Source organism: Pseudorasbora parva, chromosome 9, assembly GCF_024679245.1.
Source record: "Pseudorasbora parva isolate DD20220531a chromosome 9, ASM2467924v1, whole genome shotgun sequence".
Lineage (NCBI taxonomy): Eukaryota > Metazoa > Chordata > Actinopteri > Cypriniformes > Gobionidae > Pseudorasbora > Pseudorasbora parva.
In genome coordinates this window covers 42,922,665-43,066,843 of record NC_090180.1, presented here as the reverse complement: position 1 = coordinate 43,066,843, position 144,179 = coordinate 42,922,665, and the positions used below count along the sequence as shown (strand labels likewise).

General features: G+C 38.2%; 5 protein-coding genes across 6 annotated transcripts in view; 3 read left to right on the top strand and 2 right to left on the bottom strand.

The window, feature by feature from the left end:
• The window catches only part of sema6ba (sema domain, transmembrane domain (TM), and cytoplasmic domain, (semaphorin) 6Ba), a 195,128-nt gene extending 162,573 nt beyond the window's left edge, over positions 1–32,555 (bottom strand). Inside the window, exon 1 of the mRNA XM_067452727.1 lies at positions 31,884–32,555. The gene's annotated coding sequence lies outside the window, so the exon portion shown is untranslated. The remainder of the gene's footprint in view (positions 1–31,883) is intronic.
• Positions 32,556–43,899: 11,344 nt separating this feature from the next.
• abhd17aa (abhydrolase domain containing 17A, depalmitoylase a) lies at positions 43,900–54,040 on the bottom strand. Its single transcript, XM_067452722.1, has 5 exons — positions 53,866–54,040; positions 52,250–52,719; positions 49,519–49,713; positions 47,485–47,664; positions 43,900–46,021 (listed from the first exon to the last, which is right to left on the bottom strand). Exons 2-5 carry the CDS (start codon positions 52,693–52,695, stop codon positions 45,802–45,804), a joined length of 1,041 nt encoding a protein of 346 aa, XP_067308823.1. The 5' UTR covers positions 52,696–52,719; positions 53,866–54,040; the 3' UTR covers positions 43,900–45,801.
• Positions 54,041–58,753: 4,713 nt separating this feature from the next.
• Positions 58,754–74,322, top strand: cdc34b (cell division cycle 34 homolog (S. cerevisiae) b). Its single transcript, XM_067452723.1, has 5 exons — positions 58,754–59,486; positions 64,980–65,066; positions 69,276–69,373; positions 71,055–71,189; positions 72,803–74,322. Exons 1-5 carry the CDS (start codon positions 59,301–59,303, stop codon positions 73,020–73,022), a joined length of 726 nt encoding a protein of 241 aa, XP_067308824.1. The 5' UTR covers positions 58,754–59,300; the 3' UTR covers positions 73,023–74,322.
• Positions 74,323–87,022: 12,700 nt separating this feature from the next.
• Positions 87,023–106,571, top strand: kcnj9 (potassium inwardly rectifying channel subfamily J member 9). Of its 2 annotated transcripts, XM_067452720.1 has the most exons (8): positions 87,023–87,445; positions 91,955–92,397; positions 92,668–92,881; positions 94,020–94,221; positions 97,958–98,150; positions 98,284–98,481; positions 98,564–98,694; positions 102,173–106,571. In XM_067452720.1, the coding sequence occupies exons 2-8, from the start codon at positions 92,103–92,105 to the stop codon at positions 102,446–102,448; spliced, it is 1,509 nt and encodes a 502-aa protein (XP_067308821.1). In that variant the 5' UTR covers positions 87,023–87,445; positions 91,955–92,102; the 3' UTR covers positions 102,449–106,571. The 2 variants fall into 2 exon arrangements, with proteins under 2 accessions (XP_067308821.1, XP_067308822.1); XM_067452721.1 differs by lacking the exons at positions 87,023–87,445; positions 91,955–92,397 and adding an exon at positions 92,433–92,570.
• A 5,258-nt stretch (positions 106,572–111,829) lies between these two features.
• Positions 111,830–138,378, top strand: LOC137089199 (uncharacterized). Its single transcript, XM_067452719.1, has 4 exons — positions 111,830–112,119; positions 119,248–119,751; positions 128,111–133,572; positions 134,040–138,378. The coding sequence occupies exons 2-4, from the start codon at positions 119,399–119,401 to the stop codon at positions 134,072–134,074; spliced, it is 5,850 nt and encodes a 1,949-aa protein (XP_067308820.1). The 5' UTR covers positions 111,830–112,119; positions 119,248–119,398; the 3' UTR covers positions 134,075–138,378.
• Positions 138,379–144,179: the final 5,801 nt, after the last annotated feature.

Genomic DNA, 144,179 nt, shown 5'->3' with positions numbered 1-144,179 from the left:
AAGCTGATAGAAGAGCAACTTTGACTGAAATAACCACTCGTTACAACTGAGGTATGCAGCAAAGAATTTGTGAAGCCGCAACACGCACAACCTTGAGGCGGATGGGCTACAACAGCAGAAGACCCCACTAGGTACGACTCATCTCCACTACAAATAGGAAAAAGAGGCTACAATTTGCACAAGCTCACCAAAATTGGACAGTTGAAGACTGGAAAAATGTTGCCTGGTCTGATGAGTCTAGATTGTTTCTGTTGAGACATTCAGATGGTAGAGTCAGAATTTGGAGTAAATAGAATGAGAGCATGGATCCATCATGCCTTGTTACCACTGTGCAAGCTGGTGGCGGTGGTGTAATGGTGTGGGGGAGGTTTTATTGGCATACTTTAGGCCCCTTAGTGCCAATTGGGCATCGTTTAAATGCCACGGACTACCTGGGCATTGTTTCTGACCATGTCCATCCCTTTATGACCAACATGTACCCATCCTCTGATGGCTACTTACAGCAGAATAATGCACTATGTCACAAAGCTTGAATCATTTCAAATTGGTTTCTTGAACATGGCAATGAGTTCACTGTATAAAAATGGCTGCCACAGTCACCAGATCTCAACCCAATAGAGCATCTATGGGATGTGGTGGAACGGGAGCTTAGTGCCCTGGATGTGCATCCCACAAATCTCCATCAACTGCAAGATGCTATCCTATCAATATGGGCCAACATTTCTAAAGAATGCTTTCAGCACCTTGTTGAATCAATGCCACGTAGAATTAAGGCAGTTCTGAAGGCGAAAGGGGGTCAAACACAGTATTAGTATGGTGTTCCTAATAATCCTTTAGGGGAGTGTATTTTGAATAATATGATTTTGCAACAAAGTTTAAAAACAGCTTTCATTTTAAAAACTTTTTTTTTAAGTAGGAAAAGGCTTTTTTTCTTAAGTCACCTTTAAAGGGACTGCATTAGTTGTGCGATGGAGGCGACGACAAGAAACTGTATTTGACATTTCTTACGACAGCCGGGATGAATGAAAGCATTCGCAGGCCTCAATGAAACAGTGTTTTAATGAACACAGAGGCCTGGAAACTGTAGCTCGTTTATGAATGTAACAAAAAATCATGAAAGAGAATCTGTCTGTGCATGCTCCAACTAAAACAGCCTTCCCTCAAACAGATATTATGAACAAGCTGGCATTTACAGTCTGACACCTTGCCAGGTTTCTCTCACTCTCTCTCTTCTTCTCTACAGCATCGCACATATGCTCTCCGAGCCGCAGCGCACCATTTGAAGTGCTAAACTTAATCCGTCCATAATCCCTCACGCAGAAAAAATGTAATCAAAGCAAAAACCAATGATGAAACACCCATGTTGCAGAAGGGATGATAATGAATGAAGAACTGTCTGCTGAGAATTGTGCGACACTGTTTCCTGCATCCGACCCCACCTCTGTAACCAACGTCCTCTGGTGCTGCTGAAAAGCATTATGGACAAAAAAGCTCCTCAGACCCTGACATTTCTGTGTGTTTAATCCCGTTTAATGAGGCTAAATTTAGCCAGTGTGCTCCACTGTGAAGGTGACTAGTCCCCACAGGAGGTCTTTAAAACAGACGAAGGATGAAATTCATGTCCCCACTATCATTTATGGCTTATAGGCTGATGTTCATATTAGGTTTCCTCTTTTAATGCCTATAACAAGTTCCATTGATTTTAACAACTGTCGTGCCAACAGCCCAGTCGGAGTGTGCCGGAAAATCCGCTTTAATTATGACAATGGTAGGTGGAAGTGACTTTGCAACACTTCATAAATATTGGCTGCGCACAATAACGCATTTACAATAACTATCTCACACCGTAAACACAGAAAATAAACAGGAAGTATATAAGGTGCTAACTGCTTCTGATATTCTGAAGTTTCACACAACCGCAGCAGTTTGCCAGGAGAGAGGAAGCAGATGGTGAACTGCATTTAGCAAACACCTCCCTCCAGCCCCGACCAGACACACGCTGTTTTTACTGGCACCTGTGTGTTTACCACGGTGACGTAATGAGGTTCATCAATTCATTCACCTACACTGTAAAATGTAAGTACAATATGAACTGTAAAACGCTATGAAATAGAGAGAGAGAGAAAAAAACAGTTGAAAAGATAACGACAGGAAAAAAAACTATACAAGATCTAACTGGACATTTCATGTCATAAATAGAACGAGGCATCAGTTTACTGTCGAGGAATTGTCATGTCGCGGCGCATCCAGTGTAGACAACATCATTGATTATTAAACTGTCTTTTTCGCATTGTGCGGCTCACATCCGGTGTAGACACGGTGTAAGAGTCTAGATTTAAAGGAGCTGTATGTAAGAAATATATTTCAATTAATCCTAAAATGGCCCTGATATGTCACTAGACATTAAGAAATCATATTAATTTCAAATACTTCTATCACTGACAACAGTAGTCCGGCCAGGATATTGTCATTTAAAAGTTGTTGTTGCAGCCCTACACTCGCGGCATACATTCACAACGCGAGTTCAGTCTGGCGCGTTTCAGTTCATGCCTTTGCAAGCTTAACTTTCATAGAAAATAATTTGAGAAGTTAAAAGACTTACATTGCTCACCATAGCTCTGTTTAAATGAGTGCCTGTAGCTGAGCTCTGAGTGTGATCTCCATCCCTCATGCGCGGGTTCAAAACATGCGGAAATAGCTCCCTCTGCTGGCTGTAGTCTTAAGCCTTAGCCAAACATTCCTCCTATGATGCAAATATCGTCAATTTGCATCATAAGGAATTTTTCCAGAAATAAAATGCATAAATCTCTTGTCTCAGGGGGATATGAGTGGGGAAAGCACAATCATTTGAATATACTTCAGGGTTTCTACTGATACAAAGCCATATGCTAATCGCTGAAGTAACCCTTTAATGGGTTATTTGAATTTTTGTGATAAATATGTCAATATGTAATTCATAAAATGTAAGCACAATAAAACAATTAATTTAACCAAAATGAATTCATTAAAACGAACCTCATTAAATGATCCCATGATGGGAAACCCAAAACAGGTGAGTAAAAATATAATGAAGTACCTGACAGAATCTCATAGGTTCTAGATAGAACCTTTTTTTCTAAGAGTGTAGATTTTAAGTCCACATGAAATCAAAGCAGTTTTGTGGCTTTTAGTGTGAATAATTTGGCCTTACTGTTATCTATAATCTAGTGTGCTCCAAAATATGAGCCTTTAAAACTCACAGTCTCTCACTTCCACCAATATCGATCAGTGATTTTAATGACGTCACTCTGCAGTCTGCACTTCAGCTTCTCATCAGATTTTCTGTCCAATCAAACGTTCTATAGAATCTAAAGCATCCCTCCCTCTAAATCATCTACGTGGTGAATGTCACATAGTGCACTCTATGGGGGCTAGGGAACAATTCAGACAGTGTGAATAAGCTTTCCATTGGGCCGAATGAAGTCTGGTTTCACATTAGCGACTCGTGAATCGCCGCAGCTCCGGTCCAGAGACACGATAGCACAGAGCGGATCATACGCATGACTCAACACATACCAGAAAATGTATCGGACCCATCTGAATTCTGTATGCTGTATTTTAAAGCGATAAGAGAGGATGTTAGGAGGAAACTGCAGGAGCTCAACGGCTCTGGCCGATCTGTGATATAAAACCTGTCTTCCTGTTTCAGTGGGAATTATGTCAACACATTGAATAATGCTGTGCATTTCAAAGAACTACAGTGGGCCTATAAATAGGATTATTTCATACCATACTGATATAAAAATACAAAATATATTTCATTCTTTCTTAACAGGAAGTACATTAAACATTACGTATTGCTGCAGGGTGTCCCAAATTGGGGTTTGTCGAGGAACTGCAGGGAGTTTGTCGATGAAAAGCTAATAATTAATTCAATCATAATGTGTGAAATTAAAGAAAAAATGTATACTTTTAAAATAAAAACACAAAAAGAGGTCATATTTTATTTGTTTACCTGCATGTCACGTAACCATTAACTGACATGTGAACGTGTTGAAATATTAAAATCTCAGAGGGATTTCAAGTAAATATTTTAGGTCAAAGTGCTTCAACGTGCACACAAATGCGCTTTTCTTTTCTTTGTGTGATAGGTTTGTCAGGTGAATCTGAGAACACAACACAACCACTCCACAAAACTAAAGCTAACTTTACCATGCTAATGCAGCTGCTTTGGCATGGATGTGTGGATTCAATTGTAAATAAGAAATTATGTGAATTTGAGTACACTGCTTACAAACTGTATATATATTAAAGCTGTTCTTTTGAAAAACTCAATAATTAATAAATTCACAATAATATTAAGAACCACAGCGGTTTTCAACATTGATAATAATGATACATCTGTTTCTTAAGTACCAAATCACCATATTTAAATGATTTCTGAAGTGACACTGAAGGGTAATGATGCTGAAAATTCAGCTTTGCCATCGAAGGAAGAAATTACATTCAAAAACATATTAAAACAGCTACTTTAAACTAAAAGAATATTTCACATTATTTCAACTGTTTTTTACAATTTAATAAATGAAACCTTAAAGAGACCTCGCTTACACTTTATTTTAAGGTGACGTAGTTACATTGTACTAACTCAAATACTGTACGGAGTTATATTAATTAATAACTACATGTATTTACTATAGGATTTGGTTTCGTTGGTTTATTTATGTATCATTTACTGTTATTACTATAGCAAGTACATGTAGTAATGTGTAACTACATCACCTTAAAATAAAGTGTTACCGGGACTTCTTTAAAAACATTTAAAATATTTGAATGGTAAAATTTATAGTCCAGACTCTCATTGCAGAAATCAGTGTTAGAATGTCTATGAATTTCCCCTGTGGGATCAATAAACATCATCCATTAATCTTGCATAAAGGCTGCATTCAGCTAGACTTTGTTGAGATAGTCAGATAAACATGTCTATTTCAAGAAGAGTGAAAAGGTCTGAAAGGAGTCTGCTTCATGGAAAACATTCCCTGCTCTGACTGTCAGGGGTGTAATAAGCTTTAATCTGATTGAAAGATAAACATTCAATCTTTCTTTTTGACCTCCCCATCCTCCCATCCAACAAAAAAAACCTAAACATTTGCCAAGGAAACAAAAAAACAAATTAACTTCTCTGATTGCTTCTTCAGAGACATAAACCACAGACAGGGTGACATTCAAAGGATCTGTCAGGATCCGGAGATGAAGGAAAGCCAGAAAGAGCTGAGATCATCGACACACATGGAGAGTGAATGCCAGGATAACGGAGACTGACGGCAGTCTTATCACAGCGAGACACCACTGTAAACAAATCCATCATATCCTGTTTAAGAAGAGCGGGAGCTGTGCTACAGCATTACAGATGATGGGAACAATCTGTATTAGACCCATACTCTTGACATTTTCCCTGCATAACGTTCTACACGGCCTGAAAGTTTCTCCCAAACACTTGACTTTGAGCTGGACTTTAAAGAGGTCATTACATGGAAAACGCCATTGTCCTTGCTCTTTTAAATTAGACATTCAATACGTGTACTGGTTTGAGTAGGGTAAACTTAAATTAGACAAATGAGTTCGTTCAAATGAACTTTTATGAATAGTTAGAACTTTCTTTTTCTTTTGAGTTCACAAAACTAACACATTTAAGTTATCTGAATTGTTTAATTGCTTTGAGTTTTATAAATGTAGACAAACTTAAATTTAACTGAAACTTGGCTATTCTATTTCCCAGGATGCTTGGCCATGACACTCGAAAGGGAGAGTTAATGCTAAAATTAAGTGTTATATAATGTTTTGTTGTGCATAAATTAAGTGCTTATTAAGTGTTTATTGCTTTGTTATTGCTTTTTGATACATATAGGACCGATCCAACATGTCCTCCAACCAATACGTCTATATAGGTCGTTTGTGACCCATGAGCATATGCTAAAGTTGCGCCCCTATTGACAATATTTTAATTAATTAAATACGACGTTCAGGAGCGTTTTCTAAAGTTGTGCTCCTATTGACAGCAGGACACTTTCGTTTTAAAGCATTTTTCCCTTTTATCTGCTTAATATTTCAGGTTTTGCATAGCCCAGTTGGTAAAGCATTGCAATACACAACAACATGTGATCATGCGATCCTGAGTTCGATCCCAGGGAACACGTGCTCATAAAGTGTGCATGCACTATAACTCACTGGGTAGGTTTAGGGATGGGGTGGGTGTAGTTGTAAATCAAAAAAATATTTTTGCTAAATGGAAATATGACAAATGGTGGTAAAAAGTCCACACATTGCATTAAAATGAACACGAATTTTGATTGGTAACAACAGTCAGACGTAACACGACACTGTCATTATTTTCACGCCAGCTAGAGGGCGCATGACTTTAAAACGTAAATATAGGTCGTAATAAGGTGCTTGAAAAACGACCTATAGAGATATTTTTTGGAGGACAGGTTGGACCGATCATACACCCTGTGCAAAGCGATGCAACGCAAGTGTTTTTAGCTAGTTTCTTTATGATGCACTTATCATTTTCACATCCAGCACTATGTTGTTTAAATAGCAAATGCACTCGTGCCCATCTGATCATCCATGGGTGTGCTGGTCTAAAAACAAGGTGCATTATTGGCCGATTGGTATTTTGAGGCAACTGAAAACGACTCCCCCACTGATCAACTGCAACCTGGGCAATAGTGCAGTATTGTGTTATTCAAAGGCAGTGTTAGTAATATACACCTATAGGTGGGTGCACAATGCGTGTACACTGCTTATTACACAAACAGGGATGCACAGCAGCACACAAATATTTTTAAATATTAAAAATAAAAGGATTCCTCCAGAAGCGTTCACTCTTTGACTCATTACAAGACTAGGCAGAACCCTTTTGGACCATGTCCCCGGTGCCGACCATTTTCCCGTTGTTAAACTAGCAAAAGTGGATTCGGACACCTAAGTGCACCTGCGTTATGCGCTTTAGACCATGTGCTCAGATCATTAAAATAGGGCCCATTATGTTATCAAAGCATTTACTGAATCAGATAGTTAAGTTTCCACTGTTAAAAATATTTAAATTGAGATTACATGATCATTTAAAGTCTTTAAATTTAAAGTATGAGTTAGCTTACTCTAATATTTCAAGTTAAGAGCAATTAAAATGTATTACAAAACAACAAGAGTACAAAATAAAAATATGCCAGTTCTGTTTACTTAAATTTTGAATATCTTAACTTAAAAAATGGATGTAACTAATTACCTTTTTTTTTTGGGCCAAATTGTTTGAGTGTACAGAGCATAAATGAAGTATGGGAAAGTGTCAGGATCGATTCAAAGAAGCCCATTAAAACAGTAATTAACAAAGAAATATTAAAGGGAAAATGACAGTGCTAATTTGAAGTGATATTGAAAAATGGTGTTAAACCTTGACAAACAATACAAATTCATCATTTATAAAATCAGTAATTATAATTAATTAACGATTACTTAGTACTTTAGATACTTTTGTTTTTAATGGGCATACTGTGTTCTTGAAAACCGGGCTGACATATTTATCACATTTTTGACATTCCTAATCATATTTTCCAGCAGTTTAGTTTGAAAAGGGTGTTTTTAGAAAATAAAAAAAAGGATGGGGGGGGGGGGGTTAATAAATCTGAAACACTCTACAATAAGGTTTCATTAGTTAACTGTGTTAACAAATAACGAGCGGCTGTATTTTTATTAACTAAGACTAACCAAGATAAATTCATACTGTAACAAATGTATTGCTAATATTGTTCATGTTCGTTAATACATTAACTAATGATAACAAATGAGACCTTATTGTAAAGTGTTACCAATAAATCTAATATCCAGTCACAGTGTAAACAAAGAAGAATAATTCATGCTACATTCTGCAGGAAAAAATCACAATGGCGCATTACCAACAACAATAACAGCCTAAAAACTCACAAAGCCTCTCATTTTTAACAACAAGCTTACAGCCAAATTGAGTAATAAAACACATTAAACAGGCAATAATGCTTGCATGTTTTGTTCTAACTCATAACAAGTAAAAATGATTGATGATCTTCTGGAATGCATTTATAGACTGAACTGAATTCTGCTGAATTCTGGAGGTGAGATCGGAGGACACATTTGTCATTTCCCTCCAAACAGTGGAGTCTGAAACGCTCCATTTACAGCACAAATCAACAGCAGCAGCCTCAGCATCCGTTTAAAGGTTAAAAAGAAGCAAAGCTAAAGAACAGGAAAGAAAGAGAGAGAGAATGATGTCTGGGCCAAGGAAACTTTGTGAGGTCAGCAGTGCTGAAAATGGCAGTGTTATCAACAAGCGCTCCACTGCTGGTCTTTGCAAAGGGCTGAAAGATAGAGGCTGAGGTTAAGCTCCGGCTCGCTGGCACACAGACGTGCTGAGAAAAAGCCTGACTCCTTACAGTTTCCTGCTAATGTGCCTATACTATAAAGTGTTTTAAACAAGAGGTGTTTCTCAATCCACTCCCCATAGTTCAGTAGTAAACAAGCAGCCCAGGGAGCCATTTTTAGGATTTTCCCATGTCAAAATCCTTCCACTGTACTGAAATACTCAATAAAAATACCCACAATGTGCTCAAAAAAAATAAAATAAAATAAAATGATGTAATAAAACCCCATATTTAAAAAAATATTTTAAATGCTTTTCCCATTTCACTGTTGAATATAATTAATTATAGTTTTGTCACAAAGAAATATATTTTATTAAATATATTTTGGTGGCAAAGCATAATAACTGTAATCAACAAAAATGTTTTATCTTTTTATAATTTTTATTTTTGGTTTGTTCTTTAGGAGTTTTACATTTATAAATAAAAATACAAATCTTTTAATTAATTCCTCAGACTATCAAGACGTCAAAATGTTTTTTTTTTGTTTTTTTTATTTAATTTTATCCAATATAAAAGTTTGTTTATATAATACATGTGTACTGTGTATAATTATGTATATATGAATACACACACATGCATGTATATTTAAGAAAAATATAAAGTATATAATATTGAAATATATAATCCATAAATTATATATAATATGAATATGAAGAGTGTGGTGTGTGTGTGTATATATATATATATATATATATAAATATATACATACACACACACCACACTCTTTTATGTTACTGGCAGTCTGGCAAAAATATCTGTGCATTTATATAAGAAATGTATATATATATATATATATATATATATATATATATATATATATATATATATATATATATATATATATATATAATAATAATAATAATAATAATAATAATAATAATAATAATAATAATAATAATAATAATAATAATAATAATAATAATAATAAGATAGATAGATAGATAGATAGATAGATAGATAGATAGATAGATAGATAGATAGATAGATAGATAGATAGATAGATAGATAGATAGATAGATAGATAGATAGATAGATAGATAGATAGATAGACAGATAGACAGACAGACAGACAGACAGACAGACAGACAGACAGACAGACAGACAGACAGACAGACAGACAGACAGACAGACAGACAGACAGACAGACAGACAGACAGACAGACAGACAGACAGATAGATAGATAGATAGATAGATAGATAGATAGATAGATAGATAGATAGATAGATAGATAGATAGATAGATAGATAGATAGATAGATAGATAGATATTCTTGCCAGTAACATAAACGAGTCCTCAAAAACGGTTACAATAATATATTTTAAAATCGCACTGTATTTGTAACAGCTACAATGAAGCTGTATCTGTATACAACGTAGAAAATCATTTATATTATGTTGCAAACCCTTGTAATTGTGTTATCAGTGTTTAATGAATCAAGGCCCTTTGCTAGTGACCAAATTTGTGTTCACATTATACCGATTCGCAACGTGAATGACGGGATGTAATGAGACACAGCAAACACCCCATCAGTCGTCAAAACGACAGGGGAGGAAATTCAAAGCAGAGGTTAATGTACAGATGTCAGATTACAGAATTCTCCAAGGACCCTGTCTTCAATGGGCAGACATTAGCATAGACCGCAGGGATCGAGGTGGGGGGGAGACTGATGACCAGTGTAGATGTGGTTTCAAACCCCAGGAGACTTCCCGTCGGCAAAATGAATTGGTAACCAGAACGTATAGGTTGAATCAATGCAGCAGGCTCTGGCATTAGAGCCGTGCTAAAGCCGTTCAAAAATACAGAGAAAGAGAGAGAGAGACTTGATTAAATGTTCTGATTACAAACCACCTGCACACTAAAGCACATCAGACGGATGAAATGATTAATGAGCCCATACCAAACACATTACCGGCCAATCAAATGACAGCTTGGGCGGAGGCTGGTTATGAGAATATTACATTTTCTGAAGAGATTGTGAGTGGTGCTTGTCTTTAAGCAAAAGTCATCAATATGATGCTAGGGTGTTAGGTAGTTGGTAGCTGCCCATAATTCGCACCCAGGCTTAGGTATATTCCATGGTTTTGTTACATTTCTACACTCTAAAAAATGCTGGGTTGTTTTAACCCAATATTGGGTCAAATATGGACTAACCCTGCAATTGGGTTGTTTTAACCCAGCGATTGGGTTGTTTTAATCCTGCAGTTGGGTTAAATATTTGCTTAAGACAACCCAATAACTGAGTTAAAACAACCCAATTGCTGGGTTAGTCCATATTTGACCCAACATTGGGTTGTTGTTTACCTAGAATTTTTTAGAGTGTATGTGGCTGCTAAGGTGTTTTGAGTGGTTGCTTACTGAACTTTCTGAAATGTCTTAATTGCACTCTTGAGTTTTCTTTTGGGAACAAACATATCACAATACTCCTCATTTAAATAATTTCCGCCAATTATATGGGCAAAATAAAGGGGGCAGGGCCTGGTTGAGTTGCGTTAGTAGAGTGTTGATACTTGTGGTTATGGTAAGGGGGCGTGGCATTTCCATAACATGCTCAAAGCGGTTTACCAATCACAAAAAAAAAAAAAAAAAAAAAAAAAAATCGACCAATCAGAGCACATTGCGCTTTTCAGAAGGAGGGGCTTCAGACTGCGACGAAAGATCCTGCAACAATGTAAAATGTGTAAAAATGAATGTGTTTTTAGAAAATTTTACTCTAGTAGAGCATGAAAACAAAACCAAGACTTTAGGGACATGAAATGTTTCAGTGAACAGTTCTTAAAACGGGAGTTTTTTCTTACACTCTAAACAATTGTGGGTAAAACCCAATGTTGGGTCAAATATGGCCTAACCCAGCAATTGGGTTGTCTTAAGCAAATATTTAACCCAACCGCAGGGTTAAAACAACCCAATTACTGGATTAAAACAACCCAATTGCTGGGTTAGTCCTTATTTGACCCAACATTGGGTTAAAACAACCCAGCATTTTTTTTTAAAGTGTAGCGTAAAGAACATTTTAATAATCTAAATGACTTTTTTCCATTATAAAGAACCTTTTGAGCAATAAAATGGTTCCATGGATATTAAAGGTTCCATAAAGGGCTTTCTCAGTGAACTCACACTCTAAATAATGCTGGATTGTTTTAACCCAATGTTGGGTCAAATATGGACTAACCCAGCAATTGGGTTATTTTAACCCAGCGATTGGGTTCTTTTAATCCTGCGGTTGGGTTAAATATTTGCTTAAGACAACCCAATCGCTGGGTTAAAACAACCCAACTGCTGGGTTAGTCCATATTTGACCCTACATTGGGTTGTTTTTTACTCTGAATTTTTACTCTGAGTGCAGTTACAGGAATTATCCCCCAAAAACTAAATTTTGCCCTGGGCCAATTTCCTGGTTGCACTCAAACCGGGGGTAGGAAAACTGGAGTAAAGTAATGGGTGTTGCACACTGTGCGATTTTTCAAAATCCTTTGTGAATGTTGCTTGTATGAACATGATCCCCAATGTAAGCCATGTCACACTTTAAGATCTCAGTTGCCATTAATGTCAGACTAAAAACGGACTCACGCAAGAAAACTCATCTGGAGTTTTATATCATCAATGAATGACGCGTTCGGTGACGGTGAGCTGCATTACACGCCGGACTGAAATGGAGGCTACAAAGAAATCTCTAGCTCTCGTTTTGATCATAGTTTGTCTTGAAAAACTGAGATATTTGATGATCGTCGTAGGAGAAGCCACACTGCAGGATTGCCCGATAAATCTTCTGACACTGCCAGAATTTCGTCTGAGGTAAAATTTGATCGCAGCGGTCATTAATCGGCTGATTTTAGCCTAGGATCAGAGGAATCTTTTAGGATTTGTCAAATTTGTCTCAGATGGCCAAATCGTGGCCAGAATCGCACAGTGTGCACCCGGCTTAAGCCAGCTGACAACAATGTCATTTAAGCCCTGACATTCAACAACATCAACAACATTCAACAACTGAAGAATGAATGAACCAGAGGAAACGCTGTTTCGAATGGCATGCGTTCAGCCAATTAACATACACTAGTAGTTTCTATTGTGCTGGGTTACACCCTACTCTGAAACCGGAGCTTATTTAGAAGCTTTATTTTTAAGAGTGTACCAAGCACTTCTATTGAATTCAGTGAAATTTTGCATCCTGAAAATGCATCTGCACGGATGATGAAAATGATTTGCATAAAAATATGAATTGATAAATGATCAAATACAGCATAATTACCATTTAATATGGTCCAAGATGCCACACAGCAAGTGACAGGCTGCTTTTTTCTATTAGCTGAAAAGGAGGCTGGTAAGAAATGGAAGAAAGCTGTACAAAAAGCCTGATTCAATCATATAAATGGCTTTTCTTTTAATGAATTCGGCTCAAATTAAAGGAATGGGTCTGTATGGGGCCTTTCACTGACATATCTCTTTTAATTAGATGGAAGTTTAATAATCACTCAGACTCCTTTGAGATATGTTAGATTCCCGCAAAACCATCTAACAATTCCAAGGTTAAGTCTGCCTCCTCTGTGAATTTCAAAAGGATATGGACGCTGTTAGCTGACCTTGCTTAAAAATGAACAGATAAAAAAATCTTACACAGTCCATGGCAGTGCTTCAACTTATGTCATCTGCTCTGTTGAATTTAAAGGCATCGTTCAACCAAAAATGAAAATCATGTCATTAATTTCTCACCCTCATGTCGTTCCAAACCCGTAAGACTTTCATCTTCCGAACACAAATAAAGATATTTTTGATGAAATCTGAGAGCTTTCTGTCCCTCCATTGACAGTTACGCCATTAACTACCACTCTGACGCTTCAAAAAGTCTATTGTGAAACAAATCTATATTGAGCACGTTCAACTTTGTTACGCAGCACGTTTGAGCTTCACAAGAACCAATGGGGTTCATTCTCGTGTTACGCAGCACGTTTGAGCTTCACAAGAACCAATGGGGTTCATTCTCGTGTTACGCAGCACGTTTGAGCTTCACAAGAACCAATGAGGTTCATTCTCGTGTTACGCAGCGCGTTTGAGCTTCACAAGAACCAATGAGGTTCATTCTCGTGTTACGCAGCACGTTTGAGCTTCAGCGAGAACCAATGAGGTTCATTCTCGTGTTACGCAGCACGTTTGAGCTTCACAAGAACCAATGGGGTTCATTCTCGTGTTACGCAGCACGTTTGAGCTTCAGCGAGAACCAATGAGGTTCATTCTCGTGTTACGCAGCACGTTTGAGCTTCAGCGAGAACCAATGGGGTTCATTCTCGTGTTACGCAGCACGTTTGAGCTTCAGCAAGAACCAATGAGATTCATTCTCGTGTTGCGCAGCACGTTTGAGCTTCATCAAGAACCAATGAGGTTCATTCTCGTGTTACGCAGCACGTTTGAGCTTCATCAAGAACCAATGAGGTTCATTCTCGTGTTACGCAGCACGTTTGAGCTTCATCAAGAACCAATGAGATTCATTCTCGTGTTACGCAGCAAATAAAGCTTCAGCGAGAACCAATGAGGTTCATTCTCGTGTTATGCAGCACGTTTGAGCTTCATCAAGAACCAATGAGGTTCATTCTTGTGTTACACAGCACGTTTGAGCTTCATCAAGAACCAATGAGGTTCATTCTCGTGTTACACAGCAAATAAAGCTTCAGCGAGAACCAATGAGGTTCATTCTTGTGTTACGCAGCACGTTTGAGCTTCATCAAGAACCAATGGGGTTCGTTCTCATGTTACACAGCACGTTTGAGCTTCATCAAGAACCAATGAGGTTCATTCTCGTGTTATGCAGCAAATAAAGCTTCAGCAATGAGTTTTATTCTTGCATGTCAAGCTGGATCAGTTGAGCTTCTTTATGTTCGCTGATCAGTGTTTAAGTGAATTAAAGACTTAATTAAATCAATCTCTATGAACTTTTTGAAGCGTCAAAGTGGTCAATGGAAGGACAAAGAGTGTTTAGATTTCATTAAACGATCTTTATTTGTGTTCTGAAGATGAAAGTCTTACAGGTTTGGAACAACATGAGGGTGAGAAATTAATGACAGAATTTTCATTTTTGAGTGAACAGAGTGTAACAGAGCAGATGATAGTACTACAATAATAGTAATTGAGATATTTGCCCTACACTCTTTATTGGCACTGACGGTTCCATGAAGGGGTCCTATTATGCAGTTTTTATTACATTTTCAACTTTATTTAGTGTGTAATGTTGCTGTTTGAGAATGAAAAAGGTCTGCAAAGTTACAAAACACAACGTCACTTCAAAGGGATTTATTCTGTATCAGTAACTCTGTTTCTGAAATCCCTGGGACAAAAAGCTCTCAGATTTCATCAAAAATATCTTCTTTTGTGTTCCGAAGATGAACGAAAGTCTTACAGTTTTGGAACGACATGAGGGTGAGAAATGAATGACAGAATTTTTAGATTAACTATCCCTTTAAAGTGAACAAGAAACCACATACGTAACCTATTTAAAAAAAATTAAATGTCATGTATAGGGATTTTAAAAAGAAATAATATTTTTAGTTTTTTCAGTATTTTTAATCAAATAAATGCAGTCTTGGTGAGCATAAGAATTTTCTTTCTTTCTTTTTTACATTTATGAACCCCAAACATTTGAACAGTATTGTATAGTATTGTATATTATATATATATATATATATATATATATATATATATATATATATATATATATATATATATATATATATATATATATATATATATATATATATATATATATCAATAATGAAAGATTTCGCCATCTAACTTTACTACCATTATAAGTTGAGAAAATAAAAATATTAAAATGTACCATATGACCCCTTAAAGATATCAAATTGCAGTTTATGGATACGCTCTGGAGCCTTTTGTTGATATAAGAGATGGATGTTATGGATGGTTCTGCTTTATCCTACAGTGTTGATTTTGCCATTTAAACTGAAATGAATTGCAAGCAGTCTATTTGCAGAGTTGACTGCCCCTGACAAATTTCCCATCATGCACCACGGGAGAAATGAAAAGAATGAAGCGATGCTAAATGCCCAAAAAATAAGAACAAAGGGATAACAAAACGACTGTGTGTAAGAGAAAGCTAGAAATCTATCGCAATCTTCTCCAAAATCACATTGTGCACTGTTCCTTGGAGATGTTCCTGTGTTCCTCGCCACTTACACAACATCACACACTTCTGAAAGTCTTAATTCCTCTCACTTTATTCTTCCCCATCGGGGGGGTCACGAAGCTAAACACTCCTGTGACATCTGACAACTAAAAGATGAATTTCAAGACATTTCTTTTCAAAGGCCCATTCAGCAGAGTCTCATTAATCAAGTTATGGCTTCAGAACTGACACTGGAATCAAAGCGACCCGAGTTAGTTTTTCACTCTTTCTTTTCCTCTGCCATGTGCGCTCTGAAGAATAACCCCCCACCGCCTGCATGTCTGGTGTCTCGGGGAGCAGGTCAGGGGATTGATGCCCCTCTCCAGCCGAGCTTGTGTGATCTACTTCTTCGCAGATACTGCCATTGCAGGCGCTTTTCAAAGGGGCATTAACTGTTTTCCAAAAGCTGTACAATAGCATGGTGGGGCATCCAGCATTCCGCATGTCCATGCCATAACCGGGTAATGTAGCTATACTCGCATGCGTTAACAGATTAAGAGCAGACGCAGGGGAAACGATTTGAATGTTTATGACAAGAATGTCACATTATTAGAGAGAAAATCGCGATACTATAACATCAACTTAGCTTATTAACACTGCCTCAATCTTACTTTTAAATTGTGATGCCCCATAAGAAATGTGTAGAAATTAGGTGAACAGAGAACAGAGACTTCTGTTCTAGTCTCCAGCAACTGTGAAAAAGAATCGATTAATCTCACATGTCTTAGAGTTTCAAAAGTGAGCTCAACAATGCCACAAACACTGCCTTTGCTGGACTGTCAGCTTTTATGTCTCACCTACAAATTCTCCCCAAAAATGGAACATTAAAACATTATTCATTGCTGTATTTGTAGTGTTATTATTAGTGCTGGGAAATCAATTAATCACAATAAATCACATCAAAAATAAAAGTTTGTATTCCCTTAATACTTGTGTACATTGTTGATTGTATATATACAGCTCTGGAAAAAATTAAAAGACCACTTAAAATTGAATAAATCAATGTTAATAACACTATAAATGTGGTTTATGGGGACATTTCAAATGTCCCCATATTTCAAATAGCTTTAAAAACATACTAAATTATGTTTTTTTGAGAAAGTAAAAATGCAGAATGTTTCCTGTGATGGGTAGATTTAGGGGCAGGGGCAGTGTAAGGGGATAGAAAATATGGTTTGTACGGTATGAAAACCATTACGCATATGGAGAGTCCAAACCACACAGACCAACGTGTGTGTGTGTATGTGTGTGTGTGTGTGTGTGTGTGTGTGTGTGTGTGTGTGTGTGTGTGTGTGTGTGTGTGTGTGTGTGTGTGTGTGTGTGTGTGTGTGTGTGTGTTAATTTTATATATAAATATAACATTTTTTTCTTAAATGTACATGCATGTACAATTATACACAGTAAACACATACTTTTAGTTTGGGTGCGATTCGACTTCCCAGCACTATTTATTAATAATAAAAATAGTTATATGAATGCATGTATGCAGTGTTGGGGGTCATTACAAGTAACACGAGTTACGTAATCCGATTACTTTTTTTAAGTAACAAGTAGTTTAGTTTAGTTTATTGATTTAAAAAGCACATTTAAAACAACCAAGGTTGTAACCAAAGTGCTGTACAAGCATTAAATCAAAATCAAAACAGAATTACACATTAGATATAAACATTAAGAGTACATGGGAAAGCATTTACACCATCAGTTAAAACTGATAAAGAATATACATGAGTTCTTTCTTTGATAGCATCATCTTAATTTTAGCAATAGATCTCAGTTGGAAGAAACTGCTTTTTACCACAGCACTAGGCTGGAATCAAAAATTACACCAAGATTTCTGACACAGTCATGAACATTTGAAGATAGAGAACCAAGCTGATGGACTATGGTAGAAGTCAGATCTGATGGGGCAAAGATAATGATTTCAGGTTTGTCATTGTTTAGCTGTAAGAAATTCATATCCATCCAACATTTTACGTCACGCAGACAGTCAAACAGAGTGGACAGAGAGCCTTTGTTGTTTTTAAAGGGAAGATACAGCTGAGTATCGCCTGCATAACAGTGGTAAGATAAATTGTGTCTCTAGAAAATTTGTCCAAGTGGAAGCTTAAATAAAGCAAATAGAAGAGGTCCCAAAATGGAATCCTGGGGTGCACCATAAGAAATTGGAGCCCAAGATGAAACACAATTTCCTACTTTCACTGCAAAAGTTCTTTCTTTGAGATAAGAGACAAACCAGTTCAGCATGGGCCCCCGAAACTCAACTACATGCTCAAGTCTGTGCAAAAGGATATCATGATCAATGGTGTCAAATGCTGCACTTAAGTCCAACAAAACTAAAATACAGCCAGATCCCGCATCCAGGGAGAGGGAGATGTCATTAAAAACCTTCAGCAAAGCCGCCTCAGTACTATGTAGCTCTCTAAAACCGGACTGGAATGTGTCAAAAATATTAAAGGCACTTAGATATGAAGAAAGCTGAGAGTAGACAACTTTTTCCAAGACCTTGGAGATAAAAGACCATTTGGAAATGGGTCTGATAGTTATTCATGTCGTGCTAATCTAAACTAGGTTTTTTTTTTCAACAAAGGCTGTACAGCAGCATGTTTGAACTTGGTACCATCCCATTTGTTAGCGAACTATTAATGATAGCAGTAACAACTGGACTAAGAGCTGAAAAAAAATCCTTACACAATGTGTGAAGGCAAAACATCTGAAGGGCTAACCGAAGATTTCATCCCACCCAGCTACAATATCAGAGAGCTGTGAGGGTGACACTGGTGGAAAAAGTGAAAGAGCACTATCACAGGGGGGCATTTCTTGACATGAAGAACTGATATTAGAGCAAATATCCTCAATTTTATGAATAAAATATGTCAAGTAATGCACTGGATTTAAATTTACCACAAACTATCTAGAGTTACTTTTTTAAATAAGTAATACAAGGTGTTTTTTTTCACATTTATTGGCACCCCCTTGGATCGTCATTTTGAGAGAAATCAGGGTTTAATCTGCGGATACTGCGTTAAATCTGTGGGTTGGGTGGGTCAAGTAATAAAAAATTACATTCCAAAAAATGCGGGTGGGTTACGGGTGAATAAATCATTAAATGTGTTGATTTTAATAAAGACGGAAATACCATTTAACGATAAAACGCAATGTGCGTCAATCTTTTACTTTCGTTTTCAACAACACATATCTCTTTAGGAAAAAACTATCGAAGAAAATGCCTATAGCACCTCCTAGTGGTCATTATAAAACACAAAAGAACCTACATGAAACATACACAAGCTTTAAAAAAATATTCTGATAAGAGTGTTTTCCTACATATGATGGAAGCAATTTTCCGTAAAATTAGTTTTAATTTGTTTAATTTGTTAAGTTTGAATCAACAAAAGCAACAGAATGTGCTTCATTTTATTCATCATCAGCTAATTTTAAGATCAAAGACCACAATGGGAGAGAGAGCGGCATCAGCACTCGTAATATGAGTTAGTCTTGCTAATTTTAATGAAGACAACTGTGTGTTGAGCTTCAGGGTGTAATACTGAACATTTAAGCTTCATCTGGGGTAGTTTTCACACAGCGCTCAGGCTTTCAGAGCTGTGCGTTCCCATTGACTCACACTTTAATTATATTTATAGCTCTTAACTTAAATCAAGCTGTGTTACTATGATGAATGATTACCTGAAAAAGTCGATGTGCTTTATCTGAAGTACATAGATACAGAAAAATAATATATGCATTTATAAATGTAAAGAATATAAGCAGTATAGAACTAACATTTTCCTTTGAGATGCCTTTTTTTTTTTGCTCATCCCAGTTAGCATCCCCCAAATAACCAACCTGCCAAGCATTTCAATAAAACACATAAATGCAAATTGCAATATGTGCAATACAGTATATTAAATGTGTCCATTTTACTCTTTAGCAATGAAATCTATTCAAAAATGCCATGCACACCCTTTAAACATACACACAACAGTCATATATGAACAGCAAAGAAACATCCTGATAGGTTAAACCCAAAAAAACAATTTGAAACCTGTGGTTTTGGGCACGCTGATGTCAATAGAGCCACCCCGGGAAGTCAAGGCAAGGGAATAATATTTCGCTTCGCATCAGTGCTAGCACTCGGTTACTTTTAACAGCATTTTATTTGTTTACCCAACGCCAGCCAGCCGCATGCCATGATCTTATATTCCAATAAGAGGGAGGTGAGAGTTACACAGGCTGTTACGGTATCCGTGTTCACCATAAAACATTATGAGAGCGCTGCATATCCCTCACTGGTCAAAACACAATGTTCCAAAATGATAGCACAGTGCTAAGATGTGCTAAATGTAGCCTAGATAATTGTGGGCTTTGAAAATAAATGATTAAAAACATAGACCTACAGGGTGATATTTCAATGAAAGTTTTCTGGAGCACAAATAAAGAGTTTGGGAGAGTTTGGGGAGGCTAATTCTGGAACTTTGTGTGTTTAACTGCTGATGAAATTTAAGAGCTAATTGGTGGCTAACTGCTTTTAAATGAGCCCCCTATGACCAGTTGTGTCTATTTGATTTCACAGGCCTGTATGCACTCTTTTATGTGGTGGAGCTTTGGGGAATACACAGCGCTCAGAACATGATACGTTTCAAGAGCTTCCTCTCATCTCGCTGTGTTAATAGCCTGTCATATAACCTACACGTCTAGCAGAAAATAATTTAATTCAAGATTTACTAAGATGTTGTTTTCAGATAATGTTTTTCTTTCACCATTAGTAAATAGGTTTTTGTTTTTTACGTATAAACCTCACCATTATTGGATTTATGCTCAATACAAGATAAAACAATCGACCAATGAGGTAAGAAAAAAGCAATTGGTTTAAGATATATACTAATGCTTAAACATTGGGCGCAATAAGCTTAGGGGTTTTTTTTGGGGGGGGGGGTTAAGAAATGTATACTTTTTACAGAAATTAAAAGCCATTTATAATGTTACAAAAGAGAAATAATTCAAATAAACAAATAAACTTTCTATTGATTAAAGCATCCTGAAAAACTACATTATGATAATTAAAAATGACTTCTGAAGGATCACGTGACACTGAAGACTGGAGTAACGATGCTCCGGTTGCATTACAAGGATATTATTCAACTTTAAAACATATTCAAATAGAAAACAATTATTTTAAATTGTAATAGCATTTCACTTCTCTTCTCAAAAACTTCGACTTTCAAAAACTCTTCTAAAAAAAAAAATGTTGGAGATTGGATAGTGGATTTCTAGTTCTCAGCATGCTTTGAAGATGACATGAAGGGAAACACTACATTGACTACGCAATGATTGCGCTCATATCAGTGACAAGTAACATTTTATTTGTACATTAAATATAAATGTTAAATATGTTACATTTAGCATGCTCTATTATTTGAATTGAAATATATAAGATTAATTGGTTCCAGAGCTAGAACTTCAGTAGTTACGGTTACATTTAATAATTTTGCAGACACTTTTATCCAAAGTGGCTTACAAATGAGGAGGAGCAATAGAAGCAAATAAAAACAACAAGAGGGCAATGATATTCAAGTGTGGTGACCAGCCCCAGTTAGTACACATAGCAGGTTTGGACGGACGGACGGACGGACGGACGGACGGACGGACGGACGGACGGACGGACGGACGGACGGACGGACGGACGGACGGACGGACAGACAGACAGACAGACAGACAGACAGACAGACAGACAGATAGATAGATAGATAGATAGATAGATAGATAGATAGATAGATAGATAGATAGATAGATAGATAGATAGATAGACAGATAGACAGATAGACAGATAGACAGATAGACAGATAGATAGATAGATAGATGGCTGTTTATTCATACTTATAAAGCACATATTAATGTCTTATTCTGCATGACCATAATCTACATCTTAAATCCTAACTAATTCCTAAATGCAGTAACTAACTTACTAACTTTTATTAAGAATTAGGATTTTATTGAGGCAAAAGTCATAGTTAATAGTTAGTTAATAGTGGTAATTGGACCCTAATTGAAAGCGTAACCAATGAAGAGCTGGTTACAGTTTTTGCAATGAAGAACAAAGAAAAGAAAAGATGAAGATCAACTCCCTAAACCAATTTAGACCACCTAATGATTCATCTTGTGCCAGCTAGAAACCCATGTAAAATAGACTACATCAGACAATAATCTAATAACATTCACAGCAGATGCAAATGTGTAGGTAGTTCATTGTTCCTGGGCGGCGTTGTCATTCACAAGTTTAATTTGTTTAAAACTTAACTAACATCTTTAGGGTGCGTTCACACTTGTAGTTCGGTTCGTTTGGTTAGTTTGGTCCGGACCAAAAAACAAAAACAAACATAATTGTCCTGGTCCGCTTAGCGTTCACACGGGCATTTTTAACAGCGAACCTAAAGTTACCGAACCAAAGGCACAGGGAGACGCTCACAACCTGATTGGTCGGCTTATATGACGTAGGAGCTCGCTTACCGAACATTCAAAACAATGCTGTGTGCGGATTACACGCGCGGGCATTTTATGCGTGTACATATGGCATTATTTTTTACCAGAGAACTCATGAAGAGCTCATGAAATGTTCACAACATTCAAAACAACGCTGTGTGCTGGATTAAACGCGATCATTTTATGCGTGTAACACATATGGCATTATTTTTTACCAGAGAACTCATGAAGAGCTCATGAAATGTTCAAAACAACGCTGTGTGCTGGATTAAACGCGATCATTTTATGCGTGTACATGTGGCATTATTTTTACCCACTGAGAACTCATGAAGAGCTCATAAAATGTTCAAAACATTCAAAACAGCAGCAGGATATCCTGTTGTGCAGAGACGGCCGTTCTGTCGTCTGTACCTGCTAATAATGGGCAACACAGGAACTTTGATGAGAAGAGCCAGGTATGCTTTTTGTGTGTTTTTTCTAGCATTTTCGAAACATGCTCGTCAGACCAAATATTGATGAGGCTCTTCCTCGTTGCTCTACGTTTGCCCTCTAACGTTAAAGTTACTCATTTTGGATACACCGATCTTTCCGCGTCGTCAAATCAGCTGCATTATGCGTGGCATCTTGTGACATTATACGTCCGGTTTTTGGTCCGTTTACATGTCTTTGGTCCGTGTTGCGTTCATATATCAATCGAACCGCACCAGAGTTCGTTTGGAAGCGGACCGAGACCCATCTTTTTAGCGGTCTCGGTCCGCTTGTTTGGTGCGCACCAGAGTTCGGGTGGCAGCGTTCACATATGTTCAAATGAACCGCACTAACCGAGCAACCGCACCAGGGTTCGTTTTAATCGAACCAAACATGACAAGTGTGAACGCACCCTTAATTTCCTGTCAGGAAAGTGCTAACAGCCAGTTCTGTCTTTCCGTGGTTATATTCTGATATGGTATGGTTTTACTCTGACTGGCTTGAATCATCCGTGTCTGTGGAGCTTGTTAGCTCACATTCAGCTCACTGTTAACGCCACAGATGACTCAAGGTGACCCGTGTGAACTTTCAAATGGCACGTAGAGATAATTGAAGCCCTCTCAACCGCACTGGCGAGTAGGATACTGTTTTAAGAACATCAATTGGATGTTATTCATTTCATCGTACACAAGCATATTGTGAATTTTGAACAAGAACACAAAGCCAAATGTCCAAATTCTAGTCAGGGAAAATATCGCTGGCTTGCAGTTAACCAATTGCGGTATCTCAAGGAAATAGTGAGAACAATGAAGCCTTTCAGGATCAATAAACTACCAAATGAATTTTCTCTAAATGTGTTTGATGTACTCCCATAGTTCTGTATCTCTCCCTCTGACTCTAGTCTGTCAATACTTAATGATTTAATATCAGTCCATTCTTGGCCTCTGACACAATCTGGAACATATTGGATTTGAAAGCAAGAGTATCTAAAATACAACTAGCAATATAGAACTGAACACAGCTTTACTTTATTTCAACTTAAAAATTACTGAAGTGTTCAAAGGAAGAACGTTACGAATTGCAAAACTACTCCAAGACAGCAATAAGATTAAATGAAGAGCAAATGAAGACTTCAAACTACAATACTGAAGTTAGAAGGAGGAATCTAATGACATGTATTTAATATCTCATTTGCTTGCCTTGGGAAGTATTGAGATGAAACAGACTTTTCTTAATTTCTGCAAAACTCCAAAAACTTAACTATGCATACAATTCACTGCAGTTTCCAGCTGAAATAAACCCTAGAGGTAGTGAACCCAAAAACGTCTATTCATGTTCACTGAAATTATGACAGACTGTCAAATAATAGACATATTTTTCCACATTTCCTAGAATAATATGTTGACCTCTTTTAACCTTTTGCATTTTTCAAACTACACTTTAAAAGTGTACTAAAAAAAATACTATTTCAGTTCTTGCTACTTCAAAATTCAATGTTTAATTCAATGAGTTGCTTACTGCTTTCTTGCCATTCATTTCAGACTTGAAATTTCCAACAATTTTTCAGTGTAACTTTGCATTATTGTTGCCAAAGGCAACATGTTCCCCCCCACCCCCCAATAAGACTGGGTGGGTTTCCTTTAAACTGTCAAAAGAGATCCATTAAAGCTACACTGTGTAACTTTTTTCGTTTATTCTTAGTTAAAAACACTTAGTTCTTTAAAAAATATATGTGCTCATTAATGTATATTTACTTCTTTCAAGTAATAAAGTATTCTCGTAAGTTTATAATATGCCATTGAAATACATACGGGTGAGGGGTTCGAATGCCAGTCGCCATGTTGCCCCTCCATCTTGAAAGTACATTAGCCAAAGAGGGACATACCCGTATATTCAAGATTCGCATTTCACGTTTTAACACTGTCACTTTTTGCGTTTTAAATTGGCCACCGTAGGAGTTAAAACAAAATCAGAATTGAGAGGAACAGAAACTATTATTCACTGGATGGTCATATACCTTTTCACCGTTAGATGGGGGAAAATATCAAACAGTGTAGCTTTAAATAATTAAAACGTATAACATTTCTCATTCAATTCTTCTCAAATTAAATGATCAATACTATCCCAAAATTTCATTACATAAACAGTCATCTCATTTGTGTCCATTTTTACTGGGACTCAATTTTATTCATTCGATTAAATGTCACGATAGTCTACCTAAATGATCAGTACCATCCCAAAATGTCAGTACACCAACAGCCGTCTCATTTGTGTCTATTTTTATTGGGACATATTTTTTTATTCATGTGTCCTCAAAATCCTAAATCAAAAGTCTGTTCTGTTCTGTTCTGTTCTGTTCTGTTCTGTTCTGTTCTGTTCTCTTCTCTTCTCTTCTCTTCTCTTCTCTTCTCTTCTCTTCTCTTCTCTTCTCTTCTCTTCTCTTCTCTTCTCTTCTCTTCTCTTCTCTTCTCTTTTTATTGATGTGAGAACCCTACATTTGTTCTTGTTTGAGAAGCCATTTCTCTCACATCTGTCACAATCAAGCGGCAACCTCCCCCAGTTTCTGTTGAAGCCAATACGGAAGTGACTTAAACTGCAACTCCTCGACTGCTCACTAGGGACAGGCTCTAGAAGTGAGCAGAATCTCATTGAGCCCCATCATGTTAAAATTACCAACTTTACAGCAGAAAAATTACAGCCTAGTACAAATTGTGGTTTTGGCCTATAAGGCTTATTTTGCCCTTCATGACAACTGTGACGGGGGGAGAATTTTTTTTCTAACTCATTCGTTAACATTATATAAAGCCTTAAAGTTCTGCATAATTAAGGTTGTGGCCTCTTTGGGGAGGACAGCCATTTATCCGCTGTCTGTTAGTCATTGTGTCACCTAAACTCCGCCCACATCCCGCCTCGTTGCCCATTTTCTGTTATCCGGGAGTGACTCGCTTCTGGCAAGATGGCAATGGCCAGCTCGTCTCTAATTTACGCTTCAGAGCGGCTCTTCAGAATCCTAGGGGTGATGTCACGGACACCACATCCATATTTTTTTACAGTCTATGGTCACAATAGGGAAGAAAAGACTATCATAACTTCTTTTTCATGCTGACGTTAAATTACCCATAACTGAGACCTCAATTAACTTTCCTGAGCGATGAATGAGCAAAGCCTGAGCAATAAAAATACATCCTCTAGACTAACACACACACAGATGCACACACATCCAAATAAAACCAACTTTTTTTCAGAGTAATTTGGCATAAATGTTGCCAATGGCATGCTTTTCCCCCCCATAAGACTTGGTAGGTCGCCTTTAAACAATCCTTTAGAGATCCCTTAAACAATTAAAACTGATCAAATTTCTCATCAAATTCTTCTTAAATTAAATGATCTGTACCATCCCAAAATGTCAGTACACCAACAGCCATCTCATTTGTGTCTATTTTTATTGGGATTTCTGGCACAAAGCTGCTTGATGCTTAAAGTCACCATGAAATCAAAATGGGGGAAACTTTCCAAATTCTCTTCTCTTCTCTTCTCTTCTCTTCTCTTCTCTTCTCTTCTCTTCTCTTCTCTTCTCTTCTCTTCTCTTCTCTTCTCTTCTTCTCCTCTCTTCTCTTCTTCTCCTCTCTTCTCTTCTTCTCCTCTCTTCTCTTCTTCTCTTCTTCTCTTCTTCTCTTCTTCTCCTCCTCTTCTCTTCTCTTCTCTTCTCTTCTTCTCTTCTCTACTCTTCTCTACTCTTCTCTTCTCTTCTCTTCTCTTCTCTTCTCTTCTCTTCTCTGATGACATGTTTACTGGCGTAAGGGTGGGGCAACCTGTCACTCACATGAGACCGACCAATAGCAAACCACAACCATCCAATCAGTTCCTCATTAACAAAACCAAGTCCTGTCCTACATTTGTTCTTGTTCCAGAAGCCGTTGCTCTTGAATATACGTTACAATCGGAAAGAAAAGCCTTTCGCACTTCCTCTTCACGCTGACTTTAAACGACACATAACTCAATTAACTCTCCTGGGTGATGAAAGAGCAATACAATACATCCTCCGGACAGAGCAACACACACAAACACAGATGCACACACATCCAAATAACACCTTGAGCTTTAAATCCTCCCTTATTGTTGAAAAGACGAGAGCAATCCTTTCGGTCCGCAGACCACGAAAAAGGACACGGCCGGTCGTCACGCGCAACAAGTTGCGGACAACAGCGAGACTTCACCCTTGGCCACCCGAGCTTACGGTGCATGTGAAGGAGGAGGGCCTCCGCGACGCTGCCGCACCCCACTGAAGGGTGCTCGGCCCCCGGGAGAGACGGGAAGGGAGGACTGTGTGTATTAACCCGAACAGACACCTGCTATTTTTGTGCAGCACCTGCCTGGCTCGCCTGCTGCGCTGCTGTCTGTGTGCTGCAGAGATAACAGGGGGGCTATTCACGGCTAGTCAGTCGGAGAGAGTCAAGCCCTGTCTCACTTTCTCTGTGTGTGTGCGTGTGTTGGTGTGTGTCTTACTCTCTCTCTCTCTCTCTCACACACACACACACACACACACACACACACACACACACACACACACACACACACACACACACACACACACACACACACACACACACACACACACACAGAGACCTGCTCTGCATCTCCCCTTTTGCCCAACAAATGCATTCAGATACAAACATAGTGAATTTGCATAAGGGTTGTATTCGTATAGCAATCCTTCTTAAGCTATTCCAGCTCAATCCATGTATCTTTATCTCTTTCTTTTGCACACACACACACACACACACAAATAAACGCATGCACACACTCTTCGGCATGTCTGTTGCAGAGCAGCCAGCTGATCTTGGAAAAAGAAGCTTTTCTGTGAAAATCTTGTTACCGTTTCCAGTTTTGTGAATAACAATCACTTTAACAAAGCTTCTCACAATCTGCAGGCAACCAACACCTAACAAAATGCACTGTAAAAATGAAGTTGTAAAAAAACAGCGTAGGTTTTGCAAGAAAACACAATTTCGGTCTTCAAATGTATTTCAATTCAATGTGTTACTTGCAGTTTCTTTGTAATTAATTCTGAAATTTCATAGCAATTTCTGAGAGAAAATTTCAAAGTAAATCCTACACCAGTTATATATTCTTTCAATTTCTCTTGATTTTCACTTGATGAAAGATAAAGTCTCTTTTAAATTGGTCACCTAGCAACAGAGGGGGACAGTAACTAAGTACATTTACTTGAATACTGTACTTAAGTACACATTTTGAGTATCCATATTTTACATAACTTAAACTTATGACTTTTACTTTACTACATCTGAAAGACAAACGTCTTACTTTTTACTCCACTACATTTCTATCAAAGTCGAAAGTCGTTTCAGTAGCAGCTTTGAAAGTCAGTGGATGATTTTTATCTTCTTTAAAAGGTGTTTTTGCAGAAAGCCTTTCAGGAATCACGCTTGTAGAGTCACAGCAATTTTTGAACACTGATCAGTTTATAGCAAAATGGAAGAAGACGGATGTCAAAATGTTCATTTTGGAAAACAAAGTTGATTATGTTAACATAAACAGTTGGGAGAATATCAGCTGTGTATCAGTGTATAGGATCCGTGCGTTCGGCCATAAAGGGGCAGCAGTTTTGTAAAGAGCTTTGTAACTTTTATACACGTTTAAATTAGTTTAAGGTATTCGTATGCTAGTATGTGGGATGGAGCATCACTGACTGGCTTAAACCATGATGGCATAGTTTACATTCAACAACAATAAAATAATGCGCTGACATACAAAAATAAATGTACTTTTGATACTTAAGTACTTTTGAAAACAAATACTTCTGTACTTTTACTTAAGCAAAAATCTTTTTTTTACAACTTTCACTTGTAACGGAGTAATATTTGAGCAGTAGTACTTTTACTTTTACTCAAGTAATGAAGTTGTGTACTTTGTCCACCCCTGCCTAGCAACGACCTTAAGCAACATGCTAACAAGTACTCTGAACACCTTTATTAATTGCATAGCAACACCTTGTCAACCACCCAGAACAATCTAGCATCGTGGTGGAGTTTTGCACAGGCAAGCGACAAAATGTACAAATCTAGTTTACTGTGCACTTGAGTCAAACGCAAGCATTTGAACTCACGTCATCTGTACAACATGCAGCTAGTGTACGTGTCCACTGTTATCTGTAGATGTTATCGGCTATCTAAATATTCTGTTCTCCCCTGGAAATCTCTAGACTGTCCTTACATATGATTTATTTTTCAAAGTCATGGAACCTATGGGCAAAAATAAATAAATAATATAACACGCAGTGCCTAAGAGGGCATAGAAACACGTCAGCAAAAAGAAAACTGACATTTACAGAAAAGCTTGTTTTTTTACAACACCTTGGTGTAGGACATTTCTGTCTTTCTTAAGAAGATACTGTCTCACACATATCCATCCAGCCATCCATCCATCCCCCTCTCAATTCAATTCAATTCAAATCAGCTTTATTGGCATGACTGTCGGACAGTACAATGTTGCCAAAGCATTAAACATTACAGGTATAGATATCTAAATACAAAATATTATTAAAGAAGAAAAAAAGAAAGAAAAAAAACTCTCTCTCTCTCTCTCGCTCTCTCGCTCTCTCTCTCTCTCTCTCTCTCTCTCTCTCTCTCTCTCTCTCTCTCTCTCTCTCTCTCTCTCTCTCTCTCTCTCTCTCTCTCTCTCTCTCTCTCTCTCTCTCTCGTAATGAACTTGATACTATTTTCCATGTATTTTGTGAATGTTGTAAAGTATCTCTGCTTTTCAAAAATTTAGGATAGACTTTTTAGTAGTTTAGGATTTTTTTTTACGGATACTATTTATTTATGAGTTTAAATATTCAAGTGATAAGTGGAAAACCTATACTTTAAATAAAATTGGTTGTTCAAGCAAAATTAGCCATTTGAAATGCTTATACAATTGAAATGAAAGGACAAAACAAGGTTAATTTATATTCATCTGTCGCTGTCTGACTGTCTGTCTGTCTGTCTGTCTGTCTGTCTATCTATCTATCTATCTATCTATCTATCTATCTATCTATCTATCTATCTATCTATCTATCTATCTATCTATCTATCTATCTATCTATCTATCTGTCTGGATTTCCCAAATAATATTAATATATATTCTAAACCTTTGTCTGTAGAATTGGCACACAACTAAAACTCTATAGTACAATTACCAAAAATTACCTCCAAAAAAAACTTTACTATAAATCATTCTTTAATCTATTATGTTTTATGGACTAACACAATACATACATTTCTACAGCCCTTACTAATGAATTCTAATTTAGAAATATAAGCGTTCTATTGTAAATAGTTTATGCAAAATACATTGACTAAATGTTCATGTATTCAACTTGAAAGGCTTAATTAAATGTTTCATTTAAAAATATTTCATTATTCATTTAATTATGAATAATTAAATGTTAATAGTGTATCATCAGTAAATGTAGAATTTAACATTAAACTAGATTAATAAAAAAAGCCATTACATACAAAAAAGTATTGTCTGTAGTTCAAGACACCTTATGCATTAACACACTGCAATATTGACATCATTTAAAACAAATCAATTAAAGAGACATTCTGAAAGCTTCTTTGTAAAGGTAGTCCAATGTAAACCACCATAATGACCTTCTGACAGCCTCACTGTACCATGGCACCACCTTTTTAAAGGTTGCTCTCAGTTACCTTTACGTTATAAATGGTTGGTTTTCCTTGGAAACAAGGGAGCCAATTCCTCTTAACTAAGCTTATAAATTATGCAAACCTACTAGAGCAATAAAGCCAGACAATCATCACATAGAACGTAAAGGACAAAGGCTGAATTCAAGTGGCGATTGCATTTCAGTCATGCATGCGTATCCCAAAGCACATGGTGAAATGATCCCTGTCCTCCAAGCCAATATATGGAAGCTTTGTCTGCAGAAACACTGTTGACATGCGAAACGTGCTTTACATAAGCCTGGCACTGGAGAGGTTTGTTTATTACCAGCAAGAGCCGCAGAATTATGAAGCATCAGCGGGCCTGGAGTGTGCATGCATTCACAACAATAGGGCGATGAACCAGTGAAACCACACCGCCTCACATCGCTCACCCCGCACGTGAGCGACTTACAAAGTAAACAGTTTTGCAAGATATGGATCTTGCATGCATGAACTATGAGACGAGCTACTGAAATCCAGCAAGCCGTAAACGAGAAGAAAAAGAGCCCTATCAACCACATACACCTGGCTAAAATTCCTAAAGGAATGTGAGAATTCCATCAATATTTTAAAACAATCCTATAAATAATTGGAATGACAATTAAACAAAAACTACTCTTTCAGACCTGAAATAGAATCAAAAGGAATTCATGGGATTTCCTTTCAATGTCTAGCAGCAAAACATGATTTCAGTATAAGACATAGCCCTGCAGATTACTCAATATCCAATAATAAGACTCTAAGAATCAAACAATCCTGGGGACCCTATGAATTTTGGTTTATCCTGTTGGACAATATTCCAATAGAAAGTTATCGATATTCCTCCAGGATTTTTGACTATGGTGTATATATTACTTGATTAACCATCTTAAGGACTTATATTGTGATCTTTCAGAACACGATTCATGTAAGGACTATTAATCACCAATGCCCTTCATCAAAATAATTGTAAGAGAAATGTTCCACAAACTATTTGCTTCCATTTTAACTGCCCTGAAGCAACACATTATCCCAGTGCAACACAAATATACAACATTTTTAATTAAAAAAAAGAATCCCGTTGGATTATAGTAAGAATTATTATTGATCCAGTTAAGTTTGGTTCCAAATGTTATTGCTATATTTGAAAAATATCCCTCCATGTTTTTTGACCAGAGTGGATATATTTGCATGATGGACCTTTTATCTAATGTGCATCATTGTCAGAAATGAACAAGAGCTTGGGGCAGAATGCAGATAGTGACAAAAAAGCTATATATTATATATATATATATATATATATATATATATATATATATATATATATATATATTATATATATATATATATATATATATATATATATATATATATATATATATATATATATATATATTCACCCTCTGCTTTTCCATAATTCCTTTTATTTTAGGCCAGTAGTTATTGGTAGTATATGGGTTCAGTCCCTCATCAGACTATGTGCAGCCAATATGAAGTGTTTGTGATAGGAAAAGATTAAATCAGCAATTAAAAATGCCCCTGCAGTTCATTTCCTAAATAAAAAAAAAAAGTTAATTTCTGACTCTGGTGTGCTTTAAATCTATTCCAGTGACTGGTCGGCTCACCTGGTAAGTTGGCTGTCGGTGTGTTTAAATCCTCAAGGTGATGCGTTTCTTCTTGGCGCAGGATGCGGGACAAAGCTGATAATTTCACCTGCCTCTCCTCCAAAGCGATCACGCGCACCGGGATGACATATCGGTAAAACACGGGCGTCTTTGAGCGGGTCCGGTGCGCACCAGGCGTGTATAGCGCAGTGGATCCGCGTTCTTCCACCCGCTCACGCAGACACAATGTCCCTTTCGCGACAGGATCCGGTGTGGAGACGCTGCTGCTGCAATTCGGTGAGGATATAACGGGTAGGTGTGGTTGGGTGAACGAACGGAGACAGACAACCGTGGCACGGGTCCAAAAGAGCAGCCCAGCGTTGAGACGCACGGCGCAGTGTGTGCCCGCCCGCTGAAAGCCTTTCAAATGCAGAAGATTCACGTGCATATGAAGATATCAATTTTTGAGGGAATGGTTTCGGGGATGGTTAATAACGCCATACATCCTCCTGTAGTCTGGAACGGAGCGTCTCTCCAGCGGTCCCTTTGGCGATGTTCATGAATCAGCCTGTGCGACGTATAAACTGATATTTACATCCACCGGTAAGACACCGAGCGCTGCGTAAACACGAGCATCATCCGCGGGCTTCAGACTGAGGAACCTAACCACCCGAGAGGGGGATGGATCTCTCTCTCTCTCTCTCTCTCTCTCTCTCTCTCTCTCTCTCTCTCTGTACACACACACACACACACACACACACAGACAAGCATCAGTTAGGCAACGTATACACCCTCGGATAATTAGATCTAATTAATATCTCAGTTGTTTCTCCTATAGATTAAATGAAGAGAAAATTGAGACCAGCATGCTTCTCAAATTTGTCCCTTGAGAAAAATACCCTATTAATCTCACACGTCCTCAGAGATTCAGCAGAGATCTCAATGTCTCAAACGGTTCTGAATCTAATCAAACAGGAAAATCCCGTCCAATTCTTTCAAGACCAAATGATTGGTGACCAAATTTTGGTTTAAAACGGTTCACTCAGAAATGTATAGTAAATTTCATCTCACGGAAATAGCCTACCTCCATGATCTGTTTTATTTACAGCTTTGAGAAATAATTTTTCTATGTATAGGCCTAGCTATTATCCATTGCATCGGGAGAAATATCAGACAAATTCGATATTTAAATTAAGCATATTTGACATCTCTATTATGTCTTCTAAGGAAAAAAAAAATAAAGATTAAAAAATTACCTTTTAATTCTCTAATATGAGAATCTATTAATATTATCCATGTATTGATGCTTTTAAGAACCATAAACCATGCATGGCAGCAATCTGAAGAACCTGTAGTAATACATAAAGAACCTCCAAACACACACACACACACACACACACACACACACACACAGACACAGACACACACAAATAATTGTATGGAGCAAAAACAAAGTAGATTCCTTGCCAAAGTCTCTATTTGTTCCTTGCTGATCCTAAAGAAGGTGTGCTGTGGTATCTGGCACCAAAATGTTAGCAGCAGATCCTTCAAGCCCTGTAAGTTGCAAGTTGGGGCCTCCGTGGATTGAACTTGTTCTTTAAGCACATCCAACAGAGATGCTCGATTGAATTGAGATTTGGGGAATCACTTCCGGGGAGGCCAAGTTAAGACATCAAACTCGTTGTGCTCCTCAAAAGCATTCCTGAAACTTTTTTGCTTTGTGGCAGGCCATTATCCTGCTGAAAGAGGCCACGGCCACCAGGGAAAACCGTTTCCATGAAAGGGTGAACATGGTCTGCAACAATGCTGTCGTTGGCTTTACGTGTCAAAGTAACATCCACATGGATGGCAGGACACAAGGTTTGAAACATTGCCTAAAGCATCACACTGCCTCCACCGGCTTGCCTTCTTCCCATAGTGTATCCTGGTGCCATGTGTTCCCCAGGTAAGTGACGCACACAGCCATTCATGTGATGTAAAAGAAAACGTGATTCATCAGACCAGGCCACCTTCTTCCATTGCTCCATGGTCAGGTTCTGATGCTCATGCACCCACTGTTGGCACTTTCGGAGGTGGACAGGGGTCAGTATGGACACCCTGACTGGTCTGCGGCTATGCAGCCCCATACACAACAAACTGTGATGCACTGTGTATTCTGACACATTTCTATCAGAACCAGCATTAACTTCTTGAGCAACTGGAGCTACAGTAGCTCGTCTGTTTGATCAGACCCCACAGGCCAGCCTTCGCCCTCACGTGCATCAATGAGTCTTGGACACCTATGACCCTGTCGCCAGTTCACCACTCTTCCTTTCCATGGACCACTTTTGATAGAAACGGACCACTGCAGAATGGGAACAGCCCACAAGAGCAGCTGCAGTCTTGGGAATGCTCTGATGGCCCAGTCGTCTAGCCATCACAATTTGGCCCTTGTTAAACTTGCTCAAATCCTTACGCTTGCCCATTTTTCGTGCTATACACACACACACATATATATATATATATACACACATACATACACACACACACACACATTATAGAATAGAGAATAACTTGAAATGACACTTTGTTTCAAAAGACATCACGATTATCCCACGATCCTGAACAAACAACAAAATAACCTGTAATTTACTAGAGATTCTGACAAAATGTTTACTGCCACAGTCTATTAAAAAATATTTTATTCATTATCATTTATTAATCAGCTTGAATGAATTATTCAGTGATTCAAGCACTCACAAGCACTTCATAACTGGATGAATCAGCGTTGAATGAATTATTCAATGACAAAAAAAAATTTGTCACGTTTTGTCACTTGTTGCCACCTACTGGCGTGATGAATTATGTCATTGAGAAAACTGTAATTTGAAGCACGATGTTGCTTTCTAAAGGTGATTTACTCTTTTTTTATAGCTTCTGAAACATCAGTGTTTATATTTTAGATTTAAAGTTTTATCCCAGTAATTATATGAATTATTGTAAAAGACTGTAAAGGTGTTTCATACCTGTACATGACAATGGCTCTCTCTGGACCAGAACGCAAATCTGAATGTTCACTGTGATCATCAAAGGTTTAATAGAAGAATTATTGTCAATAAGGAATACGTTTAAACACATTATTATATGTGAAGACATCTGTGACTGTAATGCATAATACAGAATGTATGTCAGTCAGGGTATGTTAAAAAAGTATTATTTCATTTCTGTTTATTTAAAGCAAGAATCCTCACCACAGCATGGACAACAAAGCCTCTTGTCATAACTGCATTAGACCATCTGTGTTTGTTTTTGGCCACACCTGCTGAAGCAACAACAGAAATCAACAGACCGAACCAGTTAATAAATAGAAATAGAAAATAATCTTTCATTGTGATCTCAGCTCAGATACAGGTCATGACACTGACCTGCACACCAATAACCAATTTACCTACTTACCAATGTGTAATTTCATCTGGATTCCACCAACCTGTTGGAGAAAGATTGTTAATGTTGCAAACAACTTTTTCTAACTGCAATAAATATCAGGTTCATTAATGTTCAAAGGTTTGGGCTCGGTAAATAAAGTATTACAATTTAAAATAACTTTAATATTTGAATCTTTCTAATATGATGATTTGCTGCACAAGAAACATTTTTTATTATTGTTAAAGGGGTACTTCAGCGCTGGGAAGATGAATCTGTATTTAAACTGGGTCATTAATGTAGTAGAAATGTGAAATTATTTCTGAATTTGGTGTCTTCTAGACTGAGAAAAGACAGAAAATGTATTTTCGTCTCATGGGGATGAAAGACTACAATTCCCAGAATGCTTCGCTGCCCTGTGAGGCCATTTCCAAAGCCACCGCTACTGGATTACAGACACTACTGTTCAATATAACGATCGAGTTGCCGCGTGAGTCTCACAGCACTAACTCAGATTAGGAGTCAGATTATATTAAATTTACATTGCCTAGCATCCGTTTAAATGAATGCCTGCAACTGAGCTGAGCTGTGAGTGTGATCTCCATCCCCCATGCGCTGGTTGAAAACATGTGGAAATGGCTCCCTCTGCTGGCTGTAGTCTTTAGCCTCTGGCCAAACATTCCAAAGATGATGCAAATATCGTCAATTTACGTCACGGGAGGAATTTTTCCAGAAATAAAATGCATAAATCTCTCATCTCAGGGGGATATGAGTGGGGGAAAGCACAATCATTCGAATATACTCCAGGGTTTCTACTGATACAAAGCCATATGCTAATCGCTGAAGTAACCCTTTAATGTTGAAAACTTAATATGTTGTGGAAACAGTGATTAATTTTTTCAGGATTCTTTGATGAATAGAAAATTAAAAAGCATTTATTTGAAATAAAAACGTTTGTAACATTATTACTTTACTGTAATTTTTGCTGAGATTAATAGAGTGCATCCGGAAAGCATTCACAGCACTTCCTTTTTCCATATTTTGTTATGTTACAGCCGTATTCCAAAAATGATTAAATATTTCCTCAATTGCACAAACAATACCCCATAATGACAACATGAAAAAAGTTTGTTTGAAATCTTTGCAAATGTATAAAATAAAAAAAATCACATAAATATTCACAGCCTTTGCTCAATACTTTGCTGAAGCATCTTTTGCACCAACTACAGGCTCAATTAATTTTGAATATGATGCTACAAGCTTGGCATACCTATTTTTGGGCAATTTCTCCTGTTCTTCTTTGTAGGACCTCTCGTCCTCCATCAGGTTGGATGGGGAGCATCGGTGCCATTTTCGGATCTCTCCAGAGATGTTTAATCGGGTTCAAGTCTGGGCTCTGGCTGCGTCACTCAAAGACATTCACAGAGTTGTCCCATAGCCACTCCTTTCTTATCTTGGCTGTGTGCTTAAGGTTGTTGTCCTGTTGAAAGATGAACCTTCACCCCAGTCTGAGGTCCAGAGTGCTCTGGAGCAGGTTTTCATCAAGGATGTCTCAGTACATCGCTGCATTCATCTTTCCCTCAATCCTGACTAGTCTCCCAGTTCCTGACGCTGAAAAACATCCCCACAGCATGATGCTGCCACCACCAAGCTTTACTGTAGGGATGATATTGGCCAGGTGATGAGCATCTCCAGACTTGATGCTTGTCATTCAGGCCAAAGAGTTCAATTTTTGTTTCATCAGACCAGAGGATGTTTTTTCTTATGGTCTGAGTCCCTTAGGTGCCTTTTGGCAAACTCCAGAAAGGCTGTCATGTGCCGTCCGGCCACATTACTATACAGGCCTGATTGGTGGAGTGCTGCAGTGTTGGTTGTTCTTCTAGAAGGTTCTCCTTTCTCCACAAAGAAATGCTGGAGCTCTGTCAGAGTGACCATCAGGTTCTTGGTAATTTTTTCGATTTTTATTTTTAATACATTTGCAAAGATTTCAAACAATTATTTGTATTATCATATCATTATGGGGTATTTTTTGTAGAATTTAGGGAAAAAAATATGAATTTAATCTATTTTGGAATAAGGCTTTAACATAACAAAATCTGGAAAAAGTGAATCGCAATGAATACTTTTCAGATGCACTGTACATCCTTGCTAAATTATTTGAATAACTTTGAATGGTAGTGTGTCTAATGGTTTACTCTGTTAATATGATTCATAACAAAACAAAAAAAGAGATAAAATTACTGAAAATGAGGCCGTGTTTTCTAAGGCAGATATATATATATATATATATATTTTTAAATATAATATAGTACCTTAATGTGTTTTTGACTTAATTTCATTGCAATTCTTTGTAAAGTTTCTGTTAAAAAGCATAACAGTTCACAAAATTACGTGCATGTAATAATCCTGAGTCTAAAAATATATTTTGCATGTAAAAAGAGTGTCATTTCAACACTTCAGGTGACTCAGCAGCGTAGACGGTAGTGCTTCATCTCCCCCTGTCACACACGCAGAACAAATTTTCCAGATGGATTCTCGGCTGAATCACCGAGATGAGTGATATATTCACCAGTATGATATGACTCATTAAAGTTTAAAACACTCAAAAGACTACAAACACCTGAAGCACAGGATCAAACGTACACGCATGCATTTCTCAAGGGTTGTTCACATCAAACAGCAATGCTTAAATGAGACAAATTAGCAAATTAGTAACACTCAGTACTCCTTAAATAAATAATAGTTAAAAAGACTAGTAGAATATAGAAAAACAAGCCCTTTGCAAAAGTGCAATGCAAATATTTTTTCAGGACTGAAAACAAGACTCTGAAAGCCCAGTTTCCCTGATATCCCTCAAAGAAACTGCGATCAAAGAGAAAAAAGGAGAGAGGGCAACACTTTTTAGTAATATTCCTGTCAGGCAGGTTTTCATCATCCTTGCTTCTGTTGCATCAGGAAACCATTAAGGGTGATATTTTTAGGCAAGCATTGGAACAGATGCTGCTTTGATATGGAACGGGTGAAAAAGTATCCGTTTCTGACATCTACAAATTGGACACAGGTCAGTGGCAAATCATTCCAGAAAGAGTTTTTAGCACAACTCCTGCTAAATGTGCACTACATAAGCCAGCAGGCCAGATAAAAACGCTGTAGCAATTTAATGTCAATAAAACAGTTCAGCTAAAAATGAAAAGTCTGTCCACAGCTCTCAAATCGAATTGTGCATATAAACTCACTGACGTCAAGCAAATGATTTAAAGGGATAGTTCACCCAAAAATTTAAGTTCATGTTGTTCCAAACCTATATGAATTTCTTTCTTGTGCTGAACACGAAAGATATTTTGAAGAATGTTGGAAAACATTTATATATATATATATATATATATATATATAGAGAGAGAGAGAGAGAGAGAGAGAGAGAGAGAGAGAGAGAGAGAGAGAGAGAGAGAGAGAGAGAGAGAGAGAGAGAGAGAGAGAGAGGAGAGAGAGGAGAGAGAGGAGAGAGAGAGAGAGAGAGAGAGAGAGAGAGAGAGAGAGAGAGAGAGAGAGAGAGAGATTTTATTATTATTATTTATTGCTTGAGTGTTCTACAGAAGAAAGAAATTCACATGGGTTTAGAACAACTTGAGGGTGAGTAAACCAAAACAACTTAAATTTTTGGGTGAACTATCCCTTTTACGAGAGCAATGTTGTTTAAATGGTTTACAAATGTGTCTGTTTTTCATTTTGAGATGAACAATTCATTTGAATTAATTTTCTGTGTCGATCTGGGAATGCACAAACAAACAAAGCAATAATTTAATAAAATCACAAAACCACTTGCTTACCGTTGAGGCGTTGAACGTGGCGAGTATTAACACAGAAAAACACATAATAGAACTTTAAGCTGATTTTACTGAGCCACTTAATCTAATTACTTTTTAACTAAAACTCAAAACATTTTAATCGATACTCCCGCGGAGCAGGTAAAAATAGACACACATATTACCGTATCCCTGGAGATAGGCCTGAATATCACAAACAGGCTCATTGAATGTAGGATGTGATTGTTGAGAAGTGGGTAGTGACTGGCAGCAAAGTGCATCGTGTTTGAAGACAGAGAGGTTCTGCCATCTAGTGGTGGACGTCAGTAGTGACGCAGATTCTGACGTGGCTGACTGCTGTAACCATCAGAACCGCAAAAGTTATGATTTCTACTAGATAGTCTTTGCACTGGGAATCTTATTCTGGTAATAAGAAAATTGAAAACCTCTGCTTTTGCAATATGTTTGACTGACTTGTGTTAAAGGTGCACTATGTAGGATATTTGCAGTAAAATATCCACACAAAAAACACCAGGCCAGTGTTATATATTTTGTTCAGTTGAGCTCTTACAATCCAATTTACAAAAACTATTTGTAAATTGTGAGAAAATTGCCATTTTATCCAAAGAACCATGTCTGAGGTCCCCTGTCAATTGTGTCATATCTGCGTTACTCCCTGTTTCTGGTTTTATTTTGCAGAATCGCTTCACTCTTTGCAGTGTGCAACAAGTGTCAGCAGCCGCTGAGCAAACGCACAGATTAACATCATAGAATAAAAATAGTCATAATAAAAGTCCCGATGCTGGCATGTGTTGTGTAACAATCGCTCCAGCGGCCTTGCTCAGCTCCATAACACTCAGTCCTGCTCTGCTTCATACTACAGTAACATTAATTATCATGTTATAATGTCATGCACACAATGTCAGCGCAGCTAACTACGGCAGCTGGTTTAGTCCAAAAATGATCAGTACTTTTGCAGTAGTTCTGTTCGAGGTCGGATCACGTTCTCACCACAAACAAACCGCTCCAGAGTTTGTTTGAAAGCGTACCGAGAGCACCTCTTCAAGGAGGTCTCGGCAAGCCTGTTTGGTCTGCTTTTGGTGCGCACCCGAGTGCGATTGCTGCTTTCAGACCTGACCAAACGAACCGCACCAAAGAGGGAAACGAACTCTAGTACGATTCAACCGAAATAAATGAGGCAGGTGTGAAAGCGCCCTTAGTTGTCAAGGCAAGACAACCCTGTTTAGCTTCCCAAAACCCCAGCGTTAATGGGACAGTGGATGGAGTTTGTTTTCCGGAGCAGCAACGGAGTTGTACAAGTGTTTGTATCCTACACTTCTGCAACAATTTTTTTATAAACAAGGCCTAGTTCAACGGCGGATTTATAGATCATCTAATGCTGAAAGATAGAGCAGCCCCAAGGATAAAGGTTCACGGTTAAGGTCTTTATACGCCACTGAAAACATGTATTATTGCATTGCTGTTAAAGATCCTCAAAAATATTACACATTGCACCTTTAAAATTTTAAATAATAATAATAATTGAAATAGGTGAATACATTTTTTCCCAGCCCTAATGAAAATATACAATATTTAAAAAAATAAAAATATAGAATATTCAAGAATAAATCAGCTGATATTTAAGATCATCAGCAGCGATTAAGTGTTGCAACTAAACAAGCCCATAAAAACCCATATCGTTCAACCACTGACCTGCCAACCTATGAAAATAAAAGTTAAAAACACCACTGAGACTTTACAGCTTTCCTTTATTACTCAACCACAGTACATCACATTTTCCAGCTAAAAAAAAAAAGTTAAAAAAGAAAACATTACCCAACACACACAATGCATCTTACATCATAGGGGGACACACCATAACCTCATTATACAGACGTGTACCTGGAAATATACAGTAATTTTCTTGCAGATATCGATACAGATATGATTCCGCGTGACTAGAAATACAGCAAATTAGCTTTATATCGCTATACAAAATTGTGAATCGGCATACAGTATTTTAGAGTTATCAGATAAGTTGTGCTGCGTCATTCAAATGATCATTATGTGGAGTTTCGTGTGAGTCTGGCCAAGTAAATCGACTCCGTCCAGCTCTCACAGTCAAAGGTTTGACATTATTGCTCGGTTGTTCAGAGATGTGAATACTAACCCTTTTCCTTAGAGCTCTAAAAAGCAAAAAAAACCTACCATTCTTTTCATATATTATGCTAATGTGGACTATTTAATCTCGGAAAGTCATACAATACACTGAAATTTGCACACTATAATTAATCCATTTTCATTTAGATTCATATCTTATCTATTACATGCATACTGAACACACCACCTGCTTTAACATAAATCTGCTATGCTCATTATAAAGCAAAATTATTTTTTCCCTGTCATCTATGGTTTTTAAGACCAATATAAATCCGATTTTGTTTTACTGGCCGCATTTTGGTGACACGTATGCAGTGTGTTATCAGTTAAGGTTTTGCCAGATGAAAGCAAAAACTGAAATCTTCCTGAGTACACACTTCATTTTACAGGTCTTAAAGATGTCTTCAAAGTCTTAAAGGGATAGTTCACCAAAAAAGAAAACTGTCAGCACTTATCATCATTCAAACAACCGTCAACTGTTTGGTTACCGACATTCTTCAAAATATCTTCGGAACAACATGAGGGTGAGTAAGCGATGACTTTAGAGCAAGTCATTTTGGGGTGAATTGTCCCTTTAAGAATTACAGATATCAGAATAAAAAAGCAAGGGGATGCATAGCAAACAAGATTTAAAGAGGCCCCTTTAAAGAAATAGTTCACTCAAAAATAAAAACTCATCATTTACCTCATAGTGTCCAAAACCCGTTTGACTTCTTATGTTGAAGAATTGCTGAGCTGCTTTTTGAACTATCAAACATAAAGTATCAAACATAAGCTGTAATCATTTGCTTTGTATGAAAATTAATGCAAATTTAAAGGGACAATCCACATAAACATGACAATTTTGATATTTACTCACTCATGTCATTCCAAACCTGTATGACTTTCTTTCTTCTGTGGAACGTAAAAGAAGATATTTTGAAGAACGTTAGTAACCAAACAGTTTCTTTTCCCATTGACTTCCATTGATTGGATAAGAAAAACAATGGAAGCTGATAGGAACCAAAACGGATTTCTTCAAAATATATTATTTTGTGTTCTGCAGAAGAAAGAAACTCATACAGGTTTAGAATGACACAAGGATGAGTAAATAATGACACAACTTTCATTTTTGGTGGACAATCCCTTTAAATCTGTCTCCGAGATTGATTCTAACATCCCAAAATGATCCTTTTATGGTCCACCGAAGAGATTATGTCATTCAGATTTTCATTTTTGTGTGAACTATCCCTTTAAATGAAAAAACTACATGTCCAGGCTAAAAAGACATACTTATCCCTTTAAAAACAGCTCTTAAACAGTGAAATGTTTGTTTATATTATAGCAAAGACATATCAACCTTATAAAAATAGATCTGGAAGTTCATGTTAAATATCCACTGAACACACAAGAGCATCTCTATTACAGCGAGGCCGTTTTACGAGAGAAGTGAACGCTTAAATAGCTCAATATACAAACCATTATGCAATAAGAAATAGCAAAAAACGTGATTCAATGACCTAGCATGCGATAATATTAAAAAACCTGTCACAGTTCTTCCTCGCGCAGACATAAACACAGACAAGAGGTCAGCGGTGGATGGAGGTCACGACCCCCTTCTGAAACGGCTCAGAAAACTGTCAGTCACATGTCAGACTGGGGTTGACTTGGGCATTAAGGTCAGAGTTCATTTATGCACCATTACATCAACGTGCACAAGCTAAGAGGGGAACTCAATGTGAGAAGAACAGGTGTAGCGTGATCTTTTGGGTAGAAAGTGAGGTCTCCAGTCTTCTCACAGTGGGCAAAATTACATCTATTGACCTGACACAATTCAGTGTGCGGGGACCCAGTGGGAAAAGGGATCACAAACTGAAATATTTACAAATTCAGTTCTCATTTGGGGGGCTGGAAAAACCAACTACTTCATTGTGATACTTGTGTCGTGATTCAATACATCGCAGTGCATCACAAAATCATATCATTTGCAGCAGGGAGGAATTTAAATCTTCCCCGCATGTTCACTTTACCGCCTGATAGGAGCAGCTCCGGTTTTAAAGTTTTTGCTTTTGGACAATTTAGACAAAATTAATGAACACACAAAAAAAAAAGATGCGAAAAGAAAATCGTAATGCCCTGCCATTCAAAAGTTTGGGGTCAGCAACATTTTTACTCACCAAGGCTGTATGTATTCATATAGCATAAATAAAAAAATAAAAAAAACAGTAATATTGTCTTTTCTATTATAATATTTTCAGCTTCATTACTTCAGTATTCAGTGTCATATGCTCCTTCAGAAAATGTTATAATATGTTGATTTGCTACTATTATGCTAACTATGCTAATATTTACTATTATCAATGTTGAAAAAGGTTTTCTGCTTCATATTTCTTCATATAACGTGAAGCATTTTACAGGATTCTTTAATGAATACATGCAAAAGAACAGCATTTATTTGAGATAGAAAGAGTTGTCACATTATAAATGGCTTTGCTGTCACTTTTGATCTATTTAAAGCATACTTGATGATAAAAATAATAATTAATTATTAGTTAAATCTTACTGATCCCAAATTTTTGAATGGCAGTGTTTGTCCATATGTCAGGTCCTTATAAACAGTGTTGGGACTCCTTTTTATAATCATAGGGAAGCAAAAGGACCAAAAAAATAAAAATAAGATTCTTGATAAAAGAAACCTGTGGAGACCTACACTACTAGTCAAGGGTTTGGACAGATCTAGTGTATGCATTTAAAATCACAAATTAAAGTATGTAAAAAATATAATGAGCAAAAAAGTGTAATGAAACGCTGCTGCTTTGTCTAGATTCCAGCTCTGTATATTCATCAACAAACTTCGTGGAGTATCCTGGGACGGTTTTTAACACTGTTGAAGGAGTCTGCATGTATTCAGGACACATCACACCTCCATTTAAAAAAGAACATTAAGACTTTAGCTTTGTAAATAAACTCATATGTACTGTGCAGTTTATATCCGTCTAGAAAGCCTTCAGATCAAAAGGGTTTTTAAAATCATGAGAAACACTCAGTGTCCAAACTTTTGACTGGTAGTGTATCTCTTGATGTTCAAGTTCATCAGAAGCCCTGTTTACACCTGGTATTAAGATGAGTTTTGCTCGTTTGGATCACAAGTAGACACATACCCGTTTACACATGGTGTTTTAATCCGTCTCTTTTGTCCACTTACATCCACTTTCTTTTCTGATTTCTTTGACGGGAAGGGTCTATTGGCGGATATACGTATGGGATATTTCGAGCTAATGAACAAAAAGCTTGCCTTGCGCAATTTACATATGACCACGACCGGAGACGATGGAAAATCATACAGAGAGAATCAACTGTTGTTTCTGCTCTGATAGCCGAACACTGAGTGTGTGTTAGAAATCAGGAATGGTGCAAGAATATTGTGCTTGGTACGTTTTTCATCTTCAAACCAAACTTGGGTCTCCAGGCGACAAAATTTAAATCCCATCTGGCTAGCCCACATCCCATAATGTTAACGCACTAGGTCAGTATAGTGGAGAGTAGATGTCTTTTGTGATTGTTCGAACAAATTCGATCACCAGCATATACACTACAAAAGCAATCTGCTCGAATGTGTTTGACTGCCTCTGGAAGTGGACGAAAGTGGACAAGCTCAAAACGTTTTAAACCCCGTTTACACCTGTATTCAGCGTCGTCCACTTGTGATCAGATCGACCAAAATGCAAAACAGGGCCAGAAGGTTTCAATGAAAACATTCACACACAGCAGATGGTCTATAAAATGTTGAGAACACACACATTCTTGTACATCTCTCTTTGTGAGGAGGACATTCATTGACACAATGCACTCTAGCTCCTTACCCTAACCCTATCAATCACGTTACCACGTGTGCCTAACCTAAACCCTTAACATAATTATAACATTATCCTTAAAACCAAGTCTTGACCTTAACACTGGGGTCTCAGAAAGTGAGGACCGGCCCGAAATATCCTCACTTTACTCTCTGTCGTCACTCCGATGGTCTAAAACTCAAACCGGTCCTCACAGAGATAGTTGTACAAGTACACACACAAACACACAAACACACACACACACACACACACACACACACACACACACACACACACACACACAATCTGTCCAGCAGAGAGTTCTTGTCTGAAACAGTGGTGACGTTGTATTTTAAAACAGACGGTCATCTGCCTACCCACAAGACCTAACAAAAGGGAAAGTACATAAACACCCACAAGATAAGAGCTTCAAAAAGATATTAGTTCTGTTCAAATGACATTTCATTTGTCCTAGTCACAAAAATCACAAGCCTAATCAACTGTGAGCGAGTGCCTCAGATGTCCCGAGGTCTTTCCTGAGACCGACGCTCACACATTCGGATCTTTTCAGTGTGAAGTCGAGATGTCTTCTCAGTAGAAAACTCAGCTCCAGGCTGATAGAAAGAAAGAGACTGCAGTTTACAGAAAAACAAACCCTCCAGAACCGAATTCTGTTTGTTTGCTTTCCATACATGTCGACCAATTACGGACATGAGCACAGGCCTGAAAGATCTGCCTCTCTTGATGTTTGGAAGGGTGCGTTTACTGCGCGGCCACTTCCTGGCTGATGAACCGGCGCAGGCGTTCCAGGTACTGGCTGTACAGCTCGATGTCGTTGTGCCCAGCTCCTTCCACCCACAGTGGCTCCACAGCCTTTGGGCAGCGCTCAAACAGGGCCAGACCATGAGAGAAATCAATCACTTCATCCTCCGTCCCATGGATGATCAGCACTGGAGACGTGATTTTAGATACCTTCTCAATGCTGAGAGAACAGAATAAGACAACAAAGGGCCATTAAAAGAAAAGTCCTTCCAGAGATGAAAATCATGCCACTACTTACTCTCCCTAAACCCCTTCCAAAACTGACTGACTCCTACGGAACTTACTGTAAATGGACATTTGGAAGAACAGAAAATACTTTTTTTCAATGCAATTATAATTTAAGGGGATTGGAGCTTTCAACCTTCAAATGAAATAGTGTATATTCTGAAATCATATGACTTACTTTGCTTTGCGTTAGGAATAGACCAGATTTGTCAAAATTAGCTGTTTTGTACACTACTTTCCAAAAGTTTGCTGTCTGTAAGACTTCTAAAACGTTTTAAATGGCTGCATTCATCTGATCTAAAAATACAGCAAAATCAGAAATTCGTGAAATATTTAAAAAAAAATTAAACTTTTGTTTTTTAATATTTTAAAATGTAATTTATTTCTGTGATGCAAATCTGAATTTTCAGCATCATTACTCCAGTCTTCAGTGTCACATGATCCTTCAGAAATCATTCTAATATACTGATTTGCTCAGGAAACATTTCATATCATCATCAATGTTGAAAACAGTTGTGCTGCTTAATACATTTGTGGAAACTGTAAAACATTTTTTTTTTCAGGATGATATGAATATAATGTTTAAAATAACAGCATTTACTGACAACAACATGGCATAGGCTGCAACTCTCTCTCAAGCACCGTTCACACAATGCAGACACTCATTCAGGTCATTCAGAGAACTTACAATTTTATTTTTGAATATGAAAAAAAGTTAGCATGGGTCCAGACCTCATAGCTGTCTATGGCCAGGTACACACTAATGAAAGTTAAACGTAAAAAAGCATAATAGGACCCCTTTAAAAATACTGTGAACGTGTTAAAGCGATAGTTCACTCAAATGAAAATGTTATGTTTATCTGCTTACCCCACAGTGCATCCAACATGTAGGTGTGTTTGTTTCTTCAGTAGAACACAAATGAAGATTTTTAACTTCAACCGTTGCAGTCTGCCAGTCATATTGCATGTCAATGGGTAAACACTCCATGAGAGTAAAAAAAGCATGCTTAGACAACATGCACAAAAACCCTGCTGCTCCCGACGTCACACTGATGTGCTTAGACACGAACAGATCGGTTTCTGTGAGAAACCGAACAGTATTTGTTTTTTGTTTTTTACCTCATATATAGATGAATCTCATCTAGTGTTCCCATTCGTCATTACTTCGGTCTGGTAAGGTCAAACTGGCGCGATCATAGATATATCCTCATTAGTGCCTGCACGGATCGGCTGAATGTCTACATAATATATATCTATATATATAGCTATGATCGTGCTGTCTAAGCATGTTTTTTTTACTCTCATAGAGTAAACATCACACTTTTTATTTTTGGGTGAACTATCCCTTTAAGGACAGCTTTGTTATACTAAGAAAAAAGGTTTTCAGTGTTTACTGACTTTGGGAAGGCATCAAAGCAGTACGTCTTCTTGGTGTCAGGGAAAGCCACCCTCATCCCTGAGGTGAGGGGTGAGTGAAGTACCACGGCAGCACACTCATAACGGGACGCCAGGTCCACGGTGGGAACGGTGCCAATGCTCTGCCCGTAAAGGATTATATTCTCAGGGCTGATGCCATACCTGAGACAGCATGGAAGTGATTTAAAACAGTGCAATTAAAACAGACCTGAATTTCCATATTGTACCAGTTAGGGATGCTCATACTGACCGTTTACCGATAGTAAGAATTGACCGATTAACACTATCAGTTAAACGGTTTAAAGGGTTGTTTTTTTTACTCACGGGGCGCGTCGACACATACAACGAACCACACGTGCCGACACAGACATATTTCGCAAAATGAAGCAATGGGAAAGAAACATACTGTGTCTGACTATTTTCATAGAAAGGGTGACGAAGTAAGAAAATAAGCTATGCGGTTATACAATACAGAACAGTATAAGCTACAAGCTCCTCTCTGGTGTTAAGTTCAGTTTTGTTTTTAATGTCAAACTAGTTATATTTCGTTTCATTTATTTAAGTTAATGTAGAAAAATGTTTAGAGCAATTTTTTGTTTGTGAAATTAAAGTTTAGATTTTTTTAAGTGACGATCAAGCAACCAGCGGCCGACAGTAAGTTAACCACATGTCTAATCAATTTAGCCTCTCAAATCAACTCTTGACTTGTCTTGCCTATAATAAAATCCATAGATATAACACTTCAAGCATCACAATGGTAGTTAATTTAGCCTAGGCTACTACTATAATATTACCTCCCCAGTAAAAGGCATTTTTGACGAGCTGAGGCAGGCTGATAGCTAGTACAGCTCACAACGCTGCTTGCAAACTAAACGAGCTAAACAAATAATTAAAAAAGAACATGCAGTTTGTCTTATCAACCTTACACCTCTGCAAAATTTATATAAATCAGATCTTCAATTTCCACGGTATAGCCTATATTTAACGAGTTCACAGCAACGAAAGCAAAAGATTCAAGATGCATTTTATTCAGCAGCTCATTTCAAAGTCAAAGACCGCAATATGAGAAAGCGACCTAAGCAATGGTAAGATCATTTATTCATTTTTATTGAAGATCATTGTTTTTTAGCATCTGAGACTTATTTTAAGTTTCATTTACGGCCATTTTGGGTTGGCTTGCTTTACTCATTTGCAGCGATGCGTGTTGCAGTAGCACCATCATATCTATCTGACTAAAGTAAAATTTACACATATGGTTTAAACAACCAGATACATTTACACTTGTCTGGTTTTGTCTGAAATGCTTTCAGAGCACCTTCTGAATTGGTTTGTTTGAGTAGCCTAATCGAAATTAAACACGTCTCGAAAGAATCTCGGAAGGCATTTATGCCTACTCCTGGTCATTTCGCAATCAGATAGATACCTGGTCAGAGAAAACGAATGAAGGAACCAGTTGTAAAAAGGCCATAACTCTAGCAGCTGAAGAAACGCGTGCTGCTGCTGGACTCTATAATATATTATGTGCGAGTCATGTCTTCACAGTCGCGTAAGCTATTATGGTCTTATGCTGTTTCCACCAGCGCTGCACATTGTTTCTTATAATTAATAAAATAAATATAAAACGAAGGAGAAGCCTAAAAAAAGCCCAAAAACCTGGCCCACGTTTAGGTATGACGTGAAAATTGGCCCGAAGCCCGGCCCTAGGGGCGTAAAAAAGTCAGGTCCCGTCGAGCTTGGGCATAGTTGCAGGGCTCTAGTGTGAATCTAGGTTCTGTTGTTGAGCTGTTCTGTATTCTGCTGTTTGCACAATAAAATAAACACGCGGAAAAAGTCTTTTTAAAGGGTCACAGACAATCTTCAATTGTATTTTTATGTAATGCCAATTCAATATTATAATCTTACCAGTTAACGGTTAATAATCGATTAATGAGCATCGTTTGTCGGTCGGGAAAATTAACCGAAATGAGCATCCCTAGAACCAGTAGCATGTTTTTTAGTCTTAGGATTCTGACATACCTCGAGCGCAAAGCATGCCATGCAGCGTCTATGTCTGCATACAGATTCTTCTCGGAGGGTTTCCCTGTGCTGACCCCATAACCAGAGTAGTCATAAGAGAAGATGTTACAGTTGATACGAGTTCCCAGACCGATGTAGAAACTGCTCATCTGACCGAGATCCACAGCGTTACCGTGAGAAAAGAGCACAGTGTACCTATAGTGCACAAAACAGAGGGTTTAAATCAGGGCATTGTAAAATAATTACATTTCTTGATTAAGGCCTTGCATACACCTGGTATTAAAGGCCCAGTGTGTAGTGTTGATGAATCATACGCATAACCATGTTTTCAGTGGTGTATAAAGACCTGACATAATGAAGCGTAATGAATATGATTGACATAATTAATGTTTTTATTACCTTAGAGAGTAATTTCCACACTGCAGGTCCCATTACAGTAGTCGGCATTTTGTGCCGCCATGTTTCTACAGTAGTCGTAAAAGTAGGACAAATTGCTCTACAGAACACTAGCTACTTTCTGCTGTCTTGTCCTGTGTTGGCCACCGTAGCTTCATGTGCTCGGAAAGGGAGGGGTGAGCAGTGGGCGGATGCAATTCGCAACCTCACCGCTAGATGCCGCTAAAAATTACACAGTGCACCTCTAAAGGGTTAGTTCACCCAAAAATGAAAATTCTGTCAATAATTACATACCCTAATGTCGTTTGACACCCGTAAGACCTTCGTTCATCTTCAGAACACAAATTAAGATATTTTTGTTGAAATCCGATGGCTCAGAAAGGCCTTCATTGACACGAATGTCATTTCCTCTCTCAAGACCCATAAAGGCACTAAAGACGTCGTTACAAAGCCCATCTCACTACAGCGGCTCTACAATCATTTTATGAAGCAACGAGAATAGTTGTAGGAGAGCAGCAGCTTTCGTTTATGCTCTGACAGCCACAAGACCACGGTGAACTCTTTAGATGTAAGTAACAGTGAGAGAACATTGAGCTTAGTGCTTTTCTCGTCTTCAAACCAAATTTTGGTCTACAGCTCCAGCTAGAACGCTTCCCATAATGTTAACGCATTAGGTCAGTAGGCGGAGAGAAGGTAGACTTTTGCGGCTGTTCAAACACATTTGAATACATGGGCGTCCGTCTACAATATGAAAGATATCTCTGGAAGTTGTTAAAAGTGGACAAGCTTGAAACGTTTTAGATCCCGTCAACACTTGTATTTGATCTGATCGACTGAAACGCATCTATATACCAGGTGTAAACAGGGCCTAAGAGGAAGAGATAAATTATATATAATGCTGACATTATAAATACACAGAGCTTAAAGTCAGCATGAAAAGAAAATTCATCTTATCTAGATAGACAATCGTGCTGAGAATGGTTTGTAATCGTGCCGTGCTGTACCAGGCTCAAGTGGAAACACAACTGGAGAACCATTTCATACCATTCTAAGAAGCATTCGGCCTGAAGGTGGAAAAGCGGCTATTGCTTTTAGGTGACTTTATGCCACTCCTGGCTTTGTTTGATGGCTTGCGACCTTGTGTCCTTCTTCTTGATCACATTCCAGGGGTTTTCAATGGGGTTCAAGTCTGGAGATTGGGCTGGCCATAACAGGGTCTTGATCTGGTGGTTCGCCATCCACACCTTGATTGACCTGGCTGTGTTGCATGGCGCATTATCCTGTGGGAAAAACCATCAAGTTGGGGAACATTGTAAGAGCAGAAGGAAGAAGGTTATTTTCCAGGATAACCTTGTACATGGCTCTGCCCGGTTCCAGATTTACTGAAGAACCACTAGATCATCACCAATCTTCCACTTCCAAACTGTGTTGAAGGCCTCTACATTAGAGGACCATGTGTTGGGCAAAACTGAAATCTTCTGTGAAGATCAAAATCGGGCAGATCCGTTTTTGTGAAGGACACACCTCAAGCCACGTACAAGGTTATCCTGCAAAAAAACTTGCTTCCTTCGGCTCCGTTCCTCAACTCAAAGGATTGTTTTTTTTCCTGCAGGACAGTGCTCTATGCCACACAGCCAGGCCAATCAAAGCGTGGATGGAGGACCACCATATCAAGATCCTGTCATGGCCAGCCCAGTCTCCAGATCTGAGCCTCCCTGAAAACCTCCGGAATGTGATCAACAAGAAGGACACAAGGCCAGAATCCATCAAACAAAGCCAAGCTGCTTGAATAAAATACCCAACAGCAATGTAAAAGACTTTCATTTTATGCCAATAAATGCTTTAAAAGACAATATTTTTATTTGAAATTTGGAAGACATTTTGTCATCAGTTTTTTAAATAAAACAAAAATATTCAGTTTACTTAAACGCATGCATATAAATAGTAAATCCAGAGACACTGCTAATTGTACAGTGGTTTTTAATTATTATTATTTTAATAAATAAATGGTGGTATTATTATTTTCAGAGCTGTATCATTTTAACAATTATCACAAACGTTTTGACCTCGTAATATAATTTTTGTGTGTGTGTCCTCGTAATCCTTAATTAAAATAACTTCCCCTCCCTCACATCTCCTCTTCTCTTTACTGACGCGTTTACTGGCGTGGGGGCGGGACAACCTGTCAATTTCTACATGGATAAAATCAAGTGCCGCTCTACATTTTTTGTACACTTGTTCGAGAAGCCCTTTCACTCTGATATGTGACACAATTGCAAAGAAAACACTATCACAACTTCCATATCATGATGACTTTAAGCTGATCCTTTCTCACCTTGCAGATGGGGCACAGCGGATATACATACAACCCACTCTGTTGCCACGGCTGGAGTGTGTAAGGAAGACCTCAGTTCCATCCAGCTCCCTCTGGGAGTACTGGAACTCTGCTCGCTCAGAGAGGTGCAGCTTCCACCGTCCTTCCAAACCACCACCACCTCCTCCTCCTGCTCCTGCTGCTGCTGCTGCTGTTGCTGCTCCTCCTGGGGCTGCTCCACCTCCACCCCCTCCACTGCTAGCACTCCCTCCTCCGGCACCTCCGCCCAAGCGAGAACGTAAACCTGAGGCTCCAAGGTTAGAGGTCACAGGTGAGGTGGACTCCAGGTCTGGCAGAAGAGTGTAGGTGGGTTCCGGGGGCAGGAAGGCCAGCTTCGCTGCAATCCGGCTCGGACAGGGTGGACAACAGAAGAGGCCGCACAACTCGCTGATGGATAAGCCGTTCATTTTCTTCTGCTCAAAATTAGAGACCTGTGAAGGATCGCATGGTTTAATTATCATATTTCAAAATATCATTCATGTAAGCCAATGCCAAAAAAGAAATCCAGCCAAGTGAGAATGTCATTTAATGTTAAGGAGGCTTGACATTTAGATTAAAGAGAAATGTAGATTTGGTCATTGTGTGATTAACCTTTAGAGACATTTAATGGGGCACAGAAATTAAAGCTGTATTTGGGTTCATCAGTACAGCAAGACGGATGTCAGGAGAGCACATTTTATCACATATTATCATATTGGCCAAATTATCACAAAACTAAATCACAGATAACAGCTCACCCTCTTCTATGCAGCAGCTGAATGAATCCTAAAAAGGGAAAAGTGCTCTATCTGTAAATGCTTACTGAAAACTGACAGCGGAGTCAAATATTATATGGTCATACATATATAATTGTACCAAATACTAATAAATTTTCTTTTTTGACAAAATTGTTGTAAATTGCAAACTGCATAAATCTGAATATCTGACTTGGCACATTTTTATTGTATTATTATATAGTATGAATTAAAAAATAAAATTATTTGTAATGGAAAACAAAATTAAAACAAAATTAAAATGCGACAAATCGACCAGAGACCTCTCTATACAAGCAAATGTAGTAAAATTACAATTAAATAGTATTAAAAAGAAATTAAAATGCGACAAATCGACCAGAGACCTCTCTATACAAGCAAATGTAGTAAAATTACAATTAAATAGTATTAAAAAGAAATTAAAATGCGACAAATCGACCAGAGACCTCTCTATACAAGCAAATGTAGCAAAATTACAATTAAATAGTATTAAAATATAATTAGATAGATAGTCCCATGTCGGGAAAGTGTATTGCATTATCAGCACTGTATGATACAATATAAAATACAATAAATTAAGATGCAACATATAACGTTACACCAAACACAATTCGCACAATACACAAAAAGGTATCCATTGCACAAATGTATTCTTCAAACTGCACACCACATGTATCCAAATTATTTAGAAAAACGCATAACTTTACTCTTGACATGACCATAAATAATCCACTTGAAAACAATCCAGCCAATATGAATAAATATCTAGGCAGTTAGTTAGCACTAGCTGGATTTCTGGGCAAATAAATCAAAGACATCACTTACCAAAAGGGTATTGTAATACAAAATGAGCTTTAGCTACCTAAAGATACAGTAAACGCTAACAGTTTAATCCGTGTTGACTGAAAATAGGGAGTAGGATGACAAACATCTTGCTGATTGTGGCAGGAATCAGCCCGGCATTAGCACCCAACACTGATGTTTTCATCTGTCGGGCAAACCGAAGGCAGCACCGGATATGCAGCATTTCACAATAAAAGCCCCTTAACCGGAAAATTTTACTAGGTAAAATAGATTTTACTTCCAAGACAAACCTATAATTTATATAATTTAATAAAATAATTTAATACATATAAATAATTGATAATTATTATATTAATAATTAATTATAAATAATATGAATAAATATATGATTATTTACCAATAAAAACCTAATTATTTACATTGATGTATATGTTTATTTATTTTCCTCCTTAACAATTGTCCATCTGAATACCCTATAAAAATAATGTGCAGTGTGCGCATATTTTCAAAATGAGACTCTTTTGGAATTTTCCAAGATATTTCATCAGCTGCATATAAAAGTGCAAAAAAGTGACACATGTACACATTTATGTGCATTTCTGATTGGTCTAGTGTGCTATTAACTACTAACAATTGCCACAAAAGTTGTTGTTGGTTGAGGTTCAGAACCCTGAGTCCTTGACCTTACAGTCTATCAGCAATGTGCCCTTGAGTAAAACACTGCAGCAGCAAGTGTGTGTTGCTGTGGATGAAAAAAATCTCTACTGAATGAAAAGTAACATTGTGTCAGGGTCGTGTCATCTTGATTTTGTCTTATTTTTAGTTTGGTGAAAGGATCCTAACATTCATTTGTTTATCTCGTCCTTGTGTGAGCGTACACAGCATTGAGGTTGTTCTCTGGGCTGTGTACGTGCTCTTACTGTGTGTCCGTGTTTTGAGTGTTCGGAGAATGCTGTCTGATCCTGACACTTCGTTCTAGCCTCAATTCAGTTTCGGCGTGGGGTTTCTTACATTCATGCTGCACTTCGGTCTTGTGTTGTGTCTTGTTTTCTGGCGAGTGAGGGTGTGTGACTGCCACGTGCTTTTCTGTGTGTTTTTTTTCTGTTGGAGCGCATGACTTCTGTAAAGTTAGTTTGTTTATGTGTGCCAAGGGCTCTTCTATAAGTCTTCAGTCTTGACTTCACCCTTGTGTTACACGATTATTTGTTTATTCAAAGTCCCTTTAAGACAGGGCATTTCACTCGGCGGCCATCTTTAAAACACCTTTCGAGCACCTCTTGTTTCTAAATGCTCGAATCATGACAAAAAAAGCAATTTTTCAGCTAGGACAAAACGAATGCGCATTTCTAGCAACCGGAGCTTCTAACAGCAGCTGCTGTGAAGTGATGACTTTACTAACTGGCTCTTTCATTTACATATACGAATGTGTGTATGTGTGTATCTGGACTTAATAGCTACATTCGCCATGTTGTCATTATCATGTGACCGTCAGTTATGTCCCTTCATTGTCATTTATAAATCCTTGTGGCCTCATTGTAGGCCGTGTCCCCAAATAGCACACTTCATGCACTTTTGTTCTTGTCCATTAAGTCCATGAGACCGTAGGGTGTCCCTTTTAGGCATTTTAGGATTCAGAAGGGTGCTCACTCGCTTTGTGGTCGATATGTACTCTCGATACACACTTTTGCTGAGCCTGCAATGGCGCAAGCTCCGCAGCAGATTTCTACCCGACAATCAACGCTGCTTACACTTCACGAAAGTGCAGACTCGTAGGAAGACCACAAGTGTTTAAGGTGCCATTTGGGACAGGGCCATAGTAAAATGAGTGTATGCACGCTTCAGAATCTCGCCAAAAGTAGGTTTTTTTTGCCTACTCTTGTATGGGTACTGTGAATTCGGACATACTTTTGTCACATATTGTTTTTCACCAACTATAGACGTATGTGATTTTGGATGCAGCTTCTGTCTTCCAGTTGTGGATGTTTTCCATTTAGGTCCAGTCTCACCCAGCCTTGTCCAGCCTTGCCCAGCCTTGCCTGTCTGTTTTTCTCTTACGGGGTAGATTTTGTTTTTTGTTACTAATAAAAGCCAGTTTTTTTCTCTGCATTCTTGTGTCCTCACATCTTCCCTGAACCCCACTTGACACACTGTCTCGGCTGGTTAGTGTTGTAGACTCTTGCAATCAGGGGAGTGGTTTACTTGCACAGCCCTTACTGGCCTACTTCTGTTAACATTGCTCACCAGCTATGTTTTTTTTCTAAGGCACATTTATAAAAGCTACTTAAATACCCTAATTGAACTAAAACCTAATCCTGGTTTAGTCTGAGCCCTGACTGTGAAAGCGGGCCTAGGACATTTAATAGCCTGACGTCGTCATATTCTAGTCAGAATATGAGTCTGATACTGCTCCATTGGGCTGTGATTATGGTGTGAGAATGACTCTGCACTCAATTGGATAGACCTACAACCAATCAGAGAAATGGAGTAAGTGACATATGTTGAGCGTTGGAAGAAGTAGAAAAAGAAGATGTCTGTAAATGATCTTTGCTGGTGTTGTAAAAAGATAGTAAGGAGAGTACTTGGTCAGTGACCATTTACAAAGACTATCGGTGCATCTCAAGTTGCATACTTCACCTTCTCCTGCCCAGTACCTGGATGGGAGACCAACTGGGAAAACCAGTTTGCTGCTAGTAGAGGTGTTAGTGAGGCCAGCAGGGGGCAGTCACCCGGGTCCTAATGCCCCAGTACAGTGATAGGGATGCTGTAAACCGAGCTCCTGACTCTTTGTAGTCATTAAAAATCCCACTATTAAAAATCCCCGCAGATAATATGGAATAGGGGTTTAACCCCGGCATCCTGGCCAAATTTGCCCATCTTGCCCATTTGACCTCTGTCTATCATGGCCATGACCAATCAGCTGGTGTGTGGTGAGCGTTCTGGTGCAATATGGCTGCCGTCGCATCATCCAGGTGATGCTGAACATTGGTGGTGGTTGAGGAGATTCCTCCCTTCAATGTAAAGCGCTTTGAGGACCCAGAAAAAGCGCTATATAAATGTAACAAATTTGTATAATTATTATTACTGCATCCTAAATATATTCGAAATTAGAAAGTATGTCCCAAAACGTAGTGTTGAAACGAGTATCCCAAAGATACCTGCATGGTTTACTTTTTCAGGTTAGAATTCTAAGTGCAGATTGATTCACATTCTGGCTGATATCACCCACAACCCATTGCGAGTTAGACAAGGATTCGATTACAACAACAAACGTGGATAAAAGTGTTAAATACTCCAAACATGACAGATGTGTGAGTCCAACTGTTAAAGGATTAGTTTACCCAAAAATGAAATTCGGATCGCGTGTCAAACTGCTGAAATCACGTGACATTGGCAATCCTAATCATAAATCAATACGCTGATTCATAACCATTCAAATCTGAGGATTGAAAACAAACAGGGAAGAGAAGACAATGCTGAATAAAGTCGTAGTTTTATATAAAAAAGCATCCTAATGCAGTCCACAGATCATGTTACTGACAAATGTACTGTGATTTGTACTAAAGGTTGGACTATAAAATTTCTAAATGTCAAAGCATAACTGTAAACATGAATGTCAGGGACTAACAGATGGTCCCTTGCAAACATCCAGTGAGTTCCTGATGCAATGCTGTCCTGTGTGTGTATCAGATAACTGCAGCATATCAGGAGAAGAGACGTCAGAGAGAAGGTTGCTTCAGGGTCTCCAACATGAAGAGAAACACAATTGTAATGACGATTGATCTAATGCCTTACGCACTTCTGATGAGATTCAGGCATCATTTGATAAATGTTCAATGATGTTATTTCCCTATTTGGTATAAATGAACTGTATCATGCCTGAATGTGACTCAAGCCATGTAGCTGATGTTGGGTGACTTTTATTGTTACTGCCTTAGCCTTACTATCTCTGGACAAAAGCCATTGAATCATTGATTGATTACATAAGAGATTAATAATAAACAGAGTGCAGATATAATCAGAATAAGAGAGACAGTCTGTTAACTGGATTAGATATTCTTGAACAATCACTGGAGGATTGAACAGTTTATATTTTCTTTTAAGATACTGATAAAAGATGGAAGATATTTTGTGAAGCGTGTTAAAAGTTCCTAGAGAACATACAGGAGGTTGTATATGATCAAAAAGAATGATAAATCTTATTTTACCCAATCTATTACTTTTTATTTTCTGTTTTCTAAATTATGAAAGTAATTCTGTTAGTCAGTGGTGCCACTTATTTTTTAGGTTTAGGATGTTTTGGCTATGGAATATTTTATTCATAATATTGTCTATAGTGATTGTGGCACAAATACAGATTTAAACTATAAATGTCAGTTTCTTTTTTAAACCCCAGTCTTTTTTATTTGTAAATCAGTATTAGTAAATGCGTACATTAGCCTACAATTAGTGCTAAGACAGCATTGGATTTCTTATATGTCGATAAAGTTCCGATCTACGATGGATTTAATGGCTCATTTAATCATGTTAAGCCCTGTTTTGATATCAGATATTGATTTGATGAGATCTGCATGCTTTTTTGAGGATAAATGGGGGATGGAGGATTATTTGTTTTGTTTATTTGAGCATGTTGTGTACTTGTGTTCAATACATTTTGCTAGGCAATAACAGAAGGATGAAAATAATTTGTGTAGTTGTGTGACAACTAACCCCACTCTCTCATATAGGCTATCCTACAGAAAAATAAAATAATAATGTAATAATATACATAACACAAACAATTAAATCGTTAATTATTTAGTTAGACTAATTATTATAGTAAGTGTTATACAAATAATTGGAACGTTGTCTGTGAATGTAGGTCTGTTGACAGTGTAATGTGAGCCGTCAGAACTACAGGACCCACAATGCACCGCGACCCCATTGGAATTGAGGAAAGACGCATCCAGGACATCGACTCATAACTCGCCACTCTCCTACACATTTACTAGTTCACGGCAATTTTTGCTTCTCGACGGACCAGCTTGCCACAGAATTCAAGCGCAGACTTTCTTTTTGTACATCCAGACATCTGAATTTACTTCTATTTCACGAGAACCTCCCTTTAGAGAAGATTAGTGTTGAGTCGAAGTGGATTTTCACAGCTAGCCTTCAGCTACGAAAAAAAAAACAACAAACCCGGAGAGCGATTTGTTATTTTCTTGATAGATAAAACTCCTCATATAAACAACCAAACAACCTTTTTTATTTTCATGGACGACGAAAAACACACTTATAATGCTTTATAGCTAATAACACATTTTATTTAATCGAAAATACTCTCTTTTTTTGAGGACATTGTCATTTCCTCGCTAAGCTAGCAACTCCAGACAAAGAAAGAAAAGCAGCTTTCATTGCCTCATCACATCTTGTCAACTTTTCGCCCTTTTTGAGTCCAGTTGTGCAGAAATAAAGCAGAAATGGCCCATCAGAGCAGTGCTCAGGTCGCCAGCTCACAGAAAGCTTTAATGCTGGAGATGAAGTCTCTACAGGAGGAACCAGTGGAGGGTTTCAAGATCACTTTAGTGGATGAAGCGGATCTCTACAACTGGGAAGTGGCGATTTTCGGACCCCCAAACACTCACTATGAAGGGGGGTATTTCAAGGTAAGGGCTGAGGTTGGGTTTTAGGGGGTAAATATGCGTTATTTTTAGGAACAGATGGTTATGGTCTATATTTAGATCTGGAACAAGCTCTGGATACCTGCCTCTCTTTATGCGTCTCGTGTGTCTGTTTTCTTTAGACATATTTAGATATAATGGAGGGCTTTGATTGATTTAAAGCCTTGTTAGGATTTCACGTCTTGTGTTTTCCATCAGATGTCTGTTTGATGAGATTCTGGGGTCTTTGTTGAGGATAATAGGGCTCATTTGTTTGGTTTCTTTGTTCCTCATTGATTCATTGTGATTCTGATAGATGGAGGGTGAGATGATTTACATGACTTTGTACAAACAATATTATTAATATTACAATTAAATGTTCTTTATCATGCCAGTATCAATATACTTTAAGTTTGAAAGCCCATTACTGATTCGAATTATTTAATTTACCAGCTATTGTAAAAAAAAAAAAAAAAAAAATTAAGTGTAATTTTTGTGATCATTTCCAATTGTACTGAATCCAAGCATCTATCAAAACTGATTGGTCAGACTTTAAAAACGTCATATTCATGACCCTCCAAACACTTATTAGGCACCCACTTATTTAGTATTAGTTGTGACATCACGTTTGACCTTTATTGTGTCTCTTTTTGTTGTTGTGGCACCACAAGTTATTCTTGTTATTATGATAATTATAAAAATAGAGTAATGACAGCAAAGGATCGTTGTATGGAGGTCTCACCTCATTCCACCAGAGCAGATAAACCTGTTCCTTCACACCGGACTGAATGCTTTATAATTAATGACTTTAATAATGTCAGAAGCTTTATTGAATTATTCAGCTTCATGTAAATTCCTCTCTGGATTATCAAGGAAGGTTGCCTGAACGGTTGTACAGCGATTTGAAGTAGGTCAATGACTTTTAATGTCTTTGTTTACTCACACACGTACAGTGGGTTTGGCAGATACAGTGGCGTCACTGTTCACTGGTGTGTCAGGATATGAGCTTGTTGTTGAAACTGAACTCTCCAGTCTGGCAAAGCCCGAAGGCATGGTACTCAAAGCCGTAACTGCTCCCTGCTTGAGGATAAATCAGGGTGTATTTGCATGACAGAGACTTGCTTCTCTTTGTTTGAAAGGGGATTTTTTTTGCACTGTTTGCCTGTTCACAGGAACAGCAATGTTAAAGCTCTCTTGAGTATTCTTCTGGCACATTGTTAAGATCTCAGTCAGCCAAGAACGTGAAACCAGTCTTGTCTAATTTGTCTGGAGTAGTTACATGCTTTCTTTGAAAGGTCAGTTTGCCCAGAAATGAATATTATGTCAAGTATTCACTGTCATGTTGTTTCAATCAGTTAAACTGACGTTCTTCTTTGGAAGGCAAAAGGGGAAGTGCTGACGAATGCTGTTGAGCTACCCAAAAAAACACCACAGAAGTTATCCATATGACTTGATCGGTGAGAGAAAGAAGAAATTCATCATTTTAAGAGGCATGAAATTAACCAAAAGTGACAGAAAAGATTTATTAATGCGTTCTTTTAGCTTTCTAAATTAAGCAGCACAACTGTTTTCAACATTGATAATAATAAATGTTTCTTGAGCAGCAAATCAGCGTGTTAAAATGATTTTTGAAGGATCATGTGACACTGAAGACTGGAGTAATGATGCTGAATTCAGCTTTAGCATCACAGGGAAAAAAATACATAAAAAAATATATTCAACTAGAAAACAACGGTTTAAAATGGTAAAATACTATTTCACAATTTAACACAATAAAAATGCAGCCCTGTTGAGCATAGAGGTATCTTTCAAAAACATAAAAATATTACCAACCCCAAATTTTGAACTTTAGTGTATGTGTGCAGCATTTAAAACCATGTTGCTTGCTTTGTGAGAGGAGTGGAATGAAATTGAAGCAGTTTTTCACTAACTGTACTGTTATAATAATGCCGTTTGGCATAATTGGTGTCAAACCTGGCATTATGTGCCTTTACTTAACATTTTTGAATATAAGCAGCAAATGGAATTTGAGTGTACAGTGGAGAGACAAACCAAATATTATCACTTTCGTGACTATAAAGCCATATGGGCTAACAATGTTTTTTATGGTGTTATTTTCTATTTGTGGGGCTCAACAGCATCTGTTCCCATTTACTTTTTATTTTACGGGTAAGAACAGAGTGAATATTTAGGTTTAGATTTCTCTTTTTATGTTCAATGGAAGAAAGTCATACAATTCTGGAATAACAGAGGTGAGTAAATGACCAAATCCTGGTTGAACTGTTCCTTTAATATAGTGATTTAATATTGCTGAATTCATATGTCAATATGTCCACTTTAAATAGTAGCAGCCTAAAATGTTTTAAGGGCAGTTTTGCCACAAGATTTGAAAATAATTAGGTCTGTATTGAATTGAGATGGAGGGCATATCTCTTGCGTAACGAGTGCTTAACCTAGTTGTTTTCGTGCCAAAAAATGATTTGCCCCACTTCCTGGTTTTCCAGATCTATGTCCATTTGCGTGTTTTCTCTCATTTTCCCTCCTGTCCATCTGCACCGTTCTCCTGCAATGTGATGCGTCTCCAATCCTATTAAGAGCAGCTGTCCTGGGCTCACCCTGAGACTGAATCCTCCAAAGCTGCTGTATGTAAGAAATCTATCTGCGGCGTACCACCTGACGGCACTTTGAACTTCGTGTTTGGCTGCATTGTCCAGCAGGACCAAAATCAGTTTTTTTCGAAGTGAGGGAAATCTGCAGAAAGTGAATGTGTTAAATATAGCTGAGGGTACTACAGACTTTGGAAGCTTTCACACTAGAGCTTCTACTGGTGTGGGCCCAAGTCCATTAAATGTCAGTTTGGTTGTTGTGTAAGCTATTTTCCAGTACATGTTGCAGTTGCAAGGGAGTGCAAAATGGTTCTGTCCAGTAGGTTAGAAAAAAAAAATGGTGATACTTTTAAACCTGGGTAAACTGAATCCTGGGTTATCTTGCTTCACATTTCACACTGCACATAATTTACCCGTGTGTTAACAATTAATCCCGTACTGCTGACTGTATTGTTGGGTGGATACTATAAGGGTAAGAATGAAACGGTCTCTTATTCAATCAAATAGGCACGTTTTCTGTCAGCATTTGACATTTTTCCCCTCAAACATTGTTTTTATACAATGTTCAGTGTGTCTGTGACTGTCTAAAGCACACAAATAAGAGTACACGGTTGGTTGTCTGTTGCTAAATGTCTAGCTTTAAAATTCTAGCACTGCATAATTTCACACTGTACAAGTTTGGGACCACAATTTGGGGTTAGCACTGCAAAAATGGTGTTAACTGTTCTCCGGAGCAGAGTTTCATACACCTGGTAAAAGCTAACTCTGCTTCTAAATTACAAGTGTGAAATGTTCATTTATAACGATAAGGAGCCCGGGTCAAATGGAGTGTGAAAAAAACGTAATGAGTGAGTCATTGAATCATTCATTCAAACAGCTGATTCAATAAAAAATTATATTTATGAATGGCTCATTGAATCTTTGACCAATTTGTTTAAAACGCTAAATCATTGCGTAATGAAACACGGTTGAGTGTTGCTGTGAGTTGTGTAATGGTTCTGCTATGATCTTTCTTTGGAACTTTTTTTGCTACTGAAATAGAAAACAAATCAAATGTATCTATAATGTAAGTGACTTAATATTAACTAGCCTACATGTTTATTGAACTGTTGTATGAAATCAATTGCATTTTCAATCATGACTCCACATTTTTTATTTTTACAGCATGTAGTAGGGCTGGGTATTGACACATTTCACGATTCAATTTTCGATTCACAAGCTTGCAATTTAATTCGATTTCGGTTCAATATTGTTTATTTATAGATATATATCAGGTATAATACATGGCAAATTTTCTCAAGGAAAACAAATCTCTTAACTGAAGCTGCAAACAATGGGAGTCAGTGTTAACCTACTATAATATTCAAGGTAAAAATGAACTGATTTGGATACTTAAATTACACTCAATAATGATTTTTTTAATAATAGTTATATAAAATATAAGATTTTTAATGATGGCTGTAATAACTTGCCAGATTTAATCAAACATTCATTTAATATTAAAGAACACAAATATGTACGGTGCTAGCTGACTAATGAGTTTATGGATCCCGGATATGTTTTTTCTGAGGTAAATGTGACGTTACATGACTTGGTTACAAGCTGTTTAACTGATGTCTTTCCGCAGCTGAAACACTGATTGAGCGATTACGAGACACAATACAGATTTAGTAAAGTTGTACTGTATCTTTTAATGTTCATTCATGTTTATTTTGCGCTGTAACTGGTTTTAAATCGGAAGAAAAGCTCTGGTCTTGTGCAGCTTCTCTAGAGCTGAGCTGAGCTCGCGTCACAGCGACAAAACTGTATTTGTCATAATTTTTGTATTTTAAATCTGAGATTTTGTTTCATGTTAATAGTTACAAAGCACAAAGATTATTGTGATTCATTAGATGGAAGGTGCACTGCAATGTTCCATTCATTCATCGACTGAACATAAGATGACTAATCGACACTGTATTTAAGAATCGATATCGGTTCGTTAAAATGAGAAACGATTAAAATCGAGAAATCACTATATTTTTAACCCAGCCCTAATATGCAGATTTTCTTTGTGTGTGCGGTGCTGTGCGAATTTCTCCTCGACAGGCTGCGTGAACCTCGACAGCGCAACCTTGTTACCATCAGTACATTATACATTATATATTAGCCACTGTTGATCACTATTCACCACTTACACTAATGTAATACAATCTTTATTGTGTTTAGTGATTCCCTAGTCCCTATTTTTTTGTTATTGACATTTCAAGGCTATTTTTCTGGTCAGGCAAGTAAAAAAACTTTTTCTGTTCACTTGCCACAAAAAAATCTATTTGTCCTGTACAAGCATTAATGTCAAGCCCTGATTTGGTCACTCTGCTTTTTCATGAGATTATTCAGTCATTTTATTCTGTTGACAGCCATAGGTTTATTTTTTTCCTTCAGATTTATAGGCAACATTACGATAATGAGAGGTAGAAAGCAACTTAATAAAAAATATTTTACATACTTTCTATAATGTCATTCATAGTATATGTGGATCTTTATGTATGAACACATAGCTATTTATTCATATTTTAGGAAAAGGGTCACTCACAAGGGGATAGTCATATTTGGGTTTCTTAAAAAGTTTGTGTAGTTATGCGTGGTGGCTTGTCTATAAATGAATTGCGTTCTGAAAGCAGCTCACGTTTTTCACATCCCTTGTGACACATCCTGTTGCAGACAAATGTGAATACAGTGTAAAAGAGACCAGCGGGTGAGGGGGTTGATATTGAACTTTGGTTCAAATAATTGACACAAGTGTGAAATGAGCCTTTTTGGCAGCTGAGATCATAATCAATTATGCCATAATACTTAATGATCAAATATGCATGTGAAAGAGTTTGTCCTGACATTCGGTTTTGTTTTGCAGGCTCGCATTAAGTTCCCGATCGATTACCCATACTCCCCACCCACATTCAGATTCCTCACCAAGATGTGGCACCCCAACATCTATGAGGTAAGAGGATTGTTTTAGCCCTCACACTGTGTACTCTGGCACTTGGCTTGTCTATTGTGCTTCCTCATTTCCTTCTCAGTTAAGCCCTGGATTAATGCCCCAGGTAAACAAGAACCTTTGTATCTTGGCTATTGCCACTGAACAGAAGGCACAGATAAGAAAAGCATCATGTTATTTGAACTCTTAATATAATTAAATGTGAGTGGCTGCAATGTGTTAAATGGGAAAATAAGGTAAGCACCTTATTTGAAATCTTAAAAATGAGGAAGAACTGTGACTTTCACCAGCAAGCACTGATGTGTGGTTCACCGAGCTGCAGTTCAGACCTGTTTGTGTCCTTGCAAACATTAAGGTTTGAAATTATAAGGATAACAATGGCAAAAGCCACTTCACAGATTTGTCAGTGTTTCCTTGCCCTTCTGCGTCAATCTTGCATCACATTTTAATACTGTGATCAGTTTTTAAAGGACAACTCTGGCGAATTTTTAAGTTTATCTTGATCTTTATATCTTTGTGAGTACAGTCACAGTAAACTTTATTTATCCTTCCAATTGGGCACACACGTCTTGAGGAAAGATGTACAGTAATAAAATAATCGTGCATTTCACACACAACGCTCTACGCAACTGGATCTGCCTTTTTTCCGGCTACTGCTGAGTTCCCACGTGACTTCAGCGCGAGATACAGCTAGCCTTCTAACACTGTTTAGATGAATTTAAACAATGGCTAAGTGGCTAAACTCATCTCGTTGTCATATAAGGGACCTGTTCATGTTAAACAGACATTTTAATTGCATCTTAAGACACCCTTTAGGTTTATGCCCCCAAAGCTGCCGTTTTAGCTGAGGGGGGGCTCTGGGCATTAACTGTAATAACTCCGTGTTGCAAGCACCAATCCGGTTCATTTTTTTCCTTATAGACTGTACTCACAAAGATATAACGATCAAGATAAACTTAAAAATTCGCCGGAGTTGTCCTTTAAGTAAGTGGTACTATTATATTTGGCACGTTTCTAATACCAAAAGATGCCTGGTACAGGGCTCACGACTGCAACCTTTTTTTCTGCTGGCGCGATACAGTTTTGTTAGAGATCACACTGGTTGCGACCACCACGGTACCCAACTGATAAGAGTTGCCATTTATGTTACATATGAAAAACATAAAATGGCAAACGAAAAACAAAAGCAGAACCGCGCTACTTATTTGAGAAGCATGAGCTCAAACGCGGGCCGATCTCAATCACGTGACACCATTGCTACACAGCGCTGGGAGATCCAGTAAGAAAGTGTTTGAATTCGCCACAGAATCATGTCTTCACATGCTATCGGAAATTTCCATCTTCCCTCTTCTGAAGAAGTGATTACGAGGTCATTGCGTTCAAATTTTGATTTGAGAAGGGCGTTCATGTCCTATATTTTTAACTAGGAAACTGGCATTTACAATAATTCCGATAACACATGAAGACAGCATAAATAACATCACTTAGAGAGAAATGTCTTATAAATAACATTTATAAGTACAACCTTTTGAGAGTGAAATTCAAGCACTTTTCAAGGGCTGTCAGGTGCTTCACCCTTTTTTCCAAACATTTCAAAGCTCAAAATATAATCCAATTTTCACCTTTTATGTGATGATTTGTTTAAAGGTGTAGGAAAACTAACACTTTTTGGCAAACAAACACTTTTGTTTAAAAAAAAGATGTGACATTACCACTATAACCAGTAGATGGCAGCAGAGGGGCACTTATTTGACTTATTAGCCATTTCCCCTCCTTTTTCCTAACATATGAAAAAATAGTAGAAGTCACTTTTCAGAAAAACAGCAACTTTTTCAAATATTGACTGAATTACACATTACTATTATCACTGAAACTGTCGGTCAGTTCAGTGTGATACTATAGAAGAACAATGGTACATTTAATAAGAGTAGAATATTTTACATTTGCTCATGACTGTTCATTTGGACAGTCATTTAGTTTGCATATTAATTCAAGCTCAGTGCTTCACTGTTCAGTAACAAATAAACAAACATATAATATTATTAGTAACTGCACTTATTATAAAAACAATGCAAAACAATAGTAATTGTATTATTCAATTAACGTAGATAAATTGTTCTCCAGCGCCACCAAATCAGGTGCTAATGCGACCGCCTGTAGAGCTTGTGCCACTGCTCTCCATTGTTAGTCTGGAGCCCTGCAGGTATATTTATATTTGATGCGAAAATGTAACCAAATGTTGCAGATGTTACAGTTTGCCCTCCTTGTAATAATTTTAGCAATTTTTGAAAATGTATATTGCAGGAAGGGAAATCAATGCACACAACTAAGTATACAATGTTTGTATATTCTGTAATATTAACCAGTTAATTGTATGCTGCTAGATACTTTTAACAGTATAAAAGCTTAGTTGTGCAGCACTTTGTTTAAAAAACAGTTAAATGATAAATGCATGTTTTATGGTTTAATTTCATTACCACAAAATACACATCACATCATTTGTGGGAAATACCGGTACTGGTTAAAATGTGAACGGTTCCCAACCCTACTTAATACTGCAATATGCATTCACAGCAAAAAGCATGACAGGGTGTGTAAATGCTGTTTAAAATGCTATGTTCCTCACCAAATGAATGAAGGGTTTTTCATTTAAATAAAGGGCTATAGGACGTGATTGATCATTTAGTTAAATTACTTATTTAATCAAATATAACCTCTAATACAACGTGTCACCAGCAGCACCTCAGATGTGTGCTGGTCAGAATTTGTGGCCACTCTTCCTGGAAGAAATCGTCTGAACACGGCAACTAAACCCAAGGAATTCACAACAATTTATTAAAATAGTGTTCTCATTAATGTTATGTAATATGACCGTCTCAATCAGTTATTTTTAATTGTGCATTGCTGAAGCACTGAATGAACACACTGAAGCCCTCTGCCAGCGGGTTATTTAACTCAAAGAAGTGTGTCCTATATAAGATTGATCACATGTATACAAAATGTAAACATATTACAAATCATATCTGCACTAAATGACGCAAATGCACAAGTGAACTTGATCTAAGTTGTGTGCGAGTCAGAATGCGCGGCTCATGTTATCCACGCGCTCTTCCTGGAACACTGCAACTAAACAAAAAATTATTCACAATGCTTTATTACAACACTGTTCTCGTTTAATGTTATGTTATATGACAGTCCCAATCATAGTCATTATTGCTGGTCAGCTGTACTAACACTCGTAATTCTTAATGAAGTTTATCCTATGTGAGATCATGTATAGATAGGTCTAAACAAAATAAACACAATATTACAACTTGCATTTGCACAAAACAAAAGGCTGCAAATGCACACGCAAACTTACAGTTATGATGTGTAACTCCAGCTGTAAACTGGTCTCAAACATAATTCCGGCCAGCTCGCTTCATTTTTCCTCCTGTGTTTCCTCCGTGTGTTAAGCCACACGCACATGCATGATCACCCTGCTTAATGTCTAATCGACAGTTAATTGATCATCAATGAATCATTAACATCCCTAATCGCAGGTTGTGTGTGTGTGTGTGTGTGTGTGTGTGTGTGTGTGTGTGTGTGTGTGTGTGTTTGGTGTGTGGAGACTTATAAATTATAGTGAAGTGTCGGCAACTTTGACAATGATTTAAATGGGGCTTCGTGTAGAATTCAGAAAACCTTGTTTTTAGCGACACCGGTGGCTGTTAAAGAAACATACCACTATTTTTGAAGATAGGCTCATTTTCCAACTCACTTAGAGTAAAACATTTTTAAAAAGGTGAAAAAAAGAGAGAAACATAATCAAGTAAGATGAAGTAGATTGTTGAATTTTTTTTATTTTATGCTTTATTACACTAATGTATTTATATTAAATAATGTTGGAATTTACAGGAAGTGTAACCATATTGTGACGCATACCTCTAATGTGATTATTGTGGTCATATCGCCTACCCCATGCACCAGTATATTTACTTGTATTGGATATATATGCAATGGATGCACAAAGCTTTTTTTGCAGAGATCTGCAGAGACCGTCCTTCGGTTGTGACAGGCTGTTTCTCCTCATCTCCCTTTCACACGTCTCACTCTGACTCTGAGTTCTCACAGCAGTGGTGTGGAGGCGAGGGGTTCACTGACACGCTTGTTTTGCTTCATGAAAGCATCATGATCATGTGACTTATTGAATCTCTGTGTGTGCTCTCACAGAACGGGGACGTGTGTATCTCCATTCTGCATCCTCCAGTAGATGATCCACAGAGCGGAGAGCTCCCCTCAGAGAGGTGGAACCCCACACAGAACGTCAGGTATGGAGTAAACTCTAACAGCCAGACCTGTTTGATTCTCAGGATTAAGTCTGGTCCACTTTGCAGCTTGTTCTGGCCTTTTTTCCACAAAGAAATGTTTTTTTTCCCAACATTATTTCCCCTTCAGGGGTCTACAGGCTAGATCTTCAGCAGTAGCTGTCACAAAGAGTGTTCATGTGGTTTCCCTACTAACAGAATTATAGGAAGAGTGACCAGGCTGGTTTTGTGTTTGTGAGTTTTCTGTTGCTTGCCTTGAGGAAAGCATCTCAGCGGAGATCTCAGTGTATTTGTGTGTTTCATCCCTCGAGTCTGATCTCTATTCTAGTTAGTCTGTTGTCTTGTTTCACTGGGCTTTGTGCTTCAGTGGAAAAGCTAGTATCTTCCAGGAAACTCATGTTAATCATTTGTGTTGTTGAAGAGCACGTGTCGCTGTACACCGAGAGACAGGCATATTTTCACCCCGCACTAAATTTTGCATTGTTTACATTGTCAAAACCTATAGTGTTCCCCCATTGACTTAAATTGTTTGAGTATAAAACACATTTAAAAAACTCATACTGTCACAATAGATCTTGAGTGCAAACTAACACTCCTGCCATTTAATCTATGTAGGTTTTCTTTGTTTTTCAAATAACTTGCTTTGTTGTCGCACCAACCACAATTTTTTGCAGCAAAATTGCACTGTATAATTTTTATATTTTTCATGTTTTTATATCGGTACCTGTAAGTAAATCTAGATTATTGACCGTGATGATTTTACGGTAGACAATTTGTGTATGTTTTTTTCATGGGGTCCGTGTCTTTTTGAGAGGAAATGACAAAAATATATGTATTAAATATCGTCAATTTGGGAAAATATCAAGCTATACATTTTTGTATTGCCCATTCATATTCATAACTAATGTGTAGAACTAACTTTTATTTAATGTTTTGTTTTTCCCAAATATTTATTGCACCACATGAATATATTAATTAATTTTGTATCATAGTTAATAATACTAATAATTATTTTTTTTAATAACATTAATAGTAATAATAATATTTATTGTTGTTATGATTGCTATTAATGCTATTATAATTGTTAAATCTATTTTGGCCACATCTAATTGCTAACTTTAAAACGCTTTGCTTTGTCGCCTTTGGCTTGGCTTGCTCAGTTGGGGACACTAAAAATATGATTAAAGTTATTCAACTTATTATACAAATAAAATGTATGAATTAGGTCTTATTTAATTCTATAAACTTAAATACTGATCTGCCAACATTGTTGCTATATGATAAATTAAAGTAAGCTGATAACATCACTGTTTTCTCCAGTACGACTGTACAGCCAAATCTAATTTTGTTGCAATATTATCCTGTTTGACACTGTGAAGCTGCTTTGACACAATCGTGATTGTAAAAGCGCTATATAAATAAAGTTGATTGATTGATTGATTTGCTCATTTGACAATGAATAAGTTAATAAGTTCAAAATAAGTTACTTTCCCAGTGAACACTGTTGTTGTTTTTACCAACTTGGTAACTGAAGTGATTATGTATTCCTACTGCAAACGTGAGGTCACCGGAGTAGCTGTAAACAATAGAGAAAGACATCTTTAGGAGAATGCAGCTCTAGGACCAATGAGCTTAAAGGCAACGAATGACATCATAACATTGAGTTTCTGTGTGTGTGTTTCAGAACTATACTGTTGAGTGTCATCTCTCTACTGAACGAACCCAACACATTTTCTCCGGCCAACGTGGACGCCTCCGTCATGTACCGCAAATGGAGAGACAGTAAAGGAAAAGACCGGGAATACGCAGAGATAATTAGGTAATGCAGAATATTGTCCCTTAAGAGATCAACTGTTTAATGGCATTTTGATGGCTTTGTCAGAAGACAGTGCTAAACAACACTTAATGGAAAACTCTTTTATAAAGATTTGTATTTATTTTCTGGTTCAGCGGTGCCCTCCTGTGGTTGAATGAGTCACTGAAACACGAGTGTGTTCGAGTGAATCTCCTCTTGGCAATCTCTCATGTTGCAATTCATGTTTTCAGCCATCTGAGTTGGAACATTTGACATGCATCAGATTTCATCCTTCAGGACATCAGTTGTTTATTTTTCTGCCATGGCTTCTTACAACCTCAGGGCAACAAATCAAATGGAGAACTAATATGACACAAAATGTCAACATGTCCCACTGCCTAAGACAGATGAGTCTGAATGTAATAGAAACAGAAGCTACATGGTTAATATTTCAGCTGTATAAAAATGACCCTAAAAGGAAACCAAAGCAATGTCTGGCATGCTGTCAATTACCACAAACCACAATATCAAATGTAAAAGTTAATGGAATATGTAAACTATTTTACCAAAAGTTTTGGGACGCCTGCCTTAACGTGCAAATATATAGAGTTGGCCCACCCTTTGCAGCTATAACAGCTTAAACTATTCTAGGAAGGCTTTCTACAAGGTTTATGAGTCTTTAAGTCAAGGTTTAAAGTGTTTATGGGATTTTTTTCTAGAATTTCATTTGTGAGGTCAGGCACTGATGTTGGACAAGAAGGCCTGGCTCACAGTCTCTAATTCATCCCAAAGGTGTTCTATCGGACTGAGGTGCGGATTCTATGCAGGCCAGTCAGGTTCCTCCACACCGAACTTGCTCATCCATGTCTTTATGGACCTTGGTTTGTGCACTAGTCCGCAGTCAAGTTGGAACAGAAAGGGGCCATCCCCAAACTGTTCCCACAATTTTGGGAGCATGAAATTGTCCAAAATGTGTTGGTATGCTGGAGCATTAAGATTTCCCCTGGAAAACCCCTGGAAAAAAAACATCAACCCCATAGTCCCCCCTCCACCAAACTTTAAACTTGGCACAATGCAGTCAGGACAGTACCGTTCTCCTGGCAACCACCAAACGCAGACTCTTCCATCGGAAGCGTGATTCGTCACTCCAGAGAACACGTCTCCACTGCTCTAGAGTCCAGTGGCAGGGTGCTTTACACCACTGCATCCGAACGCTTTGCATTGCACTTGGATCAGCTGTTCATGGCTGAGTTTCTGTTGTTCCCAATTGCTTCCACTTTATGATACCTCTAACAGGAATATATTGTAGTGAGGAAATTTCACGAATGGACTTATTGCACAGGTGACAACCTACTACAGTACAACACTTGAACTCATTAAGCTCACGAGAGCGACCCATTCTTTCACAAATATTTGTAGAAGCGTCCGCATGCCTAGTGCTTGATTTTTACACCTGTGTCCAAGTGATTGGAACACCTGAATTCAATGATTTGGTGAGGTGTCCCAATACTTTTGCAAATATAGTGCATTTATGGTAATGTACTTACAATTGAAGTCTGGCCTGAAGGTTTAAAAGCAAAAATATGATGCCAAATATTCCTTCAAATCCATTTATGAGGTGTTTGTATCTGTTACAGAAAACAAGTTCTGGCCACTAAAGCCGAGGCAGAACGGGACGGAGTGAAAGTTCCCACCACCCTGGCAGAGTACTGCGTGCGCACACGCGCCCCCGCACTAGACGAGGGGTCCGACCTGTTATACGATGATTACTATGATGACGAGGACTTGGAGGATGAGGATGATGATGACGAGGACTGTTGCTATGATGAGGACGACTCAGGAAACGAGGAATCATGACAACGTTCCCATTCCCACCTTCATCCTTGTCTTCATCAGCATCAGCCCGAAAGTTGAAGCATCAAGGCATGCGCTCTGCATTTACTCTCACTCAGATGGCCATTTTTGTTTCCTTAAAGGACTAAAATTTCATTTTTTTTCCCTTCTTCTTTTTTTTAAAATTAGCATTATGTTGTTTTCCCTCCACGTCATAATTGTGCTGGCCTTCAGGCTTTTCTCCGAGCTACTCTTTTATTATTTATTTGTGTTACGCTTTCAGACAGCTCTGTGAAAGTTTTTTTCAAAAAGTAAAAAAAAAAAAACGAGCGTGACTGAATTAAAGTTTGAGTGAGTGATTATTTGAAAGAGGCTTTGTGCTGAATAATGCTTATTACATCACTGTTCTTTTGAATTTCTTAGAGCTGATCTCTCTGATCACCCACGCTCACTTTTTTTGGCCTTCAAGCACATCTGAGCAATAAAACGCTACGAGTTTGGGGTCAAGGTTTGACTGTTTTTATCCCCTTCCATTTGAGTAGATATTACATTGAGACGTCCTAAGCAAAAAAAAAATGAAAAAAGGAAGGATGATGCAAATAAAATGTTTTGCAATGTAAAAAGCTAAACATTGCTAAAGAAATTGACCTAAATTCTACAATGTGCTTAAATTCCACACATTATTTAACTTATAGTGTCACTTTAAATTATTGAAATGATGTATTTCTTCATTCCAAGATATAGGAGCTTATCAGAAAATCAATGTAATCGGGTAGGTTGGCGAGTGGATGTTGTCTTTTCTGTTGAGCTGAGTTGTTAATGTTTTTTAAACATTAATGCTGATATTCCTGTGTTGTCCTCTTAAGTGAATCTTATTTAATCAGTTGTGGGGTTTTGTTAGTTTTTTGGGGGGGATATAGGGTGACTCTTGGACTATTGGAAGATTTTTTTTTTGTGCCGTTTCTTTTGCATTATCGTTCCGTGAAACAATGCCACGTCCTGTGTTGTGATATCAAGATTGAAACTTTCCTTTACGCTGCCTGGAGGCTGGTGAGTGTTGGCGTCCATCCCAATGATTTGAGATTTAAATACCGACTGACTCAGGATCAGCCAATCTGGAAAAAGGAAAATCTTACCAACAACAAAAAAAAATTCACACCTGCAAGACATCCATGTTTTTAAATATTGTTTTGAGGACAATTTACATCCGTATCCCAAGAGGCTGAGATGCACATGAGGAGCTGATTTGTCATTTTATTGACCTTTATGTATTTTTACGATTTGTTGGCCTATTTAAAACTGAATAAAGATCTTTATTAGAATATTTTTGTGTTTATTGTTCTTAACTACTGTTATGTCTTATGACATTTTATTTGATATATTGATTTCTTAATTTTCTCCGTTGTCTGTGCAGATGCCGGACGAGCCCCCAAATTGCAACGCTTTTATATATGTTTATGCAATAACAATGTACTAAAAAAGGAAACATATTTCCTTTTGCGCTTTTCGTGTACAGACAACAACATCAAAACAATCTCTGTTCGCAGGGATCCATGAAAACAATTAAAAACACTGGATTATTCTTGCCTGGCCAGTAGTTGGCAATGTCACTTTGTAAAGAAAATCTAAGCTCCTGTAGACTGAATACATAATACACATGCGCATGATGTCAGCATTTTCACAAATTTGTGGTTTAAACATTTACATGGAGATGATGAAGATACGATTTTCAAAATGATGTGTTTCAGGCCCCCAAAGCAGTTTTCGTGTGTATGAGTGGCCAAAACGCATACAAAGTTTTCCGCTTTTAGTTGAAAACACTGTTGTGTAAACGTCCCCTCACATACAATCTAAGGGTATGGTAGGCAATGACAGCCGTAAAGTGGTCTTTTAAAAAAAAGGCAAAATAAAAATTGTAGTGACACTACACTTTATTTAGTTTATTTAGACTGAATTGGTACTTGTAAAATGAAAGAATTGAATTAGAAATGTGACTTTCTTTTTTATCACAGACATTGAGATCTGCAGCTAGAAGAGATATTTAAGAATCCTAGGTTCTTTTTCTCAATGCAAAGTCTCTTTGCTGTCTGGGAATCAGTTATCTCAGGGAAAGTGGAAATGACAGAGTTAGATTTCATTGCACAGCTGAATATCTCATTGGTTACCAGATAAGACATTGGACACAGCTGGAGAGGGTCTCCAGGCATTCCAAAGTGCAGTTGCCGCGACTCTGTTGCCATGACAACCCTCCGACTGGCATTCAAGGTTTGCCTGGAAACACTGTGGCTCGAGGCTTGTTCAGACAAACTGAACTCACAGGCTACACAATGAACACACAGAGATGACGGGAGGCCGTGAGATGCGGTTACAGCGCTGACAAGAGTTTGAGCAAATCTTCACTGTAATTGAGTTTGAGAGTGTTTGCAGACATCAGCTGTCGACTGGTGATTGCATGCAACGCTAAAATTAAAAAAGGAGGTAATTGGTAAATTAGCACCCAGAATATAAACACCCAAAAATAAAAATTCTGTCATCATTTACTCACCCTCAAGTTGTTCCAAACCTGTATGAGTTTCTTTCTTCTGTTGAAAACAAAATATATTTTGAAGAATATGGGTAACCAAGCAGTATATGGACCCCACTGACTCCATCAAAATATCTTATACACTCACCTAAAGGATTATTAGGAACATCAAACTAAGACTGTGTTTGACCGATTCAACAAGGTGCTGAAAGCATTCTTTAGAAATGTTGGCCCATATTGATAGAATAGCAGCTTGCAGTTGATGGAGATTTATGGGATGCACATCCAGGGCACAAAGCTCCCGTTCCACCACATCCCAAAGAGGCTCTATTGGGTTGAGATCTGCTGTGTTGGCCATTTTAGTACAGTGAATTTATTGTCATGTTCAAGAAAACAATTTGAAATGATTCGATCTTGTGACATGGTGCATTATTCTGCTGGAAGTAGCCATCAGAGGATGGGCACATGTTGGTCATAAAGGGATGGACATGGTCAGAAACAATGCTCAGGTAGGCCTTGGCATTTAAACAATGTCCAGATGGCACTAAAGGGCCTAAAGTGTGCCAATAAAACATCCCCCACACCATTACACCACCGCCACCAGCCTGCACAGTGGTAACAAGGCATGATGGATCCATGTTCTCATTCTGTTTACGCCAAATTCTGACTCTACCATCTCAATGTCTCAACAGAAACCGAGACTAGTCAGACCAGGCAACATTTTTCCATTCTTCAACGGTCCAATTTTGGTGAGCTTGTGCAAATTGTAGCCTCTTTTTCCTGTTTGTAGTGGAGATGAGGGGTACCCGGTGGGGTCTTCTGCTGTTATAGCCCATCCACCTCAAGGTTGTGCGTGTTGTGGCTTCATAAATGTTTTACTGCATACTTCGGTTGTAATGAGTGGTTATTTCAGTCAAAGTTGCTCTTCTATCAGCTTGAATCAGTCGGGCCATTCTCCTCTGACCTCTAGCATCATCAAGGCATTTTCGCCCACAGGACTGCCGCATACTGGATGTTTTTCCCTTTTCACACCATTCTTTGTAAACCCTAGAAATGGTTGTGCGTGAAAATCCCAGTAACTGAGCAGATTGTGAAATACTCCAACTGGCCCGTCTGGCACCATCAACCATGCTTGGCTAAAAATGTCTTAAATCACCTTTCTTTCCCATTCTGACATTCAGTTTGGAGTTCAGGAGATTGTCTTGACCAGGACCACACCCCTAAATGCATTGAAGCAACTGCCATGATTGGTTGATTAGATAATTGCATTAATGAGAAATTGAACAGGTGTTCCTACACTGTAAACAAATATTTAGCAAAAAAGTTACCTGGTTGCCTTAAAAATTTGAGTTAATTTAAATTTAAATTTTGAGTTAATACAATGAAACATTTTCTGAGATTCGACAACCTTTATTAAAATATTATTAAAATATTTTGTAAGCATATTGGGTAATTGTGTGTGTTTTATTTCTGATGATGCAGTGAAACATGCCAAATAGTGCTATTTTCATGATTTATCAGTTTTTTATGTGGTTCAGATACAAAAATATTTTGAGTTTCTATTTATTAAACAAATTTCCTTCATTGTATCAACTCAAATTTTTTATTTCAATAAACTCAAAATTTTAAGGCAACCGGGTTACTTACTTTTTTTAAGTTAAACCAACAAAAACCAACAAAAAATGTTTTTACAGTGTAATAATCCTTTAGGTGAGTGTAATATGACAGAATTTTAATTTTTGGTTGAACCATCTCTTCAAGCTAATGCAGATCTATGTACATTGTTTTTAAAGTGGTCAACATCATACTTTTTGCTGTTTTATGTTGTGCTTTTCAGATAAACAATTTATGGAAATTATAAGAGTTTGATGTACATTAACGTTCAGCATAAATCGCTGTACAAACCACACACTAAGCTGTAAAAACAATACAATATATTTCAGCTCTCCACATGCAGAGAGCCATTTATAACAGAGACCATTTTGTATGTAGTGCAGTAGGAAAAACTGAGTAAAGACCAGAGAGAAGGTGCAAAATGTGACTAAAAGCAATGCAAGTGGTGTATTGCACCTAGTCTGTATCATACAAGGTCACTTACAATTACACAGTAACATTCACACTCTGTTCTATGGGGAACTCCTGACCTTCATGCGAACAGCATTGCAATCTTCATATAATAATAATAATAATAATAATAATAATAATAATAATAATAATAATAATAATAATAATAATAATAATAATAATAATAATAATAATAATACATTTTATTTGTAATGGGCCTTTCTCAAACTCAAAGCACTTAATTTTGATTCATCATTAATCATTTGATTCAATTCTTTTTGTGAAACAAATGCAATGATTTGACTGAATATGGTAAATATGATTAAATATGGCTGAAAAAATAAACCTGCATTGTTTATCCTGATCTTTTATTTAAAAAAATCTAACATTTCATTGAAGTAAAATAATTGAAAGTGGGGGATAAATTACATTATGTAGTAATGCCGTTCTCGAAAATATGTTTTTCCAAAACACCAGCCTGCTAAACCAGCTATGACTAGCAACTATCTTAAGCTTATCTTATCTATCTTCGTTTTTTAGCAGGGCATACCTCTCTAAGTCTCTCCATTCATTTAATTTAATTTCTGCTTGGGTGACAGCAGTGAAGAGCCCACCCACACACACACGTTGGCCTTGTGCTAACAGATTTGTCCTCCATTAAGACATACAGAGCGTCTCATGTGCTTGATAGGGATTTTCTCAGGGAGCACAGAGCTACTTTGTGTCTGCATATGGGTGCGCACCAGTGCCAGGGGATCGCTGGATGGCTGCCCAAACGCACTGGAGAAAGGCCCACAGGCCAGCAGGAGGCTGGGGTTAGCGTAGTTTTAGCCTAGTAAAAGATGCCATTTTTTAAGGCTCTGATGGAAAGAAAGTAATGATTCTGGTTAAGGGATTGTTCAGAATGCCATACTGCCACACTCCTGAGGTTCTATAAGCTCTATAAGCTTTTTGCATGTAGTGTATCCATTAGCAATTGCTATATCGACACCTCAATACTTTCTATTATCTATTAAGTCTATTGATGAGAAGTGAACTAGCGCTTAAGTGATTAGACGTACACATTTTCCCTGATGGATGATAACATTTGAGTTTTCTGTTGTGGATTTAGTAAAGACTGTTTTTTTTTTTTTTTTTTAATCTCCTTCATTATGTGCATTACTACAACCACACTTGACAGTTATGAGATTTTAAAACAAATTTTGAATAAAAATGCAAAATGGCCATATTTTTATATATTATTTATAGGCTACTATACGATACAGTCAGTTGCCTCAATTGTTAAGAAACATAACGTTTAAGTAAGCAGAACTTCGTAATCAGACATTTTAATTGCTCTGAACTTTAAATATTTGAGTAAATTAACTTTTACATTTAACTTAAAAGTATTACATTTAGTGGAAACTTGGCTAGCTTTAACTAGTTAGTTCAATAAATGGCACCTTGCTAATTGTTTGCACAGTGGTTTAGTAGCATTAGCATAGCACTTGATTAATACGGTCAGCAATATAAAACATTTAACATATCAGTTCTCAAACTAACTCATTCTCAAATTGTCACCGTTTATGCCAACATAAATTCTTCTAGACTAGCATAAAAAAATACACACTACTAAATAGCCACCTTAACATATTCTTGCACAAAAACAAACAAACAATGAAACAATTTAGATAACTTTTGATAACGTAAATAAAAAAGAAAGTTCTAATTACACATAAATGTTAATATAGTTTGAACTAATTTGTTTAATTTCAGTTGGCTCTACTCAAATCAATGAATAATTTTGAGCATTATTAGGAAAATACTATATACTGCTAGCCTAGAAATCTAGGCGCACCCTAACGGCAGCAAATTTAATCTGCCCGCGAGTGTCAAACATCTTGATGTGGGTCTGGCTTGTCAGACTGATATACTGCACAATATGTCCAGTTTTGGTCGTGCTTTCCTTCATTGTCATGTTCCTTTGCTCCTTTTCCCGCCACTTTCTCTGTTTCGTTGGTTACCCTCATTAGTGTAGTTTTGTTCAGCTGTGTTTAGTTCTCTTCATCTGTGTCACCTGTACCCCTCGTCATTCCAGAGTTTGTATTTAACTTCTCCCTTGTTCACTCTCTGGTTGTCCGGTCTCACGTTAGGTTAATGGTGTTCTGTGTTCTGTTTAATGGTAATGAGAATAAAGCCTATCTTTGGAGATCCTGGATCTCTTCATCTCTGCTGCGCCACACATCCGTAACAATATGCAGTAAGCAAGTGGCATATTATATCATTAACAACAATTAAAGAAAGACAGCATTTATAGGCTCATTGCATTATTTGCAATCCCACCGAGAGCATTTGATGACACTTAAATAGTTTTTAATGTGATTTTTGTGGTGGTTGAGGAGCCCCACGGTTTATGACATTGATAAACACTGATGCTACCTGTAAATCAATCATCCGCGTTGAAAGCTTCTCTTTAAGTGGTCGGGGCTGTTAACATCTGAGACACGCTCCCATATATTCCTTTATGATTTACCAACAGAGCATTACAGAGGCATATTACTTTACAGCAAATCGATAAGTCAACCAGCAGAGATGTGAAAGGACAGTCCAGTGGAGTCGATTACAAATGAAACAATTCAAAGATAAAATGCCAAGTCAATTCCAATACACAATATTTATTAGGCATGACGGCAGAACATACAGCTTGCTTCTTGTGTGAGTGTTTTTGCACATGTAGGCAACCTCATAAAGGACAAGGCCGATGGCAGTGAATGAAATAATGCCCAGGATGCTGGAGATGTCACCAGTACAGTTTATAGTGTTTTTGGGCACCTTTCAGATAGTTAAACTACTTTGCATCTATGCACACTTTTATTTAATGATAATTTTTACTTAGCAACATTATCTTTCTGTCCTGTTGTCATTGTGATGCTATAAATATCTCTGTCAAAGCAGAGGGTGTCATTTTTCACTCATTTAAAATTTTTTTTTTTTTAAATATTCTATACATACAAAATATTGTATTCATGCATTTTCAACATGTTTAGTGCTGCAAAACTGACCCAGACTCTTTGTAGTCATAGTAAACTCAGTATTATTTTATAAGGAATTACACAGAGTTAAAACGCTGACCAAAGCGACTGGCTTGATTTGTCTTTCCCAAGCAAGCTACGCCAATGAATAAATGTAGTTCAACTTTAACGGTTGGCCTTCAAGAGTAACATTTCAAAGCCAGCAAATGCCTTCTCACGAAAATGCGTATAAATAGTACGAGTGTGCAATGTCGTGGAATATATACGCCAAAACTCATTTGGCGTGTCTATGGCACGCTGTTTTTCGCGTGCATATGATACGCAGTTAATGGCGTATTATACATACGAAACCCCCACCCCACTACCCTAAACCTACCCAAGAGCGTGTCATACATACGCCATAAAGTGCGTATCATATGCACGCCAAAATGAGTTTTGGCGTATACATTCCACGACATTGCACACTCTTACTATTTATACGCATTTATGTGTGATCGGGTTATCCAATTCTTAACCGATTCTTTACTGGAAATCCTTTTACATCAGACTGAGCCATTTATGTTCAAACACTTTTTGAGAATCCCATCTGTTCATAGCCGCACACTTCATGGTAGATTTCGGTGCAATTTTTAACATGCTGGCATCCTTCCACAGACGTGTATATATTTTGTTCAATCTGAAAGAATGGACCTAAAATTCCAATCATAACACAGCCGAATCACTCACAGCACACTGCATTTCAACTCATGAAAGTAATAACCTATATATTTGTATAACATATATACAAATTCTTATATACATATTCATATATACAAACATTCTTTTAGGATCACTTTAGATGAGATTAACGGTTGGGTTAGTTCACCCAAAAATGAAAATTCTGTCATTAATGACTCACCCTCATATCGTTCCAAACCCGTAAGACCCTCATTCATCATTGGAACACAAATAAAGATTTTTTTTTATGAAATCAAGAGATCTCAGAATTTTAATTTTTGGGTGAACTAGGGTTTAAAAAAGTCTAAATATTGAGGAATGCTAATTCTGCATGCACTTGCATAACAAATCTTTAGTAACACTTTAAGTGTATTCATTGTGTACATTATCATGCATAATATATTTTCATAAATAATTGTAACAAAAGATGAAATGCATTATAATATTTGCGATTCCTTATCTGAAATGGGTTGTTTGTCGTGTTTTAGTGCATTATACATTGTAAAGGTACAGTCTTGTTCAAAATAATAGCAGTACAATGTGACTAACCAGAATAATCAAGGTTTTTAGTATTTTTTGTATTGCTACGTGGCAAACAAGTTACCAGTAGGTTCAGTAGATTCTCAGAAAACAAATGAGACCCAGCATTCATGATATGCACGCTCTTAAGGCTGTGCAATTGGGCAATTAGTTGAATTAGTTGAAAGGGGTGTGTTCAAAAAAATAGCAGTGTGGCATTCAATCACTGAGGTCATCAATTTTGTGAAGAAACAGGTGTGAATCAGGTGGCCCCTATTTAAGGATGAAGCCAACACTTGTTGAACATGCATTTGAAAGCTGAGGAAAATGGGTCGTTCAAGACATTGTTCAGAAGAACAGCGTACTTTGATTAAAAAGTTGATTAGAGAGGGGAAAACCTATAAAGAGGTGCAAAAAATGATAGGCTGTTCAGTTAAAATGATCTCCAATGCCTTAAAATGGAGAGCAAAACCAGAGAGACGTGGAAGAAAACGGAAGACAACCATCAAAATGGATAGAAGAATAACCAGAATGGCAAAGGCTCAGCCAATGATCACCTCCAGGATGATCAAAGACAGTCTGGAGTTACCTGTAAGTACTGTGACAGTTAGAAGACGTCTGTGTGAAGCTAATCTATTTTCAAGAATCCCCCGCAAAGTCCCTCTGTTAAAAAAAAGGCATGTGCAGAAGAGGTTACAATTTGCCAAAGAACACATCAACTGGCCTAAAGAGAAATGGAGGAACATTTTGTGGACTGATGAGAGTAAAATTGTTCTTTTTGGGTCCAAGGGCCACAGGCAGTTTGTGAGACGACCCCCAAACTCTGAATTCAAGCCACAGTACACAGTGAAGACAGTGAAGCATGGAGGTGCAAGCATCATGATATGGGCATGTTTCTCCTACTATGGTGTTGGGCCTATTTATCGCATACCAGGGATCATGGATCAGTTTGCATATGTTAAAATACTTGAAGAGGTCATGTTGCCCTATGCTGAAGAGGACATGCCCTTGAAACGGTTGTTTCAACAAGACAATGACCCAAAACACACTAGTAAACGGGCAAAGTCTTGGTTCCAAACCAACAAAATTAATGTTATGGAGTGGCCAGCCCAATCTCCAGACCTTAATCCAATTGAGAACTTATGGGGTGATATCAAAAATGCTGTTTCTGAAGCAAAACCAAGAAATGTGAATGAATTGTGGAATGTTGTTAAAGAATAATGGAGTGGAATAACAGCTGAGAGGTGCCACAAGTTGGTTGACTCCATGCCACACAGATGTCAAGCAGTTTTAAAAAACTGTGGTCATACAACAAAATATTAGTTTAGTGATTCACAGGATTGCTAAATCCCAGAAAAAAAAATGTTTGTACAAAATAGTTTTGAGTTTGTACAGTCAAAGGTAGACACTGCTATTTTTTTGAACACACCCCTTTCAACTAATTGCCCAATTGCACAGCCTTAAGAGCGTGCATATCATGAATGCTGGGTCTCATTTGTTTTCTGAGAATCTACTGAACCTACTGGTAACTTGTTTGCCACGTAGCAATAAAAAATATACTAAAAACCTTGATTATTCTGGTTAGTCACATTGTACTGCTATTATTTTGAACAAGACTGTATGTTCAATGAATAGATAAGTATAATAATGTATTATAACTGTGGTTAGTTATTTATGAGATCATACAATGCATTGTCAGGTGCATTACAAACTTATTTAAGGCATTTAAAAAATACTTTTATAATGCATTATATACTCTAAAGGCTTTTTCGGCTCAAAATGTTCCTGTCCCGGATACTGATCCTGCCGTTGCTCCAGCATCAGCTGCATCCACCAGATCCCTGAGGTCTTCCCCTCGTCGGTGTACCCGCTGGGAATGAGTACGTCTGTTCCCAATATCCAGCACCTGCCACAAATGCAAAATATGCCCATATTTATTAAAATATATATTTTTTAAATTAGATGCCTTCTTGCATTTGCTAGCTGTTAATGCATTTGCAAACTTAAGTTAGGTCATTTGTACGAATTTGTATGAAGGGGCGGGAAAAATGGTTGTCTTTCAAACTCCCTCTGGACGCGATAGGATAGCGCTACAACCAACCAGAGCAACGAAGGTGAAGCGGAGCTAGTTGAAAGATTAAACATTCGCCGTATCCGGTCGGCTAAACTCTGAACACATCTTCTCTTCTTAAGAATGACTTCAGTGCCGTTCTTTGTTCTTTTCTCAGAGAAAAGCTTAACTCCAAGTCTTCCAGAGTCGCGGTCAAAACTGATTCGAAAGACCGCCGTTCGCCAGCTTCTGTGTTTACTAGAAGCACGCAAACGCAACTCAGCCATAGTCATTATGGCCCCGCCCACCGACTCTATACACGATGTGATTGGCCCGGCAAGAGTTAGGCGAATACAGCTCAGAAGGGTATTGAGAGTTGCTAGACGACACTCACGGGCAGATTAAATTTGCTGCCGCTAGGGTGCGTCTAGATTTCTAGGCTAAAAGAGCGGTGCAGTTAAACCTCACTTCCCTGGCCTCAAGCTTGTTAGCGCAACCGCCTCAAATGTCTGTGATTCTAGTTTGAATCCTGCTTGGAGTGGGTGTGAGCAAGACCAATTTGAGTAAATGTGTGGTTTTGCAGGAGCATCTGTCTCTTTTTTCTTGCCATTCTCCCTAGATTAGTATAACTGTCATTGTTCTTGTCCTGGCTGTGAGCTATATTTTCTCATGTTTTTGTTTAGGTATCTGTTTAATTCACTGAAGGAAAGCCTGCTGTCTTCAGTTGTATGTGTGATGATCATTTTCATAACACAGATAGTTATAACATTTACTTCCTTATAAGGAAGTTTTATTTTTAGCTAACAATGTGTATATATGCTTATAACACTGCAAGTTAATTTGAGTGTCTTTTCCCATGCACATTTTTGTTTGCGGCACACGTGTTGTGTGTAACATTCTAACAGGATGTTTGTAAGGACATTTTCTTTGTAGGAGTGAGACAAAAGAGTCACTGTTCCAAACTGCTACTGACATGGACAAAGAGTGACTGAACAAAAATCACAACAGTGAGATGAAAAAAAGGTATTTTCCCTTGTCCTACATTCAGCACTGTCTGGAAACATCAAGGCGCACAAAGGAGACATTCTCATCTGGCTTTTTCTATGGCAGGCTCACAAATGTACACTAGTTTTAAATGTACCTGTTACATGTGTATCATTAAAATAGAGATACCTTCCTTAATCAAATTGGCATTTACAAGATGTTTCCCATCTAATGATCTCACAGAAGACTAATTGCATATATCTGGCATGATATGGGTGACATGTGACAGAGGAGTTTCATTTTTAGATGCTCATGAATTCTTAGTACAGAACCTGCAGCCTGCGATGAAGCAATGTTTCTTAACACATCAGTCATATACGGTCATATACCATAATATATGATGTATTAACTTCACTTACAAAAAGTGAATGATCATCTTTTTGTCTCATACATTATATACTTTCTATGTGACAATACAGATACACATCAACCCACTTCAGTAGACTATCACTCTATATAAAGTCCATACTCTCACACTGTACATTATTGCCTTTTCTTAAATGTTACATTTGCCAGTTCTGTTTTCAGAAAGGATTAAGCATCCTGCCAGCAGAGGGCAGGATATATTCCCTTATAGTGTGTGTGTGTGTGTGTGTGTGTGTGTGTGTGTGTGTGTGTGTGTGTGTGTGTGTGTGTGTGTGTGTGTGTGTGTGTGTGTGTGTGTGTGTGTGCCCTTGTTTATATTAAATTGTGGGGACCAAATGTACTAAGGATAGTAAAACCTGACATCACCTACATTGGGCTGGTCCCCACTTTTCAAAAGGCTTATAAATCATACAGGATGATGTTTTTTTGAAAATGTATAAATGCAGAATGTTTCCTGTGATGGGTAGGTTTAGGGGCAGGGGCAGTGTAGGGGACAGAATGTACAGTTTGTACAGTATAAAAAAACATTACGTCCATGGAAAGTCCCCACAAAGATAGTGAACCAGACGTGTGTGTGTGTGTGTGTGTGTGTGTGTGTGTGTGTGTGTGTGTGTGTGTGTGTGTGTGTGTGTGTGTGTGTCTGTGTGTGTGTACAGAAACAGTACAAACACACAAAATAATTAGTTTAATGTAATCTTTTGTTTACTAATTTGGTATCTGCTTCCTATGGACTGTGGCAATGATCTCGCACTAGCAAACAAACGGGTATTTCATTTGATATTCGCTTTGATGCCATTGCTCTCTAATTAACTACCAGATTAAACCTAATGAAACAAAATCCTTAAAACACATTTAACAAGCACTTTTAATTAATATTCAATAACATTCAAAAATACATAAAGCTTCACACTTTAAAATGACACATACATTATAAAATTATAATATGGCGGGATACATTTTTCTCTGTATCATTTTCCTTATGATAGGGCTGCACGATTTGGGAAAAATGTAATTGTGATTTTCCTGGTAAAAAAAAAAAAAAAAAAAAAAAAAATATATATATATATATATATATATATATATATATATATATATATATATATATATATATATATATAGCCTAATAAATAAATTTTTATATATATATATATATATATATATATATATATATATATATATATATATATATATATATATATATATTTATTTATTTATTGAATAAATAAAATTAAAAAAAATAGAGATTTCATAATTGCACTAAACCAAACTAAACCAAAATCGCGATTTTGGTGTAATTTCGATTAATCGTACAGGCCAGTGTAAATTTGATCAATAAATAGCCTAATCGTTTGATTCGTCATGAATAATTCAAAAGAAAAAAAATAGGCCTACATATGAAATATATCAAATGTATGAAATATTGTATATAGCCTAGTATATTTAAAGTAGCCTAATACATTTATATAGTGGCTCATTTGTTTTACAATTTCTGTGAGATATTTTTTGTGGGACTGACCTCATCTCCATCACCTCCCCCTTCTGCATCCCACCTCTAAATGCCCAATTCTCCACGCTTTCTGCCTCTCTCTCTCTCTCTCTCTCTCTCTCTCTCTCTCTCTCTCTCTCTCTCTCTCTCTCTCTCTCTCTCTCTCTCTCTCTCTCTCTCTCTCTCTCTCTCTCACACACACACACACACACACACACACGCACGAACACCTGCGCAGAGCCGGTGAATCACGCCGACGCCGCTTTCGCTTCGTTCTCCAATCTCTCATCCATCCCGACAGTCAGATGGCCTCCATTTTAATCAGAAGACTCTCCGCAGTGGAAAGAGAATTCATTGCCATCATCTGCAGCACGAGATTGCGTTACGATTAATATTTCACAAGTTCCTTCGCGCTCTGTGTGGATTGGCTGGCTCTCTTTTGTTTCCTGGAGGTGAAATGATGCTCGAGTGATGCTGCGTCGCTGTTCCCACCCGCTGTAGAACAACATCAGCAGCATCGTCATCATCTTCGCCGGTATGAGTCTGATCGAAGAGCCCAACATGAGAGATTTGGACTAACAAACCCGCAGGGCTGTTGAAGATCACAAGTAGGCTATTTAAGACGCGGAAGTTAACGTAACCTTCTGGAGAAAGCCTCAGCGGCAGGTAGGGTTAGTTACTACGTACTACGTATACTGGCTAATGTTCATTGTTTTTTAAACGTCAGTAAATGTACATGCACCATATTGTTATTTTTCGTTTTGATTCTTGGTTTACGTCGTGACTGCATGATTTCTTGTAAGTATATTGATCGGAAATGAAAAAATGTAATAGCCCACGCTAACAACAAGAAAAACAACACTAGGCTAGCTACTTATGAAAACATTTATTAGCCTAAGTAATGGGTTTGAAAGGAATTTAAACATTGTCGTTATTATAAAGATATTATTTTATTTATGAGTGGAAAGTAATTTAAATAATTACATGCTATAAGTACGTGCTTCTGTAAATACAGCTAAAAGAGTGAGGGACTACACAATAATTCAACGTGGATCACATTTACAAATCTGTGATAATAGTGTTTAAGAATTATAAATAGGTTTAATATACAGTTCGACTAATTGTTATGCACATACAAAAAGAGGCTAGCATTGTCTGGTGGTCTTAAAAATTCACTTCCAAAAAAAGCTTTGCCTTTTCAGTGATGGTGTAATAGTCATATAAACAGCAGGCAGTGATCCTGTGGTCTCCCAGACTAACATAGGCCACTGGCTGTGTGTCTGTTTTCGTGTGCGTATGTGTGTAATTGCAGCTTTGTATCACATCAGACACTTCTCTCCCAAAAGACCAAAATTAGAAAACATGACAATCCCACTTTCCATCAGGACTGTGAACAAACCACCCACACAAACAGACAGAAAAACAGAGAAACAAATACACAGATAAACACTTTTTCTACATTTTACTAACACATTTTTTCTTTAATTATACTATAGGCCAATATATATCTGACAATAAGTACTATTTTACTGTTGTGCACATACACACACATAGCCTGTTTGTTCACAATGATGGCCGGTTGTCATCTGTTCTACCTGCTCCATTCAGTCTAATTCAAGTATTATTGATTTGTGTGTGTGTGTGTGTGTGTGTGTGTGTGTGTGTGTGTGTGTGTGTGTGTGTGTGTGTGTGTGTGTGTGTTTGAGCGTGCGTGTGCATGTGTGTGGTCCTGGCAAACTCTATGTTATAGGGACAAAATGTCCCCACAAGGATGAAAATATCAGAAACCCTTGTCCTTGTGGGGACATTTTTTAGTCCTCATGAGGAAAACAGCTTATAAATCATCATACCATGTTTTTTTTGGGTGATGGGTTTGTTTAGTGGTAGGGTTATTGTAAGGGGATAGTTTTTACAGTATAAAAAACATGTCTATACATGTCTGTTTACATGTCTATGGAATATCCCCATAAAAAATGAAAACACAAGCGTGTTGGAAATATTTGAAATATGGCAGTCTCCAGTCTCTTGACAATAATCCGACTGTGTAATGTTACTAGAGTTGTGTGTTTTGAACACATGAGCACATCTCCACGCAGATCTGTCAATCCATGAAAGATTCATGAGTCTAAATGTGGCTCAGACCAAGAAGGCAGATCATGATCAATCCTTGAGTAGGCGCGATTACTACTGCCAGACTATCAGAGCTAAATATAGCCTCTCGCTGGACTTCGCACCCTAACTCCCTGTGTAAACACAACAAAACAGGATCCGACTCAGTCAGACAGATGTTACTGCTACTGTAGAAATGATGCAGCAGTGAAATATGCCATTGCAGATAAATCGATAGTGATGTGATATGTGATTCTAGATGCAGGATGTTGGAAATATGATTGCAAAAATGTGTTCATGTCACTCATAAATAAAGTGCAGCAGATATGACGCATGTTTGGCCAAAACATGGAAATGAGTTAGCATTTTAGCACTTCTGGTTCCATCATCCTGAAGTCAATGTGATTTTTGAATGGGTTTTTTGATTAAATGCCTGAAATAAGTTTGAAAGATGCATCCACGTTTTATTCCACAACATAAAATGCATCAGTAATGGAACTACAGAGGCTGTCAGGGACATTAAATGTCATCCCACTGAACTGGATCTCACTAGTCCACTTTTACAGCCTTGTTGTGTTTATATAATCTTGAAAACTATTTTAATTCAAACTTTTAGGATTAAAAAAAATGTAATTAAAGATTCTGGCGATTATATTTAGGCTTCAAAGTTGTTTGTGAAAATTATCATGGTGAACAAAATTTGTAAGAATCTTAAACTATGTCACAGAACTGATTTACTGTAATAATCTAGCCTGACAAGCCAGACCCACATCAAGATGTTTGGTCTGGAAACTCACCATAGACAGGGCTCAATCCGAGGGGCGGGATAAACGGTTGTCTTTCAAACTCCCTCTGCACGCGATAGGATAGCGCTACAACCAACCAGAGCAACGAAGGTGAAGCAGAGCTTGTTGATAGATTAAACTTTAGCCGTATCCGGTCGGCAAAACTCAGAACACATCTTCCCGTTTTAAGAATGACTTCAGTGCCGTTCTTTGTTCTTTTCTCAGAGAAAAGCTTAACTTCAAGTCTTCCAGAGTCGCGGTCAAAGCTGATTCGAAAGACCGCCATTCGCCAGTTTCTGTGTTTACTAGTAGCACGCAAGCGCAACTCTGCCGTCACAATATTAAGCCCCGCCCACCGACTCTATACACGATGTGATTGGCCCGACCAGAGTTTGGTTTTTACAGCTCAGAAGTGTACTGAGAGTTGCTAGACGACCCTCACGGCAGATTAGATTTGCTGCCGCTAGGGGGCGTCTAGATTTCTAGGCTAGCAATAATCCAAAAGAAAATGGAAAAATCCTATTTATTTTTTTGTGGAGTGAACCAGGGTGATGCTAACATCTGATTTGTAGCACAAATAATAACTTTTTCAAAAAGGTTTCCTGAAAACTCCCTCCATCTGTCATCGGCAAGACAAGCAGATATTGCATTGGTTGCAATGCTTTAAAACACTGTAAAAAATATTTTTAAAATAAGTTACCTGGTTGCCTTAAAATTTTGAGTTAATTGAAATAAAAAAAATTGTTAATACAATGAACATTTTTGAGAATCTCAATAAACTTCAAATTTAAAGTCAACCAGGTTATTTACTTTTTTAAGTTAAACAAACAATATTTTTAAGTTACTATGCTTTGAAAGGGACAACAAAGCTAAAAGCAAAAAGCTATTTTAATGTAATGCACTTAAAATGGAAATCTATGGGACAGTGCATCAGGAAAAATGTTTGAATTTATAAAGCATATTATCATAAATCACTTACTAGCATTTTCTTTTTAATGTAACATTTAATTTAAGTGAATTCTGCATTGTACAGATAAAAATACTAGAAGTGGACTGTTTACCACCTACCAGAATTCGCCTCGATTAGTAACCAGGCAATTTAGACAGCTTTATTGCTCGTAATTTTTAAGGGGAAAAAATATATATTTTCACAAAATTTCACAGACTGCTCATTTATACAGTTACAGACTGTCTTGCCCTATAGACTTCAATTGTAAATGCATCTGTCACCTGTCCTACTCGACCCGCTCTTAGCCGGATTTAAACCGTGGTCACCAAATGTAACCAGTACTACTTGATCCACTCCCAAGTAGCGGAATCACTAGTGTCACTCTGCTAGCAATCACTTAGCGTCTCTTGAGATCAGGGGAGTGAGGTTTACACACACACAGCTCTTATTGGCCTATGTCCTCTACACTTTTCCCCCTAAACCTCACTCCCATCCAGGTCAATGGCATCAAATTAAACCGGTCCTACTTCACTGGCTCGAGGGAGAATTCAAACCAGGGTCTCCAGCGTGGCAGGCGGGATTGCTAACAAGGAAGCTAAATACCACGGCCACTAGCGCGCCTCTTGAGATCAGAGGAGTGAGTTTTACACACACAGCTCTTGCTGGCTTGCCTCCGTTACACTGTTCCCCCCTAAACCTCACTCCCATCAAGGCCACGGCACCAAATTTAACCAGTCTTAGTTGACCTGCTCCGAATGGGATTCGAATTGGTATCTCCAGCTGGTGAGGTGGACGTGCTAACAAGGACGTTAAACATCACAACCACTAGTGTGCCTCTCGAGATCAGGGAGTGAGGTTTACACACACAACTCTTACTGGCCTACATGTTCTGTTACACTTTACTGTAAGCATAATAAAACAAATCAAACGTATTGTCTGGCATAGATCTTACCTGGTTTTGAAGCTCAAACAGTCCATTATTTTAGTTGTTTTATGAAACCTTGAGGATTTAAGCCAAGTTAGACATTCATATTTAAGTCTGCTTTTTGGGTTTATGTGTTTTGGTAAAAGCCCTTCTGATAACAGATCAGATGTTTGACTGTGTATTAAAATAGCCTTCAACAGCAGGTTTGATGTGGAAAAGGTTCAAATGAACACTAAGCAATAATCAGCTGTGAAATAAAGCTATTTACCCTCTTGGTGGGAGAAAATTACTTTGAAATCCTGGGACTGTCTTGAGAGGATGTTATAAAACTTTCAGCCCATATGTAAAATGTGTTAATTTGATCCTTTTTGGTTCAATCAGTGTCTGTCTCTCTCTTTTTTTTGCAGAAATAAGGCACAAATGAAACTCTTCAACTGATTATAAGGAACTGAGAAACATTGTTACTACACACACACACACACACACACACACACACACACACACACACACACACACACACACACACACACGTATTACTTAACACACGCGCACACAATGGCACTAGACAACACCGCCTTCTCCTCGTGCCCCGAATCCCTGTCCCTCCCAGTTCCAGAGAAAGGGGAGGAGCCTGTGGAGGAGGCCCCAAAGGATGTTCCGCCCGCTGACGTACAGAACGCATCTGAGGAACTGGGGCATGTGGTAACCACGGACACGGCCCCTCCCACACAGCCATCATCCAATAACAAAATGACATTCCAGGCCAAGATGGCTGCAAGGGAGGCGCAGGCCAATCAACCACAGAAGAAGGTTACGGGGTCGGGCCAAGAGTGGAGCAAGTTTGGATGGGGTAAGGCTCAATCATTTAGATGCTGTAGGAGTAAAGTTGGTGGTTGTCAAAGATGTTGTTCTCCATACATGGATACGGACACTGTTCTTCCACTTGTTAATTTAGCCGTTTTTTGTACCAATTGGATGTCTCATTTAATTTTACATTGGATCTCTTTTTAAAAATGGATTGCGGTAAGCTGTTCAGTGATGGCGCCTACTTTTTCGTGTCCTTTTTTTGCTCACTGTCACTTGCTCTAATTGTTCTCTCTTTCTCACTGTCTCTCTCCAGCACGCAACAAGCGCAAGAGGCAGCGCTATGTGGAGAAAAACGGCCGTTGTAATGTGCAGCACGGTAACATGCGCGAGACGTACCGTTACCTGACGGATATCTTCACCACCCTGGTGGATCTGAACTGGCGCTGCTCTCTGTTTGTCTTTGTCATGGCGTATGCAGTGACCTGGCTGTTCTTTGGAGCAATATGGTATCTCATTGCATACTGCAGGTATGAATAACTTGCACAAACACACATTTTTTTAAACTGTTAAACCCAAGGGGCCATTCACACAGAACGCGTTTATCCATTCCACTGCGCTACTAATATAATACAGAGATCATACTATCCTTGATAATAGTGATAATAAAAACACATTTTAACCTTAATATTAAGACATGTGCATTGTTCAATGAAGAAGTACTCCAAATAAAGTTTAATTATAATATTTATATCAGTAAGTCTCAATCAAATTATTTCAGTGAATATGTTAATGAAGGTTTAGTATACTTAGAATAAAATGAATGTATTTTAAATACATTTTGGTATAGATTTTTTTCATCTGTAATGGCCGATATTATTAATAAAAATAATTATAATACTCATTCAGTATGTTCTTTGTCTTTACCAGGGTGCAAAATTAATAAACAGTTATGAAACTTGTGTAGATTATAATGTTTGTAAGCATGTACAATTATAGGCTGCACCTTTGTTTGCAAAGAACAGATTTTTTTATATCATTTTATTGTTGTTACTGTTAACTAGAAAACGTAAAAACTTAAAATATGTTGTAGTTGAAGTACTAACGTGACCTAAATTAACACTTATATAAAAACTAAGATTAAAATTAAATATAAATATAAAAAAATGACCAAAGCACAAAACAAAATGACTAAAACTAAAATAGAAATACATAAATAAAAAGCTATTTCGAAATATCAATAAATGCTATAATAGTGTATACATAACTAAAAAATAATGCTGTAAAGTATTAACCAATATATAAATATGAATATTGTTTTTTGATATGGGCACAAGTAAATGAATTCTTCCCTGAAAATGCTTCTCAATCAAGTGTTTGTATATCAACATTCAGTTGACTGCTCTCAGATCCTGTGCCTTCGTGTTGTCGCATTTGTCCACACTCGATATGAACACAAGTAATGTGTGTGGGTGGACACTTGAGAACAAGCGCTTCTCCTTGCGCTGTAAGATGCAAGAGCCAATTTACTAAAAGAGACTGATTTAAAAAAGCCAAGGACACATTTTCACAAACAAAAATCTCCTTCTCTCTCTCTCTCTCTCTCTCTCTCTCTCTCTCTCTCTCTCTCTCTCTCTCTCTCTCTCTCCTTCCTCTTTATTATGGCAGAGGTGATCTGGATCATTTGGAGGACGCGGCATGGACTCCATGCGTCAATAATGTTAATGGATTCATCTCTGCCTTCCTTTTCTCCATTGAAACGGAGACGACCATTGGATACGGTTACCGTGTCATCACTGACCAGTGTCCAGTGGGCACCATGTTACTTTTGCTACAGGCCATCCTGGGATCTATGGTCAATGCATTCATGGTAAGAACACTATACAGACATGCACATATAAATGCCACTTTCCACAAATATGATTGTCATTTACATATCTGGAGGGAGTATATGAGCCTGGAGTCAATTGTTTTTGATAATGCCATACAACGTGACAAATTGTGTGGACAATGTTTGGCCAAGCTGTCAAACTAAGAAATTAAGAACACTGCAAAAACTAGAGAAAACAAATGAATATTAATAACTGGCTATGTTGTAGTCATTGTAATCTTTTTGCTGTGAGCTTTTTGTATTTGGATTATTTTTGTAGAAAGTGCAACATGATTCCCATGCTTGATGTGTTCTGGTAATGAGTGTTGTTTCACCGCACATGGCTTTCGTTTGTTGATCTGCGCTCTACTGAGTTATATCATCCATAACCAAGAGCAAATGAGTCATGCGTTTTGGACCACAGATGTGTGTACCCTCTCCCTCTGTTTTTGTGTCTGTCTATTCTCCTTTTCTAATTCTGTCTCTTTTTGCCAATTTCAGCCTCCTTCTCAATCTCTTTTCTGGCCTATTTTGATATATATTTTTGTGGTTGTGATGAGTTCATTTATATCTCTAATGTCCTGGTTTAAATGTTGCCCCCGGGGGGCCGACACACACACACACACACACACACACACACACACACACACACACACACACACACACACACACACACACACACACACACACACACACACACACACACACACACACACACACACACACATGCGCAATGTGCAAACTTAAATGTGCAAACGCAGTCTCAAACCCAGTCAATTATTCACTACAGAAAGTGAAAGTAAAATCCGACAAGGTTTCGGCTTATATTCTCAGAGACAACGAAAGATATATCGAATTCATTATATGCTCATAATGTAGCCTATAACTGTCTTAATTCATTTTCTTAACATTTCTCTTTTGGTCCATATTGTGAGAAAAAAAATAGAAGAGAATTAGGCCCATTTCGTGTTAAACAAGTTGTCTTTAGATAAATCTGCTCTTACTTTTCATTGAGACTGATGCAGTGTTCTGACATTATAGACTGATAATTATTTAATTATAGACCTATAATTCCTTGTTTAATCAGGCTACATTTTTAGGAGTAATCTATCTATTATTTTTTCCATTCTTCGGATGAGACATTAAACCGAGGTCCTGACTCTCTGTGGTCATTAAAAATCCCAGGATGTCTTTCGGAAAAAGAGTAGGGGTGTAACCCCGGCATCCTGGCCAAATTTGCCCATTGGCCCCTGTCCATCATGGCCTCCTAATCATCCCCCTCTCCTGATTGGCTTTATCACTCGGTCTCCTCTCCACCAATCAGCTGGTGTGCGGTGGGCGTTCTGGCGCAATATGGCGGCCGTCGCATCATCCAGGTGATGCTGCACATTGGTGGTGGTTGAGGAGATTCCCCCCTTCAATGTAAAGCGCTTTGAGTGCCTTGAAAAGCGCTAAATAAATCGAACGCATTATTATTATTATTTTATTATGCAGTGTGTCAATTATGCATTATGAAATTGTTGGGTGCAAATTAATGTAATATCAATTTAATAATAAAAGTAGGCCTACTCTAATAATAATAATAATAATAATTTTTGTACTAAATCCTCTTGATATCTATAGCTGATGCATTTGATTGGCTATCTCTCTATAATACACAATGGTCTATCGTTGCAACAAGGCAGGGGGGTTTTATTGCGCATTTTTCACCTGTACAGTGTAAACAGACAAGTCGCGCTCGACGGCCGGACCGCACAGTGTGAGCACATAAATCGTGAGCTTTGTTTTACAAAGCATGCGATCTACTGTGAGTAGGTAACCTTGCTGAAATCGCAGTGTATGCCCAGCTTCACAGATAGAAGACAAACATCAATCCACCTGTCACTCAAAGTGGCCAAGCCCTTAATTATGCAGAACTTTAAGGCTTTATATAATGTTAACAAATGAGTTTTTTTTAAAAATCAACCCCCGTCACAGTTGTCATGAAGGGCAAAATTAGCCATATAGACCAAAACCACTATTTGTACTAGGCTGTAACCATGTTTTTTTCTGCTGTAAAGTTGGCCATTTTAACAAGATGGGGCTCAATGAGATTCTGCTCTCTTCTAGAGCCTGTCCCTAGTGAGCAGTCAAGGAATTGCAGTTTAAGTCACTTCCGTATTGGCTTCAACAGAAACTGGTGGAGGTTGCCGCTTGGTCTTTCAGCGTTGAAAAGATTGTGCGCTCAACTCTGTGCGAGAGGGAGTGGAACATGGAAAATGAAGTACATCCGGGCCTTGACACAGGGTCTCAATCAGCTCCCTAGTTCAGAATTCACGGAGTCTCGAATTGCAAAATCCCTCTAGTGCACTGGAACTTTTGCATCTTAAAAAGTCCCACAAGGCACAGTGAAAACCAGGAAGTATTGATGCTCACTGCAAAAAGTTTTGTGAATTTAGTATTCTTTTGTGTCATTCCATTTTTAGAGCATAAGAAAAAAAAACTCACAACAGTCATAACATTTTTTAAAAATTGTATTTTATATTCATATTCTCTAGAGAGGACACCAGTACTCAATTTAAAAATAAAATGAAAATACATCAATAGGCACGAATTGGCAAAAACAATGGGATTTTTAGGTTTCAGGATTTTTTATACCAAACTTTGTTTAAAGATGATTCTCAATGTTATGAAAAATATAATAGAACAATTTGATATATCATTTTGATTTATGCAATATGTGTGTAAAATGGCCATAAGCAAGTTTTCCCATTGTATACAATGTATCTGTACATCATATCTAATTTGCATTTTAATGTGTTCTTGGGGCAACATGTAATGAAAAAATATGGGAGTAGTAATTATCCGCATTTTCATAATAATATCTATTATTTTATAGGAATATTGATATATGATTTATTTCCCTATTCACTGTGTCCTAAAATGCCTGATGCTTTAAGTCCTGGTGTCCTGCCTGTCCTCTACAGTCTACAGTAGACATGTATGAAATCGATGTTTCGAAACAGAAAGTCATATTTTGATTTGAAACCCCACATCGTTTTCCTGATATGTTGATTTAAGACAAACAATTAAAAAATGGTCAGAACTAAATGAATGTCAGTCATTCAAGTCCAAGGAGAGGCAATTGCCATGTGCAACTGTGACATGTATGATGTCAGAGAAATTCACTAAAATAATGTATATTATTACAAAAGTCTATCCCTGGGTCCCAGGAGGATAATGGAAGCGTGAAACATAAATCACGTGAGCCAAATCACTACACATAATGACACACAATAGATGTTTTCCTAAAACCCAAACCATTATTTAAACATACATCACTACACAGGTAATGAACACAATCTATCTAGCATTTAGAATTAATTCACTTGACTTGCCACAGTGGCTGGTGGGCAAAAAAGTAAATGTCAATACAATGAGGACGATGCCATGTCGCCCGGAAATAGAGTCATCAGTGTCCCGATATGTAGTGAGCCTGTCCCTGTAGGCCTGTACTGTCCTAACCAGTGCCTGAATTCGATATATCGACCTAGGAGAGCTAGTGAGCTGCTTGAGATGCACCAGTAATGTGTGTGTGTGCTTCAATGAAAGCAGCACATTAATATAGAACCGTGATTAAACTTTTAATGAGCACCTTCCAGCCAATCAGAATCAAGTATTCAGACAGACCATGGTATAATAGTATATAAATAACACTGATCACGCTCATATTTTCTTTCTCTCGCTCTCTCACTAGGTTGGTTGTATGTTTGTGAAGATCTCCCAGCCGAATAAGCGTGCCGAGACGTTGGTGTTCTCTCGTAACGCTGTCATCTCACTGCGGGATGATAAGCTCTGTTTGATGTTCCGCGTCGGGGACTTGAGATCCTCCCACATTGTGGGCGCCAACATGAGAGCCAAACTTATCAAATCCAAACAGACACAAGAGGGTAAGACAGCATTCAACACCCTCATCTGCGCCCTCACATGGACCTAGTTAGTGATGAAGTGGCGCCACCAGGTGGTTACATTGTACAATGAACGTATTAGGTTTTTTTTAACCAGTCATTTCTTTCTCTTTAGGTGAGTTCATTCCACTGGATCAGACGGATATCAGTGTGGGGTTTGAGACGGGAGATGATCGTCTCTTCCTCGTGTCTCCGCTGGTGATCTCTCACGAGATCGATGTTCGCTCTCCTTTCTGGGACATGTCACATGCTCAGCTGGAGAAAGAGGACTTTGAGATTGTCGTCATCTTGGAGGGGATGGTGGAAGCTACAGGTGTGTACATGCTAAATATATCATGCAAAATGTGTTATATTGATTTGGGTTTAGTAATCGATTAATATATTCTGATATACAGGTATGACCTGTCAGGCACGGAGCTCCTACCTGGCTGAAGAACTCTTATGGGGTCACAGGTTTAGTCCAATGATGACGCTAGCTGAGGGATTCTTTGACGTGGATTATGGGGCCTTTCACCACACATTTGAGGTATGTGATGTACAATGGGAATTTCTGATTGGTTAAAGGTGCACTATGTAGTATTTTTGCAGTAAAATATCCAAAAACCACCAGGCCAGTGTTATATATTTTGTTCAGTTGAGTGCTTACAATATCACAAATGTTTCCAACTGTAAATTGTGAGAAAATTGCTAAATTTTAACCAAGGAACCGGGACGTCTGAGAGAGTCGCCTGTCAATTGCATAATATCTGCGTTACTCTCGGTTTCCGCTTTTATTCTACAGAAGCGCTTTACTCTTAGCAGTGTGAACAAGTGACAAAGCGGCCGCTGAGTGAACGCACAGAGTAACGTCCGAACATCATTTTAAACACACTTAAATGTATCTAATATGATAAACAGAGCTGTGTTACCTCATACTCATGACCGGAAAAACAGAAAGGTCGCCAGCGACTGTGTCCCGTCATAATAAAAGTCCTGTTGCTCGCGAGCCGTGTGTTTGTGTATCAATCTAATCTTCAGTCTGAACAGTCATACAGAAATTCATGCGACCTCCTGGAGGTCCACTATTCTGCAAAGTTTAGTTCCAACCCCATTTAAACACACCTTAACCAGCTAATCAAGGTCTCACTAGGCATATTAGAAACTTCCAGTCAGATGTGTTGAGGCAAGTTGGAGCTAAACTCTGCAGGACAGCGGCCATCCAGTACTGAGACAACATTCATCACAATTCTGCGCTCATGGGATTTTACATACCCAACATCATCAAGACTAATATAATGAATTACAAGACTGTAATATGTATTACATTGACAGCTCTATGTACAAGCAAAACACGAGGGCTCGTATCATAAATTAAAACTCTGCTCTCTCAGGGAATCGACAATCCCACTATTTCTAAATCGACACTCTTCAGATTTTGGTAGACCGAAAATGAATTTATAATAAGCAAATAAACATGATCAAAAACATCCATGACTTTACTTTTCCTTCAGGTAACAAGTCAAGAGAGTCAACAGGAACTTTATATCACTATTTAAAATAGGCTGTCGGGCAGGGCCGTGATACGTTTTGGTTGCCCGACTGAAGATGTTATTGCGAGCCCTGTCTGTATTTACACATCCTTCTCTTTGTTTCTTTACATCGCATCAGAATGTAGCCTATGGTTCCACAATGAACCTTTACCATCCATGGAACCTTTTATTATTCACAGAAGGTTCTGTATAGTGGAAAAAGGTTGTCTAGCTATCACCAGACCAAGCTCAATTTAAAATTGAACATTGTTCTGGGGAATCTGTTATGTATTTTCTACTGCACAAGAGGCATGATCAACGAGAATTATTCGAATAACTCTGTATGCAACTCGATAGTCCTTCAACCAATCAGACCACAAGAGGCGTGATCAATGGGCAACGATCCATCGTTTCTCTATCCGGCATCGTGTTAAACCCGCCAATAGCGAACCAGGTGGAAAAGTCAGTTTGTGATTGGTTCCTGCAAAAGTGTAACAGAAACAGTAGAAATGAATGTACAGGTTTCCAGAATCAGTTGCCGGGCGGAATCAAAACACCAGCAGATCAGGCTGGGTTTACCTAGTCTAGGAAAAAGGTTCTTTAGACTGGGCTAAGACTGTGGGCAAAGGTGTCCTAAATCTGGTCACTCTGTGAATACGAAAGTACGGCAGCGATTTTAGTCATTGGAGGGACGGTGAGCTGTTATAAGTTTTACGGTGACAGCTCTATACAATCTTGAGGAAAAACTGCACAAGAAAAACTTTGCTCTCTTTCTCTTCATCCTCGTCTCCTTCCTCTTCCACACAAATTCGCTGACTGCCTCGCCACATCACCTCATAAATGAATGCGTCAATGCCGATTTCAATAACCTCTGTATTTACTTCTGTATAATTCTATAACAAGTCTTTGTTATTGTGCTTTTAAGAAGGTTCTTTGGGAAACCCAGAATGGTTATTCTGTGGCATCACTATGAAAAAAGCTTATTTTTGTAAGCAATTGATTTCAAATCAATTGCTTACTATTTCAAATCAATATTTAATTTGCATGTATTTATTGAGTTGTATTTATTCATAAAAAGATAATCACCATACCTAGGTTTCGTATAGCATTTTGCATAATCTCATAGTTTTCACCTAAATCCCTTTTCCCCCAACTTTATATTATGTATATAGTTCAAAGGCTCTATAATAATCATCAGTCTGTGCAAGGCTGACCTGCACTTTATAATAATTCTTCCACGGCAATTCTGATTCAAGCTGCTTTAGGTGTTGCTGTAGTTTTGGATGAGTCATGAATGTACATCGCCAGAAAAAAATCAAACTACTTATGCATTCACAATTTTATTTTCTATTCTTTAGCCAAACAGCATTTATTTTCATAAAAGTAAATAATGATAATAATATTTTGATAACATATATTTGTGTAAAATATACAAAATACCAATAAATTACTTTCTATCACTAGTATTAAAGGGTTAGTTCACACAAAAATGAAATATATGCCATTAATGACTTAATGACATAATGTCGTTCCACACCCGTAAGACCTCCGTTCATCTTCAGAACACAGTTTAAGATATGTTATATTTAGTCTGAGAGCGTATGCAAGTGTATGCACACTATACTGTCCATGTCCAGAAAGGGAATAAAAACATCATCAAAGTAGTCCATATGTGACATCAGTTAGTTAGTTAGAATCTCTTGAAGCATCGAAAATACATTTTGTCCAAAAATCACTAAAAACGACAACTTTATTCAGCATTGTCTTCTCTTCTGCATTTGTTTTCAAACCTCAAATAAAGATTCAAACAGTCATGAATCAGCTTATTGATTCATGATTCGGATCACGTGTCAAACTGCCAAACTGCTGAAATCACTGACTGTATACTAAAGCCGGGTTCACACTGTACGATTTATAATAGTCCTTTACGACTGTTGCTTGTCAGACTGAACAAACGTTACCCAGTTGTCATTAATGTCAGACTGTGCTGCAGTCAAGAAGAGTTACAAACGGGCGCTGGAGTTTTACATTATCAATCCGCGACACGTTCAGTGACGTGAGCTATTTACATGTGGGATAGAAATGGTGGCTAGCAAACAAAAACAATCTCCAGCGTTAATTTTGATCATGGCTTCTCTTGAAAAGAAAACTGAGACAATGAAGACGTGTGTGTGTGGGGCCATCAAGTAGTGGTTTGTTGTCTCACTAATTGCATCATCAGGTTCTGCGCTCCTATTGGTTTTTGATTTGATGGTTGTTGTAGGAGAAGCCACACTACAGGACTCTGATACTGCCGGAATTTCGTCAGAGGTAGAATTTGATCGCAATGGTCATTAATCGACTGTCTGTGAATATGTCCAACTAGCAATCAAAGACTTCGGATTTTGGCCTTGGATCCAAGGAATCTTTTAGGATTCACAAAATTTGTCTCAGGCGGCCAAAATCCTACAGTGTGTACTTGGCTTAACTAAAGTTGTTTATCACTATCTTTCAAAGGTGGACACGCCCTCCTGTTCGGCGAGAGAGCTGGCATTGGCTGCCGCTCGGTTGGATGCTCATCTCTATTGGTCGATCTCCAGTCGGCTTGACGAAGAGAAATGGGAGGATCTTAATCTGACTGAACAGACGGGGAAGTCCACGGATTCAGAATCAATCAGGGAGGGAGAAAGGCCTACATTTACTGTTGGCGGAGTTACAAATACCCAGGACCAATCCGTTGTAGGGGAGCAGAACGGCAGTGTCGCCACTGACCAATCAGAGTCTGAGGCTTAAAAGGACGCAAGAATGTAAAAGGTACGGAAAATGTTCGAAGAAGTCCACAGTTCATGTAAATTTAACTTTAGACTGGATTGTTCAGCGATCCCAAGCCTTCTACTTCAAGTTAGATTTTTAAATGTATAGTCGCTAATGCCTAGCATAGTATACTTTCCCCAAGGGGGAAATCCTAGCGTCTCCTTGCTGTGTTTTCAGTCGGATTTAATCTTACCTTTTGATGTTTTACGACAACTGCCTTTGAATTCACACAGTAGCGCTTTTTCCAACTCTAGTGAGCTGCCTCGCTGTCTATATAGGCAGCTACTCTCTAAGGCATCATCCTAAATGAAGCATGCACTGTTGTCAAAATATGGCCAAAAAAGGCATCTTAATTGATGTCTTGGTAGGCAACTCACTAGGTATTGAAACTGGGCTAACATGTCTGATTTGTATTGGTATCAGTCATTTAGGTCTTAAACATTTCCACTGCTTTTCTTTCATAGAAAGAATGTTCAGCCATTCGGTTCTGAGGTATAAACTGCTACTATTTTTAAAGCAATCATTTAGAACAAGTCTGTGCAGGTTGTTTACGGTCATGTCGGTTTGATTCACATGTACCTGAAAAAGAAGTGAACATGTTACTATGGAGACATTGCGTCTGCATTCCAATTTGAAACATCACAGCAGAGTTTAGCATTAGCTTTTTAAGAGTCGGCCGGTGATAAATTTAGCACACTCTCATGACTGCCAGCCAGAGTTTAGCCTGGGAAAGTCATTTCGCTTTTTATCCATGTCATTATGCGAGTGGATCTAGACGATGAATAGATTAAATGGATATATTGGATGCTATTAGGCCACTGCATCATTTCAACATCCTAATTAAATCGATGTAGAAATTAGCATCCTGTGATTGATCAGCTGTTGCCACCAAATGTTGACTGAATACAAACTCATTCTTATTCTTTGTGTAGTTGTTATTTCTTTTATTCAAATGTGTCCATAGCAACAAATAACTCACTGCTGCAGTTGAGATAAGTGAGAGACAATTTTTAAAGTGGGCATTAAATGGAAGAAATGATCTGGTGAATATTTCACACATCAACAGGCCATTTTAACATATTAACTATATTAGATATATTGCAACAAGGGACGTCTTGGACCAATCAGCTGGTCTAAATACCTTCTCAGGCTGGTTAAGAGTGGTCTGAAGCTTTTTGGTGAAGCTGCCTGACAAAGGATGTCTTGCTGGTCAAGTTAGTCACTTAAAAGTTAAGCTATTTAAGGGTGCGTTCACACTTCTCACAGTTTGATGCGTTTGGTCCGGACCAAAAAACAAAAACGAAACATATAGTCCCGGTCCGCTTAGCATTCACACTGGCATTTTTAACAGCAAACCTAAAGTTACCGAATCAAAGGCATAGGGAGACGTTTACAATCTGATTGGTCGGCTTATGAGGTATATTTTGCTACGGAGCTTGCTTACCGAAAATTCTAAATGAATGCTGTGTGCTGGATTAAACGCGATCATTTTATGCATGTACATATGGCATTATTTTTACCAGCTGAGAACTCAAGAAGAGCTCAAAATGTTCAAAACATTCAAAACAGCAGCAGGATTTCCTCCGTTGTATGCAGAAACGAAGATCTGTTGCAAAAGAGACGGCAGTTCTGTCGTCTGTACCGACTAATGGACAACACAGGTCCTTTGATGAGAAAAACAGGTTTGCGTTTTGTGCGTTTTTTCTAGCGTTTTCGAAACATCCTCGTCGGACCAAATACTTATGAGGCACTTTACCTCCTTGTTGCTCCACGTTTGCCCGCTAAAGTTACTCATTTTGGATACACCGATCTTTTCGCGTCAAATCAGCTGACTTGTAACATTATGTCCTGTTTTTGGTTCGCTTACATGTCTTTGGTCCGTGTTGCATTCATATATCAATCGAACCGCACCAGAGTTTGTTTGGAAACGGACCGAGACCCATCTTTTTAGCGGTCTCGGTCCGCTTGTTTCGTGCGCACTAGGGTTCGGATGGCAGCGTTCACAATATGTTCAAATGAACTGCACTAACCGAGCAATCGCACCAGGGTTTGTTTTAATCGAACCAAACATGACAAGTGTGAACGCACCCTAAGTTAGTAATTCTCCACATTTTCCATATGCATACACTCTTAAAGGGATAGTTCACCCTAAAATAAAAATGAAAGGCCCTGATGTACTTCAAGCTAAATCAAAGAATGAACTGATATGCCATCATTTCAATCAACAAAATCAGGCCAAAACGAAGTTCGTTTTGTGTTCGGTTCAGGAGTTTGCCAAGGCGAACTTTCCGGAAAAGTTCCCTCTGGCTGGTAAACACCTTCAAACTCCCATTGGTTGATGGCGATTACGCAATACGTGTGGCACTAAGGCTCTCTTCTTCTCTTGAGTCCGGCGAGGTCAGATTTACATGATTAAAAACACGAACACACTCGAGAGTTAGAAAATTAAGTTGTACTTCCGATGAAATGGGACACTGACGATGTTTTTCATGTTTTAACACTGTAAAGCTGCGTGCTTTTAAGCAGTCTACTGAATAAAGTGCTATATAAATAAATGTGATCAGAATTAACTGGAGTGCCGATTTGCAGAGCATGTGCAAACATCCACGTTGATACGATCAGATGCTTTTCTTATGCTTTCTTAAAAAAATGCTAGCTGTTTTCTCATTTTTGCTGTGTGTTTATTTTGTTATTGAGAGGAATGTTCGCAAACAGTATATCATTGCTCACATATTTTGAATGAAAAAGAGTATATCGGGGCCTTAAGTCATCATTTACTCATCCTGGTGTTGGTGTCTAATGCTGTTGGTGTCTGCGCCTTGCAAACTTCACTCAAATTATCATATCACATGTAGTTTTAATATACTTATTCAAAATGTTTAGATTTACATTAATAGTCTCGACTCTAGAGATCCAACGAATGCCTGCATTAAAAGCGTGAGACTGGGAGTAAAAAAAAAAAAAAGCTTCTTTAAACTTCTATATAATGTTGAATATGATGTATAATAATGCAATGGGGGAATATTTGTGGGTCCTGATAATAATACAAAAATATCTTATTTATTTTGGCTTGAAATATCAGGATAGTATGGTATTGTGAGTTCAGCATCGCGATTTGTGACACGAGTTTATCGATTCACCCCTAGACACGGATCATTCTGTGATACTTTTGCATCTTTTAAAAAAATGCTTGATGGACTTTTTAATTTTTATTTTGTGGTCCAGGATATTAGAAAAACACCAGGGTGAGTAAATGATGACTTGATTTTCATTTTAGGGGCGAACTGTCCATTTAAAAATTAAGGTTCCAAAAGATTTTTTTGCAGAGATGCCATAGAAGAACCTTTTTTGGTTCCCCAAATAACCTTTCAGTGAACACTTCTTAAAAGTACTTGTACACTTACAAAGTTCTCAATGCTTCGGTTTGCATGTAGGGACCCTCATTATGCTACCGTGTTAGTGTGAGGCTATTTTTGAGCCTTGTTAGTGGAATAAACTAGCGATTTAATTGTACTTACTCTGTGCCCCAAATGCAAGCGTTATAAGCTAATCTGTTTTTAGAGATAAAACTCTTTACATTTGATTTTCATGAAAACGCATCCCACAGAACTAAATCTTGATAGTTCTGCATCACTGTTTATATTTTTTCCTGATGGTCTCTTTAATATCAAAAGTGTTGAACACAGAAGTGATATAATTCATAAAAATGAAGTCATGTTTTTCATTAAGACACTATGATCAAGTATTTCTAGTTTCCTCTGGGACAATCGTGTTTAATGCTTCGGGTTTGGAACTGTGATCCCCAACCTGACATTAATATTAATCATCATATATCGAAGAAATCATGTTTTATGTTCTCTCTGCATACACAAACACTAATTATGCTGAAACCCCCACATTGGCATGCGATGTAGAGCGCTCTGTCACCAGCAATGCACTGGTGTGTGTTTATGTAGAGCAATGTGTGTGTGGTGTATGACATAGAACAGTCAGGCTGGACCTTTATGTGAAAGCTTCAGTGCATCATTATAAAGACTTCTGTTTCAGAAGGTAACATGTTCAGAAGTATTTGAATGAATTAAAGTTTGAATCAGTAATATTTTGTCCTTGTTCTGTTGTCATTGCAGCTCATGTAGATACACAAGTTCTCAGCTCTTCATGCCAGTGTAGAAATGTTCGCCGCATTTATTTGGTCAGAAATGCAGTAAATACTGTGAACTATTATTACAGTTTAAAATAACTGTTTTCTATTTAAGTATATTTTAAAATGTAATTTATTCCTGTGATCATTACTCCAGTCTTCAGTGTCACATGATCCTTCAGAAATCATTCTAACAGGAGGATTTGCTGCTCAAGAAACATTTCTGATTATTATCAGTGTTGAAAATAGTTCTGCTGCTTAATATTTTTGCAGAGTTTTTGATGAATAGAAAGTTCAAAGTACATAATTTATTTGAAATTGATTTTTTTGTAACATATAAATAAATATTTTTTTTAAATCTTACCTCAAACCTGTCTCAAAACTGAGATAAAGTGAGTAGCATTCAGCTATGATCATTGTTTAACAGTTGACATTATGTTTAAGGGAAAATTACTGAGTGCACATTTAAATATGAGTTTGAAACAGGCTGAGCGATCATGAATATTAAAGGGATCCAAAAATTCTTACCCTCAAGTGAGTTTCTTTCTTCTGCTGAACACAATAGAAGACATTTTGAAGAATATGGGTAATCAAACAGTTTATGAACCCCATTGACTTCCATAAAATAATAATAATAATAATGAATAATTTGATACATTTATATAGTGCTTGTTCTGGGTCCTCAAAGTGCTTTACTTTCTCCTCAAGCACCACCAATGTGCAGCATCACCTGGATGATGCGACGGCAGCCATATTGTGCCAGAACGCTCACCACACACCAGCTGATTGGTGGAGAGGAGACTGAGTGATTAAGCCAATCAGGAGAGGGGGATGATTAGGAGGCCATGATGGACAGAGGCCAATGGGGATATTTGGCCAGGGTTACACCCCAATTTTTTTTCTTAAGGACATCCTGGGATTTTTAATGACCACAGAGAGTGGACGGTGCTCTTTGACAGTATAGTGTCCCCATCACTATACTGGAGCGTTAGCACACACACCCTGCTGGCCTCACTAACACCTCCTTCTGACATTGAGCATCAACTGTTGGTTACCGACATTCTTCAAAATATCTTCTTTTGTGTTCAGCATAAGAAAGAAACACATAAAGGTTTGGAACAACATGAGGGTAAGTAAATGATGACAGAATTTTTTGTTTTGTTTTTTGGGGTGAACTATTCCTTTAAGTCACTGAGAGAACCTGTGTTTTCCCCAAGTGTTCTAGAAAGTGCTTTCATGTATGTGATCTGTAGCTCACTTGAATGTCTTTAGCACATACGATAAGCACAGACTCTGCTCTGATGCAGGTTTTTCCCCCTTGCTTTTGCTGCTGTTGACATTTTTTAAATTGTATGTTTTTAAGCTTTACTATACGTCAAAATAAAACTATATTCAACCTAATGTCTGGTGATTCTGGACATGACTGTTTACAGTTTTGTTTCTTTTTAAAGACTAAGGTAAAGTGTGTCATTTTGGCGCCACTAGTGGCAACAAACGGATTTGCGAGACAGAATTGCTAGATTGTCCCACCCAAACTCACTACTGATACTATTCTATTATATTATGAACTGAACTGTTGAGCGAATCAGATATATTTCAGCACATTTTAGCATTGTTAAAGCTCTTCGACAATAACCATCAAACTGTTGGGTTCTAATTCTGGATAAATGAATTGATATATATTCACCATCACTTCCTGTGTGGGAATCACGGGTACTTCACATGCACCAAATGTGTCCACTTCTTAACCCAGGGGGATTATGGGTAAATGTTAAGATATTGACTGTTCTCTGACCTTCTGACTCTTCCGTTCTTAGCCGTCTCCCTTTGTTTTTGCTGATTTTCTCAGTGTTTCACCATGTCCGTTTCCTTTCCCCGTTTATACATCGCACGGATCATTTAAAAAATAGAAGTTTGCATGCTTCCTTTGAGATGCAAGGTTATTGAACGAAGTCTCCATGACCACGTGCGTGTATGGCCAGCTCTGCAGTTTAGTTGCCTTGCGAGGCCCGGCAGTGCCACTAGAGGGCAGTGTTTACAGTGAGGCTGAGTGGACAGATTCATCATTTCACTATTCTACATAGTAACAGACCTACAGATCTGTATTAAGCCCCAAAGCTCAGTAGGGTTGTCTTTGAAAGGCTTATAACCAGGCCCACACAGAATCTGCGCCCGCAGCAGTCCGCAGAAAGCTCAGCAGAATCCATACGCCCATCGTTTACATAGTTACACACAATCCTTGACCCTTAGATGCTCGTTTATGAAATATTTCAGTGTTTTAATTGTGCTCTCGGCTATCAATAAGAATGTATTTATCATTGTAACATTAAAATTAAATATTTTCTTCTAAAATCAGCACAAGATACAGTATACAACCGAGAGAGTGTTTTATTTTTCCATTACATGTCCCTTGCTCCCTTTCTTTTCTGTCTAATACGCCCCTCCTTGCCTTCCCTCTTCATTATAATACTGACATAGTTTTTCATACACAAGCCTTTCAGAAACCCTACAGAGGCTTCATGCAACATACTCTTGTGGTCTATTTAGAGGGTTTGTGCAAACTGAGTTCATTCTGACAACAAGCTACGGTCATTAAAAAAAATGAATTGCATAAAACAAATTATGATAGTTTATTTTACAGTCCTGTCCTTATTATAGTATTACAATAACTGGGTAATAACTAACCCTGAACCTAACCCTAAACCGTACCTGAACCTATGTGCGGTAACACTTTATTTTACGGTGTTCTTGTTACATATATTACATGTACTTGTAATTATGCATATTTACTTGCAACCCTCAACCAAACCTTATTCCTACCCTAACCCTATAATAAGTACATGTAGTTGATTAATATTACTCAGTACTTGAATATAAAGTAGCATATGACCCCCAGTACTTTCTTAGGCATGTGCTGTAAAATAAACTGCAACCCAAATTATTATTGTATAACTTTATAAACTTACACTTTGCGTATGCGCCTGTAATTTAAGCACACAGTATTTGATTTGCAGATCTCTTTGTTTTCATGACACCGCCTCATGTAGGGCATGCTGGGAGGTTTGCATGTGAACAAGGTCCAGGCTCTTTCTCTCTCTCCCTTCACCTCTAGCGTCTCTACGGCGTGTCATTGTGGATCGCGCTCACACCGTGCTGATCTGATCAAGAGCACCGGGAATTCTGGGTCAGTGTTCCATGGTGATGAGGTGTGTGTTTGTGTGTGTTTGTGAGAGTGGGCTGGTCCCCGAGAGAATGTGTATGGTGGAAAACGCACGAGAGAGACGAAGCTCGGATGGGGAAAAGCACAGAACTTAAGACTGTTTCTCTGTCCGTCCATGTGGAATATTATATAATCTCATCTGCTGATAGCGAGTCATTTACATGCATGCGAAAATGGTCAATTAGACCTAATGCACAAATTTGTCTTTCTTGAATGCACTTTAAGTTTTTTGGGGGGTTAAAAGCACCTGCCAAATGCATAAATGTAAATGCAGATAAATAAAAATCTTTCCTGTCTTCAGTTGACGATATACTTCTTTGGAGCTGATTCAAGTTCTTGACAATACATTACAGCTTTGTCCGATCTGTGTGTAGTGTTCTTTAGAGCATCAGTACATATGTTCTTAATTTGCATGCACACACAAACTTGTTTTTTGTCTTTAGACTATCCATAGATTTAATAATACTGACAAACTGTATATTTCTATCCCCCTACACTAAACCTACCCATCACAGAAAACTTTCTGCAGTTTTACACTAGTCACTTGGTATGATGTATAAGCTGTTTTCCCCATGGGGACCAAACAATGGCCCCACAATGACACATTTTGCACATTTTATTATCTTTGTGGGGACATTTGGTCCTTTCAATGTAGGTTAAACAACACACACACACACACACACAAAAGTTGTTTTCATGTTTTATGGTGAGTTTTACTGTACAAACTGTATATTTTTATCCCCACTAAACCTACCCATCACACAAAACTTAACGCATTTGTACATTTTTAAAAAAAAACATAATTTCGTATTTTGCCATCTTTATGGATGTAGTGTTTACCATAACACACTACTATTATGTGTGTACATACCAAACTATTATCTTATCAAGATTCATTTTTCACTCTAAAGAGTTCTCATGTTTGCTAAAAATGTAGTTTATATATTTATAAAATATTTATATAAAATATTTGGCTCCATAGACTTCTAAATGTTCTTGATGTTACATTACACTGTAAAAAAAACATTTTAATTATTCAGTTACCTGGTGGCCTTAAAATTTTGAGTTAACCGCTTAACTTTCTCCTCCCTTTTTGGGTATAGACGTGAAAATGCACTATCCAAACTTAAGTGGTTTTAATTTAGGAATGCTTTAAAATATAGACCTAAGTTTGGTCTTGTTTTAAAGAAGAAACTCAGCAGATTATTGCTGAAAACAACTTCAAAAAATTATAAGTATGATAATGCACATTTAAATGAACTGTAAATCAAATGTACTGTACGCAATATTTTTTATTTTATATAAATATATATTTTCCATATGTTTTTACTTTAAAATTGCTATAAAATCAAAGCCATATGTCTAACCAAGTTGTATTCCAAATTTGAAGTTGATATCACAAAAATGTTTAATTGTGTTTAATACAATGAACATTTTTGAGAATCGACAACCTTTATTCAAATATTATTCAGTTTTGTTTTTTTAAAGAAGCATATTGGGTAATTTTGTGCATTTTATTTGTGATGACGCAGTGAAATTTTCATGATTTATCAGATTTTATGTGGGTCAGATATATTTTGAGTTTTATCAAAATTTCCTTCCTTTCCTTCATCAACTACATTTTTAATTTCAATAAACGCAATATTTTAAGGCAACTAGGTTACTTACTTTTTTACGTTAAACCAACAATATATTCTTTTTTACAGTGTACAGGTTCTTCATATGACTGCATTGTTTTTTTAAAGGTTATTTTTCATTGGTGTTCTACTCTCTGTTTGTTTTTGTGCCTTGTTGTTTCAGTAAGTAAAGTTCCCAATGTAATGTGAAATGTTTCTCGGATCCTCATATTGTGTTTTTAAAGCACCAGTAGATGTTGTTTGAACGAGCTAGAGGGTGAAAAGTTGTTAAGTGGAACTTAAAGGTTCCCCTCAAAGGCTGGAACCTTTATTTTCGAGAGTGTGTGCACACCTAGCATGAACTGAACCCTGCTCACATCAGAACACACTCGCCACCAGCATGGAAGGCTCCGCATTAGTGCTGGCGCACCGAGCTCCACTAAATGTCAAATCAAGCAGCAATTTCACGCGCGTCTGACGTCAACAAGGGCGAAGGAAGGAAAATAAACTTCGCGCACACTTCGGGAGAAACCATTATCGCCAACGCCGTTTTTTCTCCTTCCGCGTAGAGAGGAGGAGAGCCCGCTGATATAGGCATGCTCAGCTGAAGCGTCCTGCAGCCTCTGACGCTGGGCGCAGGCGAACTGCGACGGCCGCGCCAAACGAGCACCAGGTAAGACATATACATTTAAAATGACATCCGAGCGCGTCGCGCCTTTTAACGACCGAATACATACATCCGCAGCCGACCCGTGCATGCATGCATTTTTTTCCATTAAGGAGCAGTATAACGCGGGCGCGCGAGCGCGTGTCTGTTTTCCACCTAATGCAAAAGATAAACACACACTCAAGCAAAAGACGCATCTGCAAATGGTGCGGAAAGCTAAAAAACGCATCCCGCACCTTGCGTGCGCCGGTGCGAGTCTAGGCCGTTTATGTGTTTATGTTGATATGGGAGGATATGTAAAATTTGAAATGGGATTATGACAGTGTGTTTTCCCCACTCAGTCTGTGCAATGTGATTTCTGTACCTGCGGCGCTGCGCTGCGCTCCGTATGCGTGCGGTGTTTTTTTTTTTTTTTTTTTTTTTTGGGGCGTTTTGACTTTTAAACCCATTCTTGAGCGGCCTGTTTGATGTATACTGTGGCACACACTGCAGTATGGCTTTGCCAGCATAGCACGTTTGCGCTGCTGATGCTGATGCTGCTGCTGCTGCTGGTGCTGATGCTGTAGGTCATATTACGCGCTTGTGCGCCGCGTTGATGCTCATCAGGAGCTGAGCTGCGTGTGTTTGTGGCGCAGTGGAGATGTTCAGCTAAATGAAATAAGTGAGAGGTGGAAATTGCATTTGAGTTGGGCTTCTTGCTCTAATATTAACAACCTCTCCCATAGGGTAGGGAATGGCTGGTGCGTTTGGGTGTTACTCTGCTTTGCCCATGCACCCCACCTCTCTCTCTCTCTCTCTCTCTCTCTCTCTCTCTCTCTCTCTCTCTCTCTCTCTCTCTCTCTCTCTCTCTCTCTCTCTCTCTCTCTCTCTCTCTCTCTCTCTCTCTCTCTCTCTCTCTCTGTGCGAAGTTCTTAATTAATTACGGTACACTTAAGATAATGACTGAATCGTCTCTGTCCGGCGCCCTATTAAAAGCTGTATTCTGTAAAAAGTGATGAAGGAGTGATTTTATCACCTGCTCATGTGCTGACGGAAGCTACCTGTGTGCCCGACACTATAGAGCATTGAGCGGGGCCTGCTCCTTAGAGACAGTGTATTCGACCACTGCTTTTATGTGTGTGTGTGTGTGTGTGTGTGTGTGTGTGTGTGTGTGTGTGTGTGTGTGTGTGTGTGTGTGTGTGTGTGTGTGTGTGTGTGTGTGTGTGAGCACAGGAAGATTTTATTGCTCAGAGGTTGCTCTTTTACGGCTTTGAGATCTTCTCATGTTCAGGTGTTTGTGTAATCCTTGAGTGAGACGAAGGTAAACATATTAGGCTTGTTGTCCGTGGTGAAGCGCTCAAGATTCAGCTCTAAATAGACCCGCTGGACTTCTTAATTAATGAACGCTATAGTAGAAGCGAGTAGAAACAGAAGTGGAGGAGATGGGATGTTGGAGGAGTTGTCATCGCAGTTGTTTGACAGGATTAAATGAATTTGCTCCTCCTGAACTTTAATTTAAAAGTCCATTATGGTTTATGTTTTAACTTTGATGTTTTTCCTCAAAGTAGTTGGGAGATATATAAATGAGAGCATATATAATTAGAAATTAACATGTATGAAAAATATTTGATGTCATATATGAGGCCTTTCAGTTTGTGTCTGTAGAGAAACTGCATGTGAGATCAACCACATGAACAAATCAAATTCCTATTTTGAATATTCCGTCGTCATTTACTCTCTTTCAAATCCGTAGGATATTCTTTCTAACGTGGATCACAAAAGCAGATGTTAGGCAGAACGGCAGCCTAAGTCACCATTCACTTTCATTGCATCTTTTTGCCATATAATGAAAGTGAATGGTGACTGAACTTCTCCCTTAGCGTTTAACGTAAGAAAAGAAGTCTACAGGATAGAAACAGAGTGAGGATGAGTAAAATATGACAGAATTTTCATTTTTGGCACAAACCGTCTGAATGTCCTGACATTTGAGCAAAAAAATCTCAATTTGCTGACAAAGAAAAACGCTTGAGATATTAAAGACAGGTGTGTGTAAGTTTGTGTGCGTGTGTTAACTTGCACAAGTCTAGGCTGCTGTTGCCATGATGATAGGCATGTAAAATATAGCCCATCTTCGTTATGTAATGCAGAAAAAAAAGACATAAAAGCATACGGTGTCATTATCGTTCAACTTTCAAGTTTTTTAATGATTGATTTTAAATAAAGGATCAATTGTAAGGCAAAAAAATGTGACCATGTTTTTTTGCGTACCGCACATACCTGTGACAAGCGATCAAACTGATATGGAAGGGTGACACGGACGAGTTGAAAACGACGAGATTAGATAAATGATGTCAGATCAGTGTTTTGTGAAGTCCCCCTCTGGGATACAGTCAATGGTTGTAATTATGAACCTCCATTCCAGTGGTGATGCTGTGACACTCTCATATTCAATCAACATGAGGCAGCAACACCCCTTTTTCTACCCAGCAACACCGATGTGCTATCATTGACAGCAGCTGTCATGGTCAAATCACACTTTGACTATTGCTGTCTCTCTTCCCTGATCCTTACGAATGAATAGGGAACACTACTTTGCGGTGGGATGCGATCATGCTGCGATGGTGCCTTCATATCTATTGGTATTGTTCAGAATGCAGTACTGGAGGGAGGTGGCTAGTTTAACTGTGTCACAGGCAGTGTAAGAGCAAGAGCAAGAGCAAGAGCTGGGTATCAAGCAGGATTGTTTGGTTTTTCCACTCTTTATTTATTTTTACTCAGAATTGTGCTGTAGGTTACAGCTGATTCAGACTCAGTGGAACGTGATTGGCTGCTCACAGTGATGATGTCACTCCCGTAGCACACCAATCACAGTTCCAGCTGGCAGGGGAAATGCACTATCAACCTCACTCTAATATCAACCCCATATTATCTGACAAATTTACATGGGTTATTAAAGCATCAGTGCTTTTAATGATTCTGCAATGCGATAACCTGCCCACAACAAGGTTTTCAGACGACCGACAGAAACGAAGTGAAAAGAGTATGGATATTTTATGCGTGCAGTTTTGTGGTATCATTAGACAGGATAAAGTGTGCACAGGTTACTGGTTATATCATGCATCTAATTCACTGTAAGTGCAAAACGCATGGACATGTTTTCCACAGAGGTCACCCAGAGGTCAGGTGTGTGTGTGTGTGTGTGTGAGTGTTGACAACGGAAGAAAGTGCAGAGACAGTAAGCAGGCTCCTGCCTAGTTAGAGAAGGATCTAGCCAAAGCCTCAAGCGTAGCTGGCAGTATTGCACGGCTCACTGTGAATTCAACCTGACCGAATGCCACTCATCAAATCGGTGTGAGTGTTACTCAAGAAAACAAGATAGTGTTTAGGCAGGGACACACACACACACACACACACACACACACACACACACACACACACACACACACACACACACACGCGCGCAAACACACAGAGCTCCTACAAGCATGAGTCAAGGTCATTGTCTCTGGTTTTCTCTAAGCATAGTTCAAGGTCAAGTTAAGGTCACAGTGCGGACCAAAGGTTACTGCTAGGATACGTTTAGCACCGAGGTGTGGTTCAGGAGTTTTAAATCACCATGGAAACATGCAGTGTTGCTCTTTTAACTATGCATATAAGAGTGCTTTCATATGATTATTTATTGAACTATTCAGGTATAAATTCAGCAAACAGTATATGCTAATTTATGAGTGTGTGAGCTGTGATTTTTACCTGTCTATGTTAGTAGATGAACATTATCCATTTCAACTTAGGTACTCATGTTTTATCTTGTGACAAAACTGTTTAAAATCAAAACGACTTATTATAATTTTTAATTGGTTTACAAAATAAAATCAAGGGTAACACTTTATTTTAAGGTGACGTATAGTTGCACATGTACTTACTATAATAATAATGACAGTTAATTATGCATAATTACAAGTTACTTACTTTAAACCGAACCTTAAATCTTACCGTAACTCTATAGTAAGTACATATAGGTCATTAATATTACTCAGTGCTTATTTGAGTAAGTAGGCTGTAAGGAAACCATGTCACATTAAACTAAAGTCTATCTAAGTGTAATAAATCAAATCAGGTTCCACACTAAATTATTTATTTCAGGATACCTTTTTTTAAAACATTTCTTTTGCAGTTGCATATGTGACCATGGAACACGAAAACAGCCATATGTCGAATGGGTATATTTGTGGTAATAGCCAACAAACATTGGTCAAAATGATCTATTTTTCTTTTATGTCAAAAATCATTAGAATATTAAAGGTGCACTATGTAGTATTTTTGCAGTAAAATATCCAAAAACCACTAGGCCGGTGTTATATATTTTGTTCATTTGAGTACCTACAATATCCCAGAAGTTTCCAACTATTTGTAAATTGTGAGAAAATTGCTATTTTAACTAAGGACAGGGACGTTTCAGCATTGCATTTGAGGGAGTCGTCTGTCAATCGCGTCATATCGGCGCTACCCTCGGTTTCGGCTTTTATTTGGCAGGAGCGCTTTACTCTTAGCAGTGTGAACAAGTGAACGCACGGAGTAACGTCATAACATCGTTTTAAACACACTTAAATGTATCTAATATGATAAACAGAGCTACATTACCTCAAAATCATAACCGGAAGAGGGGATCAGTGCAGTGTTGCCAACTATTTTCCAAGGAAAGTAGCTAAAGCCTGCCCAAAAAATCGCTAAATGTCGCTAGATGACGTCATGTGCTAATTAGCATATTAGTGACGTCATCACACCGTCCTTGCGTTCAGTCTGCCTGACGTTTTTTCTCTCCTAATCCGTGCTCATTTACTATATTTTACAATAATATAATACAGCCGACTGTCCAATAAATGTTTCATTTCCTATACCTTTTTGTCATACAATATATGATATAGTGAATTACAAAAAAATATATATGTGTAAAATCTGAATTGAGAAACTGGATGAACTAAAGCTCTGTGATGAGAGAGTAATATAAGTGATAAGCACAAGAGATGGAACTCATCATAACTAATTTATTCAAATATAAAACAAAATAAGCAGATAACATTAAGTGAGAAATCGATGGCAACCTTGTGTGCTCATGTGTAGCTCGCTCATTCACGTCTGTCAGCTGCTGTCTGTAGGCGCGTGCAGCTCCCCTCAGCCATTCACTGAACAGGGCAGACGCAGAGAGAGGTGTGTGTGACGGCAGAGGGGAAAAATGACCTCGCGCTCGCAGGACAGTACTGGCGACATTTGTAAACTAAAGTAGCTGAAGTTTGTCCAAAAAGTCACTAGATTTGTCGCTAGTTGCTTTTTTGAAAATAAGTCGCTAGAGGGGTCTGAAAAGCCGCTAAATATAGCGACAAAATCGCCAAGTTGGCAACACTGGATCAGTGCAGGCGCCCGGCGACTGTGTCTCGTCCCGTCATAATAAAAGTCCCGGTATTCGCGAGGCGGGTATTTGTTTAACAATCGCTCCAGCAGCTGTGCTCAGGTCCATAACACTCGGTCCTGCTCTGCTTTAGACTACAGTAACGTTAATAACCACATGCATGAACGTGATTTCTGCCTGAGTCCTATTTTCCACCGGCTGTGATGAGAAGACCCAAGATGCTGCGCTCACACTTTGCGTCATCAAACTACGATTTGTTTTGAATAGGCGCCCTCCAGTGGACGGAAAGCTGCATAGTGCACCTTTAAGTAAAGATCATGTGCCATGCTTATGTTTTGAAAATGTTCTACCTTAAATATTTGTAAAAATGTATTATTAGTACTATGCATTGCTAAAGAGTTAATTTGGACAGTTAATTTTTTTTGCAGATTCCAGATTTTCAAGTTGTATCTCATTTGTAATATTGTCCTATCCTACCAAACCATATATCTATGAAAAGCTTATTTATCAGCTTTCAGGAAAAAAAAGACCCTTATGCACGGTTTTGTGGTCCATGGTCTCATATGTTATGTGTTAGTCACATCGGTTAGTGCAAAAAAAAAAAAAAAAAGATTTCATTTTAAGTCATTAATTTCTCACCCTCATGTCGTTTTAAATCCTTAAGACTTTCGGTCATCTTCTGAACACAAATTAAGCTCTTTTTAATGCAATCTGAGAGATTTCCGCCCCTCCATTGACAGAATATGCAACTACCACTTTCATGGCCCAGAAAGGTAGTCGAGAGACCATTAAAGCAATCCAACTGACTACAGTGGTTTAACCTAAAAAACTCCACATCATTTACCACTTTATTTACAAAATATTAATTCACACAACAGTGTGCTCTATCATCAACACAACATGCATGCGTCGTGGTGCTCTTGTGAATGCACGTTGGAGATGAATATTTTGTTACATTGTGTTGTTTCTGGGCCTTGAAAGTGGTAGTTGCATAACTGTCAATGGAGAGACAGAAAGCTCTCAAATGTAATCAAAAAGATCTTCATTTGCGGTCTGAAGATGATTAAATGTCTCAAGGGTTTCAGACGACATGGGGCTGAGTAATTAATGACATGATTTTCATTTTTGGATGAACATGAAAATGGCTTTAGAGTTAGATATATACATAGAATTTTTGTGAATCTGTTTTAACGGTTAAAAATGCCATTTTTCCATTTTTTTAAAAAAAATTGTTAAGTAAAAAAATATGTAAGTACTGTAAATGGCTAATTATGACTGTATTCTGAAGTGTATATACAGTAAATATTTTTTTTTAAATATGTTCTTCCTTTTGTTCACACAAACACACCCTGGTCATTTTGAACTGGATATTTAATGTATTTTATTTCTTGCATTAAACATTTTAAATCTGCTTGGCAACAATGACTCTTTGATCAAAGTTGTGGTTTCTCTGATACATTGAGTATCGTGTTGAAAAATATTACCCATGCATCCCCAGATTATGCTTGTAAATGGAAGCAGACTATCAGATTGACTTAAAGATGCACCTCTTAAGCATTTTGTGCATTGGTTATATAAGCTGGCAGGGTGTGGCCGCATCAGATCTAAAGAATAAATACTGTATATAGCTTTAAAGTTTCATATGCTCAACCAAGAAGATGGTGAGGTCTCTGCAGAGCAGATGGTTATTGTTTTAGAGTGTAATGTTCTCTCTCCATCTCTCTCTCTCTGTCTCTCTTATTCTCCAGTGATGGCCTCTGCTGAGCAGCTGTGTCCCCGCCTGCTGCACCAGCACTGCCCATAGGCCACACACACACACACACACACACACACATACACACACACTTACACACGCCTTTGGGCTCCCTTTCCAGCTCTGTTCATACACACACACACATCATGTACAGTGTGGAGGACCTGCTGATCTCTCATGGATACAAACTGCCCAGGAGCGGCCCTGCCTCCTCCTCTTCCTCTGCGCCTTATGACAATCGAAACAACGAATGTCGCCGTGACAACGTAGAGAACCGGCCTGCTGGAGGTGGCGGCGGTGGTACTCTGAATGGTTTCGGGACAACTGAGGGGGGAGCGGAAGCAGGTACGGTGTACAGACCAGCACCGGTGAAGGCTTATCCGGAGAACAACAACAACATCAATGAGGGCCATGAAAGGATTCAACGGAGGTTGGAGGTTCCTGTTGCTTTCCTTGGTGACCTGCAACCTTTGGGTGACTCTCTAGCTACAGACAGTGGGTAAGTGTGCACTGTCATAACTTAGGTCTATATTAAAGTGTCATGAAACAATATGTTTCAAATATTGGTGGCATATGTTTTAGGGGTGTTCTCACCAAAAACCTTTTAATACACTTTCTAATTCTTTGAGAACAGGGAAGTCCAGATCACAACGAGAACTGAAATGTCACGGTCATCGTTTGAATCACTTTTTTCCCAGCTGATTAAATGATCATTATAATTGGGTGGTTGACAAATATGCAGTAAAAATGCATATTGTTATATAGTGTGAATTCTGATGTTTGAGATAAGGGTTCACTGACTTTGTAAATTCTTAAACTGGTTTTGAACATTTTTACTGAAATGCGTCCTATGGTGTGACAGAGAAAGAATTGAGAATATAGGGGACAACAGAAATCACACTTTTATAGTGGTTCCAAAAAAAAAATTAAATATTTGAACAATTCTGAGACTAAATCTTACCATGTGCACATGTCAGGGGCTTCACAGTAACATGACCTTGAATGGGGTCCTTCAACTAATTAAACTTGTCCATGGAATTGCCCGAATTGACAAAATGTTTGATTGTCATTTACTAAAATAGACACTTGTAAAATTATGCCTAAAGTGTTTATTAACATTTGTATTCTTTTCTTTTTAATTTATAAAAATTGTAATTTATTAAACCATGCTTGAGACAGTCACTCCATAGGACAATTTTAAGATTTGACTCAAAAATGTAACAAATTCTGAAGACAAAGCTGTTTTTATAACAACAGACGGAGAAATATTTAAAGGTCCCGTTCTTCGCGTGTTTTCGAAGCTTTGATTATGTTTATAGTGTGCAATATAACATGAGTTCATGTTTTGCGTGTAAAAAAACACAGTATTTTTCACACAATTTACTTATCTGTACAGCGCTTTTTCCTGTCCTAAAAACGGCCTGATGATTTCCTTGTTCTATGAAGTCCCTCCTTCAGAAACACGTAACGAGTTCTGATTGGGCCAGCGCTTCCCGTGTTGTGATTGGACAGCAGCTTAGCGCACTGCCCGGAAAGGTCCCGCCTCTTACCATAACGGGGAGATGTAAGCGCTGAATGCGCGCTCTTCTCCACGTGGGAGAGCAACAAGACCACGCCCCCTATTTTGCATGTTCTTGTGGGCGGAGCGTTAGTCAACAAACGGTTCTAGTGACGTCATTACATCCCTGCACTTCCCGCTGTAGTCCAAACCGGCCGTTCGCTGTAGGCTTTGAAAGGGAACTTCTGTTAAATAAAATATCTCGCTTGGCATTGAACTTTGAGCTTTATAATTTTACAGGTATTATTTATGCTCTAACAGCAACATTTCACACTAACTAAAGTTTGAAAGATGGAATCGTGAACAATACTAATTATATTCATTTTTATCATGCTTGAAAATACCATGTCACATCAACAACCCAATTATCATTCTTAAAGGGATAGTTCACGCAAAAATGTTAATTAGCCTTATGATTTACCTTTAAGTCATCCTAGGTGTATATGACATTCTTCTTTCAGATGGCAGGGATTGTTGCTCTGTTTTTAAAGTCCATAAAAATGCATCTGTCCGTCAAATAACATGCTGCAGACGGCTCCGGGAGGTTAATAAATGCCTTTAGAAGTGAATTGTTGCATTTGTGTAATAAAAATATCCGTATTTAAAACTTTATAAAGTAAAGTTTCAGCCGATCGCCTTCCGTATTCAGTTTATGGGGAAAGTGTTGAAAGTGCCTCTGCAGTTCAAAGGCATACGCTGCCAGCTACGCTTGTCAGACGTCGCGTACCCATCTTGAACTCCGGGAAGGCACTTTCAACACTTTTCCATGGAAGGCAATTGGCTGGAACTTTAATTTAAAAAGTTTTAAATATGGATATTTTTCTTACACAACCGCAACAATTTGCTTCAGAGGGCCGTTATTAAGCAACAGGCCCGTTGCTCAGAAGGCCTTTATTGAGCAACAATCTCTGCCATTATAAAGCTTGGATTAGCCAGGACTTTTTTATTATAACTCTGATTGTATTCGTCCGAAAGAAGAAAGTCATATAAACCTAGGATGACTTGAGATGACAATGGAACAGTAAAGTTTTTCAGTGTCAAAACGATCTCCGTTCACACGGATCCGTGAAAACAATAAAAAATGCTGTATTATGCATGCCAGGCCAGCAGTTGGCAATGTTACTTTGTAAATAAACACTAGGTGCCTTATAGACTAAACACATTTTTTTTTTTTAAATCGCACCCTATACCCTTATTCAATATTCCCTACATTAGACCACTAATATAGTCCACTTGAGTGAGTGAATGAAAACGAGGAGTGAGTGAATTCGGACACAGAGCGTGCCGGAAAGGCTGTCACTTTTGCATAGTTTGTGCTTGCGAAGCACAAACTTTAATAATCATTTGAAACTTGCAGCTCCATTAGTAATGATAAAATTTATCTTGAACTCTGTCATGGAAACTTTCATGTATAAACCTTAATTAAACAATTTAGTTATCAAGTAAAAAGGAATTTATACCTGTATGATTTATATGCTGTACCTACACTGGACCAGAGGTTTGGAAAATGTATGGATGGATGATTCAGCTGTGGGCGCCCTGTCCTGGTCAGACAGGGGAATTCATTCGACCCTCACATTGGATTGTGGGTATTCTCTAACACCGGTTGTACACTCATTATTGCGGTGCATTGTGAGATTGAATAAGTGCACTTGATAATTCCCACCACTGGTTTCAGACACCAATACAAATGGCTGTCCCCTCAAATAAATCTAAGGGTATTGGGGACGATTTCTGACACAACCACCGTTTTCACAAATTCAAATTTTTTCTCATCGTTTGTGCTTTGCTGCCAGAGAGAACAGGAATCATGAAGGGCACCAGGTTTATTCTTGCCTATTTATTGGGGAAATCATATTAAAGGCAGAATGATTTGGTATGCTGCATTCCAGGCAACCCGTAGATTTTTCCAACCTTCTACCCGTGAAACTGCACTGGAACGGCCGTCAAACTCGTGACTTCCTACCCGTCAACTCGTACTAGATCCATGTGCTTCCAGTTACACGTTTTGACGTCACATAAGCCGCAAAACAGCAGTGGCAGCCCCTACGGGTGCGTTGTTTATGAAAGTCGTATGTAAAATAAAAGGTATAACAGCTTCTCTTGCCTTATGCGCCATTTTTTCTCTTCCATTTCTCTCAAATAAGCAAGGAGTAAGCACATTTGGTGATAGAAATGATTTTAAGTGAGAATAAGCCCCGTACGGTACATCTAGTTACTGCAATTCCTTTTCCAGTTTGGCATAACTTTGTCTGGAATGCTACAAAGTCGTGAGTCGTTGTTTGAAAAACCTGCCTGGAACACAGCATTAGTGTCTCATTAATTGACAATTTACACATTCACAGTGCTATCTAGGTCAGCTTGCTAACGATTCTAGAATTTCAGTCAAATATAGGCTGGTTTTGCAGTGTATAAAACATATACAGTAGGCCTGGTTTCATAGAGAGGGCTTAGATTAAACCACGATTAGGCCTTAGTTCAATTAGGGCATTTAAGTTTCTTATATTATTACTGGTGTGTGCATCTTGAGACAAAACGTATTTAAAGATACGTCAGTCAAAGTTGCTTTAAAGGGTTAGTTCACCCAAAAATGAAATTGATGTCATTAACTCCTCACCCTAATGTCATTCCAGACCCGTAAGACCTCCGTTCATCTTCGGAACACAGTTTAAGATATTTTATATTTAGTCCGAGAGCGTATCTAAGTATATGCACACTATACTGTCCATGTCCAAAAAGGGAATGAAAACATCATCAAAGTAGTCCATATGTGACATCAGTTAGTTAGTTAGAATCTCTTAAAGCATCAAAAATACATTTTGGTGCAAAAATAACAAAAACTACGACTTTATTCAGCATTGTCTTCTCTTCCGCGTTTGTTTTCAATCCTCAAATAAAGATTCAAACGGTCATGAATCAGTGCATTGATTCATGATTCGGATCGCCAATGTCACGTGAGTTCAGCAGTTTGACACGCGATCCAAATCATGAATCAATAAGCCTTTATTAAGGCTTCCCTTAATAAATCACAATCAATTCTAAATGTAGTGCAGCTTTTGTGGCTTCATGTCATTGCCCATAAATAGTCAGTGAAACGTGTATATATATATATATATATATATATATATATATATATATATATATATATATATATATCTGTGTCATCTATAATCTATATCTGCACCGCCAGACAGACACATTGACGAATATCAGTTTTGTACATTAATTTTGTTCTGTTTACCACATGATTTATGAGGATGAATTGCAAAGCATGCCAATATTATCGCAGCACATATTTCACTTTTCTTTTTGCAAATATGTGTTAATTTGCATTTCTGTTGTAATTTTCATTAGATTTTGTTTCTTTTACATTGCAGATCGATCAAATGGGTGTCCGTGTCGGCTGTTACTTAAGACTTGCTTTGTAAAGTCTTCATGTTATTTATGAGAGACAATATTACCTTTTTTTTTTACACAACGCTCTAGTTTCACACACTTTCACGTGTTTCTTCCATCTGCCGACGGTGTCGCCATTTCTCATTTCACACGTTTTTGCGCGTACGCCTGGGTCAGAGCTTGCGTGAAGGACCGCACATTTTCCCGTCAAGTTTGCTTTTTATAAAAAAACAATTATTGGGTAGAGAGTGGTGTACGCATTCTTTTGTGCGTACGTGACATTTATAAAAGAGGCTCCAGATCTCAACCCAATAGAGCATCTTTGGGATGTGGTGGAACGGGAGCTTCGTGCCCTGGATGTGCATCCCATAAATCTCCATCAACTGCAAGATGCTATCCTATCAATATGGGCCAACATTTCTAAAGAATGCTTTCAGCACCTTGTTGAATCAATGCCACGTAGAATTAAGGCAGTTCTGAAGGTGAAAGGGGCTCAAACACAGTATTAGGTGTTCCTAATAATCCTGTAGGTTTACGTTCATCACACTGCTAATTGACATGTTCCAAAATATGTGTGGATTTCATGCCACGTGCGTGCTGCTGTTGAAGACTGTCCTAATAGAAACTAAAATAGATAAAATAGAAAATAAACTAAAATAGATATTATTCATATTTCATGATGTTGCCTAATCCATTCCACTGTGATTTATCACAAAAATCCCGACTGGCAACATTGATGTAATCTGAAAGGAATCGCCATGTGAATGTATTCACAGCTATAGCTTGCCCAGAGGTGCATTTTGTGTGTGCATAAAGTGACAGTGAAGGCACATCTGAGTTATGCAAAACACAAATCCTTTTCGTCAGCAAAAGTGTTTAATTTGTCATTATACTAAACAGACTAAATTAAATACTTTGTTCTTTAGTACTTCCTTTGACTAGTCTGCTGAAATTTTTATAGGGTTTTTCTTACAGTTTTTTGCCAGTGTCTATCTCTACATTTGACTGAAGGATAGCTTTTTTTAAGGTGAAAAACATTAGGGATGCACCGATCATGATTTGTAATGGCCTATTCTGCTTTTTTTAATAAGCAAATGGTTTGATTCAGATACCAGTTTTTTTCTTTAAGCAACTGTATTTGTAGTTTATTTGCTTTATCACAGACACAAAAAAACAAACAAAAAAAACAAAAAAAAACAAAACTTGTAATTGTTATAGAAATAGGTCAAATAGTCAATATGTATTTGATTTAACTCTCAGAAATCATTGCATAAATCACATGCCACTATAAAATGCCATCCCCCAGAAAAAATAGGAATCCCTCAGAAAACCATCTTAGGTCTTATTCTTGATGTTGAATAAAAGTCAACAGGAAATTAAAAAGGTGTCAGCTTGGCTTGATGATGTTTGCTTGAAAACGTCTGTAGAAAAGAAAAAAAGGCTATATGTTTTTCAATGTTTATATATGTATATTGAATCTGTCCCAAGTGCTTGGTGCATTTAGAAGTGTACATGATTGAAAGTTTTTTATTTATTTTTTATTTTATGGGAATGAAAGTAATTCAGTAACCAGACTGGTGGATTCAGTGCAAGATTTGTCAGTAATTACTGCAGAGTCAAATGACGTCCAGCCACTCCTTTCTGGAGGTCCACTGGGGTGGAAGGATAGAGTTGTGGGTATGGGTTAGGGTGTGGTTGGATATTCTATCTCCACACATTAGGCCAAATTACATTTGCGGTTACACACTGTATGCTTTTTTTTGGGTAGAATTGGTAAAACAGTTTAAGCCTAGTTTAAAATAGTTTTAGCTGGAATATAACTTATCACAGTGCAGAGCATGTCAACTATTTAAACATATTTTGTCTATATTATTATTTTGTTACTAGTATGCTTTCAATGTTGTTGACAGCCATACTGATAATTTTTTGATGCAACAAATACAAATTAGCAAATTGTTTAATTGTTTATAATTTTATGAAGGATTGCTTCTAATATGTAAAATCAGCCTTGTATTAATTGTAGTATCGGCTATTTTTGCCAATATAAAAGTATCTGGAAAATTACAAATTACCTATTACTAGAGTATTACTACAAATTACTACCTAATTTGCCTATTCTAAGCCCAGTGTCAACTTTGATATATCTGGCATAAATTAACCCATGTTAAATTCTGGTTTTCTTGACTATATGAATATAATTTTGTTCAGTTCTGCGACCTATCCTGTTTGTAACAGTAAAAAAAACAAAAACATTTCTGATACCTAGAATAGCACCGTTGTATTTAAATATGGAAAAATGCCACAAAAGTGAGGCTTTTTCATTATTAAAAGCAGCTGTTGTAGCAAAAGTAATTAATGGCAAAGTTTCTTCGACTGAAGATGCCATCTCTCACGTCCTCCACTCCTCCCTCACACACATCGACAGCAAGAATGGGAACTATGTAAGACTGCTATTTATTGACTATAGTTCAGCCTTTAACACCATAGTTCCCATTAAGCTAACTAACAAACTCCTGGATCTCGGACTGAACTCTTCTCTCTGTCACTGGATTGAAGATTTCCTCACTGGCAGACCTCAGGTGGTGAGAGTAGGACAGTTCACCTCCACCTCCATCACCGTGAGTGTGGGAGCTCCACAGGGCTGTGTCCTCAGTCCCCTGCTCTACTCTCTCTACACGCATGACTGTTTGTCCACACACAGCTCCACCTCTGTCATCAAGTTTGCGGATGATACTGTTGTCCTGGGCCTCATTTCCAACAACAATGAGACCGCATACTTGGACGAGGTGGAGCAACTGACATCATGGTGCCAAAACAACTGTCTCCTTCTGAATGTGAACAAGACCAAAGAACTGATTGTGGACTTCAGGAAGAGACAGCAACGGTCATATTCCCCTCTCATGATCAGCGGGACACCAGTAGAGAGAGTGAGCAGCTTCAAATACCTGGGTGTCAACATCTCCGAGGACCTGACCTGGACTGCACATATCCAGTCTCAGGTGAAAAAGGCCAGGCAAAGACTGTACCACCTGCGCCAGCTGAGGAAATTCCGGGTCTCACCAGCTATCCTGAAAACTTTCTATTCAGGGGCGATAGAAAGTTTACTAACTCAGTGCATCACAGCGTGGTATGGTAACAGCACCAGTCACGACTGCAAAGCCCTGCAAAGAGTGGTGCGCTTGTCCGAGCGCATCTCAGGGTCAGCTCTCCCGTCTCTGCAGGACATCTACATCAAACGATGCAGAGGCAGAGCTACAAAAATCATCAAGGACATTAATCACCCGGCCAACCCCCACTTCACCCGGCTGCCTTCTGGTAAGCGCTTCCGTAGCCTGATGGCCAAAACTGAGAGACTCAGGAGGAGTTTCTTCCCACAGGCCATCAGACTCCTGAACGCTGTCACTTAACAACACGTGACTTCACTTCACTCAGTATTAACAAACTCACATACTGATATTGCACTGCACTTTATTCTTGTGTTCATGTAACTACTCATTATAATGCTGTTTGCACATTACACTCCTGCACTTCTGTTATCCACAGATTTATTTTTATAGTCTCCAGTTTACTTTATCTCACTTATTTTATTCCAGATCTCTTATTTCTTTTACTTGATTTATTCATAATTATACATATGTATATATATATATATATATAGCACCTTATCCTATTCCTATTTTATCCTATCCCTATTTTATAATTTATTGTGCTTTTTTTGTTAATTGTTATTTGCTGTCCATGGAGCGGACCTGTTTACATTTCACTGCCGGTTGTATTCTGTATAACTGTGTATGTGACAAATAAAACTCTTGAACTTGAACTTGAGTTTTTGAATTAATTGTTTGAAAATGTAACAACAACAGTTCTTCTTTAATTAACGATATATTTTTGTCTCTGTTGCAAGGTTTTATGATGCTCCCAGTCTGACGTACTCTGAACATGCAGATGAGCGAGATATTTCATTCTGGAGAAGGAGGGGACAGGACTTCAGTGCTCTATTGGACTATGCTGACCCCAGGGAGCTCAGAGTGTCTGGAGGATTATGGCGAGGTCCAGTGCTAGCTGTTGAGGAGTTGAGAGCTGAGAGACCACTGGCACGCTGGGAGGAAGCCCCATGGATACGGGAACCAATAGACTCAGGCCCAGAGACTCTACGTGTGACTGGAGAGAGAAAATGCCAGAGTCTGGGCACAGAGGAATGGCGCCCTGCAGTAGGCTTGGGCCGGCAGCTGTCAGATGGGGAGGCTGAACATTGGTCTCAGGAGCAGCAACATCGCCTGCGACCAGCAGAGGGCAGTGTGTCTGCCACAGTGCGAGCTAAGTCCCAATCACTCCCTCGAGTCCTTTCCCCTGAGGATCCTCACTATGGAGATCTGCCTCAAACTGGTGCCCCAAATCAGCCCCCTACACAAAGAAGCAACAGCTCTGCTCCATATGGTCGATACCATAGTGAATGGCAAGCAGGGGAGAGGTGGAGTGGTCAGACACAAAGTCATGCTCCTTCTGCAGTTGTACCAAAGCCACGGTTCAGCCGCCCCGTCAAGCCCCCGTCTTATGAGACTCACCAGCAAAACAGGGGGAGCTGGGAAACGTTGTCCTCTGAACCTGTGTCCAAACCAAGAGACCGTGCAGTGTGCTTCACTCAGAGTTTTGAACCATTCAGAGACCGGTCTGGATGTTATTCTCAAAGTGCAGAGCCTCTAAGAGATCGGTCCATTTGCTTCTCACAGAGCGCAGAGCCAATTCGAGACCGCTTGGTGAGCCACTCTCAAAGTGCTGAACCATTAAGAGACAGATTTGTCAGCCATTCTCAGAGTGCAGAACTATTACGCGATCGTTTTTTCAGCCACTCGCATAGTGCCGACCTGTTAAGGGACAGATCCCTTTGTTACTCTCAGAGCTCAGAACTGCTACGAGACCGGTCCATTTGTTACTCCCAAAGTGCAGAGCTCCTGAGACCAGAAGCATATAGGGCAGATCTGTTTTACCATGAACTGACTGGCATGGAGCCCCCTGGTTACATCCCACCCCCCTCTTACAGGAGATTCCTGCCACCCAGGAGTGGACAGAACTACAGAGCAGACTCTGCTCTTGTCCGCTGGAAACGCGAGCCTGTGAGTGCAGAGATGGGCCAGTGGTTTTCAAGGACTTCAGGATTGTCATGGTCAGAACGGCGTGAAGACAGGAGCATGGCAGTAGTTCCGAGAAGGCCTGTGCATCCAGGGCCTGTCATACCTAGCCGTCCAGGACTCGTGCAGTATGTCCCGTTTGATGACCCGCGCATCAGGCATGTCTCAGGGGGGCCCTGTGGAAACTCGCTCACAGACGCGGACAAGATCCGACACGTCAACAAAGAGCTTCCCTGCGCTGCAACTTTAGGACAATCCACACATGATAGTGCCTTTCTCCCTTCACAGGGACCGAGTCTTAGCACGGACACTAACAAACCGGTTCTCACTGAACAGGAGAATACAAACCGCTGGCATAAGGGGATGAACAAGGGCAATGAAACTGTAGCATCTGACCAGACCTGTGCCAAGTACCCCATAGCGTTTCAGCCCAGACCCCTGCAACCAATCATTAAAACAGACAGAAGTACAGACCAGCAGATTAGAGCTGACAGAGTCACTGACCAAGTCAAGGCTGAGAGAGTAACAGAGCCCGTCAAAGTGGAGAGAGGTGCTGAACAGATGAGAACAGATCAAGTCAAAGTAACAGAGCAAGCGAAAACAGATCGAGTTACAGACCTAATCAAATTGGATAAGCCTACAGATCAAGTGAAGCCAGACAGGTTTACAGACAAACAAATAAAGGTGGAAAGATTAACTGATCAGATACAGGTAGACAGGACCCCAGATCAAGTCAAGGCCGACAGATATACAGACAAACAAATTAAGCTTGAAGGTAAGGCAGAGAAAATCCCTGAAAAGCCCATAAAAGCAGATAGAATTTCAGACAAGCAAAGTAAAGCTGAAAGACTCTTAGAGAAGCACTTGAAGATCGATAGAATTTTAGAAAAACAACTTAAAGCAGATAAAATATTAGAAAAACAATGTAAATCTGAGAAATTCACTGACAAGTTGATTAAGGCTGACAAGCAGGCAAAAGGAGATAGCAGTACAGACCAGACAAAAGCTGAGAAAACCACTGACAAGTCGGGTAAGGCTCTGGATAAAGGTTCCTCAGAGAGTGTGTCAACTGTAAAGACAGAGCCAGTCCAGGAACCAGAGAAAAAGAGTGTGAAAAAGAAACTCAGTGAGACTATATTCTGCCTCGTGTCTGTGCCACTTTCGCAGTCCAGTGCAAAATCTCGAGATCAAAACAACAATGAAGAGAAAGAACCAGACTCTCCTCCAATTCCTCCTCCTCCTCCACCCAGCTCCTCCAGTGAAAACAGCAACACCCTCAGCTCCCTGCCAAACCAAAGCCTCAAAAGCACATCCACCACCTCCACTGACTTGGAGCTACAAGCACTCACACTTGGCAGTGGCTCTAGTAGCATAGCCACAAGGAGAGCTCATCGCAGAAGGAACTCACGCTCTAGAATCATTAAGCCAAATCCACATGATGAGCTTCGAAGGTATTCTGGGGCTTGGCCAGGGGACCAGTATCGTGACCAGGAGACCCAAACGAGCCCTGAGCCCACAAAGAGCAATGCAAATCCAGGTCCCGCCAATACAGAAGCACAAGATGCTCCTGCTGCCCCAGAGGTAACAGCTACTGCAGAGACTACATCAGTGGCTCCAGGGGCTACCCCAGGGGCTCTTGGGGCTTTGACGGCTCCATCAGTTCCATCAGTGCCATCAGTTCCACCGACTCCAGCAGCTCCAACGACTTCAGGAGGTCCTGAACCCAGCACCCCTTACGGGTATCCCATGAAAGGCCAGAAAAGCCTAAAACCATCCAGCAACAGTGCTTTTTCACGGACAGGTACCTTCTCTAAGAGCACAGGTTCTCACAGACCCCCATTACATCCACCGCCACACCCTCCACCCCCACCTCCTACCCAACCTCCATCTCAACCTCCACCCCCACCACCAACCCAGCCCCCGGCTCAGTCCCCACCATCAGATCTGACTGAAGAGGCAAAGTCAGCTTCAGGGCCAAACCCAGAGGCCTTTGGCCAGTTCTTGCTGAAGCCAGTGTGCCGACGACCATGGGATGCCATTGAGGAGCTTGAGACCATCAATAAAGAAGCCCAAGACCAAGCAAGTAAACGCCCCAGTGTAGACCAGTGCATTGAGGATCTTAATGAGGCCTACAAAGATATCCTGGAGCTCAGCACTGCCAGCAATAACCTTCCAAACCGTTCCTCCATGCAAATCCCTGACCGCATCAAATCAAGGCTATCTTCAGATCCAATTGGAATTCCTGCAACCACTCTTCGGCCAAGCTTGGTGCCTGGAAGCGACCCAGAATACAGGGAGGTGAAAAGTGCCTTTTCCCGACCATCAACTGGGAAGAGTGTGAGCTTCAGCAAACAGCTAAGAGAGGAGATTTGCCCTGCTCCTCCCCCACCAGAACCAGGTTTCAGAGATTACAAAACAGTCATGTCCCAGATAACCCAACGCAAAGCCTGCAGATCAGTGAAGCTGGAGATCCCAGCCCCCAAAGAGACCCAAAGAGATGACGATTTGACTGCACAAACCTCCTCCACCTCTTCCATGGCAGCCGAAGTCCCATGGGCTGACAGACAGCCCATGCAAGATGCCTCCACTCTAACCAGCCCCCCAGACTATGAGCACATCTGTCAAACTCTCCAAATGGCCCGAGAATCTGGGGCCGTTAGCCGAGCTTCTGTCAAATCCAAACCAGGAAGTGCCATGAGCATTGAAACCCCACAGCATGTGCCCATACCTAGTAGGCCTCCCGTAGATTCCGAGCAGCCATGTTGTTCTTCAGCATTAGAAGTGAGACAGGAGCCAGTCTCATTATTCAGGGAGGAAAGAAGCTCAGGCTTTAGGAGGGTAGCAAGCCACACTAATAGGTTCCTTAATAACAGGGGTGTGCTCTGTAGCCTTGCAACCGGAAAGCCAGTTGGTGACAAAGCAGGTTTAGAGGCTAACCCAGAGGTTCCTGCTGACTGGCAGATGCAGCTTTCATTAGCTGAAAAGCATATTGCTACTCTAATTACAGGAGAGGGTTCAGCAGTAGACTTTGATGAGTCAAACCAGGTTAAAGGTGATAAAGACGTTCCTGGCAGTGAATCAGTTGAGAATGAAACAAACAACATTTTAGCCACTGAAATAATAGACAATCCTGCCAATACTGTGCAGAAACATTCAGAAGTAAAAGAGACAGAAACAGAGCAAACAGAGACACCTGAAAGCCAACAACCTAAAGTGGCAGAGAATGTGACAGAAGAGGACATTTCTAGGGAAAAGACAGAAACAGAGCAAGAGAAATGCGAGCTAAAAGACCCTGTTAGTGAAGGAACAGAGCAAAAGAGTGATACAGTCTCAGAGGCAAATAAAGAACCAAATGTGATCTTGAGGGCAAATAAGGCTGCAATGTGGACTCATTTAAATTTGGATTCAGAGCTACGTCCAGAATTTCCACCAGATCACCTACCCCTTTCTGTGCTACCTTACCCTAACCGTAGATTGTCTCTAGGGTTAGATTGGGAGAGAGCTGGGTGGGAAGGAGAAAGTTTGGGCCAAGGTGGATTCTGGTCCAGAGAGAGACGGTCTCTTGATGCAGAAAGATGGGGTATTGGTGGGGAGAGGTGGGGTTTAGACAATGATAGACAGGAAGGAGGTGGTGAAAAACTGGGTCTGGGGGGTTGGCGTGGGTGTGGGATTGATGGGCCAGGCACAGATGATTCAGACTGGGAGTTAGATAAAAATACCCAAGAGACTGGTGACAAAGAGGCAGATTCGGACACAAAACAAAAAATGCTTAAGGATGAACAGGGTCTTGATGAAGATCATAGCAATCTAGTCTCTAGCACTGACAAAATTGAGCATACACAAGTTGCGGCTGGCGAAGGCATTGATAAGGACCATAGTCAAGGTCCAGATGGAGGTCAGGTTTCAAGTGTAGATAGACGGAGCCGTGGACTTTCCCAAAGAATAGAGGCTCTTTTTACAGCCCCGCCGGGGCATGGCTCAGAGGAAAGACTTGCCCGCATGAGGGAGGTGGACACTGTCTCACGAATGAGACGCCTTAGCCTCCGTAGCTCAGACTCTTGGGATGGACTACAGGGGGTGGGAAGGTGGGGAGATTGTGGAAAGGAGGAAGAATGTTCCCTTCCTGGTCCACATGATTCTTCAAATATCACAAACTTAGAGGATAAAGAAGGCCGCACCCTCCCTGCAGTCACCAGTGAACCTAGAGAAACAAAAGACGACCAGGCAACCCTAAAAGGTAAGAAACTATTACAGAAGCATTTGTGTTTACCAGACTGTGGACAAAATTTTATAGTAGAATCTGATGGTTACATTTGTACAGTAAAGTGTTTTAGAATGTCCTACACTTTACCTTAGCATCAAAATGAAATGTGCCGTTTAATATGCAATATGCTAATATTGACTAAAATTACACACAAAAATCGACTAAGACTAATATAATTTTAAAAATTGGTTGAGAAAATACAATTATAAGGGTTTGCTGAACTTTATAATTAATTTTTTCTTAACAAAAGAATCTAACCTTTGCAAGTCGTGGTTGTGTTTATGTTTAATGGCCACTGGAGGGAGGTCTACTCCTAAATTTCAGTTACCTGCCAAACTTGATTCAGAATTTAATCATGTTTATTATTTTTATTTTTGCAGTGAATTGAATCCAACATATTGTTATTTACGTTATGCATTTCGCTCTTTTGGGATTTTCAGAGTCACAGGAGCCCAGCCAGGTAGAGAGGTCGTAGCTGAACCCTAGAGGTCAGAGGTCATCCAACTAAGGGCCAGCCTCCAGCACTGTGACCTGGCTGTCTGCTAAATGCCTTCATCCTCATATGCTATTGAAACATCCTCAGACATTGACACACACACACACGCACACAAAACATTAGACACTAAGCGATGCATCTCTCTCTAATACATGTCTGTGCATAAACATACACACACACACACTGACATACAAACACTCAAAGTCATCGTCATGTATACAGACACTCACATGCATTCAGAACACATTTAAACACCACACTGAGACATCTGAAATGGCCTTCTACTCCGACAAGAGCATTGTGTATCAACTCCACTCCACGCCCACTCAGTTCCAGCTTTGCTGGCTTTCTAAGTGTTGCTGTTCCACTGCCAGAAGGAGGTTCCCAAGTATACCCCACATCCTTCATTTGTTATGGATCTGATCATGGCCCATTTCTCGCCATCCTCATCATTCTTCTTTCCCTGCAATTTCCGTTAAAATATTGGTTTATTGGACATTGTCTGGTTTGTTACTCATCAACAATGAAAATGTTGTTGTGTGACCAAAAAACAACAACAACTGCAATCCACCATATTGACTGTTCAAAAATTATGACAGAACGATCAGTAAATTTTATTACCAGCTACAATCTCTTATAGCCGTTCCAAACAACCCATCATCTTCACAACTTTATCTTTCTTCAAACCATTTCCTTCCTCGCATCTTAGCATGCTCCACCTATCTGTTTTTTTTCTACTCACTAACCTTGTGTACATCTCATTCATTTCTTCGTTGTCTAGACAGTGTTATCTCTGCGCACCAATGTTTGTTAATAACTTGCAATATAGCTATTTGTTTAATTCTTCATCACACTTACAATATCATCCCACCAGTATCAACAACGTCTTGTCTCTGTATTCAAGGTCTTGTGCTACACTTCTTAATTACTATGACCACAATTGCTTTTCATTGTCTTTCATACCTTAACCACTCTTTATTTATTGAACAACATCCCCCAACTCACTGGTATCATCCCTAACTAGCATATGTGTGAATCCTTGCCCTCTTGATGAACCGCATTGCTTTAATTCCCGACTTTAAACAAACCACACCATAATACCATGTCCTAACCAGGTATCTGTACAGTGTAATTGTATATTTTGGTAACACTTTAAACTAAGGTGACATAGTTACATGTTACTACATGTACTTACTAAAGTAATAACAGTAAATTATATATAAGTAACTAACCTTAAACCAAACCCTAACTATAACCGTAAGAACAGTAGTTAATTAACATTGCTCATTACTGAACCTAGTACAACTACAACACCTTAAAATAAAGTGTAACCTATTTTTTTCATATTCATCCCAAATTCATAATCTTTCTTCTTCTTTTTTCGGCTTTTCCACCCCAAATTCATATTAAAAAAATAATATTTTAGATTTAAGGAATTATAAGGAAAATGAAGACTATTTTCTCTCAGTAGCCAGATGTAATCTCAACATTCTTAATATATTCAGTGGAAATATGCTGAAAATATATATTTTATACAATTATATGTGAAATATTAAAATACATATTATCTGATGGTCCTGAAAATATAGCCTTCATTTTTCTTTATGCATTTATTTTGGGATGAAATATGAACCCAGCATTTCTTTGTGAGATTCTCCCTTTTATTTCTTGTTCATCCCATCCCATCCCAGTTTAATAACTCTTCCCATGTTGTTCTTTGCAAATTCACCAGTCCATCATGAAACCAGTCCATGGGAGCAGCCTCTACTCCCCATCACCCCCAGTCCCGCCAACCCTTCCTCTGTTGACATCCTGGAACTCTCTTGTCGTTTGTTGGAACATGTGGTCCGTTTGTGGAGTGATTTCAAGGGGTGTGGTCACCCTTCTGTCCAATGTGGTTCTGTCTGAGCAGACATGAATGTTTTGTAAACGCTTTTTAAATTTTGGTATATATTGTTTTTTGACTTTACCAAAACCAGTATGGCAGTTTTACGAGAACTGTTCTATTTACTCACTTCATTTTTCTTTCTTTCATGTTTATGTGTCACCTGAGCTCTTCTGCTCCAAATCAGGAGTTCCACACGAGGTGGTGGAAGAGGCTCAATGGCTCTGAACTGTTTTCATTTACCGACGAATCGATCAAAGAAACCGTATCGCTCTTGGTTCGAACCCATAGTGCCCTATTACCAGAACTTTTCAGCACACTGTAACGTATGTCCCTGAGTGTGGAGAGCTTTGTATACAGTAACGATTAAAACCAGTGATGTACTGCAGGTCAAAAGGAGACCTGGGTTGGATGAGCGTTTCAGTATTTGATGTATCAACTTTAAAAGCACCTTGTTAACATATTTTTATCGTGATTGGATTCAAAGAGAATTTTTAGCTATCGAGTGGCCTTTTTGAAACACACACCAGTAACGATAAGCCTAAGGAGTTACTTTGAAACACCACCAAAATGTTTGATATCTCAAGTGTCGAAATGTGCATCATGTTTTGAATGTTTGTCTGATATATCAAATACCTTAAATGATGTTGTGTGACCCAGGTTTCACGCAGGTGCGACTTTAAATGAGGGAGCTATTTTCAGGCGACGTAGACTTTTAAAAAAACAGGGTCCAAATGCGAACACAAAGACACACGTTAGCTACTGTAATGTTGCGTGTCTATACCCTAAACCCCCAGGTAACTTCGGGAAGCAATAAATGCTCACGAGTGTTTCGATGAACAAGCTAAATGTGTACAGATAATTTTAATGGTTAAACGTAGATGGTTGCAAAGTAGAGGACAGCTCTAGATATGTAAAGGTTTGGATTAGTTTAGGTGAAAGATATTCTATGGTAATGTGTGATATGTATGGAACAATATAGGAAAAATTTAACTTCTAAGATACCATATGCTATGGAATGGAGAGACATCATAATGCATGAAAGCTTGAGCAATATTGTCCAACACTAAAGCTCATTGGCTGTAGAAAATCTGGGAAGCGGGATTGTGTTAAAGTGTCATCTATCCGAATGCCACTCACAGAAAAGTGTTTAAAGTTTGCGTGCAAACGTGTGAAAGAGTGTGTGCGTGCGTGCATGTGTGTGTTCGCTTTTTCCCTGTCATAGTGCCATCCATGTGATTTAAAAAAAAAAAAATGCATTTCACTGAATACTTATTTTTGTTATCATTGAACTTGTTAACCAGTCTGCATAATGTATAAAATAAAAGTATATTTTAAATATTTTAAAAGATATTTTGTATTTAACCATAATTATTAATTTCTTCGCTCTTGGATCAAGTTGGCAGTATTATGTTGCTGTATAGAATGATAAGAAAATTATATAATTTTCTAGTGCTTAAAGGGCAAATTTAACCGAGAGAATGAGACCTGCAGCATGTCCCATTTTTAGCTTCTTGAATTTTAGGGGCTCTCGTGAACATTGGACAGGATTTCGCGTTTTGAGTTTGTAGTAAAGTCTGCAGTAAACAAAAAAAAAAAAAGCCCACAGCTGATATTTGACGCTTTGTATAGTTGTAATGTTCATTCAGTTTATATAAACATCAATAAATTAGTGCATCCATTCACAGCTGCCTAGAAACTTGTTACAGCAAAGTGCATACAGCGAGGAGACTGCAACATTAAAAGTGACTTTGTTTGATCTTGATTCCGTTCAAAGCTAAATGTGGCCTTATTTTATTTGAGCATTTGTATGTCTTCCATTCAGAATCATGTACTGTTATCATCATGAGCTCGTACCAACGTTTTCTAAGAAATGATACATGAATCAATAAGTAAACAGTATTTAGATCACACAGCCAAATATTTCTTTCTTTCTTTGCAAGTACGATAAGCTAACGTTTGGAGTGAAAGTAAGATGTGTAGCACACTGACAGGATCTGTTCCCTACTTCACTGAAAAAGGCCATAACTGTTATATGATTTCAAGCTGTTTTCATGAACTATGTAGCATTTTGCCATTGTAGCATTCAGAGTAAGTTCAATGTGAAAAAGCCACTGAATCGTACTGTTTTGATTTTCATTTGTAACGGGAGTCGTAATGATAACACTGTCTGTTTTAAAAAACACAAGCTGTCGCATTTTCATGCCAAGAGTGTCATGGGTTACATTTTTAATGCTTTTTTTTTTAAATCATTGGACATTTCTGGATATCATGGTTTGCATTTGCATAAATACGTTTTTGGTTCCATGTTTGTAAATGTTTTAGGCATTTGAAATGTAAATATGTGACATAAGGATAAAAAAAAAATCAAATTTAATAAACATTTTCTACAATTTAATTGCTGTGATTATATATCTGTTATATGGAGTTAACCCTCTTTATTAAAGTTCATATTTTGAAGTACATAATTTGCATATATTGGACAAGGCCAAAAGCATGTATTCAATTAATATATCTGAATTTATAACTGTTTTAAATAATGTAATTTCATTTCTAATATTGCTCTTCTTAAGTATATTCCATTTTTTGTTTGTTTTTTGGGATAATTTCATGGGTTGAAATTGAATTTAAATATGAAGTTTTACATTAAAATATTTACTGAATATGTTTTTTTCTTCTCTACCCTTTAATTTTCACATTTCAAGAAAAAGAATGGTGAACTGATATGTTTAAAAAGTAACTATAAATGACCACAACAAATTGAGGGAGAACATTAAACAATGGATTTGTTTTATAGAACCAAAGCACAAACATTAGGTTGATTTGGTTTCAAATCATAAGACAATACAGTGTTGAAAATGATTAAATGTTTGTGTATTTAAAAAAAAAGTGCAATATATATAGCCTATTCATGTGTTACTAAAAAGAGAGAGAGAATTGAAGATCCTCCAAGTCTTCTAAGAGCATGCTGAGAGAATTTTATGTTTCATTCGTAAAAACGCTCTACTGGCCCGATACATTCATGAAATGTTGAGCCAACTTTGTGATCCATTGATCATAAGTTTTGCCAACATTTGGGTCCAACTGGCAGCTCACTGTGGGAGTCTGGCTTGAGAAAAGTGCTAAAATCACAAACAGATACATTACACAGAGACACAAACTCTTGACTTTCTCAGACTCAGTTCTCTGACACTAATTAAACTGTAGTTGTGATTATGTATTAATCAAAACACGTCGGTTTCCACATCAGTTACACACAATTTGACTCATTTAAAAACGGACAATGGCAAGGGTCACTAGCAATTTTTAGAGAAAGCAATAGGCCTACATTCATTTGCATGAATGAATGAATGAATGAGCAAAACGTTTACTTTTTATCTCAGTGAATATTTCCCACATTTATGGCATTGATTATGACGACATCCCACAATATATCTGTATTTAAATGTATTTTAGGTTATTTATTGGAGTTTCAGGCTAATAACAACAAAAATGCAAAAGGTAACAAAAATAGGCTAGCCTACCAAACCATTGTTTTGGCCAACAGAACCTGCAATTTATAAAATGTAACTTATAAAATAACATCATATAACACATGTGACAATTTAAAATGACAACCTAATAAAACATACTTAGCCTACCTTTTAAAAATAGCCTTTATTATCCCTGTGAGACAAGTAGCCTACTGTAGCCTCCGCTTCTACCAATTGAAATAATGTTCTGTCATTGGTTGATATCACCGGAAATCTCGAGCTCGTGTTATCGGCATTTATGCCACCTAACGCTCTGATCCCGCGGGACTGAAGTTTGTTCGTTCAGACGGTAGGCTATGAATGAAACAAACGGAAAAAGAATCCCCTAAAACACAAGATAAAGTGTAAAGCAGAATTCGGGCTCATACAGTCAGTTTAAAGGTAAGAATATGCATTTATTGTCGCTTTTGCATCGTTATTTTGCACTTGATTGTAAATTGATAGTTTATGTAATATTTATGAGGTCTTTATTATTGTTTAAGTGTATGCACGGTAGCCTTCTCTTTATGTGAGTTATAAACTCCAGGACATACATTTCAAGTGTTTATAAATAATATTGTATATTAACAAAATGTTTCATTGTTTAATTAGATGGGCTCAAGTGAAGCTTTGTGAGTGTGTATGTGAATAGGGGAGAGCCAAATACTTTCGGACTCTCTCAGTCTGTGTAAATCCACTTGGGATTCAGAGTATTTCACACATGTCTAGTACAATTATGTGGTTTTGTTTTATTAATACAATGTATACTTTTTTCTTGATTTACCCCGAAACAAGTGAACTGTGACAACATGCTCCATAGGTGGGGTACATTGTAACATGATCATGACAGCTTAAAATGTTATCCAATAATAATAATTAAAAAATACATTGAAATTATAATTATATATATATATTAAAAACAAAGTTTTGAGTTTGACAACAAACACCACAAAACACAGCTATACAGTATAGTTTAAAACATAATAATAATTAATAACTTCTGAACATTGACTCTCAGTCTTTATCGCCTTTTTTCTCATGGTTTCTCAATAGAATTCATAAAAGTATAGAATAGAATATGATAAACCCGAAAAACAGAGATTAAAAATTAACCAATAAGAAATACTTTTGCTTTGGTTAAATACATGTTCAGTGACATGTTCCAAAGATTTTAAAATTGACACATTTTTTTAAAATTTGATATAGTGTTGATATGTCAAACAGTCAATACACAAAATATCATCATGCTGGCATGTGTATTAACACTAGTTTATGACCTGCTCACCCCACAGTTATTTCTGGACTTAATGAAAACTAATTTTGAGCCAGTGATGACTTTCAGCACTTCAGACAAGTGAATGAATTACTGACGCTGATATGAGTTTTTATGATTACATAGGCTATTTAGAAGGGCAGCCAGTAACTGATGTAATATAAGCCTAATTGTTATGCTTTGAGGATGCAGTTGGACCACTGGAACAACAACCATTTGTACCATTGTACATAAATCTTTATTTGCTTGTATAAAGTTCCTTAAGGTTATAGATTTACACTAATGCTGTTTAAGTAGCCTTTGTGCTGTTGTTTAAATTCAAACAAAAACTTCCTTATACTTCTGCTTGTAAATGCCTTATTTTATAATCTTAAAAGCGCATTAGTAAAACAGCCATATTGCTTGTGGACATACAGTAGCCTACAGTATGTGTGTTTGGGTGCTTAGGAGCACATGACCTGTCTGAACAAATGCATGCGATTAACTGAATACTGCACATGTGTTTTGGTGCTCTCTGTTCAAGCAGCTGAAGTTAAACCCATGAATGAGTGCAGTATGTGGTCTATCTCTAGTGTGTTTACATTAGCATTCCATTCCAAGTCCATAGAGGCAATAATCGGCTTTCTCTCTGCCTGGTCCCATGCTGCACTTTATCCATGTGGACATGGATAAAGCTCATGAAGACTAACACCTTGACCTTGTGATTGAAGCCAGCCATTGACAAGTGGAGAAGCGTCAGTTCACACTCCATGACCCGGGTGCTCTTGGTATTGGGCTCCGTTTCTCAAAAGCATTGTGAGCTAAGTTGATCGTAGAGACCATTAATGGCAATGGTTCTATGATTAGGCGTATGATGCATTTGAGAAATGCAGCCATGGGTGATACGGTTTATACAGCATACACATTGCTGTTTTAAAGGAGCGGCTTCACTGCCAATTATCACTAAAGATAATGATTTTACGTTGCAAATCAAATTGTGGCTTTTCCATACAATATATCTAGAAGCATAATAAAAACCCTATGTATGCACAGGTGTATTTGTCATGTGACTAATTTAATCCACAACCACTAAAACAAGGTTATTTAATTAAGAAAACTTACTGATTGCACAGTTAATAATATATTTATTTCTGGCCTTTTCTTTACATGTTGTCACCCCAAGAAATGAATTGAAAAATTAAATAAAATTGCATTTAATTTTTATTGCCGAAGCATGATTTGTCCAGCAGATGGCGCTCTTCTTCAGTGTACAGTGTGTTTGGAAGCAAGGAACGTATACCCTGATTTCTAGGACTTTCTAGACATAGTCACTTGTTACCACCTCTATATCTGTTGCCATGCAACTTTTTAAGTGGTTGAAGTTTTTCTGTATGGGTGAATTTCAATACTTTAATTAATAATTTCAACACTGATTATCTCTTCATCACAGCACCCGTTAGTGGGTGGGATATATTAGACAACAAAGTAATATTTTGTCCTCAAAGTTGAAGTGTTAGAAGCAGGAAAAATGGGAAAGTGTAAGGATTTAAGCAAGGTTGACAAGTGCCAGATTGTAATTGCTAGACTGGATCAGAGCATCTCCAAAACTGTATCTCTTGTTAGGTATTCCAGGTCTGCAGTGGTCAGTATCTATCAAAAGTGCTCCAAGGAAGGAACACTGCTGAATCGGTGACAGGGTAATGGGTGGCCAAGGCTCATTGGTGCACGTGGGGAGCGAATGTAGTCTGATCAAAAGATGAGCTATGTTGCTCAAATTGTTCACAAAGGTAATGCTGATAGAAAGGTGTCAGAATACACAGTGCATTGCAGTCTGTTGTGTATGGGGCTGCATAGTCGGAAACCAGTCAGAGTGCTCATGCTGACCCCTATCCACCTCCGAAAGTGGCAACAGTGGGCACGTGAGCATCAGAACTGGAACTTCAGTGGTATTCATTTCTCCTCTAAGTGGTCATAATGTAATGCCCAATCGGTATATATTCACAGTAATTATTTACTTTTATTTAAATTTTCAGTGGTTTTAAAAACTTTGACAGTTTAGTGAAATTCACCCTTAGGTCTGAATAAGGTGTGTTTAGTTAGGTTATATAAAGTAAAAGGATGCTTTAGGGACGTACTTCTAAAAGTATGAATTCCCTGGAAAAATGAACCACCTTAGCGTGAGGCTTGATTTGAAGCCTATTTCTGTTATTGCATATAAAGTTGGGTAATGATAAAGTGCACAAACAGATGTCGTCCTTTGCGAGAAAAACATTCAAGGGTGTTTCGTAAATGTTTGTCGTGAGCTTGAACAGGGTAAGTGTGCGAAAGTGACACTGCGGCAGCGTGACCGTGTGCTGGTCAGAAATCCACATTGGTCATAAAAGTTCAGTCACTGAGAGGTTCAGATCACCCAGCGGGGCTCTGTGCCCACCTGCAGCCTGATCTGCCCTGGCAATGAGTCGGCATTCACTGCCACACTCAAGGCCAAAGAGACAACATTAATATAACTGGGTTAATACAGCTATGGCCCCACGTCCATTTTTTTCGCCTTTTCTTTCAGTTGATGGAATATCGTTATTCAGTTCTTTGGCAACACTTTACATTAAGTTTTCATTATTAACATTAATTAACTACTTTAGTTAACATGAATGAATTAACAATACTTCTACAGCATTTATTAATCTAAGTTAATAAGATTAATTAAGAAGATTAATGCGCTGTAAACTGACATGAACAAACAACAAACTTTATGAACTAACAAAGATTAATCAATACTGTAATTAATTGTAATAAATTGTAATTTACTGTAATAAATGAGCTCATGTTAGTTAATACAGACCTTACTGTAAAGTGTTATAAGATTTTTTGTGATTCCCCCCCCCCCCCCCCCCCGATGATAAAAAATCATTTTATTAACATTATAATTGAAATCCATAATTGTTTTAATAGTCTAAATTGCAAATTAGCGCACATTAACATCTTTCTCAACACTGAATTCAAATAAACGTGCAAGAAATATTGCACAATTCCATTTTAATAAATGCTACACTTTGAAATGTATGATGCACATTGATTTTAATTTTAAATAATTAAACTATTTTAAATGTAGCCTACTTACTTTGAAATAAGCAAAAAAGCGAGCACAATTCCATTTTAACACACTGTACACTGTTTGCTCTTTGCAACTGATGATGCACATTGATTTTAATGCTAAATAATTCAATACTGTATTAAAAAAACTTTAGTGTTTAAAGGATCAATGTTTTATGTGATCATATTGGAAGTATTGATATTTCAAGATCAATCCATCCATCCCTACTCTGCGCGCTCCTTCTGATCCATGTGTGTGTCTATCTCTGGTGTAGTCTGGTGAGGTTGTTGATCTAACAGCTGATTCAATCCCTGGGTCTCTCATCCCCCCGGTCTATTTATGGC

Excerpts from the sequence above, each read along its gene's own strand:
- abhd17aa (XM_067452722.1), bottom strand. The coding sequence starts at position 52,695 with ATGAACGGCTTATCCATCAGCGAGTTGTGCGGCCTCTTCTGTTGTCCA. Across the intron at positions 47,665-49,518 it reads TGGCATGCTTTGCGCTCGAG|GTATGGCATCAGCCCTGAGA; the intron begins GTATGTCAGAAT and ends ATGCTGTCTCAG. Across the intron at positions 46,022-47,484 it reads TGCTTTGATGCCTTCCCAAA|CATTGAGAAGGTATCTAAAA; the intron begins GTCAGTAAACAC and ends CTGTTCTCTCAG.
- cdc34b (XM_067452723.1), top strand. The coding sequence starts at position 59,301 with ATGGCCCATCAGAGCAGTGCTCAGGTCGCCAGCTCACAGAAAGCTTTA. Across the intron at positions 59,487-64,979 it reads ATGAAGGGGGGTATTTCAAG|GCTCGCATTAAGTTCCCGAT; the intron begins GTAAGGGCTGAG and ends TTTGTTTTGCAG. Across the intron at positions 69,374-71,054 it reads AACCCCACACAGAACGTCAG|AACTATACTGTTGAGTGTCA; the intron begins GTATGGAGTAAA and ends TGTGTGTTTCAG.
- kcnj9 (XM_067452720.1), top strand. The coding sequence starts at position 92,103 with ATGGCACTAGACAACACCGCCTTCTCCTCGTGCCCCGAATCCCTGTCC. Across the intron at positions 98,482-98,563 it reads GGGGATGGTGGAAGCTACAG|GTATGACCTGTCAGGCACGG; the intron begins GTGTGTACATGC and ends TCTGATATACAG. Across the intron at positions 98,695-102,172 it reads CCTTTCACCACACATTTGAG|GTGGACACGCCCTCCTGTTC; the intron begins GTATGTGATGTA and ends TATCTTTCAAAG.
- LOC137089199 (XM_067452719.1), top strand. The coding sequence starts at position 119,399 with ATGTACAGTGTGGAGGACCTGCTGATCTCTCATGGATACAAACTGCCC. Across the intron at positions 119,752-128,110 it reads TCTCTAGCTACAGACAGTGG|GTTTTATGATGCTCCCAGTC; the intron begins GTAAGTGTGCAC and ends CTCTGTTGCAAG. Across the intron at positions 133,573-134,039 it reads CGACCAGGCAACCCTAAAAG|AGTCACAGGAGCCCAGCCAG; the intron begins GTAAGAAACTAT and ends TGGGATTTTCAG.